The sequence below is a fragment of the Bos taurus genome, chromosome 8 (genome assembly GCF_002263795.3).
Source record: "Bos taurus isolate L1 Dominette 01449 registration number 42190680 breed Hereford chromosome 8, ARS-UCD2.0, whole genome shotgun sequence".
In the NCBI taxonomy this organism is placed as follows: Eukaryota; Metazoa; Chordata; class Mammalia; order Artiodactyla; family Bovidae; genus Bos; species Bos taurus.
The window spans coordinates 6259636-6403814 of NC_037335.1; the positions used below are offsets into that span (position 1 = coordinate 6259636).

Below are 144179 nucleotides of genomic sequence, written 5' to 3' on the forward strand. Positions count from 1 at the left end.
AGTCCAACTCTCACATCCATACATGACCACTGGAAAAACCATAGCCTTGACTAGATGGACCTTTGTTGGCAAAGTAATGTCTCTGCTTTTTAATATGCTATCTAGGTTGGTCATAACTTTCCTTCCAAGGAGTAAGTATCTTTTAATTTCATGGCTGCAATCACCATCTGCAGTGATTTTGGAGCCCCCCAAAATAAAGTCAGCCACTGTTTCCACTGTTTTCCCATCTATTCGCCATGAAGTGATGGGACCAGATGCCATGATCTTAGTTTTTTGAATGTTGAGTTTTAAGCCAACTTTTTCATTCTCCACTTTCACTTTCATCAAGAGGCTTTTGAGTTCCTCTTCACTTTCTGCCATAAGGTGGTGTCATCTGCATATCTGAGGTTATTGATATTTCTCCTGGCAATCTTGATTCCAACTTGTGCTTCTTCCAGCCCAGCGTTTCTCATGATGTACTCTGCATATAAGTTAAATAAGCAGGGTGACAAAATACAGCCTTGATGTACTCCTTTTCCTATTTGGAACCAGTCTGTTGTTCCATGTCCAGTTCTAACTGTTGCTTCCTGACCTGCATATAGGTTTCTCAAGAGGCAGGTCAGGTGGTCTGGTATTCCCAATCTCTAATGGAGTGAATTCTTAAGGAAACAAAGCAACAATTATGTAGGTCTCTGATAAATACAATGAATACTTTAGGTTGTCCTTGAAGGTAAATAAAGTGGAAAATTACATATTACCATTAAAATGACTGTGTTCTACATCCATTGAAGTTCCTGGGATATAATTGGAGAGAATACCAAAATAAATACTGAAAGGTATAAATCAAAGGAATGGTATTCATATTATTAAGTAGGTGGCCTTCCCTGGGAGTTCAGAGGTTCAGAATCCACCTTGCAACACAGGGGATGTGGGTTCAATCCCTAGTCAGGTAACTAAGATCCCACATACCATACTAGAGAGTCTATATGCCACACTGAAAGATCCTGTATGACACAATGACAATCTTCCATGCTGCAACTAAGAAAGAACTGGTGGAACCAAATAAATAAATTTTATTTATTTATTTTTTAAAAAAGTGGACTGGAATCTGGATGAATCTCAATGTATAAAGAAATATTCTAACCCAGAACCAGGAATCTGAGAGTCCCACAACCTGTACAGAAAAACTGATCTATTCTCTGCACCAGACCACCCTGACTTCTATACATTATTTTCTACACAACCAAAAGGGTTTCCTGGGTGGCTCAGATAGTAAAGAATCTGCCTGCAAGGTGGGAGACCTGGGTTTGATCCCTGGGTTGGGAAGATTCCCTGGAGGAGGGCATGGCAACCCACTCCAGTATTCTTACCTGGAGAAGCCCCATGGACAGAGGAGCCTGGCTACCGTCCACGGGGTCGCAGAGAGTTGGACACAACCGAGGTACTAAACACAGCACAGCACAGAAATGACTGAAGTCAAAACAGAAAGCCTTCTGGCGCTGAAGCAGTGGAGACACAGGAAAACGAGGCCATTGGCTGCAACCCTGGGCCTGCCCATCTTGTTGCCGATTTTTCCAGGGATCAGCTGAAGTTGCCCCCACATGCCATCGGGCTGTGAGGCACTGAAATACCTGGTGTTGATGAGGCAGAGACCACCAACCTCTCACTGGTCTTGGGACCCAGGTCTCTGAAGGTGAAGGGTCAAAGCCTCACCTCCCAACACCGCCTTGGGTCTGTTTCTTATTACAAAATAATTTCCAGAAGGAGAGAAAGCATGGGCCCGGGTTTCCAGGAACAGCATGGAGATAAAAAGGCCCCGAGGAGGGAAAGCATGGCCTCCATGCAGCATCTCTTCAGGGCTGAGAGTGAGAAGGGCTGTGGGATCAGGAGGAATGCAGCCATCTCCCCATCCCAGCCCTAGGTCAACTGTGACTGTCAGAGGGACCCAGCCACTCGTCAGAGGACACAAGCTTCTTGTGAGGAGACAGGAGGAAACACGGTATCTGCCACCAGAAGGGCTGCTGCCTTTCAGGAGCCACTGGCTGGAGCCTTAGGCAGCCCAGTCCCCTAAGAGGAGAGGTGCAAACCACATCCATGGACCTGAGGTGAAGGACCACCATTAAAAATAAATAAGAAACTTCAAATGTGTAAATCCGATATAAGTCAAACCATATGGCATAAAACGAAAATGCTTTCTCCCCACGCGTTTGCTCACATTGCTTTCTACTAGATTTTATCCACAGGGAAGTATTAACACACCTTAGGCCTGTGGCGCTCCTCCCCTGATCCATAACCCGGATAACAGGAGCGGCTCGACCATCCTGCCACAGTTCTTGGAGCTCTGCATGTGAGAGAAGGTCGTGTGTGCAGAAGTGCTAAAGTTCAGAGCTAACACCTCATCCATTAGCGGCCTTCCACGCCAAACAGTCATTTTTCAGGCAAGTAATAAAGTAGCCTGAAAAACAAGTGTTTCAGTGTTTGCTCCAAATGAGGCGGTGACCGGGGGACCGTCTGCCCTGACATCATTTCTGACGTGGTCAGTGTGAGTTTGGTATCTGATTAGGGCTCCCGCCACTGTGGTGCCAGACTCCCCCTTGAAGTGAGGTGGTGAAGGGAAATTAATGTCCAAGAAACCAGAAGGTGAGAGCGTCGGCGGCAGGGTTCTTTTGGAGAACTTCAGCTGGACTTGCCTTTGAGCCTCAGAAGAGACTCTTTTGAAACTATTTATGGAGTCTGGTAGTAGGTAAAGAAGAGCTTCCAGCAGGAATCTCAGTCAGCATTAGAACTAAAGGTGACCTGAAGGGTGTAGATATGTTGCAGTGACATTTATGTACAAATGTGGTCAAATAGCTGACTCACTGAAAGGATGCTCTGCGTCTCCCAGGAAACCAAACCAGCTTATCCCTTTATCCCTAAAGGCCGAATTTTCACTTGGCTGAGCCCTTGACACACCACCTGGTTCTGCAGACTCAACCTCTCTCACTGTTAATTTATTTACCTTAAACAATAAGAGAAATTCTGTATACTTCACTGATGCATGGGAAAATTGGATAGAAAAATACCAAAATGTGTTTTGAGATTGTTTGATGAAAGGATGATATATATACTTAGGTGCTATTTCTGTAATGTGTTCTTTTCTCCCCCTCCTCTTCCTGGCCTGTCAGCTGCTACACACATAAAACTTACCACAACTCCTAACCCTTTTTATTTCCACTTTCCAGGCAAACTTTTGGATCTGTAGATGGAAGACATTGTGGTGTACCTTTGCTTTATTCAATTGAGGCAATGCACACAGGAGAATTCTGCAGACCTTAAAGTCAGACAGAAATATCAGTTACTATTCTCTTTTTTTTAATTTTGAAAATATAGTATGAGAATGCATCCTTTACATCAGACAAATCTGGACTTGAATCTTGGCTTTGCCACTCACACATATGTATAGCATATGTACACACACACATGCAGTCACACATGCACATATGTGTGAACAAATAAAGTCACACATATGGACACACGAGCACAGATGCTCCCACTCATGCATCACTTTGGGGCCAGAAGACTGGGTGTGAATCCTTCTGTGTGACCATGAATAAGAGACTAAATGTCTGTGTTTTAAATGTCCTCATTTGTAAATCAGGAATAATAAGAGTACCCATCTCACACCCTTACAAGGTAGTTGTAAAGAATAACCCAGCAAGCTACTCAAAACATGCTTTATGGTTGTTGTTTTTCAGTCACTAAGTCGTGTTGGACTCTTTGAGACCCCATGGACTCTAGGACACGAGGCTCCCCTGTTCTCCACTATCTCCCCGAGTTTGCTCAAATCCATATCCTTTGAGTCAGTGGTGCTATCTAACTATATGCCACACTCTTCTCCTTTGCTCTCAATCTATCCCAGCATCATAGTCTTTTCCAATGAGTCAGCTCATTGCATCAAGTGGCCAAAGTATTGGAGCTTCAACTTCAGCCTCAGTAGTCTTTCTGATGAGTATTCAGGGTTGGTTTTCTTTAGGACTGACTGGTTTGATCTCCCTGCAGTGCAAGGGACTCTCAAGAATCTTCTCCAGCACCACAATTTGAAAGCATCAATTCTTTAGCTCTCAGCCTTACTTGGCACATAGTAAATACTACATATTTATTTGCCATTAACATTAAGGGAAGAAACTACACACAGTTAGTAGAGAGAATTCTTTCCCAGCATGACTTTTAATGCACTTTTCCATGTGTGAAAGGGAGAATGAAACATCTTATGTGAATTCATAAACTTTTTAATGAGTCAGGTCATCTTAATAATGCACTTGGAAGAGCTGTGGCATTTTCATAGGAAATGTCAAGTTTTCCTGGTTTACCCACAGGGAGGGTCAGGCCTGTGCTCCAGTGACTTTCAGGAGAAATAAGAGATGGCAAACACTGTGTAAATGCCTCAAGGTTTGTTTCGAGCTGTTCTCCTAAGAGTTTAATGGAGGCAATTGTCTACCTTCTCAGAAATCTGGGGGATTGGGTGGAGCCTTTCATTGAGAAAGAAAATAGTTTAATTTTACTGTGCATGGTTTTAAAACCTACTTTCTTGAATGATGGAATATGCACACTCACCATTCTTGTTGCTGCTCTGTTTCCCAGCATACCAACCCCTTTGTACAGCTGTGTTATATTTAGAGTTGTATTAGGCTCATTCAACTGTTTAAAAATATTAATTATTCTCATATTCTAAGTATGATGAACTTTGGAAAGATAAATAGACCTTGATCTGGACTTTGGGCTGTATCATCAGCCTTTTGGAGGTGCTAAGAGTGAGGAATGTGTACTGAGTTGTATAACTAATGGCGATTTAGAGAAGCACTAACACCCATGGTAACAACCTTGGTGATTAATTCTGAGTTGCTCTTCATCACAGCCCATCCTAATTGATTTCCAACAAGCTTGAAGAGAGATATTCTATCAACTTGTAGTGAAACTTCTTATTTGTGTTAAAAATAATGCTCCTTTGACTTACAGGACGTCATGCTGGCTCTGTATCAGAGTTCAATATGGAAACCTTTACATCCTGATTTCTTTTCTTTTTTTTTTTTTTTTGATGTGGACCATTTTTGAGGTCCTTATTGAATTTTTTACATTTCTTCTTCTTCTTCTTTTAATGTTTTGGGTTTTTGGCCATGAGGCTTGTGGGATCTTAGCTCCTCAACCAGGGATCAAACCCGCACCTTCTGCATTGGAAGTGCGGAGTCTTAACCCCTGGACCAGCAGGGAAGACCCACGCCCCTTTGATTTCTAATTAGAAATTTATTTCTGCATCTTCTCTCCTCTAGAACCTACTGTTAAAGGCCTTCCTTAAAGGTTAGCAATCCTTCACTTTGACTCAGTGAGATACGGTTTGCCTGCCTTCCAACAAATGCACATTTTTAGTCACATCATAAACTCATCAACTGCTTCTGATTTTATCAAACAGTATGAGCCATTCAAAATTTTCACATAAATACAATAAATACTTACATTTACACAATTGACCTTCTCTTTTTTTAAGATACTCCCACCAAAAAGTTTGCTATAAAATGCTTTCAGAAAAACTTTGGACTTACACTAGATTATAACTTGAACATTTATATTCAAATAAAATTTTAAAAACTGTTTAAGTGGGAATAAATAATGGATAGGAAAATAATTTTTGGATCACCTATCTTAGGCAGCACTCTTTGAGTTATTTTACTTAAATCTCTGTAACAAGCACGTGAGAGATTAAGTTATAAAGATAAGGAAACCAAGGAACTGTTGAAAGTCAGGATATTGAATCCATTATGATAGGCACTGGAAAAATAAAAACTCTGATTCCCATCTTCAAAGATGGGAATTTAATTGGAATGAGAAGACGCACAATCTTCGATAACCACACAATGGTACAGACATAAAAACAACTAGGTTGGTTCTCATTTATGGAAAACTTCCTAGAAGAGACATGAATAAAACCTCAAAGATGGGCAGGAATATACTGTGAGGAGGCAGACTCTATCACCTGCTTGGGGGTGGTGTTCAGCATACTGCATTCAGGTGATGGTAGGAAGGTCCCCTCACTAGTGCTAAGTCACTTCAGTTGTGTCTGCCTCTTTGCAGCCCCATGGACTGTAGCCTGCCACACTCTGTCCATGGGATTTCCCAGGCAAGAATACTGGAGTGGGTTGTCATGCCCTCCTCCAGGGTATCTTTCAGACCCAGGTATCGAACCTGTGTCTTTTACATCTCTTGCATTGGCAGGCAGGTTCTTTATGACTAGCGCCACCTAGGAAGAGCCCCAACTAGAGATGGGCTCAAATCAAAGAGCTATGAGAGGGTGGAGGGTATCTGACCAGTTTGATCAGAATTGGAAGGGTAGGGAGGAAGTTTGGACTTAATGATTAAAAAAAATACAATATTAGAATTTTAAGAGCACTGAAATTATCATAATGGTGGAAGCATTTAAAAATATGGTGGGGGGAATTTCCTGGTGGTCCTGTGTCTAAGACTCTGTTTTCACTGCTGGGCCTGAGCTTGTTCTCTGGTGGGAGAACTAAGATCCCACAAGGCATGCGGTTAAAAACAAGAGAAAAGAAACATTAAAAATATCGTGGGGCCAAAAGGGACTATGAATGATGATACAGTTTTACAGTTGGAGGACAATTGGGATAATTTAGGCTTGAGGTGATAAAATCTTGTTGAAGATGATAGTACACATGTGGGGAAATGGAATCTGGTGATTTATTAAAATTATGAGATCTAAGGGAAAGTTTCCGTGATAATTTTTTGATTTGGAAAAGTGGTTTTTCAATTTACTTGATTTTAGAGAAAGACCATATTATCTAATCCAATTGGTACTGGTGTTTGGTTGCATAAGATGATAACTTGACTTTAAACATATAGACCTTTCACATTTTCTTTTCTTTTTGTTTTTTAAAGACTTTTTTTTTTTTAAAGGGGACCATTTAAAAAGTCTTTATTGAATTTGTTACAACATTGCTTTTCTTTTGTGTTTTGGTTCTTTTTTTTTTTTGCCACAAGGCATATGGGATCTTAGCTTCCCAACCAGGGATCAAATCTGCATCCTCTGCATTGAAAGGCAAAGTCCTAACCACCAGACCACTAGGGAAGTCTTCCACACTTTCTTCTGGAGAATTTTCAGTTCAACAGAGAGTAAATGCCAAGTCTAACAGTTTTTAAATTTGCAGCAAAATTGAAGCAGCAAGCAGATGAGACATGAGATAGAATTTGATATTATAAGGCAAAAGTTTTAAAACGTATTTAAGAGGAGGAGAGAACAAGATGGTAAGGAAGTAGGTGGATGTGGAGTATGTCTCTCTCCATGGATGCATCAGGTATATACCTTCAGACACAGAAGTGCCTGCAGAACACCTGCTGAGAGTAGACAGGAGTACCTGACCAGTGGAAAAGAATATATAGAACCACGCAAAACTCGGTAGGATGAAGAAACGATGGGGAAAAACAGGATTGTTAGTAGGACAGGACCTGCCCTTGGCTGGTGGGGGAACTGAAGCAGGGGTATGATCCAGGCAATTGTCTGAGTCAGAGGAGAAACATTTAAGGCTGAGAGTGAAACAGCTGATCTGTAGCAGCCTAAATAGAATGGGAATCAGACAACCCTTGCCGCAGCCATACACACCCTGGGGAAGGAATGCTGCTCCCCTGAAAGGCAGAGTTGCTGGGAGCTGGAGTTTAGGGATGTGGAGAAATCCCAGGGCAAGGGCTGCTGTTGACTGCAGAGAGACTAGTCAAGGGGATGTGAGGCAGGAGATTGTGGGCGGAAATGCCTGTGGAGGAAAGCTGGGCAGCCATGGAAGCAAGGTGATACTGCTGAGTCATGTGTAGGGGGTGGACCCAGCACCAGAGACTCTCTCTCCCCACACATGCCAGCATCGGCAGCTGAACAACAGACAGGATGGCCCACCAAAGGCCTGACACAGTGAACTACAGAGTAGGAACCCACCCAGGGTGCCCCTTTAAGTGCCTGGCGTGCCAACTTACAGAGTAGGATTCTGGCCAGGGTGACCCCTCTATGTGCCTGACACGTTGAACAACAGAGAAGGACTCCAGGCAAGGGAACACTCTAAGTGCCTCAACAGGCGGAGTTACAGAGAAAGACTGGCCAAAGAGGCCTTCTGATAACCAGCTACAAGAGGCTTGAAAAAAGACTCTGATAGGGCATAACTCCTGCGACAGAGGTAGTCCGTGTCCCTGCACACTTGGTGCCGCCATGGTCCCCGCAAGCCAAGCAGCTGCACTACTTTCATGCTCAACTCTTACTGGGGCAGAGCTGCCACAGGCAAAAGTCTTGTGTCTGTGTGTACAGGGTCACTTTGGTCATGTCTGGCTCTTTGTGACCCTGTAGAATGTGACCTACCAGGCTTCTCTGTCAGGGAGGAGGGTTCTCCAGGCAAGAATACTGGAGCGTACTGGCCAATACTGGTTGCCATACCCTTCTAGAGCACTTTATTTCCTGCTGCCCTAGCCACCAACTCCCCTGAGTACCTGGTGCTGCCAGAACCCCTGCGACCCAAGCAGCTGCACTACCTCCACACCTGGCCCTCACGGGGCAAACCCAAGTCCTCCAGGGCAGTTGAAGGAGCAAACCCCAGTGGACGACCAATATGCAGAGGTGGAAATAAAACCACATTTGAAATCCAGGGGCAGTGTGACTAAGAAAGACCCAAAACCGTCCCATTAGCTATACAACCTGCAGATTAAATCCATATGATCAACTAGGTAGACTCTGTGTCTATGGAATATATAAAAGGTCATTGAGAGTTCCCACAAAAGAAAATGCACTACTTCTGATAGCTGTGGACATTGGAGGCAAGAACACAGAGGAGTAGGACCAGATTAGAATCTGAGCTGCCCCCACATCAGGTCTAGAGATCAGCACAGTGTTGCAGGGCATCCTAGGGAGGTGAGGTGGACTGTGACTCTCAGCGAAGGAAAGGACTCTGCTAGCAGTGACTCAAAAAAAAAAAAAATTTTTTTTTATTATTATTTTTATTCTATAGAATCTTTTGGATTTTTTTTCTTTTCCTTCCCCTTGCCTTGGTTGTAGTTGTCAATTTTATTGGCACTATGAAATCCAATTAAGCTTTTGAGCTTTTTTTATTCCCCCAGTCACATTTTTTATTGTTGTTATAAACATCTGCCTCTACATTGGGCTTTTACAGTTCTATGACGTTTTCCTTTTTTTTAATCTTTTTTTTTCTTTTAATTCTAATTTTTTAAACCTATTATTATTTTTTCTACATTTATTCCTTGTTTGCTTTTCCTACTATACTTTTCCCCTTGCAGTTAATCTTTAATTATATAAATCTCTTTATCTACCTCTATTTAACTTTCATATCTATTCTTTCTTTCTTTTCTTTCTCCCCTTTCCTCTCAACATATTTGTCAGTTTTATTTTCATTATTTTATTCCCCAGTTGGCACCTTGCTTTAGTTTTGTTTTCCAGTTTGTGCTTTAGTTAGTTTTGTTCTTAACTGGTAAATATAATTTTTGATTCCCTTTGTTCACTGTGTCAGCCTACCATATTTTATTTTTGTTGGGCCATTTCGACTTTGCTCATGAGTGTATATGTATATGTGTATATTCCATTATTTTAATTATTATTTGCCTGATTTTGTAACTGCCATTTGTCTGGGGTTCATCTTTGGTTTCTCATTTTTGGATATGTGTTTTAATCTCACTTAATGCCATAACAAACCACTAGTGGAATCTTCGTTCCTGAACACAAGCCCTGAGCCTTTAGAGTAGGAGCACTGACTCCAGGACCCTAGACTACCAGAAAACTAACCCTAAGGAGTATCAAATAGTGAGAACTCACACAAAGGAAACCACTTGAATAGAAGACCAGCATCACCCAAACACCAGTAGCACCCTGTGCAGGACACCTCATCTAAACAACAAACAAAACAAATACAAACCCAGTCATCAGCAGACAGGATCACCACCTCGCTCAGCCTGTCCATCAGAGGAAAAACAGACAAACAAAAACTCAGCACAAACCTCATATCCTGTATGAAGCTTACACAAACCCCTGGACCAACCATGGGAAGGCAGAAACCAAAAGGAAGAAAAAAATTCAACCTTGAAGCCTGGGAAAAGGAGACCTCAAACAGAATAAGTTAAAAAAAAATAATGAAAAGGCAGAGAAATAATAAACAAATGAAGGAACAAACTAGAAACACAGAAGTCCAAATAATGAAGAGGAAATAGGCAAACTACCTGAAAAAGAATTCAGAATAATGGTAGTAAAGATGATCAAAAACTTTGAAAACAAAATGGAGAAAATTCAAGACTCAATTAAGAAAGACCTAGAAGAATTAAAGAATAAACATGCAGAGGCAAACAGCACAATTACTGAAATTAAAACTACTCTAGAGGGAATCAATAGCAGAATATCTGAAGCAGAAGAATGAATCAGTGAGCTGGAAGTTAAAATGATGGAAATAGCTTCTGAATAGCAGATAAATTAAAAAGAATGAAAAGAACTGATGACAGTCTCAGAGACCTCTGCTACTGCTGCTGCTAATTCGCTTCAGTCGTGTCCAACTCTGAAACCCCATAGACAGCAGCCCACCAGGCTCCTCTGTCCCTGGGATTCTCTAGGCAAGAATACTGGAGTGGGTTGCCATTCCTTTCTCTGGGACAATATCTAATGCATCAACATTCGAATTATAGGGGTCCTAGAAAAAGAAGAGAAAAAGAAAGGGTATGAGAAAATTTTGCAGAGATTATAGTTGAGAATTTCCCCAACACGGAAAAGGAAATAGTCAATCAAGTCCAAGAGGCACAAAGAATCCCATACAGGATAAACCCAAGGAGAAACATGCCAAGACACATACTAATCAAACTAACAAAGACTAAACACAAAGAAAGAATATTAAAAGCAGCAAGGGAGAAGCAACAAGTAACATACAAGGGAAACCCCATACGCTTAACAGCTGATCTTTCAGCAGAAACTCTGCAGGCCAGAAGGGAATGGCAGGATATATTTAAAGTACTGAAAGGGGAAAATCTACAACCAAGATTACTGTACCCAGAAAGGCTCTAGTTCAAAATTGATGAAGAAATAAAGAGCTTTTCAGACAAGCAAAAGGTAATAGAATTCAGTACCACCAAACCAGCTTTACAACAAATGTTAAAGGGACTTATATAGTCAAGAAATACAAGAGAAAAAAAAAATCAACAAAATCAACCCTGAACAATTAGAAAATGGCAATAGGAACATATATATCAATAATTACTTTAAATGTAAATGGATTAAACGCTCCAACCAAAAGACACAGACTGGCTGAATGAATACAAAAACAAGACCCATATATATGTTGTCTACAAGAAACTCACTTCAGACCTCAAGACACATATAGACTGAAAGAGAGAGGGTGGAAAAGTATATTCCATGCAAATGGGAAGCAAAAGAAAGCTAGAGTAGCAATCCTCATATCAGACAAAATAGATCTTAAAATAAAGAAGATTACAAGAGATAAGGAAGGACACTACATAATGAGCAAGGGATCAATCCAAGAGGAAGACATAACAGCAGTAAATATCTATGCACCCAACATAGGAGCACCTCAATATATAAGACAAACACTAACAGACGTAAAAGGAGAAATTGATGGCAACACAATAATAGTAGGAGACTTTAACACCCCACTCACACCAATGGACAGATCATCCAAACAGAAAATTAATAAGGAAACACAAGTCTTAAATGATACATTAGATGAGATGGATATCATTCAAATCTTCAGGACATTCCGTCCAAATGCAGGAGAATACACCTTCTTCTCAAGTGCACATGGAACATTCTCCAGGATAGACCACATCTTGGGTCACAAATCAAACCTCAGTAAATTCAAGAAAATTGAAATTGTATCATACATCTTCTCTGACCATAACACTATGAGACTAGATAACAATTACAAGAATAAACCTGTAAGAAACACAAACACATTGAGATTAAACAACACGTGTCTAAATAAGAAATAGGTTACTGAAGAAATCAAAAGGGAAATAAAGTAATTTCCAGAAACAAATGACAATGAAAACATGACAACTCAAAACCTATGAGATGCAGCAAAAGCAGTTCTAAAGGTGAAGTTTATAGCAATACAATCTTACCTCAAGAAACAAGAAAAACATCAAATAGACAACCTAGCTTTATACCTAAAACAGCTGGAAAAAGAAGAACCCAAACCCCCCAAAATTAGTAGAAGAAAAGAAATCATAAAGATCCAAGCAGAAATAAATGAAAGAAACAATAGTAAAGATTAATAAAACTAAAAGCTGGTTCTCTGAGAAGATAAACCAAATTCACAAACCTTTCCAGATTCATCAGGGAAAAAAAGAGAGAAGAATCAAATCAATAAAATTAGAAATGAAGAAGGAGAGGTTGCCACTGACAATGAAGAAATACAAAGGATTAGAAGAGACTATTATGAACAACTATATGGCAATAAAATGGATAACTTGCAAGAAATGGACACATTCTTAGAAAAGTTCAATCTTCCAAGACTGAACCAGGAAGAAATAGAAATTATGAACAACCCAATTACAAGCACTGAAATTGAAGCTGTGATCAAAAATCTCCCAGAAAACAAAAGCCCAGGACCAGATAGCTTCACAGGAGAATTCTATCAAACATTTAGAGAAGAGCTAATGCTTATCCTTCTAAAACTCTTTCAAAAAGTTGCCAAGGAAGGAACACTTCCAAACTCATTCTATGAGGTCACCATCACCCCGATACCAAAACCAGACAAAAAAAGAAAACTACAGGCCAATATCACTAATGAACAACATAGATGTAAAAATCCTCAACAAAATTTTAGCAAACAGAATTCAACAACACATCAAAAAGTTCATACACCATGATCAAGTTGGGTTTACTCCAGGAATGCAAGGATTCTTCAATATATATAAATCAATCAATGTGATACACCACATTAACAAATTGAAAGATAAAAAGCATATTATCTCAATAGATGCAGAAAAACCCTTTGACAAAATTTAGCACCCACTTATGATTAAAACACTTCAAAAAATGGGCATAGAAGGAACCTACCTCAACATAGTAAAGGCTATATATGATAAGCCTACAACAAACATTCTGAATGGTTAAAAACTGAAAACATTTCCTCTAAGATCAGGAACAAGACAAGGGTGTCCATTTTCACCACTATTATCCAACATAGTTCTAGAAGTCCTAGCTACAGCAATCAGAGAAGAAAAAGAAATAAAAGCAATCCAGATCAGAAAAGAAGAAGTAAAGGTATCACTGTTTGCAGATGACATGATACTGTACACAGAAAACCCTAAAGATAGTATTAGAAAATTACTAGAGGTAATCAGTGAATTTAGCAAAGTTGCAGGATACAAAATCAATACACAGAAATCACTTGCATTTCTATATACTAGCAAAGAAAAATCAGAAAGAGCAATTAAGGAATCAATCCCATTCACCATTGCAAGAAAAAGAATTAAATATCTAGGAATAAACTTACCTCCCTAAGGAGATGAAAGAACTGCACACAGAAAATTAAGACACTAATGAAAGAAATCAAAGATGACATAAACAGATGGAGAGATAGTTCATATTCCTGGGTAGAAAGAATCAATATTGTAAAAATGACTATACTACCAAACACAATTCACAGATTCAATGTGACCCCTAGCAAATTACCAATGACATTTCTCACAGAACTAGAACCAAAAATTTCTCAGTTCATATGGAAACACAAAAGATCCCAAATAGCCAAAGCAGCCTTAAGAAAGAAGAATGGAGCTGGAGGAATCAATCTTCCTGGCTTCACATTATACTTCAAAGCTACAGTCATCGAAGCTGCAGTATGGTACTGGCACAAAAACAGAAATATAGACCAAATGGAACAAGATAGAAAGCCTGGAAATAAACCCATGCACCTATGGGTACCTTATCTTTGACAAAGGAGGCAAGAATATACAATGGGGTAAAGACAGCCTCTTCAATAAATGGTGCTGGGAAAACTGGACAGCTGCATGTAAAATAATGAAATTAGAATACTTCCTAACACCATACACAAAGATAAACTCAAAAAGGGTGTAAGACCTAAATATAAGACCAGAAAGTATAAAATTCTTAGAGGAAAACATAGGCAGGAACACTCAATGACATAAATCAAAGCAAAATCCTCTATGATCCACCTTCTAGAGTAATGGAAATAAAAACAAACAAGTGGGACCTGATTAAACTTAATAGCTTTTGCACAGCAAAGGAAACTATAAGCAAAGTGAAAAGACAGGCCTCAGAATGGGAGAAAATAACAGCAAATGAAACAACTGACAAACGATTAATTTCCAAAGTATACAAGCAACTCATACACCTCAATGCCAGAAAAACAAACAACCCCATCCAAAAGTGGGGAAAAACCTAAACAGAAATTTATCCAAAGACATACAGATGGCTAACAAACACAGAAACATGAAATAAATAGATCTTTCTAATTTCCTAAATAAATGAAGTTAAGCTGAAAAATTGTCACTACTTTCCTTGAAGTCATCCATCAGATGGACAAAAGCAAAGACTCCAATGAAGCATAAGATAGTCACTCCAAAGCTGTCTTTGGACATGGTATCCTTCTATCTTTTCTCCCACCTCACTTTCTTTCAAGCCTAAGACTTTCATTGATAGATCTGAATGGCAGAGCCTTGGTCATATGTCAGCTCCGACCGCATGGCAGGCTGGTTAAGTCCATTCCTGGCTTCCACTTTGGCGTGCCATGTCCATAAATTAGAAAGGACCTGAAAATAAGTTGTTAAAATTACCAATTCTCACAATTGAACACTATCACTGATTTCAAATCATGTCATCTCACGCCAGAATGAATTCTTTTCAAGGGTGCATACATGCATGGTTGCTCAGTTGTGTCCAGCTCTTTGCAACGTCAGGCACTGTAGCCCACCAGGCTCTTCTGTACATGGTATTTCCTAGGCAAGAATACTGAAGCGGGTTGCCATTTCCTTCTGCAGGGGAATTTTCTGAGCCCAGAGATCCAACCCACGTTTCCTGCATTGGCAGGCGGATTCTTTACCACTGAGACACCTGGCAAGCCTTTTCAAGAGTAGAGGGCTTAAATGTGAATATCTCAACTCTCTATTTTAAAATATAACCAAATTCAGTAGGCTTAAATATCTAAAAAGAGATAGAAGGAACCTTGTGTGTGTTCATCATGGAAGATCATCCCTACCACAGTTCATCTTTCAAGTGCCTTTATGTGATAATCATATTCCATAAAGTGTTTTATAGAATGAATAATTCACAAAAGTCCTTTTTAGTGGGTAATATTTCATTTAGTGAGTGTCTGGATGGTCATTTACAGCTTTTAGGTCTCTCAGAGATTTTTAATTATGACAGGATGGGCACTGTGCAAAGTAATGTCGAAACCCAGCCATACATTACTTGTACTTAAGAGGTAGGGGAGTCTGGAACTGAGTACTTTAGCTGATAAAGTGCACATTTTTCACCCACCAGACCTCAGCTCCACTTGTCTCTGATTCCTTCAAATTAATTTAGTTCTATCAACGATGCTACCATTAGTTGATAATCCAGGAGGCAATAGATGCCATGAATATTTCACCCTTCATCAGCTTCTTGGTGTCTCTGAATACGGGCCGAATATAAAAAGGAGACTGACTACCTTTAGCTTTAGCTCAGAAATTGTACAAATTTGGTGAATTGTTAACAGTTTTGAGCAGGACCTAGGAGAGAGTTGGGGTGATTATTCTGATTTTAATAAGGGAAAAATATTAGCATATTAACTAAAGTGTCCCACAGTCACTGAATTGAGGATTAATTTGTGTTTCTAATACTAATTTTGTGAGGATACAAATTACTTTTGGAGTTCAGTGTTCTGTGTTTGCCTCCCACTCAGTCCTAGGAAGTCCCTCAAGTTAGAATGAAAGTCTAATATCTAGTGTGTGCATGCTCAGTCGCTCAGTCATGTCTGACTCTCTGTGACCCCGTGGACTGTAACCCACTAGACTTCTCTGTCCATGGGATTTCCCAGGCAAGAATACTGGAGTGGGTTGCCATTTCCTTCTCCAAGGGATCTTTCCAACCCAGGGATTGAACTCACATCTCCTGCATTAGTAGGTGGATTCTTTACCACTGAACCACCTAGGAGGTCGTACAGTTTCTGCAGTGTTTAGCATATAGTTTATGCTTAACGTATGGGAGTGGGGTTGAGGTAGGACCCAAGATCTCATGTCTATGAGGACCAGATTGATCCACTAAGAATTCTATAAAAGAGGATTTGGGAGTTAATGATCAAACAAAAGGATACAAGAATTAAAACTCTGAAAAGAGAATATAAAAAGCTTTCCAGGAGTACCTCATATAGACAGGAAGCTCATGAAGAAATAAGAAATAATCAGATGTCTATATTGTTCTCCTGGGTTGCTGATTGGGTGGAAGACTGAGAGTACACCGCACTTTTGGGTGAGTACTTTTAGGGTCTACTCAAACATCTCCCTGGAGAAGGCAATGGCAACCCACTCCAGTACTCTTATCTGGAAAATCCCATGGACAGAGGAGCCTGGTAAGCTCTGCAGTCCATGGGGTCTCAAAGAGTTGGACATGACTGAGTGACTGCACTTTCACTTTTCACTTTCATGCATTGGAGAAGGAAATGACAACCCACTCCAGTGTTCTTGCCTGGAAAATCCCAGGGATGGAGGAGCCTGGTAGGCTGCTGTCTATGGGATCGCACAGAGTCAGACACGACTGAAGTGACTTAGCAGCAGCAGCAGCAAACATCTCCCAACTCATCCTGGGGAAAACTTATAATAAATTCTCTGAATGAGGGAACTTAGGAAACTAAATGGATGAGGCCACCTTTCCAGGAGTCACAATCAGGGAGGGAGAACTCAGTTGCGAAGACTTTGCAACCTATAACGGACTTCCCAAGTGGCACTAGTGGTAAATAGCCAGTGCAGCAGATGCAAGAGATGAGGGTTTGATCCCTGGGTTGGGAAGATGCCCTGGAGTAGGAAATGGCAACCCACTCCAGTACTCTTGCCTGGAACATCACATGGACAGAGGAGATTTGTGGGCTATGATCCATGGGGCTGCAAAGATACAACTGAGTTGGATACAACTGAGCAACTGAGCATTAGCACTGGGACCTTTAATAACAGGCTTTAAGGACTGAAGGAAGACCTGTGGTTTACCCTAGTGACACAACCTGGGTGCAGGCCTGAACTTGAGGGGCAAGATGGCATTATTCTCAACCGCAAGCTACACTTAGGCTTATCAGGAGATAATGTGACTCTTGAGGAAGGTCCACACTGGTTGATTGGAACAGGACAAACCCATCATGGCCATGGAGGTTGAGTGAAGAGAAGTTCTACAAGCAGTAGCAGGAAGGGAGGAAATTAAATATCTCCATGGAGTCCACGTGAGCCACTTGGATTCTTTCGGGGAATGGGGGTAGCCTTTGCGGGGGTGGGGGGAAGATCTAAAGATGTTCTGGCCTCCATCCTGAAGACTGGCTATGTTACTATCCTAGCAGACTTATCGACACTATAATTTTACACAAATTTACCCACACTGCCATTTAATTGTGCAGAAAAATGTGTAGCTAATTCATTTTGTCTATAATTAGTCTCTAAAGAGTCCTTAATGGGAATTAAGGCACAGAGAAAAAGTATTTGTTTTTTTGTTTTTTTTTTCTGTTTCCCATTCAAATTTCTGGAGAAAGATCATGCTATATACTGCCCTGAACCACTTTGAAACATGTCCTCACTGGAGTAGTTTTGGTGACTCCCTGAGGTCAGGTAGGGGAAGCCTGGCTGTTCAGCTTCCACGGGCTGCTCTAGATTCAAACTGCAAATGGCCTGGACACCTCCCAGACATTTTCACAGGCCCCTAGGTGGAGCTGGGAAGGTGGATGATTTGCTGAGGAATGGATCTGTTCTTGGACTTGCATTGGTGAAAGCGAGATGATCCCACTAAAGTCAGGAGTGTGGCCCTCAGTAGAGAGCAGATGGAGAATTTGGGTTGTATCTGGCTTTTTTCTATGCTTCCCCAGAATTTCTTGTGCTCACCTATCTCTGCCTTTTTTCTCCTCCCTGGTGGAAGGAACTAGGGGTTGTCATCTTGTCACCATTGCTGATATACCTTATATCTCACTCGAAAGGACAAAGAGTTGTCCTTTAGTGTGATTTCAGCAACATTTACACAAGCCTGTTATGATAATATATAATGAACATAATGAATGTAATCTCCAAAGAGCCCCTAAGACAAGATGCCTCGTTAATAGTTGAAATTTCAAAATAAGAAAATTATGCTTGCCTTGGGACCATAACTTTATCTTTTCTGTTTATCTTCTCTGCTTAGAAATCAGCCTATTTGTACTAAAAATATCTGGATAATGACAATTGCTTTTTAAACATAATTCAAGTCATGAAGAGCTATGAGTGAGAACATGATGTGAACTCTTTTCATCAAAATGAAATTCTACAAACATCTTGGGGGATGAGCTTTGTTGAAATGTCCAGGTCCACTTTTTTCATCTTAAATGATTAAAAGTGAGGAGGCATCTTTAGGGACAATGTAATGATAAAATCATGTTTTAGAATTTTAAACTTTGATATTATTATTAATTCTGGTTGCTTAATATGTACAGGTTTACCAAGTAGGGACATATTTATGCAAAATTTGGATCTGGGGAATTCCCAGTGGTTAGGACTCCATGATCTCACTGCTGAGGGCCCAGGTTCAAACCCTGGTTAGGGAACTAGGATCCTGTAAGCCATGCAGCATGGCAAAAAATAAAAAGATTCACATCTGGTCATCAACAAAGCAGGGGGTAGGGTAAGGTGAGTGAGATACCATGATGCTGGTCCTAGTCACAAAAGGTCAGGTAAATAAGACAAGCTAGGAACAGTCTAGTCTCCCTTAAACTTTCAAGTAATTCTTGCCAAATCTATTAATGGTTAACTGAAAAATATGAAGATGGGAGACTCAGGTTTTAGATAGGAGAGGGATAGGGCCAACACAGAAAGCATTCAGTTTTGACTTGATTGTAAAGGATAACTTTTGGGAATCAAAGAGGAGAGATTAAAAGGGATATTTAATCCCCAAAAGCCTTTTTGCAGTACTTGAGATAGTGAATATTTTCTTAGAGAAAGGAAAAAAATTGGTAGAAGTCACGCTAACTTTGTCGGCATGTACACTAAAATTGGAACGATACTGAGAAGATCAGCATTTCCTGAACAAGGGTGATACCCAAATTTATGAAGTGTTCCATATCTTTTTGGACTGGGAGTTTGGGGTTAGTAATGGGTTGGCTAGAAAGTTCATTCTGGTTTTTCCATAACATCATATGGAAAATACTGTACAACTTTTTGGCCAGCTGATAGATGCACATGTAGAATGGATGAACAACAAGATTCTATTGTATAGCACAGGGAACTATATTTAATATCTTGGGATAAACTATAGTGGAAAAGAATATAAAAAGGAATGTATACACCTGTGTATAACTGAGTCATTCCGCTGTACACCAGAAATTAACACAGCATTGTAAATCAACTGAGTGAATGAATGAGTCATGTCTGACTCTTTGCCACCCCATGGACTGTAGCCCTCCAGGCTCCTCTGTCCATCAACTATACTTCAATAAAAATAAATAAATGAAAAGAAAAAAGTTGATATTGATTAAATATAGAAATGAAATATTTTGGATATATTGAGTTAAATAAAATATATTAATAAAGTAAAAAAAAAACCTAGTAAAAGTCATTCTGCTAAAGAGTGTAATTCCCTTGAATCACAACATCCATTTTCTGAACACTTTTTAAGCACATGGCTCGCAAAATAGTTCATAACCTGAAGACTGTGACAGATGGCAGATTCTGAAAACAGAGAAACTCTTAAAAAAAAAAAAAAAAAAACTTTTTCTATGTATTGTTTGCATTATGTTTTTCCTATCTATCCTGCCCCTGGCTGACTTGAATTAGGTAGCAAAGGATATTTGATTATGTTAGATTTCTGCCCTAAGGTTAATGAGTAATATTTGTGATCTGAAACAGCTATATTACATTGATAGTGTCAGGAATGCCTCCAGCTGTGCAAAAAAGGTGTCAAAATGCCAATAACCAAGTGTGTGGGGAAGGTGGTGGGGACTATATCTGGCCACTCAGTGGGCAGGTCATAAACTCTTAATAAGTGGCACTTGGGCTGGGAAAGCCTCATAATTTGTCGACACATGTCTTTCCCTCTGAACCACCAAACCCCATCAACTCACAGCCTGCGGCTTTAACTGTTTCCCTGAGCAAATCTCAAGATATTTCTTTCTGACTTTCCTGTAAATAGATGAAGAGAGGAGTCGCCTTAGCTTTCAAAAGTCTATTTTAAACTCCCAATGCAGATCATCCATTTTCATCTTTTTAAAAGCAAATTACAGCTATGAATTAAATATCTTTAAAATGACATGCACTGAATCACAAGTTTGCATTTAAACCTCTTGATAAAGATATGAATCTTGAAGGCTTTTAGAACCAGCTCATAAAACTTCTTATTCAGTTACCTTTAAGGCAGCTGCAAAGACTGCCCTGCTTGTCTGGTTTTAAAATGGATTTAAACATTTTTTAAAAATTATTTTTTCCAAGTTAGCATTCATGATAATTTATAAAAATATTTCTTTCTTTCTCTCATTTAATATTTATTGTACCAGGCAGACTTCTAGGATTTGAGTTATTAGTGAAAAGGATAGATGTGTTTGAGAACTGTGTGTGTGTGTGTGTGCTCAGTCACTCACTTGTGTCCAACTCTTTATGACCCAACAGACTACAGCCTTCCAGGCTCCTCTGTCCATGGGATTTCCCAGGCAAGAATACTGGAGTGGGTTGCCATTTCCTTCAGGGGTTCTTCCTGACCCAGGGATCAAACCCGTATCTCCTGCTGTTGCATATCCTGCATTGGCAAGTGAATTCTTTAGCACTGTGCTGTGAGCATAATCCAATAATGGATTTTGGCTAGTTTTATACATGAACTGTTTTCATATCCGTGGAATTTAGTGCAGTCATGAGATTACTGTGATCTTTTGTGAGGGGACAGCCTCGACAATTACTCACATTATTCTTGTCCAGCCACTGTGCATAGCATTTCTTTACTCATCAGAATCAGAATCAAGGGGATAGTCCTTCCTCCTGGTCCTTCACTCTATTACCTGCCAGTCGAATAGTTAATCTGTCTACTACGTTTGAATAACTACAACTCAGAACCTCCACCATTCTGATCTGGGATGATGCTGGAGAAAAAGAAAATCATAAAAAAGCAAATCTTGATTACTCCCAACGTACTACATTTTCTGTCTCTCGTTTCCTATTTTAGTTTCAGCTATATTGTTATTGGGGCTTCCCTAGTGAAGAATAGGAATTCAGTGGTAAAGAATCAGCCTGCCGATGCAGGAGATGTGGGTTTGATCTCTGGGTGTAGCAGATTCCCTGGAGAAGGAAATGGCAACCCACTTCGGTATTCTTGCCTGGAAAATCCCATGGACAGAGGAGCCTAGCAGGCTATAGTCCATGAAATGGCAAAGAGTCAGATGTGACTGAGCGATTGAGCATGCACAATATAGTCATTAGTCCTGCTTTTTATTCACTGGGGAGAAAAATAAAAGAGATGGGAAAGTGTCACACATGTATTGGGATGTGTAGTAGTTGCATTTTCAGGTGGAGATTTTCCTGTTAAACTCACATCTCCAGTGGCTACCCCTGGAAGCAGAATACAGCTGTGGGATGCAGTGGGCTTCCCTGTTTGGATGCTTTACCATCCTACCAATATTTCTCATTGTTGGAATTATGTTTGTCATATTAAAAGACATGAAAGATTTGAATCAGAGGTTAGAGGGTGTTGATTACTCATCTTCTGCTATGACTGAAGAACTCTATTTTCAGGTTTATACTTTTGGATGAATAACAATGTTTTTTTCCCCAGGAATGTGATGTTATATCTTGAATTTAGATTCCCACACATACTCGGTGGGGAGGAGGAGAATAAATTGGGAATTTGAGATTAGCAGATACACACTTTTATATACAAAATAGATACACAACAAGGACCTACTGTAGCACAAGGGACTATATTCAATATCTTGTAATAACCCATAAGGGATAATAATCTGAAATATATATAGACTTTCCAGGTGGCTCATTGGTAAAGAATCCGCCTGCCAAGCAGGAAACATGAGTTCAGTCCCTGGGTCGGGAAGATCCCTTAGAGAAGAATATGGCAACCCACTTCAGTATTCTTGCCTGGCGAATTCCATGAACAAAGAAGCCTGGCATGCTATGGTCTATAGGGTTGCAAAACAATTGGACATGGCAGAGGGACAGAGTATATATATATATATATACACACTGAATTACTTTACTGTACACGTGAAAGATTGCAAATCAACTAAACTTCAAAAAAAAAAAATTCTCACACATCCAGCATGACAGAGTTTGAATCATATTCCTGCTCTCCAGCTTTAGAGCCTTTCTCTGCTGCCAACTATGCAGTATATCAGGGAGTTGTTAATGTTTTAATGTAAATCTACGGGAAATAGGGTTTCTTTAAAAGCAACCAAAATTGTGACAAATGTAGTTTTACTTTTTAAAAAGGCAATTGAAATAGTTGTATCTCTAAATAATAATTCTTCATCTTTGTAGAAAAAAATGTTTAATTTGAAAAAGATTACGCATAGCACAAGCTAAAGCATCATTCACTAGAGAGATATACACTGGATGAATGATTTTTTGACAGTAGTACCATCTCTTTGTATAGTTTGGTGGGGCTTCCCTGGTGGTTCAGATGTTAAAGAATCTCCCTGCAATGCAGGAGACCTAGGTTTGATCCCTGGGTTGGGAAGATACCCTGGAGAAGAGAACTGCCAACTCCAGTATTCTTGCCTGGAGAATTCCATGGACAGAGAAGCCTGGTTTGGGCTACAGTCCATGTGGTCACAAGGAGTAGGCCAAGACTGAGCAACTAACGCTTTCACTTTTTATTTTTCATTTTATGATTGTTTTTATAAATGACAAAATATCTATCATTTTAATGCATAAACTAAAATTTATTATACGTTTAAATAACTCAAATCTGCATAGATACAATCTCCACTATATTCACATTGGAGAACTTTTGATACTCTCATTAAAACAACTATCATTTTATACATTAAATAATATACCAAGTGGCTTTTTTTTAAAGGATTGAGTAAGGTTATGTTCAAAATAGTAAGAAAAGATAAGAAACACATCTTGCTTATTTGTTAAATTTTATGTTATTTGCTATATGTAAGTTAAAAATTAGTAACCTTTAAAATTTACTAAATCTATCTTTATTCCTTATAACTTAAGGCTTGCAATTTTTTCCCCTTTAAAACTCCCACCCTAATGGGGTCAGTTCCCTAAGCACAGGTTTTATAACCAGGGAAAGCTGCACACATCCTATAATATGCCATTTCAGTTTTTTGCATCCAGCCTCACACTTCCAAAGGTACTAAAAGATGCCGTAGAGTAATCAGCAAATATACGACCTCATATCAACTAAAAGCACTTAACAGAGGGGGAATGACTGCAAGGCAGCAAATTTCCTACAGCGGTGCTTTCCTAAGTGTGCTAAGGTAATTAGCCTCAATAGGAGATAATTTTGGTTCACAGGGGTTGCTGTTGCTTTAAGCCTTTCTGGGAAATTTGGATTTTCCATTGATAGCAGTTTTAACAGGTCACACTGGAGCCAGAGTGAATTAAAGTGAAGAGCCACACAGTCTAAACAAACATTCCTTACCATTATCAGAAGCCTGACAACATAATAGCATAAACTATAGTCATGTGGTCACATTTGCAAGTAATGCAGGAACAATTAAAAATCAAAGAGACGCTACATTTCCTAAACCAGACTGAAGTTGAGGTAAGCAAGTTTAAAATTGCCACTTTCCTTCCCTTCTCCAGAAAATTTATATTGCCTTTTAAGTTGAAAAAAATATATAACACTTGGTTTAAATCATTCTTGTGATTAGTCTACTTCTCTGTTTTGTAAAATTAAGGCAGAATGTGGTAACATTGTAATACAATTTCATGTTTTCAAACCTTGAAAATGCTATGTGATTTGCCATACTTATTAAAAAATTTTTTTCTATTTTGCCATAAGTGCACATATTTAGAGCTAAAATTCCATTCCATTTTATATTTTCCCCAAGGATGTTGATAGAACATGGTTTGTTTATAGTCACTAGGACACTTTTTAAAATATGCGATGGGTAATGTAGTTACATGTTAAAAGTGAAATACTTTTCTATGTACTTTTGCTTATTTTTATAACTAGGAGATTAAAAAATAACTCATAAAATGGATGTAATTATATTTCAGCGGGCTCTGAAGTGACAGTATTTATCAATAGTTTTGGTATTCTAATACTACTTGACTACTTTTGGATGAGAGTTTTATAGATATTAAAAATTTATCAAAATGTTTTTGGTTACAGAATGTGTTATAAGGTGGCAACAGACTCTGCTGTGTTTAAGGGAGATTGTATCAATAGTATTTCTAAAATCTTTTAGATTTAGACTGGGGTGTGTGTGTGTGTGTGTGTGTATTTACCTGCACAGAAGATTTTATATGTCTATATTTTGAGCTTTATGACCACACATTCTTTGCTTTGTAAGACCCCCATTTTCAAATACTCTGCTTCCATAAATATATTCAGATTTACCCAAGCTTACTATTTTTGTTTGGAAAAGGAAATAAATCAGTTACCAAAATACTAAAACACTTCAAGCTAGGCTGAGTTGTTTCATCTGCAAAAAATTCTCTAAGTAGCATTCTGGCAAACAGCTCACTTTACCCTTAACTTTATCCTGGTTTGGTGTCTGAGGAAAAGAACTGAATATTGTTCTGAATGCGTGGTTTGGGGTCAAGTGATAAGTGAGCAGGAAATATCAAGATGCATCAAAATGGAAGACAGAAGGAATTCAATTCGTCTTATATTTTAAATATCTTTGGTGCACTAAAAACTGCACAAGGTACCATATGGGATACAAAAACTAGAAATATCCAACTCTGTCCTCAGGGAACACACAAGCAATAGGGAGACAAGATATGGGAAAGTAATTACTACACCAGATAGTATGAAAATGTTAGAAGAAAAGTGCTAAAAAAAAAAAAAAAATTCAACAACAAACAAGATACAAGGTCTTGAAAATATCCCCAGTTCAGTGATTCCCAAGCCAGGCCATACTTGAGAAACATCATGAAAGATCTTGATTAAAAAAAAAAAAATCCATGTTATTAATAGTATTTTCCCGGACCCACTGGATAAGAGTTTCAGAGAGGGGTGGGGGGAGGTGTAGAAATTAGTAATGCATATTTTTAAAAAATTTCTCTTGATAATTTTGAAGCACTCTCCTGCTGCAGGAGATTATGAAATTCTGTGTAACTATGTGTTTAACTTTCCTAATGATTTTCATTGACTACGCTAAAGCCTTTGATTGTGTGGATCACAACAAATGGTGGAAAATTATTAAAGAGATGGGAATATCAGATCACCTTACCTGCCTCCTGAGAAATCTGTATGCAGGTCAAGAAGCAACAGTTAGAAATGGACATGGAACAACGGACTGGTTCTTAATTGAGAAAGGAGTCTACCAAAGCTGTATATTGTCATCCTGCTTATTTAACTTATATTCTGAGTACATCATGCAAAATGCTGGGCCGAATGAAGAACAAGCTGGAATCAAGATTGCAGGAAGAAATATCAATAACCTCAGATATGTAGATGATACCACCCTTACGGCAGAAAGCAAAGAGGAAGTAAAGAGCCTCTCGATGAAAGTGAAAGAGGAGAGTGAAAAAGCTGGCTTAAAACTCAACATTCAGAAAACCAGTCCCATCACTTCATAGCAAATAGATGGGGAAACAGTGGAAACAGTGAGAAACTTTGTTTTCTTGGGCTCCAAAATCACGGCAGATGGTGACTGCAGCCATGAAATTAAAATACGCTTGCTTCTTGGAAGAAAAACTATGACAACCCTAGACAGGCTTAAAAAACAAAGACATTACTTTACTGACAAAGGTCCATATACTCAAAGCTATGGTTTTTCCAGTAGTCATGTGTGGATGTGAGAGTTGGACCATAAAGAAAGCTGGGTGCTGAAGAATTGATGCTTTTGAACTGTGGTGTTGGAGAAGACTCTTGAGAGTCCCTTGTACTGCAAGGAGATCCATCCAGTCAGTCCTATAGGAAATCAGTCCTGAATATTCATTGGAAGGACTGATGCTGAAACTGGAGCTCCAATACTTTGGCCACCTGATGTGAAGAACCGACTCATTGGAAAAGACACTGATGCTGGGAAAGATTGAAGGCAGGAGGAGAAGGGGACGGCAGAGGATGAGATGGACCATCACCAACTCGATGGACCTGAGTGAGTAAGAACCAGGAATTGGTGATGGACAATGAAGCCTGGCATGCTACAGTCCATGGGGTCTCAAAGAGTTGGACACAACTTAGCAACTAAATCACCACCATACTTGTTAAGCTTTAGGGCTATTTCAGTCAGACTCTTAGAAATGTTAATGTTCTGGTAGAACAATTCCTGACATTTAGCTTAGATTTCCAGGAGAGCGGGAGGTGGGAACACAATGATTAGAGAGAAGACAACTTCCAGATGAGGATGGGGGTGGGGGACCCAAGAATTTAGAAGATGGGGATTATGCATCCTTCTTCCCCATTTAACAGTTTGCAGACCTAACTTCTGAATTCTGATTTTCTAATCTTATTATGGTAGCTTTCAAATCTGTCATTTTACTCTGAGTTTATTTTCTTTCATCACAATATTTATTAAAGTGCAAAGTTCATTTTATTTTAATTTGCTCAGAATATACTATTTCTGCTAAACTGAATAAACTTGAATAAATAACAATAAAGCCAGGAAGCAAAGTTCCCAAGAAAGTGTTAAGTGTAAGATATTTTTTCATTAATACATATATATGGCCAAAGCCCAGTGCCAGTTTATGGAAAATGGCAATATTTCATATCTTTGAGGTCATTAAACAAATGGATATAAAAGGATATAAAATGTTTCCGACAGTATTGCTGAGTTCAACCAGCTGGATTGCAGTGAGATAGAGAAACTTTAAGCAAGAGCTCCCTGTGGGAAACAATAAATTTATCTCCTTCTTGGGTTAAAAACAATAACAGCAGCAGCAACAGTCCTATGAGAAGGATGACTGGGGGAGGGAAGAACAGACTCCAACATAGCTTTAGTGCTTCTTCTATTGAGAACCTTGTGCTGAGGCTGTTCATCCATCCTGGCAAAAAGGACCCCAGTTTACTCACACCATGCTTTCAGACCATGCAGATTTCTGACCCAAAACCATTCTATTCCTGGCCCATAACACAATTTAAAATACCTCTGGATCAAGGCACAGGAAGAAAGTACTTGAGATGCAATGAGTACCACATTCTGTAAAAGTTCCCCAGCAAAGGAAGGTGCCAATGAGAAGCTGAAACACTAAAATATTTCAAAAGGTGTTTGAATGTTGCTGGAATATTCAGTTCAGTTCTCACTTTCTGTGGATCAACCCTGGAGCAATGACACTGAAAACCAAGGAAATAATAATTCAGGTTCTACTGATTTTATTTTGCAGTTATTTAAGGTTTTACCCTAAATACTACATGTATAGAAAAAAAATTATGTATTGACTGACTTTGTAAACTTTTTTTTTGTTTGTTTATTTTACTTTAGCCTGTCTTGAGAAATAACACAGAAAATGTAGACCAGACCAGGAAAAGTATTTAAAAACATAATACTCATTCAGATTATTATTAAACATTCAACCAACAAGTATTTCCTGGGCATTGACTATATCCAACCCTTTCTGGAAGATTATGAAGTGATATAAATTTAGAAGACACAGTCCTTGTCTTCAAGGAGTTTTCAGTCCCACCAAGAAGATATAGGACATTATATATATATATATATATATATATATATATATAAAATTGTTGTTATATATATATATAAATATATAATTGTTGTTATATATATATATATATAAATATATAATTGTTATATATATATATATATATATAAAAAACGTGAGGAGGAAGGTGAGTTGGCTGGTACCTGCCTGCTGTATTTTGGGGGCATCATAGAATAACACCCCTCAACTAGCTGGTGTTGGTGACATGAGAAGAACTGGAACCCCATTTTGTTTGAACCTCCCTTCTCACAGCTTTTTTCCTGAAGCAAATCTCTTAGCAATCTCTTACTGCCTTTTTCCTCAACAGAAAATGGAGAAGGTAACTATCGCATTCATAGAAACTGGGTGAGAAATTTTTAAAAAGAGATAATAAGTCTAAAAATAAGTTGTATTTTTAATCATGTAGCTTGATTTGGAATCTCATAGCTTATCAAATTGTGTGATGTTTATATTAGAAGAAACAGGAAGCATGGTGTGAGGGGATGAAGTGTCTGATTTAAGTACCCATGAAGAAGAGACAGATAGAAGAATTGGCTTCACAAGTCCAGAGACAGGCTCCAAGCAGGGTCCAGTGGACGAGGGAGCAGACTTGGGTGGTAGTCTTGGATTTTGAAAGAACTCTGCTCAGAAATGGAATGAAATGTGCCTGAAGAAGATTGATGGATGTGCAAAAGAAGTGAGCCTAATATGGCCAAAAACATTTCCTAGCTGATCCTGTGTTGCTTGTTGACATCCAGCTTTGACTTTGTTATCAATTGGGTAAGGTCAATTACAAAAAAAGACAAGGATGAGAAATGTAGCAAACAGTGATATCACTTCTTTGGAGTAGACAGAAACTCTCTAAAATTATTTTTGATTAAAAAAAAAAAATCCTTTATACTCAGCTATACAAAAGTCAGATCATGCCGCCATATAAAATTGGCTTGTACATAAAATAGAGACATAGTATTCTATCTGTGTATGTTTGATAAATATTTGTATTTTGAGATCACTGCAATCATAACGGGATCTAGCAGAGTGATTCATATGAAGAAGGTTAAGTAATAAAGTCACTACCATTAAAACTTGAATGAGTTTCTCTCTAAAAATTCCTAATGTGGGGTGTAATTTTGATCTGACATGGACCATAAATGACCTACATTAAACAGCAAACCCCTTGAGAGAAAGAATCTCATTTTAGTTTTATACAATACTTAGTGCATTCAGAGAGTTTAGTTTTTTAAAAAAGCATTCATTAGGCTAATGAAAAATTATTTTTAAAAGGTATGTCTAAAAGACATCTCTAATGTACCATGCCCCAAATTATATTCTCAATCTTCTTGCCAAACCTGTTCCTCCCATATGTGCTGCGCTGTGCTAAGTCTCTTCAGTCATATCTGCTCTTTGCGACCCCATGGACTGTAGCCCACCAGGGATTCTCCAGGCAAGAATACTGGAGTGGGTTGCCATGCCCTCCTCCCAGGGATCTTTCTGACCCAGGGATCAAAACCACATCTCTTATGTCTCCTGCATTGGCGGGTGGATTCTTTACCAGTAGGACCACCTGGGAAACCCATTCCTCCCATGCTTTGCTAAATCTCAGTAAAGGGCAACTGCTTTCCACCCAAACTTAAGTTCAAACTTTGGAATCATCCTTGCCTCTTCTCTCCTCTCAAATCCACATCTGATCCATCAGCACATCCTATGAGCCTCTATGAGGGTGTAGGCTAAGTTACCCTAATACAGACACTGAAAAATAGAGGCTTGAGGACTTTAGAAGTTAGTTCTTTGCCATGTACAATTTCAAGAAAGATAATAATTATTCAGGGCTCTGAGACAGCGGCAGATCTGCCTTGCTCAGCACATCCCAAGGTGCCCAGTCATCACTGTTTCCAGAAAGACTGGAGAAAAGATGAGAGGCAAATGTGGGGCTACCACTTTGAAGAGGACGGCCAGGAACTGGCACAGAGCACTTCAACTTCTCATCCACTGGCGAGAGCCACATCAAGTGGATGCTCTTGTCTGCAAAGGAAGCTTGCAGATGCAGTTTCTAGCTGGGTATCCATATGCCCAGGAAGGAGAGAGGAGATGTGAAAGGATAGCCTGTGATGTCTGTCACGAGCTTATATTTCCAAAATAAATTTATTACCAATTATCTATCATCTCTACTACTACACTACCTCTGCACTACTCCATGGATCCTCCGTCTATCACCCCATTGAACTGGCATTACTGCTTCTGTTTTTATCTCAGGAGGTCCATTCACAATGACTCAGTCCATGGTGGTACTATAGGACATAGGTATACTTATGGCTGATTTATGCTGATGTTCGGCAGAAACTAGCACAATATTCCGGAGAAGGCAATGGCACCCCACTCCAGTACTCTTGCCTAGAAAATCCCATGGATGGAGGAGCCTGGTGGGCTGCAGTCCATGGGGTCGCTAAAGAGTCGGACACGACTGAGTGACTTCACTTTCACTTTCCACTTTCATGCACTGGAGAAGGAAATGGCAACCCACTCCAGTGTTCTTGCCTGGAGAGTCCCAGGGACAGGGGAGCCTGGTGGGCTGCCGTCTATGGGGTTGCACAGAGTGGGACAGGACTGAAGCGACTTAGCAGCAGCAGCAGCAACACAATATTGTAGAGCAGTTATCCTTCAATTAAAAATAAATAAATCTAATTACAAAAAGTTTTTTTTTAAGTAAAATAACACATGAAATGTAAAAAAAATAAAAGCAACACATTGAACTGTGGCATTTTTCTGCCCTTAACCCTGCGGTTGCTTCCCTTTTCACACTGAGTAAAACGCATGGGCTGGCCTTGCTCCTTTCTGAGTTTAGCTCCTACCCACAGAGTGGGCCACCTGGCACCCAGCACAACTTGTGGGCTCCCATCCTGGGAAATGGGGTCCTCAGCCCAAAGCTTTCTTCCTCTGGCTCTCCATGGCTCCCCCTCACCTTCATCTTGATTCAAATGCCGTTTCTGGAGACACCTTGACAGGCCATCCTGTGTAAAGTTGCAGCTTTTCTATCACCTAACACTCCCTATCTTCCTTCCTGTCTTATTTTTATCTTCAGTATCTTCTAACTTATTGTGTATTTTACTTATTTACCTTGTTTATTCTCTCTCGCCCCTCCCCAGAAGATAAGCTCAGGAAAATAGATATTTTGTCTGTTATGTTTCTCTACCATGTATGCCATGGTATACCCTGTATACCATGTATACCCTGACCCCATAGTAAATGCTCAATAAATTCCTTGGAGTCAATTATAGGGAAAAAACATACAGCCCCAGGCATCTATCTGCCTTTCCATTGCAAGTACTGCCTTCTTATAAATTCTCAGCAGGATATAGGGAGTCGATCTTATAATAAGAATTGATGCTGTGAGGTTTCATGATTAGGAACTAAATATTGAATGAGCTGTGGAAGGAAACAGAAGCTTAAAATTAGGAAATTTTATGTTGACAGCCATTCTGAGACTAACTTACCCATGAAATGAAACAACTGATTTCCTCTCTAGTTGCCTCAAGATTCTCAATTCAGTAAGACCTAAATACCTACTTCAGATTTATAGGGATTTGGAAACAAATATGTGAAGAAGGCAAAGCACTATCTCAAAAGTATTGTATATAATTTGTCTTTAAATTAATAAGTTTTATTAAAGTAAAAGAGTACCAAACAATTTGCTGATTTCAAGCAATATATCTTGGAATTTGTACAGAACAGTCTTTTTCTCTGCTCAGGTAGCACAGTGATAAAGCATCCACCTGCCAATGCAGAAAACACAGGAGATGCGGGTTCATTCCCTAGGTCGGGAAGATCCTTTGGAGGAGGAAATGGCAACCGAATCCGGTATTCTTGCCTGGAAAGTCCCGTGGACAGAGAAGCTTGTCAGAGTGCAGTCCACGTGGTCGCAAAGAGTTGGACACAACTGAGTATGCAAGAAAGCACACAGGTATTTTTCTATTTTGTGTTTCAGTCTCTATCCTGAAGTTGTACTGAATCTCAAAGATTCCTTGAATACGTTTAATAAAATATCCATAGTAAGTGACAACTTCTGTATATTACATATTTTTACATATTACATTAAATCCTTATAACAGACCTAGGAAGTAGAAACTTACAAAGACAGGTAGAATATGATTATCACTGGCTTTAACAACGAAAATAACTATAACATAAATATAATTTTGTCATTTGAAAATACTTCAATTTTGGCACTAAAACCCAATTAGAAATAAAATGTGTAAATATAAAATAAATCTATTTTTCTAAGATGAGTACTTACTTACAAGGACACCCTTCACTTTTCTTCCACAACTGTTTATTTCTTCAAGTTCAACCAACAAAGAATGTCCAAATAGATTTAAAATGTAAAAAGATGATAAAGATGCAGTGCCTGGCAAAGGTCACTCTTCAAATTTCATAGCTCCAGTTTTCTTTCCTAAATTAGAAAGAAAAAAAGAACACAATATTTTCCTACAAATTAGCTACACATAATCACATAAAAACAAGTTTTTTATATTTGTTAAGAGTGACAAACTTAGAAAAAGAAGCAAATCATGAATATAAAGACTGAGTCTGGAATTATCAAGGAAACAACCCAGATTCCTGCTAATTTAGTTTCAGAAGATGATAATAATGCTTTTTTTATCTCAAACTTGGCTCAAGCTTTTGGAAAAAAATATTCGCCAGGAAATTTGAGCCCAGTTGAACCAACTGATTTTTACTGACTGTATCCAGGATCCTCATTTTTGAATTTTGGCTACTCCCACGATGGCCCAGTCACATGCATCCGAATGGTTATTCAGAATTGAATCGACAGCTCTGACAGAGTTAATATCTCTGCTGGCCTTTTACATAATGCCGTTGTTACTCCAGAAGATGGACAAGAACCAGAAGAGACATCCCTAGTATCTTAGCAACAGCAATTTACACAATCAAAAACAGTGCTGGACTAGCCACTGTTTCTTAAGACACCATGGAGGGTGCACACATTTCAAAAAGAACATGGTACAAGTCTTCAGGGAATAGAATCCATCATATTCTAAAAAATATCCTTAAAAACAGCATCTCAATAATTGGAAAGCAGAATCAACAGTGTTAAATGACAAACTGATATGAAAAAGAAATAGAAACTATAATTGGAAAAAAAATGAAATAAAAAAAATCTCAAACTTTTTTAATTTTCTGGGCAAGTCTGGACATACTCACAGAACTTGTTGATTCTATGAAATTCTCAACAGTGGTCACTATAATACAATTCTTGACAGTATTACTCTAAACACAAGCAATGGATACATTCAAATTCATTGAAATAAAACTGAAAAAGCCTTCTGGATATTAAATATACTAGTTTTTTGCAAACCTTCTACTTAGATAATTTTATATCAATGATGGGAATTTTAGTATCACCATGACTTTCATTAAATTTTACAATGATAGCCAAGAAGTCTAGCTAAAAAATTTCCAGAGTGTTCTTGGGTTGAAAGGGTCACTTCCTTAATAGATTGGGGCTGGGTCAAATCTACTTTAAAATGAGATAGCACATATAAAAATACTTTGAAAAGTTAAAAGCATCATATAAATGCAGGACCTTTCATAGATTGAGGTCCTGTTTTGGAAACACTTAACTGTAATTACAAATGCTGATAAATGAAAAAAATAGGGCACCAAAATGTTTTCATTGCCCTTTTCCTGTAGCGCAAATACACTCACCGATGAAGAGAAATCTATGTCATGCGTTAACCTGGCAAAACCATTTAAAAACCAAACATGTAACAAATATTCAAATCTGTGGTCTCCTTTGAGCTAAGCCCCATTATGAATGCTGTCTCTTTCTTATAGCTCTATATAAATGTAAGTTTGTTATAACAATATTTTAAATTATAGTAGTCTAATGAACATAATTATAAAAGTTATTTGTCTTTTAAAAAATGCTTCACTCTTTAGAAGCTATAAAACAAATATATTACTTTCAGATCTCTTATTCTCCTCAAAGGGTCGGAATGGTTTTGATTACTTCTTCACTTTTATAGGAAAAGCAATGTACAAAAATTTACTCTCAGGGTAACATTAAGAATTAACCTCATTCAAAAAAAAAAAATTATTGTGTCCTTGCTCTACCCTGTAAAGCTGTGAGGTAGCCCTAGCTCCCTCTACTGGCTGAATCCGCATCCCAGTTTCTGAGTTCTGTTGACCCAAGACTGGCATTCTCTCACCCCACTCCACCCCCCAAACAAGGATGAAAACCAAGGAGAGCATTTCTGGCCATGTACTGGTCTTTCAGAAGCAGCCCTGGGCCAAACAAGCCTGGGAATTTTCTTTCCATCTTTAGGAGGGAAAAAAGTGATTATCATGAATAAAGAGCCCTCAGTGGAAGAAAGGGAAGTATTTTCCTTAAAAAAAAAATAGTGCCAAGTCAATTTTTGAAGATTAAAGTAAAGATGCACGGCCCTCTGTGCACGCAGAGTATGACTTTTCCCCAGGATAAATAGAGACAAAGCAATTTGGAAAATAAGTCACATCAAATCTCATGGCTGTGAATGTACAAATGTGAAAAATCCAATATTCACATTCTTATAAAAGAAAAAAGACTCTCCATTTACACCTGGATTTAGAAAACCAAAATATGACCCAGGTAACAGTACAGACAGAAATGAAAATGGCATGTCAGTTTGTTTCATGTTTTAACTTTCCATTTCAGTTTAAAAAAAATAAAATAATACTCTTCTTTCAAAAAAAATCCAATATTTACCTTCTTGATAAATGGCTCATTAGGACCCTCCTACTAGACAAGGCAGAACTCGAGGTTAGGTATTTTAAGTGGCATTATACATTTTCTTTAAGTTCAGAGGGTTAAACAGGTAAGTGGTTTCACATGGAGGTCCTTCCTAAAACACGAGGACAAAGATGATGAGCTAGCTACTCTTTTAGAGGTGGAAAAAAACGGGTTAGAAGCCACAATCTCTGGAGACACAGCCCTGCAGTAAGTGGAACCTTCTGACGGTGGAGGCTGGGCGAGGCAGCAGCTGGCTTCTGTCACCCTGACTGGGGCGGCCTTGTTAGTACAGCGTGACCCCTGGAGGGCTCGCACAGATAATACCGGCACCTCGCCCCTCTCTAATCTTCCACCCGTCTGAGCAATTCAACAGGAGATAGGGCAGTGAGGCCATATTATTCCAAACAACATTTAGCTGAATGGTAGCCGAAGACTGTGACAGCAAAAGACAAATTCTCCCGGTCAAATACTTTCCTTCCCAGAAAGTTTCCTGTTTTAGTACTTTTAAGGCACAAAAATGTCGTTAAAATGAAACCGAAATGGAAATCCCACAGCACCCTTAGTTGAACCCAGGAAGACTTTTAAATCTCAGAATTTGACGAGCTTCCTCTGCTGCCATGGGTTATGATAAACACCAAGATAGTCCAGATAAAGACTAAATCATTCGTTCATAGGTTGGCGTATTTTGTTGACATTATGCCACAGCTTCAGATATGTGTGGATGGCCCCGTTTTACAACATGCCTCAGAATTTTTGGTGGCCTGTAGCGGTTCTAACTGCAATGAGACAGTGTTATGAGCACATAACCTGGGTCGAAATTCTGAAGATGAAACATTTATGTGATCTGGAGGTCCACGAGGGAAGGGATATATGTATACACATAGCTGATTCACTCTGTTGTACAGCAGAGACTAACACAACACTGTAAAGAAGCTATACCCTAATTAAAAAAAAAAAACTCTGAAGGCCAGTAACACAGTACTACTTCGTGATACAACAGCCCCTATATTTTTGTTGTTCAGTCCCTAGCTCATATCCAGCTCTTTGCGACCCCATAGACTGCAGCACACCAGACTTCCCTGTCCTTCACTAGCTCCTGGAATCTGCTCAAACTCATGTCTGTTGAGTCAGTGATGATATCCAACCACCTTATCCTCTGTTGCCCTCGTCTCCTTTTTGCCTTCAGTCTTTCCCAGCATCAGGTCTTTTAGACTTTACCAAATGTGCTTTCCAAAAGCCCACACGAGCAAAAGTAAAAACTTTCTTAAATCCTTAGAGCTAGTTTTCAGGGCTACAGCTGTGCCTTGACATTATTTCCTGTTTCAAAGTAGGGATCTAAGCAAAGTGATATTTAACGTGTGTAAGGAGAATTAAGAGGCATCCCTCTGTTGCTTTTTTCTATTTCTGTTGTTTTTCTTTTCAAAATATACAGCCCCAGGATTTTGCAGTGATGTTCTAATAATCCAATTTGGGTTTTAAATTCTGGCAATGGGACTTATGGGAAAAAAAATAAACTCTCTCTCCGGTAATCTGCAATGCCTGGTGCTCTCAAATAAGATCAGACAGTGATTGGAGATGATGCCTTCCTGTGACAGGGCGCTGTGTTTTGGGAAAGACTGATTATTCCTTTCATTTTGCCTGCACCAAACATGACCTGGCTTACATGGTAAAGTTTGACTGAATGCTATAGCCCGGGTCTCTCACACCTTTGAGATTCACAATAGTTAACTAATTATGAAGGATGAGCATTTAAAAAGCCTCCTTTCAGAAAAAATATGCATTTTATACACTTCAGAGGAGGTTGTCGTTGTTGTTTAGTTGCTAAGTCATGTTTGACTCTTTGCAACCCCCTGGACTGTAATCCTCCAGGCTCCTCTGTCCAGAGGATTTCCCAGGCAAAACTACTGGAGTGGGTTACCAACTCCATCTCCAAGGTCAGAGGAGGTTAGTATATCAATAAAAAGGTTTTTTTCTACATCATTCTTTTAAATAGTATTGACAGATTTGTTGAATGATAAGGATAGATTTTCTTTATTGAATAGCATATTATATAGCTTTGAAATTCATTGTTTGTCTGAGAAAAGTCTATTTCTCATGTCCAAACAGAGTTTCATTTGATGTTCCTACATTGGTCAAAGAATGTAAGCTCACTCTCTGTGTGTGTGCGTGTGCGCGTGTGTGTGTATGTGTGTGTGTAAATAAGGGAAATGATGGTGAGCAGTGGAGGTGGTTATTCATTCTTGTACATCAAAGTAATTCATTTGTTCAATCTGCCCATAAGTCTTAGGAGATTATGAAACAGGCATGAATTAATTCATTCTCATTAGAACAGTTTTGCCCATTTGTTAAGAGCTATCTCTTTATGTTCTTTTGGTCACAAAGACAAAAGGAGAATTTATTAATGATAAACATGCTCACAATTTCAACCTAAGAAGCATGTCACTCCACACTGGAACTTGGTAATTTTCAAGTCAATCCCTTTATTTTACAGCTTTGGAAACAGAATAAAAAAGATGAAATAATTCTTTTACATTCACCTAACTGGATCTGCATCAGCAGTCCCTGTGGTTAAGTCTCCACTTTCCAATTCAGGGAGTGTGGGTTCGATCCCTGGTCAGAGAATTGAGATACTAAATGATGCTTCAGTTCAGTTCAGTCGCTCAGTCGTGTCCGACTCTTTGCGACCCCATGAATTGCAGCATACCAGGCCTCCCTGTCCATCACCAACTCCCAGAGTTTACCCAAACTCATGTCCCTTGAGTCAGTGATGCCATCCAACCATCTCATCCTCTGTTGTCCCCTTTTCCCTCTGCCCTCAAAATTTCCCAGCATCAGAGTCTTTTCAAATGAATTAGTTCTTCACATCAGGTGGCCAAAGTATTAGAGTTTCAGCTTCAGTACCAGTCCTTCCAATGAACACCCAGGACTGATTTCCTTTAGGATGGACTGGTTGGATCTCCTTGCAATCCAAGGGACTCTCAAGAGTCTTCTCCAATACCACAGTTCGAAAGCATCTGTGGTGCTCAGCTTTTCTTCACAGTCCAATTCTCACATCCATACATGACCACTGGAAAAACCATAGCCTTGACTAGACAGACCTTAGTTGGAAAAGTAATGTCTCTGCTTTTGAATATGCTGTCTAGGTTGGTCATAACTTTCCTTCCAAGGAGTAAGTGTCTTTTAATTTCACGGCTGCAATCACCATCTGCAGTGATTTTGGAGCCCCAAAAAATAAAGTCAGCCACTGTTTTCCCATCTATTTCCCATTAGGTGATGGGACTGGATGCCATGATCTTAGTTTTCTGAATGTTGAGCTTTAAGCCAACTTTTTCACTCTCCTCTTTCACTTTCATCGAGAGGCTCTTTAGTTCTTCCTCACTTTCTGCCATAAGGGTGATGTCATCTGCATATCTGAGGTTATTGATCTTTCTCCAGACAATCTCGATTCCAGATTGTGCTTCCTCCAGCCCAGTGTTTCTCATGATATACTCTGCATAGAAGTTAAATAAGCAGGGTGACAATATACAGCCTTGATGTACTCATTTTCCTATTTGGAACCCTCTGTTGTTCCATGTCCAGTTCTGACTGAGGCCGCCCAAAATAAATAAATAAATAGAACTTTTTCATAGCAAAAAAAATTGTTTAAGAAAATTTAAATTATGTAACTGATTGTTGGAAGAATTTATAATGAAACCAAGACTGCTGAGTAAATCTGTTTGAAATCCCCTCCAACTTGCTGTATTGGACAATTTTTAAACTATTCATTATGTTAGCTAGTAGATAAATGGAGAAGTAGAAGTATGAGCATCATTCTATGGTTAAAATATATCCAAGTAGGATCATAGAAAGGGCCAGATTTTTAAAATAGGCAAGTCAGGCAATCTATATGCTGTCAATCTATATAAATTGCTGCAATAAATTAGGACGCTGATGCCCAGAAACAAAGGTTTCTGCAGAACACATTGTACACAACTGATAAATGGTAACTTGGTCCTGCTGTTGGTGAAAATAAAAGCATTCCTCACCCACATGGACCTATCTCTGAGTACTAATTTTGGCTGTGATGCACAAGTTGGCAGGGAGTGCCAAGGATAGTTAGCTAAAGTTCAAAACATGTAATATTATACAAGGCTTTACCAGAACAGTGACTTATTATCAAAAATGTCTATCCCAGAAAATTGAAAATTCAAACTGAAAAATGCAGATAAATGAGAAAATTTTTACAGACATGAAAGCCGAGAGAAAACAAACATTCATATTATTTGTAACTAGACTTTATAATTGTATCTATGCACAATATAGATTCCTGTGGTTAGTGTTGGAGAAACTTAGATAAAAGAGAATTTCCAGACTCTTAAAATGTTATCTTTTTAATGGATAAGAAAATCCCATTGATGATAGCAACAGCAAAAAATATTTAGAAATAAATTTAACAAGAAATACTCCAATCCTACATAAAGAAACCTATAAAATACAACTGAAAGCAAGGTATTCTTGAAGATATGAGAGACATTCCATGTTCTAGGATTGGTTGTCTCAATATTAATATGCCTCTTCTCTGTTAGTTTATAAATTTAGTGTGACTCTAATAAAAATACAAATGGCCTTTTTTGTAAACAAAGTTAGAAGAATTTGTACTTAAGTTCACGTGAAACAATATGAAAGACCAGCTAGAGGAACACTGAAGAGAAAGGGGAGGGCTAATGACAATAGAACACACAGCAAAGCATCTATAATTAAAGCAGTGTGATATTGGCACGTGAATAGACAGAGAACCAAAGGAATAAAATGGAAAATCCAGAAATAATTGTGCTATGTACAGAATCCTAGTGTCTGGTACAACTGCTTCTGCATTTACTGGAACAAAGGTTTTGCTTTGTTTTTAATAAATATATTGGGATAACTGGATAGCCACTTGAGAAAAGATAAAATTAAATCCACTTCTTGCATCATATACAAGAATAAACAAATTTATCATAGGTCTGGAAGCAAACATGACTAAAGGGACCAAAAGAGAGTGGATAAATTCTTCTTTAATCTGAGTGAAAGGAAGGGCGTTCTCACTATGAACAAAAGTCCAGATGCCACAAAACAGAATGATACGTTTACATAAAGTTGCATAAAATTAAAAATTGTATGGCAAGAACCCCCCAAAACAAAAAGCAAAGCCCAAATACCATAAACAAACCTAAAAGACATAGGACATACTACGAAAAAATATTTGCAAAATTAGTACAGAGAGAAATAATTTCCCTAACATACAAAACAGTTATATAATTGAAGAAAAGAGGAAAAATGTCACAGAAAAAAAATCAAATGACATGAACAGACAAGTCACAAGAATAGATATTAAAATAACCTTTGCACATATGAAAAGATGTCTTAACAATTCAAGTTGCTGCTGCTGCTGCTGCTGCTGCTGTTGTTAAGTTGCTTCAGTCATGTCCAACTCTGTGCGACACCATAGACGGCAGCCCACCAGGCTCGCCCATCCCTGGGATTCTCCAGGCAAGAACACTGGAGTGGGTTGCCATTGCCTTCTCTGACAATTCAAGTTAGAGAAAGTCAAATAAAATCACACAAAAATATTGTTTCTCACCCATTAGACTGGCAAAAAATATCAAAGCTTGACAATGCACTCTTCTGATGATGATGTTGAAAAGCTAACATTCTCATACATTCCTGGTGGAAATGCAAAATGGCAAAATACTTATAAAGTGGAATTAGCCAATATCTAACAAAACTACATACTCATTTAACATTCTAAGAATTACTGTAAATACACCTCCAACTATAGGAATAAAAAAATATACATATGCACAAGATTATTCACTATAATTAACTATATACACAAATATAGTTATGTATATAGTTAAACACAAAACCATATAAACACAAATTACATCCAATACTTTGTAATTATATTACTGTATTGGATATAAGCATAAGAGTTGGTTTAATTAACTATATCACAAACACTCAAAGGAGTACTATGCAGTTATTAACATACACATTCTGCTATATATTAAATAAATAAACAGTAAGAACCTAATGTATAGTACAAGAAATTATATTTAACATCCTTTAATACCCTATATTAAGAAGAGGAGACAAGAATACACAGAAGAACTATACCAAAAAGATCTTCATGATCCAGATAATCGTGATGGTTTGATGTCTGACTCACCTAGAGTCAGACATCCTGGAATGTGAAGTCAAGTGAGCCTTAGGAAGCATCACTATGAACAAAGCTAGTGGAGGTGATGGAATTTAAGTTGAGCTATTTCAAATCCTGAAAGATGATGCTGTGAAAGTGCTACACTCAATATGCCAGCAAATCTGGAAAGCTCAGCAGTGGCCACAGGACTGGAACAGGTCAGTTTTCAGTCCAACCCCAAAGAAAGGCAATGCCAAAGAATGCTCAAACTACCACACAATTGCACTCATCTCACAAGCTAGCAAAATAATGCTCAAAATTCTCCAAGCCAGGTTTCAATAGTACATGAACTGTGAACTTTTAGATGTTCAAGCTGGTTTTAGAAAAGGCAGAGGAACCAGAGATCAAATTGCCAACATCCGCTGGATCATGGAAAAAACAAGAGAGTTCCAGAAAAAAATCTACTTCTGCTTTATTGACTATGCCAAAGCCTTTGACTGTGTGGATCACAAGAAACTGTGGAAACTTCTGAAAGAGATGGGAATACCAGACCACCTGACCTGCTTCTTGAGAAATCTGTATGCAGGTCAGGAAGCAACAATTAGAACTGGACATGGAACAGACTGGTTCCAAATAGGAAAAGGAGTACATTATGGCTGTATATTGTCACCCTGCTTATTTAACTTCTATGCAGAGTACATCATGAGAAACACTGGACCGGATGAAGCACAAGCTGGAATCAAGATTGCCGGGAGAAGTATTAATAACCTCAGATATGCAGATGACACCACCCTTATGGCAGAAAGTGAAGACGAACTAAAGAGCCTCTTGATGAAAGTGAAAGAGAGAGCGAAAAAGTTGGCTTAAAGCTCAACATTCAGAAAACTAAGATCACGGCATCCGGTTCCATCACTTCACGGCAAGTAGATGGGGAAACAGTGGAAACAGTGGCTGACTTTATTTTGAGGGGCTCCAAAATCACTGCAGATGGTGACCGCGGCCATGAAATTAAAAGACGCTTACTCCTAAGAAGAAAAGTTATGACCAACCTAGACAACATGTTAAAAAGCAGAGACATTGCTTTTCCAACTAAGGTCTGTCTAGTCAAGGCTATGGTTTTTCCAGTAGTCATGTATGGATGTGAGAGTTGGAGTATAAAAAGTGCCAAAGAATTGATGCTTTTGAACTGTGGTGTTGGAGAAGACTCTTGAGAGTCCCTTGGACTGCAAGGAGATCCAACCAGTCCATCCTAAAGGAAATCAGTCCTGGGTGTTCATTGGAAGGACTGATGTTGAAGCTGAAACTCCAATATTTTGGCCACCTGATGCAAAGAGCTGACTCTTTAAAAACACCCTGATGCTGGGAAAGATTGAAGGCAGGAGGAGAAGAGGTCAACAGAGGATGACGTGATTGGATGGCATCACTGACTCACTGGACATGAATTTGAGTAAACTCTGGGAGTTGGTAATGGACAGGGAGGCCTGGTGTGCTGCAGTCCATGGGGTCGCAGAGTCAGACACAAGTGAGCGACTGAACTAAATATCCTATAATGGAAAAAAAATTGAAAAGGATATATATGGATAACAATCACTTAGATGTACACCTAAAACTAACACAGCATTGTAAATTGACTATTTTTCACAATTTTAAAAAGATAAAAAGAAAATAAAAATTTTTGTGAATGCATAAGCAGTGATTTCTAGATGTTGTGAAGTGAAAAATGCAAATGCAAAACAGCATAGATAGTATGCCAGTTTTGTTCAAGAAAAAAGAGAAAGTAAGAAAGCATACATACTACTTATTTATACATTTTATAAAAGCTTACCCACTCAGGAAGGGTAAACTAGCAGAGAACGAGGTTGATTACCTCAAGCGTGGAGGGAACTGAAGCAGAGGAGCTGCAGAAAGGAGTGACAGTTCTCTGAGTTTTTGTAAATTTTGGCTTTCTTGAAGCAAATTCAGGTTGTTAGTAATTGAAATGTCAAATTAAATCAGTAATGGTAATAAAGTAGTTCCTAATATTAGAGAAAATAGAAATAAATAAACAAGGATCTGTTTCAAATAAATAACACAGTCAGACTGGAAAAGGGAAGAGAACTAATCCAAGTTATTAATCGAACATGGTATCTGATATATGTCCTGTCTTGGGCAGAGAGATAGGTCAGGTGAGAAAGAAAGCTATGAACAAATTCTGAACTCTCTCTAGTAGATTTGTTTATTGTAAGGATATAAGCGAAGCCATTCTATTAGGTATATCGCAAGATTGAGCAAGTTATCAAACATGTTTATGTGACTGTGATCTCAAGTAAGAGAAGGGACACACCAACCAGCAATAAGGTGGCAACCCCATAGGAACTCATGATTTCTAACGTGTGTGTGTGTGTGTATTGGAGTGTGTGTGTGTATATATGTACATATACATTTGTGTGTATATATGTATGTATGTGTAATTATTGTTCTTGTTCAGTCACCAAGTCAGTCTGAATATCTGCGACCACATAAACTGCAGCACACCAGGCTTTCCTGTCCTTCACTATCTCCCTGAGTTTGCTCAAACTCATGTCCATTGAATTAGCAATGCCATCCAACCACCTTATCCTCTGTTGTCCCCTTCTCCTCTTGCCCTCAATATTTCCCAGTATACATATGTGTATTTATCTGTCTATATAAATGCATATGCTTTTTAGTTTTCCTAGAAGCAAAGACACCCAGAAGCAATCAGTTTAACTGGTGTCTAGATATATTGGAGTCTAGTGCTTCCCTGAGAAATGTTTGATTCTAGAATGAGGCAGAATGGGTAAGTGAAAAACAGGGAGACCCATGTTCCAGAAAGTCAGAAAGCACTCCAAAATTGAGGAGGCATGTCATAAGAACACAGGACCCAACATGAAGTGGCTTCAACTAGAAAAACCTTTAAAAATAGGAGCAACACAATAACAAAGGGAAAGTGATAGGTTACAGACAGTTGAAACGTAGAAAGCCATGAGTCCATGACAATAATAAGTAGATAACAAAGCAAAGGAAGGAAGGACAGAGTGGAGGGGAGGAAAGAAGGATGGAAGAAGGAAGAAAGGAAGAGAGGAAAGAAGGGAGGCAGGAAGGGAGGAAAGAAGGAGGGAGGGAGAAAGGGAGGGAAGAAAAGTCAAAGGAGAGCTCTCACTTATAGAATGTTGGGAGTCAATTGGTAAATGTAGTATATGATTAAGAATTAGAAAATCATCATTTTGCAGCCAACATAATAAAGACTAATTCAGGCAAAAATCTTCAATGGGAGTTAAGCCAAGAGGGAAAAATTAATGAAAAGTGTGTATTTGCACGGACTTGAAAATTTTTCCTACAGATTGATATTACTTGCAAGGGAAAAAAAAAAAGATAATAACTCTTTGATGGAGAACTCAGACAACACACTGATAGAATCATCAAAGTTAACACCACCAATGAAAGGCAGATGGACACGACATCTTGAGAAGGATATAGCATCCTCTATGAGACATTTCAACTGAGACTGTATAACTTCAATCTAATAGTGAAGAAATAACAGATAAATGAAAAATGAAGGGTGCTCTGTTTTTTAAATGGGGAATTATACTTCAAAAATATCAATGTTGTTAAAAGATAAAGAAAAGCTGTGGAAATGTTTCAGATCAAAGGAGGCTAAAGAAACATGACAAGTAAATGCTATACTAGATCCTAGAGTGATCCTGTGCTGGAGGAAAAGTAATGTTATATGGGAACGTATTAGATCAGTTGACAGACTGGAATACAGATGAGGAACTGAACAACAGTTAAATATATTACAGGCTTCCCTGGTGGCTCAGACGGTAAAGCGTCTGCCTACAATGCGGGAGACCCAGGTTTGATCCTGGGTCAGGGAGATCCTCTGGAGAAGGAAATGGCAACCCACTCAAGTGCTCTTGCCTGGAAAATCTCGTGGACAGAGAAGCCTGTAGGCTACAGTCCACGGGGTCCCAAAGAGTCAGACCCGACTGAGTGACTTCACTTTTACTTTCACTTTAAATATATTACAGTATGGGGTTACATAAATGAGCATCCTTATACTTAAAAAAAAATACACCTAAAATATTAGGGATAAGAGGTCATAGTGTATGAAATTTGCTCTCAGAGGGTTCAGGAAAGAATTAATTAGGTGGATGGATAGATTAGATTGGCAGATTAAATGCATTTGGTGATAGGTAATACATATATTAAAAGATAACAAATAATAAAGCAAATGGTGCTAAATGTTAAGAAAAGGTGAAGTTGGAGAGAGGCTGTCCAGGCATTCTATGTATGATTGTTTTTCTTGCAACTCTTAAGTTTGAAATTATTTCCAAATTAAAAGTTTAAAAAAATAGCTTATAGATGGGACATTTAATACATAATTTTGAATATAAAGATTGGGACATTTTAATTCATATAAAGTCAGTTTATTCATCCCATCCACCCCATCCCCAACCAAGTAAATATTGAACAAGTAAATATTGAGCAAATGTTAATTTGAAGGATACCAAACATGGGTCTGCTTGGAATCCATATCTCAGTGTAGCTCTCAATATTAATGAACTTGCAAGGTAAGCTAAGTTGTTTTGGTATCATTTGTATCTCCTGGAAATTAGAACATAATAACCAATAGAAGCAAACTTCTGCAGCATTTCTTACCAATAAGAAAAACGTGCTTAGTTATCAAAACAGAAATGCTAAAATTTCAGGAAAACAAAAAGCAGCAGTAAGGCCATCTTTATTTTGGGGGGCTCCAAAATCACTACAGATGGTGACTGCAGCCATGAAATTAAAAGACGCTTGCTCCTTTGAAGAAAAGCTATGACCAAACTGTGAAAGTGAAAGTGAAGTCACTCAGTCGTGTCTGACTCTTTGGGACTCCATGACTGTAGCCTACCAGGCTCCTCCATCCATGGGATTTTCCATGCAAGAAAACTGGAGTGGGTTGCCAATTTCCTCCTCCAGGGGGATATTCCTGACCCAGGGATCAAACCTGGGTCTCCCACATTGCAGGCAGACGCTTTACCGTTTGAAACACCAGGGAGGCCTAGACAGCCCATTAGAAAACAGAAACATTACTTTGCCAGCAAAGTTCCATCTAGTCAAAGCTATGGTTTTTCCAGTAGTCATGTGTGGATGTGCAAGTTGAACTATAAAGAAAGCTGAGCTCTGGAGAATTGATGCTTTTGACCTGTGGTGTTGAAGAAAACTCTTGAGAGTCCCTTGGACTTCAAGGAGATCCAACCAGTCAGTCTTAAAGGAAATCAGTCCTGAATATTCATTGGAAGGACTAATGCTGAAGCTGAAGCTCCAATACTTTGGCCACCTGATGCGAAGAACTGCCTCATTGGAAAAGACCCTGATGCTGGAAAAGATCGAAGGCAGGAGGAGAAGGGGACGACAGAGGGTGAGATGGTTGGATGGCATCACTGACTCGATGAACATGAGTTTGAGAAAGCTCTGAAATTGGTGATGGACAGGGAAGCCTGGTGTGCTGCAGTCCATTGGGTGGCAAAGAGTCAGACACAACTGAGTGAGTGAACTGACTGAACTGACTGAACTGAAGGTCATCTTAGAGTCCTTGATAATCAGCAAGTGAACATATGGAGGTATTACATTTGGTACCCCAAATGTTAGAACAGAATGCAAAAATATTCAGAGAAAAAATAAATTTGACCCCCCAAACACAAATTTATGAAAGATTCTAAAATAAACTTGACCACCAAACATTAATTTCTGAAAGAGTCTAATATGTTTAAGAAGTTATGAAGCCTTCATAAATTCAGTTCTAACAGACAAGAATAAAAAGGGAGGTATAAATGGATTGGATTGCAATGTGTGATAACATAAGACCTCAAAAAATTTTAATATAAGCACAAAGGTTAAAAGGCATACAGCAAAGGATGTATGAAAAGGGTGATGAGGAAATATAAAATTAATGTCAGGAAGACTAATTCTCCAGTGAATTTGAGGTGCTCATCCCACCCCTGCAACAGTGCAAAAGAAAACAAAAAGTTTTATGCTGCTATAGTTGAAGCAAAAAAATAAAGAAATAGAGGGCATTTTGCTAAGCCTGAAGGGTCATGGATGAGACATTGCTTGGGCTAAATTTTGCAAGAAAAGTTTAAGAAATAAAAGAGCCAATCAAGCTTCCAGCCCGGGGCCATGGGTTCCATCCCTAGTTGGGGAACTAAGATTCCCACATACCTTGTGGTACTGCCCCCCCTCAAATTATTAAAAACAGAAGAAATAAGAGAATAAAGGGAGCTTTCTATGCAGAGGAAAACTACAAAGAATGCCACAAAGGTATGTTGTTGAGAAGGAGTCATAAGGCTTCCGTTAAGAGAGTGTGAGGATGATCAGATGTCTGAGACATAGCCAGGTCACAAGAGCCTAACGTATCGCACCATGGATTTGTGCTGCAATTCAGAGAGATGGAGATCTCTGAAAAATTTTAATATTAGAATTTATAATTATATAGTTCCTTTAAGCACTGCTTTAGCCCCATCTTCCAGGTTTGATATGACACATTTTTCTTATCATTTTGTTCAAAATATATAAATTTTTTTACCTTGTGATACATTTTTGCCCCCAGGGTTCCCAGGTGGTGCTAGTGGTAAAGAACCCGCCTACCAATGCAGGAGACCTAAGAGACATATGTTCAATCCCTGGGTTGGGAAGATCCTCTGGGGAATGACAAGGCAATCCATTCAAGTATTCTTGCCTGGAGATTCCCATGGACAGAGGATCCTGGTGGGTTACAGTCCATAGGGTTGACAGAGTCGGATAAGACTGAAGCAGCTTAACACAGCATGCAGCACATATTTTTGCCCCATGAATTAATTAGAAGTGGGACACTTGATTTGTGAATATTTTATGTCTATCTAGGTAGGGTGTTGTTACTGCTTTCTAAGTGAATTCTTGTATCGTCAAGGGACATACTTTGTAAATGTCCATCTTTTAAAATCAATTTGGGAATTATTTCATTGCCTGGGATGTGATCTAACTTGGTAAGTATTCCATGTTCATTTGAAAAAACTATGTATTCATTAGTCATTAGGTGTGATGTTTTATGTCTGTCAATTTGGTGAAGGTCAATCGTTTATTTTCTTTTACTTTATTTTTTAAATTAATTTTTCTTGGAGTATTGTTGCTTTATAATGTTATGTTAGTTTCTGCTGAACAGCAAAGTGAATCAGCTATATGCATATACATTCATCTCTTTTCTGGATTTCCTTTCCATTTAGGTCACCACAGAGCACGGAGTAGAGTTCCCTGTGCCATACAGTAGGTTCTCATTATTTGCTTTGCAAATAAGATCTATACCATTTTCTAGATTCCACATATATGCATTAATACACAATATTTGTTTTCTCTTTCCGACTTACCTTACTCTGTATGACAGTCTCTAGGGCCATCCAAGGTCAGTCATTTAGATCTTCTACATCTTTACTAATTTTTTATAGGGTGGTTCTATCAACTAAGAGAAGAACATTAAAATCTTCTATTATAATTGTAGATTCAACTATTTATTCCTTTTCTTCTGTTTCTTCATATATTTTAAAGCTGTTCTATAACTGTAATACATTAGTAATAAATGTGTGTGTATGTGTGTGCTCAGTTGTGTTCGACTCTTTGCAACCCCATGGACTATAAATAGCCTGCCAGGCTCCTCTGTCCATGGGATTTCCCAGGCAAGAATATTGGAGGGGGTTGACATTTCCTTCTCCAGGGGATCTTCCCAAAACAGGGATTGAACCCACATCTCTTGTATCTCCTGCAGCGGCAGGCAGATTCTTTAAGACTGCACCATCTGGGAAGGCCATATTAGTAATATACTGGTACTTTAATAATCATGAAATGTCTCATTTTGTGAATAGCAATCTCCTGTCTTGAAGTTTGAAGGAGCCACAAGCTCACAGTTTCGCCCAGTGGACTCTGTTTTTCTGAGACAGACTCCTCTCTCATTTCTGTCTGCAGTTTCCCAAGCCCCATGCAATAATCCCCACACGTGTGTAGCTGCAGTTATCCAGGGATTTGGAGGGAGTTTATGTTAAGACTCTGTGAGTCATTCCTCCTGCAACTTTCTCATTTCCAGTATTTCTCTCCTAAATTTCCAGCTGCTTTGTCAACCCTAAACAATGTCTTTTTGACAGCGAGCTGCTAGGATATAGTCTAGAGGGTCATCATGAAGACTTTAGAAACTGTTCTAAAGGCGATGGGATGCACTGAAGATTTTGAAAGAGGGGCATGATGTGATGCAAACTTAATGACAATAAGATGATTCTCAGTGCTCTAGGGAGTCTGTAGTTGAGTAGTAAGAGTGAATGTCGAGAGAGACCAGCTCGGGTGTGACTACAGTAGTCCAGACATGTCCTCTGAGCTTCATTGTGGACTGGCTATCTGCAGTGATAAACACACTCTGGGAAACTGAAAGTAACATTTTTCACAAGGAATCAATCTTTGTAAATGTCTATGTTTCTGGGTATGTTAAGGCCTGATTCACTATATTTTGGTTTATGAAGTGTAAGCAATTGAGCAGTCCTTTTAATACAGAAAAAAGTTGACAACAGCGTATTTCACTTAACAAATATTAACTGAGGGACTGTCAAGTGACTGTTGGTCTCTGACCTAAGGCGGGGACATACTAGACAAAGTCCTTAGCTTCAGAGAGGTTATGGTCTAAAAGGGTAGATGATAATAGATTAATGGACCTGGCTTTGACAGGTGGAGGTAAGTGTGCTGCAAAATATGAGGAGAAGATTTATCGAAAATGAACTGTAACTTCAGAGTGTTCAAGTAAGTCTTCGCCAAGGAGGTCACATCTCAACAGTGACCTCAATGAGGAGAGGACAGAGTCATGTGCAAACCCAGCAACATCAGACATCCAGATGGGAGAGTGTTTTGGTGTCCATGTATTGCAAGAACAGAATGCTGGCGTTTGGGCTTCCCAGGTGGCGCTAGTGGTAAAGAAATTACCTGCAATGCAGGAGTTACAGGACACATGGGTTTGATCCCTGGGTCGGGAAGATCCCCTGGAGAAGGAAGCAGCACCCCACTCCAGTATTCTTGTCAGGAGAATCCCGTGGACAGAGGAGTCTTGTGGGCTACATTCCATAGGGTCACAAAGAGTCAGATGCGATTAAAGCGAATTAGCACACATAATGCTGACATTCAGAAAGATGGTGTCTGAGACACAGCCAGGGCAAAAGACTGTCAGGTCTCAAGGGCCATTGTTAGGAGTTTGATTTTATTATTAAGCATGACTGGTAGTCACCGGAGTAGGAAAGTAACATGAGCTGATTTATATTTTGAAAGTATCACAACAATGTGTTTATTAGAGCAATTCTTCTTAATCATTTCTTTTTGCGGAGAAAATGCTCTGTGACTTCTTGCATTTCTGTATATCTTGAGAGCAGAAGTACATGCTACCTTGGTGGCAGATTATCTTTCTAAGGGTATCTGGGTGAAGAACAGCCTTGGAGGTTGGAGACAGTGCCTTCCTCAGGAGCACATACGCTAAGCGTGCATTCCACCCCTGTAATGCAGCCCACTGCGTGTATCTCATGGGCTTCCCAGGCGGCGCTAGTGGTAAAGAACCTGCCTGCCAATGCAGGAGACGTAAGAGATGTGGGTTTGGTCCCTGGGGCGGGAAGATCCCCTGGAGGAGGGCATGGCAATCCACTCCAGTATTCTTGCCTGGAGAATCCCCATGGACAGGGGAGCCTGGTGGGTTACAGTCAATAGGGTTGCAAAGAGGTGGACACGACTGAGAGACTTAGCATGCACACGCGTGTATCTCCTAGCTCTCTTTGAGACACCCCAGAGGACTAGGGGCTCAGGAAACAGGAGTAAACATTGATTTTCTGGCTCTTGCTCTTTTCTTGGGCAACGAAGTCTTATGTCTCTGACTCAGAATTGTGTCTTTTTCCAGCATCCATGAAACTGTAGCAGCCTAATTTATTAGTTTGTAAGTCTGATATAAGCTCATATCCTTCATTTCTTGACCATTTTGGCAAGGAGGATGAGATACTGACAGACATAGCACATTCTGGAAAAGGCAGGAGGATACCCTCTCAGGCCAGGAATGGGGAGAGAGAAGTCTGTGGGAATCAGAAATGAAAGGTATCAAATCCAGTAGTCTGTTTGGCAATAGATGGTGTCCTTCTCTTCACTGCTTTTTAATGAGGGGAGATTGGAGAGGTGGCGGCCGGCCAAGCAGAGGGAACTGGGCTTAAAGACAGAATACAATCCCCACTTCCTCTTCATTAAAAAACTATGAAAAGAAAGATAGCGCTTATTGCCAAGTTGATTGTATGATTGGGGAAGGGGGGGGCGGTAATCAGGAAATGAGAGCTCTTCTCCCATCTGATTGTTTGTCACAGGTTTGCCCAAATGTGCAAGCTACGACCAAGATTCATCTTGGGTGGGTGAATTTTCCATTCACTGGCAGATAACAGCTACAACAATACTCATTTACATTTAATGTGAAAGGGGGAAAATTTGCATGTAGTATGAGCAGAAACCTGGCAAATAGTAGATGTTTGGCCGATTCAGTGGAAGGGGAGGAGTGGCAGTGTGTGTAGGACTCAAGGAAGAAGGGCACTATCCAAGCCATCGTACGGCCCCACCATTTTTCAGTTTATCTTGCAAGCCTTGAAAGCCTCTCAGAAAGGACATTAAGAAATCTCAAGAGATTGTTTTCCATAAAGTCTTAGCTGCTATAGGAGAGTTTTGGCCACATGTGTGTGCATGTGTGCTAAGTTGCTTCAGTTGGGTCCAACTCCTTGCAAACCCATGGACTGTAGCCTGCCAGGCTCCTCACTCCCTGGGAATTCTCTAGGCAAGAATACTGGAGTGAGTTGCCATGCCATCCTCTAGGGGATCTTCCCGACCCAGGGATTGAACCTGTGTTTTCTGTGGCTCCTGCATTGCAGGGGGATTCTTTACTGCTAAGCCACTGGGAAACCCTTTGGCCACGTGGAAGACACCAAATTCCAGTGGGAAGCCATAGATGAGGCATCAGCTAAGATTTGGATCCACTGTGGCTATAGACTTTTTTTTTCAGGAAGATATCCATCAAGGATTTATTGAAGTAAAACTTCATGGTAAATCCTTCAAAATAAGGTAGTTGTGAAATATACCCCCAGATAACTGAATGAATCTCTAAATAACAGTTTCCTATGAATCACTTATGAGGTCCTCATCCTTCTTCTTTCCCCAAACCAGGTCTCTGTCAAGATCCCATCTGCATCACCAAAGCCACAAAGACTGCACAACACTATTTCTTAGAGATGCTAGTAAGAGACCAATTAAATGTTGGGGCACATTTAAGAAAAATTATGACTCTGAAAGAGTCAATCAAGAGGTTTGCTTTCATAGAGAATTTTCATAGAAATTTCATAGAGAAACCTCTAGAAATAGAGGAGCAGTTATCTTTTGAGGTTAGTCCTAGTTTATTATGGGGCTTCCCAGTTGGCGCAATAGTAAAGAATCTGCCTGTCGATGTAGGAGACTTGCAGGACATGAGGTTTATATCCCTTGGTCAGGAAGATCCCTTGGAGAAGGAAATGGCAACCCAGTCCAGTATTCTTGCCTGGAGAACCCCATGGACAGAGGAGCCTGGCAGGTTACAGTCCATGGGATAGCAAAGAGTCAGACATGCTAGTTTATTACCATGCAATCATATCATATATTTTCCTGTACACTATGGTGGGATGTACCCACTCCAGTGTTCTTGCCTGGAGAATCCCAGGGACAGGGGAACCTGGTAGGCTGCCGTCTATGGGGTGACACAGAGTCGGACATGACTGAAGTGACTTAGCATAGCATGGTGGGATGTGAGGAAACAGGCATTGATACAGTGTTTGTTCTTGATTTCTTCTCTTCTTAACCCTCAACTGAGGTAATACATATGTCTGGCTAATGGATTATGGGAAGGAAGAAGACTGATCACTGAAGTCTGCAGTCTCTGGGTTCCTGTGATGTAGACCAAGTAAGAAAACTTCAGGCCCACCCGCTGCATAGTTTTTGTGAAACTCTTAAGGATAAAAAGCAAATCTTCCAAGCTTCCACACAGAGAGAAGAGTTTATCAATAATGATAAACTCAGAATCAGGAGAGATATTCCCACTGCAACTCAGGAAGCTGCAACAGAGTAAAAAAATATTTATGGTTTTAAGGAATTTGAAGATACTACAGGCAGCCAAGATATAACACAGGGGTGAGGGAGAGAATGTAAAACTTATCTCACAAAATTGAATAATTAACTCAACAAAATTATAGATGCATATAAAGACTTGAAGAATACAAGGTGATATGTGAACAGTCTACATCATAAAAACTCAGAAAAGTAATTTTTTTTATGTCCATGGAATATTTTTTTAATGGATATGTATTTGGTCACAGAATAAATCTTCACTGATTCCAGGAATGCACATTTTATGGCAACAACTTTGGACTGAAAAAAAAGAAAAGAAAAATGTAAAATTTCTGGTTATTTGGAGATATTAATGATAAACATAAGAATAACCTATATGAAAACCTACAGGATATAGCTAAAGGAAAACCCACAGCTTTAATAGATTTCACTATTAAATAAGAAAGATTTAAAACAAGTGGAATAGCCATTCAATTTAAGAAAGAGGAAAAATACAGGAGCTGGAAATTAATAAAGATAAAAGCAGAAATTACTGATTTAGGAAATGATAATAATAGTTAACATCTATAGAGCATTTGCCATATACCAATTACTGACTAAGTGCTTTGTAAGCATTGTGTTATTTAATCTTCATAACTCTAAGAGATAATATTCTTCATGACAATTAACAGTCATAGATCTTTATGAGACAAATAACTATATCAGACTCTACAAAGAAAAATAGAATTACAATTGTCACAGAGGTTTTTTAAAGAACTCCTTCAGCCTTTGATGAGTTTAGAAAATAACAGGCCAACACTCCCTGCAAAATTAACAAAATAAAAACAAAGCTCAGAGAATTTGAATAATTAAACAAGGTTGAGTACATGTATATTTATGTTTTTCTCTTACAAACCTGTTACATGCTCAGAATTAATAAACAAAACTGAAATATTAAGACCCCAATGAAAATTAAATCTGAAAAGCTGTATCTCATACAGGTCACTGTCTTTGTCTAGAATTTAATATATCAAAGAATTAACAAGCATTTCCAAGGAGAAAAATCATGAAATTTTAACTGTATCTTCATCTGAAATCAAATAACAAATGATGAACTTATTTTCAAAATTTATGAGATGAAGCCAAATCTATACATACAAGCAAATTAACAGCCTGGAAAAATTTGAAAACAAGAAAAAAAATTTTTTCAACTCAGAAAGTTCTGATGTGTAAAAACTGAGGAAAACCAGCAAGAAAGGACTTCTGAAAATGAAGTATTAAAAAAAAAAAAAAACTATTTTAAAAGACAAAGAAAAAGACATTAAATCTTTTTGCTCTTACTTTTAATTTCTCTTTCCTATTCTAATTCATTCTGAGCAAACTCAAGTGTGGGTCATAACTGTATTTTTTTCTCAGCCTCATTCTTCTGCAAAGTGTTTCTAAAGTTGTATTTAGTGATGGAATTCCTTTTTGTTCTATCCGGATCTCATTCAGCTACCTTTTCATTCACCGTTTCTCATCATCTTTCCTGGACTCTTTTGTACCACAGGCCTATTCCTTTCCATGAATTACTTATTCCTTCCCTAGGTGTTGGCTGTTCTGTAGAGGACAAAAGGTGGGAAATACCAGTCCTTTTTCCCCTGAGGGTAAGAGATCAGTTAGGCTGTCTCTGGGTCCTTGGACCTTTAAACTGTGAACCCTGCATGTTTCTGTCAGCCTTCCATGCCATGAAGATTGGTCCACATGTATTGCAAGCAGAATGAAGTGGATGCAAGGGGGTTGGGAGGGGGCGGGGGTGCAGTTGGGGTTGGGGTCAGGAGTGGAAGGATGAGAGCCGCAGTCTTCACAGAGCTAATCCAAGGTCTTCCTGCTCAGGTCCACCCCAGACCTGGTGTTCCCAAGCTGCCCCAGTATGTCTATTACCTCTATTTTTGGCTGATTGGTACCAAAAGAATCCTTTCTCAACATATTATCTTTTCTTGCCTTTCCTATTTTGTTTCTAGTCATTATTTTCAGTGACATTACTTAAAACATCAAGCTGATTCTTTAAATACCTACTCCAGCTTTCTTTAGTCAATCGCCTCATCTTTCTATTACTAAGCCCCAGTGAAGTGCTTTTTTAAAATTTTAAACTTATGTATTCTTAGGGGAGAGATCTGTTTAAGTGGACTCTCTTTGATTCTTTCTACTGAAGCACTGTTTGGTGTACACTTCCTCAGTCAACTATCTGAAGGTTTATACTCCCTTCTCTCTGTGATTCTGCTGACTGCTGTAGGACCCTCCCAGACACTGTACTCCTGGAGGTAGAGGTCACTTCTGGTTGTTCTGCAGCAGCCCTCCATCTTCTCCTGCCAGAATTAGCAGATGAAGATCCATAATCCCTACATGAGCCACTTTCAGCTCTTCCAGGCTCAGTTTGTTCTGCAACTGATTTCATATCTTAGAATGTCAAGTGCTACTCCCTCTCCAGCCTGCTTCTTGATTCAGTGCATTGCTGGCAGTTCTTTATCCTCCCTCTAGTCCTGGAGGATAAAGGTTCACGTCAAGCTGTGCTTGTTTGTAACACAGTGATACACTTGGCCAAAACCACTGGTCCTACGTGTCAGAGACTGCAGATATGAAAACAGGCAGTTCCAAATACAGAGATTGCATAGTATGGAAACTATATGGTGTTAGAAAAGTGGAGAACTTGTATAAAGAGAATAAATTGCCCTAGGGAGACTACATCTGTGGGTCCCTGTGTATCTCAGGGTTAGTATATTTTTAGGGAAATAATTGTTAAAGGAGTTAGAAATTGGTTGAGGAAAGTAGATAAAAGGCTATGTTCCTGTTTATGTGTGAGGTCTGTCTGTTACTGTCACCCTCTGTAATCATGTCTTTTTAAAGTTTTTTTTTTTTTTAACTGTGGTAAAAATCAATAACATAAGTTTACTATTTTAACCATATTTAACTCAGTCCAGTGGCACTGAGTACATTCACATTGTTGCGCGACACTCACCATCATCCATCGCTTGAATTTTTCACCTTCCTAAACTGAAACGTGTATGTGCTCAGTCGAATCTGACTCTCTGCAGCTCCATAGACTGTAGCCCACCAGGATCCTCTGTCCAAGGGATTTTTCAGGCAAGAATACTGGAGTGGGTTGCCATTTCCCCCTCCAGGGAATCTTCCAGAGCCAGGAATTGAACTCACGTCACCAGCATCTCCTACACCGGCAGGTGAATTCGTTACCACTGGCACCACCTAAATTGAAACTCTGTTCTCATTAAACTCTAAGTCCCCATTACCCCCCATCCCCTGGCATCTACCAACTGTGCTCATGCTTTTTGTAGGTCATAAAGTAAAGCATAAATCATAATATCAGAGATGCAAAAGTTAAAATGTATTAATGGATGGTTAACTAAAAGTGAGATAAGAATAACATATGGTAAAATTAGAAGATTCAACATTGTTTTTAAAAGTCACTATTTAACATAAGAGAATTTAACTACAATGCAAAAAAATCAAAGGCTTTTAACATTTTTTGGGGAGGGAGGAGGGAGGAGGGTTCGGGATGGGGAACACATGTATACCTGTGGCGGATTCATTTTGATATTTGGCAAAACTAATACAATTATGTAAAGTTTAAAAATAAAATAAAATTAGAGAGAAAAAAAAAAAAAGATTAACAGGATAAAGATTATTTCCATCAACACTTCAGCATGAAATAAATGGGATTCTCCAAATGTTTACCTGAAAGACTTGTAAAGAAGAATAAATGACAGAGAAATGGAGAGAGTCCAGAGAACCAAGGGGACTGGTCAAAAATGGGGACCATGACCACTTCTGGACTTGAAAGGGGAGGAGGTATCTTTAAAATTTGGTCTCCTAAACCCCTGAGGGCCACCCTCCACAGAGGGAGTCAGTCCAGGAAAGGAACAGCATGGCCAGGTAAAGAGGAGCTTCTTTTTTTCCACTCCCCAATCTTCTTTCTCTCGAGGCACAAATAAAAGGCAGAAAAGATCAGAGAATGAATGTGGAGAGACAGAGAAAATCAACCTGAAAAAGAGGTATTTAAGGCTTTCCTTTGGATTGGCCCACTCTCGTGCCTCGAGGGTGTATTATCCTTTGTTTACAGAATAAAACTCTGAACTGTAACCAAGCTGTAACACTGGTCCACCATTTCAAATTTTTGTTGCAGCGAGACAGAACCGAGGAAATTACACATTCTCCCGACATATGCTGTGACTTGGATCTAACCTGGCTGAAGCAACTTTGACTCAGCCGCAGCAAGGAGGAGGCCAAGCACAGCAGAAGCCCAAGTTGGCAAAAGCTCATGTGGTGGGCTTCCCTGGTAGCTCAGAGGGCTTCCCCGGGGGCTCAGATGGTAAAGAATCTGCCTGCAATGCAGGATATCTGGATTTGATCCCTGTGTTGGGAAGATCCCCTGGAGGAAAGCATGGCAATGCACTCCAGTATTCTTGCCTGGAGAATCCCCATGGATGGAAGAGCCTGGTGGGCTATAGTCCATGGGGTCACAAACAATTGGACTTGACTGAGCAACTAAGCACAGCACAAGGCTAGGAAATGATGACAGACAAAAACATAAAGGCAAAGGGAGAGTGGATATTGACACATTTAAAGCTCATTAAGTAAAGACTAAAAGAGAGTAATCCTAGTGGGATTATAGATTAAGAACAAGAATTAGGGACTAGAAAACTGAGCAAAAATATGAAATTGTTTTAGAAAATGAAACCAAGGAAGGAAGTTTGGATGTTAGAAAAAGACGATAAAAGTAGAATAAAACAATGAAAATAAAATCCACATAAATCAAGGCAAACATACACAAAAAAGGTAACCCAACAATGGACATTAGCACAATTGCTTTCATTAGTTTTACTTTTATATGTTATATATTTTCAGATTTTTGAAATAATAAATATGCCTTATTTATATAACAAAAGAGGGGAAAGTATTTAGACCATAAAGACACACACACACAAACACAGCCCAGCTAGCCAGTTGAATGGAAAGAATATATTACAGAGGAGGAAACTGTTCAGAATTAAGTAATTTGCCTAAAATCACACCAATAGTGAGTTTTCAGCTATTTATTTGTATGAGTAAGGCTTCGAAGAAAAAAAAGTAATGAAGAAATAATTTTTTCCTGCTCTGCTGTATCCACTCTCAGCTACATTTAAAACTCATTTACAATAGTTCTCTCTCAAGGTTTCTGCCACATTTATTTTGTCTTTTTCCCACTCAAGTAGAGAAAAGGCAGAGACTTCTCTGGTGGTTTAATGGTTAAGACCCCATATTTCTAATGCAGGGGGGTGTGGGCTGGATCCCTGGTTGAGATACTAAGATTCCATATGCTACCTGGTGTGGTAGAAAAAAAAATAGAGAAGAGGCAAGTGTATCTTTTGTTATATGCCATTTCAAATACTATAAGTAAGCAGACCCAGTACATTTGGTAAACCCCTAATGTGAATGTTCTAACATTCAAGAACAAATATAAGAATGGCATTGTATTACTTTTCCAAGGCAACCAGTTGTGCAATATCAGCATTGAAAGAAAAGAGGGAATTTGATGGAGATAAGTCTGTTCATGGTTCCCCTTCTGCCTCCTGTGGGGGTGGTACCCTCAGCTCCACAAGTGCCCTCATCTCCCACTCCCTTGGAATTCTTACGTTTCTCCCACCACCCACCTTATCCACCATGGAAGACATGCCTGTTAAGAATCACTGCATTTTTTTGCGTTTCACACTTTCCTTTCAGTAGTTTAAATGATAACATCAAGCATTTTTGTCTTCCTTCTAATATAATAAACATGGATTCCATATTTTTAGAAACTGCCAATTCCACTGCCTGAAAGTTACAGGAAATTCTCCTCGCTGAGAAAACCATTGCCTCTGCTAAACTTTCCTGTCACTGTCATCTCCACCAAAGCACCCTGGAGAATCCACAGTCAGTACCTTTTTTTTGTATGGAAGCAAAGGATGTTTTGCCCCTTTGCCCTTTGCCCTTTGCCCACTGCCTTGCACTTCTGCTCCTGGCATTTTACATTAGGAGAAAGTCCAGACATCACAAAAGAAATACAAGGGGAATCTGAAAACTGAATATGAATAAATAAAGCCAGACCTGACTAATGGGGAGTTGTTGCTACTGTAACTGATCCTTGCAACTTTATTGAACAGATGGGATTCCTAAAAGATCTTAGAAAATGATAGATAACTGGAAGGTGGCCTATGTTATCTAACTGTCATATTCTGAACACAAGAAGAGTTCTGCAGGAAAATAACTAAATTAGTAGCATGTAAAACAAATGTGTTTATTGTTTTTTAGTATTTATGGCTCTCTGGATAGCTGATAGCTTATTTGACTATACTTCTGCCTAAACCAATTTAAATTAATCTAGCTGGTAAATTGAATAATGTTATATCAACTGCTTTGCTGCAATCAAGATATATTGCATCTAACTCAACTCTCTTAATCTAGTAACCATATTTTCCAGTGTTGATGGATAATTGCCTTTAAGTGCATCTCTGTCCTCCCTGCTTTTAGGTCTGGCAGATAGGACCATTACTGGAAGTGGTGTGTTCCCAGAACCATTTTGAGAAAGCAATTTGGCTTAACTCTTCCGTCAGTAATATCAGTATAATCTGAGAGTTCTAAAGGCTATTAGCTTTCTGTAATGGTCTTTGACTCCCTTAAATAATGACCCAAAAGGATCTAACAGACAAGAGGAAACAAACTTCAACTTTCAACTCCTAATATTTTCTCCATTTCAGGATGAATGTTCACCATAGTTCAGAAGTCCGTAAAAAATAAAAAAGTGAAAGCATTAGTTGCTCAGTTGTGTCTGACTCTTTGAGGCCGCATGAACTGTAGCCCACCAGGTCCTCTGTCAATGGAACTCTCCAAGCAAGAATACTGGAGTGGGTTGCCATCCCCCTTCTTCAGGGGATCTTCCCAACCCAGGGATCAAATCCAGGACTCCTGCATTGCAGGCAGATTCTTTACCATCTGAACCACCAGGAAAAGAATACCTGTATAAAGATGTGTGCGCTATATCATTGAATACAGACTATCCAGCTAATCAGATCTGTAATTTCCAAAACTAAATTTTTCCCTTGTCAATCCATTTCCAGTTATACTTTCCTTTGACATTTGTAGTGTGACACATCAGGAAGTTATGAAGAAACAAAATGCTGATGAGTCTTGTAGACCAGTAATAACAACTGAACTACAACCATTTCAGTAATGCACAAAATCCCAAGTCTCTTTGACCAATAGGGCAGGCTCAGAATTATGAGTCGTTTGCACTTCCTGTTTTCTTTGAAACATTTGGTGGATATTAAGTTTGGCTTTGAAATCTCAGCTTACATATGCTTCTGTTTCAGCCAGGAAGTCTTCTCTTTTAGATTTTGTCAATGATTGCTTAGTCCTTTAATGTTCAATGTTAGAGCTGTGACTTTGTGAATTTAGCTTCACAAAGCTAAACATCGTCTTCACTTTTTAAGATTTGTTGCTCTTCTTCAGTCGCTCAGTCGTGTCCTACTCTTTGCTACCCCATGGACTGCAGCACACCAGGCTTCCCTGTCCATCACCAACTCCTGGAGCTGGATCAAACTCATGTCCTTTGAGTCATTGATGCCATCCAAACATCTCGTCCTCTGTCGTCTCCTTCTCCTCCTGCCTTCAGTCTTTCCCAGCATCAGGTTCTCTTCCAATGAGTCAGCTCTTCGCATCAGTGGCCAAAGTATTGGAGCTTCAGCTTCAGCATCAGTCCTTCCAATGAACATTCAGGATTGATTTCCTTTAGGCTTGACTGGTTTGATCTCCTTGCAGTCCAAGGGACTCTCAAGAGTCTTCTCCAACACCACAGTTCAAAAACATAAGTTCTTCCACACTCAGCCGTCTTTATGGTCCAACTCTCTCATCAGTTCTTGACTACTAGAAAAACCATAGCTTTGACTAGAGGAACCTTTGTCAGCAAAGTAATGTCTCTGCTTTTTAGTATGCTATCTAGGTTTGTCAGTTTTTCTTCCAAGGAGCAAGTGTCTTTTAATTTCATGGCTGAAGTTACCATCTGCACTGATTTTGGAGCCTAAGAAAAAGTCTGTCACTGTTTCCATTGTTTCCCCACCTGTTTGCCATGAGGTATTGGGGCCGGATGCTATGATCATCACTTTTTGAATATTGAGTTTTAAGCCAGCTTTTTCATGCTCCTCTTTCACCTTCATCAAGAGGCTTTTTAGTTCCTCTTCACTTTCTGCCATAATGGTGCTGTCATCTGCATATCTGAGGTTATTGATATTTCTTCTGGTAATCTTGATCCCAGTTTGTGTTTCATCCAGCCCAGCATTTCACATGATGTACTCTGCATATAAGTTAAATAAGCAGGGTGACAATATACAGCCTTGACAGACTCCTTTGCCAATTTGAAACCAGTCCATAGTTCCATGTCTGGTTATGTTTCTAAGATCTCCTGTGATCATGATTATTGGTGACTATTGGTAACTATCACGATTATTGTTAGACTCAAAGGAAGATGGCCGTGTTCCCCATGATGGGGCACGAGCTTGTAAGGGGTTTTCCAAGTGAGGGCACAGGTAACTATGGATCCACATTTGTCATTGCTTCCTCTTATGAACAGCGAACCCAAATTTTAGTGTAGCGTTTAGCTCTGGCAATGTCATTCTAGATAAGACAGGAGGGGCTGCCTGTTTTCTGTCATAGAGAAAACCTGATATTTCCAAGAACTGTTGTTCTTTTCAGCTGAAGACTAAAGACGATCCACAAATCCTTGGGGATTAAACATTAGGAAGATGACCACTAAATGATCATGCCTTGAACCTCTACTGCTAAGGGAAAACCAAAACATGTAAACAGAAAAATAATAAATGCTTCTGTTTGTTATATTTCATCAAATGAGACTTAATATGTAAGTATTTCTGTTTTATCTTGAGTTGACATAAATGTGTAATCTAGTACATGGATATAGAATAGAAATATATTTATATCTGTTTGGACCAAAATCAAAATGAGATCATATTCTGGAAAGTACTTTATGCTTTATGATACATTTAAAATATAAGATTTACTACACATAGATTTAGGTAGGCCTTAGAAGCAAGATGCTCCTTCAGCACTATCACACTGACTTATCAAATTGGAAGTAGGTTATCTGATTCTTCACTGACATTTTTAGGTAATCATTTGAGCATCATATAATTTTCAAACCCAAATCGTTCCTTAAATGGAAAACTGTAAATCATAAAATATTTCCAGAGGAGCCAAGATGACTGTCTCAAATCTTCTTTGGTTTTCAGATACATATGTTAGGCAGTATTTCAAAAGGCATAAATATGTATAAATGCTCTACAAAAATCTGCTTGAGTTATTCTTATATCTCTAAGATATCTTATATCTCTAACTCCTATATCTCTAATTTCTTTATACATACAAACACACGTACTCACATATCCATATATTCACATATATATGAGTTTTTAAAAGATAAAATTATATATAGGCTTTGTACATTAGCCAGTTTTCATATCTTACCCAAAAAAATCATTTTAAGAAACAAAGACATTTTGCATTAATTTTTGAACAAGTGTTTTTAACTCTCAATTATATGTTTTAAACCTATAAAGTACAAATAAATTCACCTGAATGAACTTTGAGCTCAAAAATTATGTCTTTTGCTACCTGCATAATTTACTACAGATTTTAGGATACTGTTAAATCCAAAGTGGATACTTAATAATTGTTTGGATTGCTAGAAAATATCTTTCTAATATACTCCTACATAGAATTCTGTATCTGACTTCTAGGTTTTCAGTCACCATTAATGATAATGAGATATGCTTACAGCATACAGAATACCAAGAATTGCTGATAAAAAAAAAGCAGGTGTGCTCAGCAGTGTGACTCCTTGCAACCCCCACGAAGTTCCTCTGTCCATGGGATTTTCCTAGCAAAAATACTGGAGTGGGTGTGACATTTCCTCTTCCAGGGGATCTTCCTGACCCAGGTATCGAACCTGCGTCTCTTGTGTCTCCTGCATTGCAAGCAGACGCTTTACCACTGAGCTGCCAGGGAAGGCCCAGTAAAAGAAGTCAAGCCCTAAAATCACCAAGGATCATCCAACCATATGCAGTCTGAATAAATCAGAGTGATGGAGAAGCACCTTCTCTTTTTCTAAAAGAGACTTGGGTTGTAAATGATGCCTGTTTATCCAGGTCACCCTTGTTTTATTTCGGTGTGTGCAGGCACTTTCTCTTCCCCACTGCTGCCAGACGTGACTAGCATGTGACAGCGACAAATCAATTACACAATGTCTGAAGTAACAAGGCACTCTTGTCAAGTAGATCTTATGAGTCTGGAATGTTCTGTGTATGGAGCCATGATATTAATCCAGTAAATGCTCTAGTTAGACTCCAGTCAGCAGATTTTTAGACAGGGATTCTTATGTACTTAGCATTTTGATAAGGATTTCTAAGGAGTTTCTATCCCTGGGGATTTGATCTTATTGGAAGGACAAAGTGATAGACAAAAACAACAACAACGACAGCGCAAACCAATGATATGACTCAGTGATAAAATGAATGCTACAGATTGTAAGTGTTTGAGGAATAAAGGAATCAGTACGATCAGCTGTGTTCAGAGGTAGGCCTATGAGGAGTGTGAGCTATCAGGGAAGCCCCACAGCTCACACTCCTCATAAACCTACCTCTGAACACAGCTGATCATACTGATTCCTTTATTCCTCAAGGACTTCCCTGGTGGCTCATGTGGTAAAGCAGCTGCCTACAATGTGGGAGACCTGGGTTCAAACCCTGGGTCAGGAAGATGCCCTAGAGAAGGAAATGGCAACCCACTCCAGTACTCTTGCCTGGAAAATCCCACGGACAGAGGAGCCTGGTAGGCTATAGTCCCTGGGATTGCAAAGAGTCAGACTTGACTGAACAACTTCACTTTCTTTATGAGGAGTGTGGGTCTTGGGAAAAAAGCCAGATTTGAGTTGGTGGCAAGGATGGTAGAGATTTGAGTGAGGAGTATGGCTCATCTAAGTGTCTATACGGCATCGGGCTCAGAGCAGGAGCTCTGTAGTTAGATTTCCTGCTCAACTCAAAGCCTGTCCCTGTGTTTCCTAAACTGACTTTATCTCAATATTTTTACCTGTAAATGAGGAAGATAATAGTGTATATATATATATATATATATATGTATATGTATATATGCACATATACTGTCATATATATATAAGTATATATATACTATTACGTGTGTATATATAAAAGTTTATACTGTGTATATTATATCAATAATATATAGAATTTTATGGGTTCTAGATCCTTATTTCACTGAGGATTTTATTTTACTTTTTAAATACTACATCATTACCTTTTAATAAACAATCAAAATACAAAGCACCATAGTAAATTGATGGCAGTTTGGCCTTTTTGTTTCTCTTTGGCCTTTTTGTTAAAACTAAATAAATTAAATCTTCCTTATTACTATTAGAGTTCAAACTTTGACTCACAAAGAGCAAAGAGTTTACCCTTATTTCATAATCTTAATATATACCAATGACCAATATATGTTTATATATTTATTTTATATAAACAATATATGTTTAAAATATTTATTTTAAAAATATTTTTATATTTTTAAATATAAAATTAAATTAAATATAAAAAATAAAATTTTTATAATATATTATAATATAATATAATAAAAATTAAATATAATTTTTTATTTTATTTTTTAATTTAAAATTTATATTTAAAATCTAAAATTTTAAATATAAATTTAAAAATATTAAAAATTTTAAATATAAAATTAAATTAAATATAAAAAATTTATAATATATTATATATTATAATATAATATAATAAAAATTAAGTATAAAAAATAAAATTAAATTAAATATATTTTATATATTTATTTTATATAAACCAATATATGTTTAAAATATTTATTTTAAAAAATATTTTTATATCCTCCAACTTTAAGTGTTTGCATTCCTGCACAATACATTGTTTCTTTTTATATGAGTGAGTGAGTGAGTGAAGTTGCTCAGTCGTGTCCAGTTCTTTGCGACCGCATGAACTGTATAGCCTACCAGGCTCCTCAGTCCATGGAATTTTCCAGGCAAGAGTACTGTAGTGGGTTGCCATTTCCTTCTCCAGGGGATCTTCCCGACCCAGGGATTGAACCCAGGTCTCCTGCATTGCAGGCAGATGCTTTACCATCTGAGTCACCAGGGAAGCCCCTTCTTTCTATATAGCATTGGCTAAAAATCTTGGTTGAGTAAGCAGTATGTACCGAGCACCCTTTTCAGCAATATGTAAAATAGAAAACAAGGCTTTTCAACAATGACAACTAACATGGCCTATCTCCTTGAAGAGAGGAGGTGACATTTTAGTTGGAGAAGTGGGGCATAGAAAAATACTTAACAATATAAGTAGGACAGAAATGGTGTGGAAATTATTATAAGGCAGTAAAGGAGATGAGCATATACTGAGCAGGTAATGAGAGTTTGGCAGTTCTAGCTCTATCAGTTCAGTTCAGTTGCTCGGTTGTGTCCACCTCTTTGCCACCCCACTGGACTGCAGCATGCCAGGTTACCCTGTCCATCACCAACTCCCAGAGTTTGCTCAGACTCATGCCCATTGAGTCAGTGACGCCATCCAACCATCTCATCCTCTGTCATACACTTTTCTTTCTGCCTTCAATCTTTCCCAGCATCAGGGTCTTTTCTAACGAGTCAGTTCTTTCTATCAGGTGGCCAAAGTATTGGAGCTTCAGCTTCAGCATCAATCCTTCCAATTATTTGAATATTTAGGAATGATTTCCTTTAGGATTGACTGGCTTGATCTCCTTGCAGTCCAGGGACTCTCAAGAGTCTTCTCCAACACCACAGTCCAAAAGCATCAATTCCAGCACTCAGCTTTCTTTGTGTCCAACTCTTATATCCATACATGACTACTAGAAAAACCATAGCTTTGACTAGATGGACCTTTGTCAGGAAAAGTAATGTCTCTGTTTTTTAATATGCTGTCTAGGTTGGTCATAGCTTTTCTTCTAAGGAGCAAGTGTCTTTTAATTTCGTGGCTGCAGTCATAATCTGCCAAGATTTTGGAGCCCAAGAAAATAAAGTCTCTCACTGTTTCCATTGTTTCCCCATCTATTTGCTATGAAGTGATGGGACCAGATGCCATGATCTTAGTTTTCTGAATGTTGAGTTTTAAGCCAGTTTTTTTTTTTTCCACTCTACTCTTTCTCTTTGATCAAGAGGCTCTTTTTAGTTGCTCTTTACTTTCTGCCATAAGGGTGGTATCATCTGCATATCTAAGGTTATTGGTATTTCTACCAGCAATCTTTATTCCAGCTTGTGCTTCATCCAGCCCAGCATTTCACATGATGTACTCTGCGTATTAGTTAAATAAGCAGGGTGACAACATACAGCTTTGACATACCCCTTTCCCAATTTGGAACCAGTCCAATGTTCCAAGTCCAGTTCTAACTGTTGCTTCTTGAACTACATACAGATTTCTCAGGAAACAGTTAAGATGGTCTGGTATTCCCATCTCTTTAAGAATGTTCCAGTGTGTTGTGATCCACACAGTCAAAGGCTTTGGCATAGTCAATAAAGCAGAAGTAGATGTTTTTCTGGAACTCTCTTGCTATTTCCATGATCCAATGGATGTTGGCAGTTTGATCTCTGGTTCCTCTGCCTTTTCTAAATCCAGCTTGAACATCTGGATGTTCTTGTCTCATGTACTGTTGAAGCCTAGCTTGGAGAATATTGAGTATTACTTTGCTAGCATGTGATATGAGTGCAATTGTGTGGTAGTTTGAACATTCTTTGGCATTGCCTTTCTTTGGGATTGAAATGAAAACTGACATTTTCCAGTCCTGTGGCCACTGGTGAGTTTTCCATAATTGGTGGCATGTTGAGTGCAGCACTTTAACTGTATCATCTTTTAGGATTTGAAATTGCTCATCTGGAATTCCATCACCTCTACTAGCTTTATTCGTAGTGATGCTTCCTAAGGTTCACTTGACTTTGCACTCCAAGTTGTCTGGCTCTAGTTGAGTGATCACACCATCATGGTTATCTGGATCGTGATCTTTTTTGTATAGTTCTTCTGTGTATTCTTGCCACTTCTTCTTAATGTTTTCTGCTTCTGTTAGGTCCATACTGTTTTTGTTCTTTATTGTGCCCATCTCTGCATGAAATATTCCCTGGGTATCTCTAATTTTCTTGACGAGGTCTCTAGTCTTTCCCATTCTATTGTTTTCCTCTATTTCTTTGCACTGATCACTTAGGAAAGCTTTGTTCCTTTTTTAGATCTATCAGTTCAGTTCAGTCACTCAGTTGTGTCCCACTCTTTGCAACCCAATGAACTGCAGCACGCCAGGCTTCCCTGTCCATCACCAACTCCCAAAGTCCACCCAAACCCATGCCCATTGAGTCAGTGATGCCATCCAACCATCTCATCCTCTGTCGTCCCCTTCTCCTCCTGCCCTCGATCTTTCCCAACATCAGGGTCTTTTCAAATGAATCAGTTCTTCACATCAGGTGGCCAAAGTATTGGAGTTTCAGCTTCAACATCAGTCCTACCAATGAACACCCAGGACTGATCTCCTTTAGAATGGACTGGTTGGATCTCCTTGCAGTCCAAGAGACTCTCAAGAGTCTTCTCCAACACCATAGTTCAAAAGCATCAATTTTTTGGCGCTCAGCTTTCTTCACAGTTCAACTCTCACATCCATACATGACCACTGGAAAAACCATAGCCTTGACTAGATGGACCTTTGTTGGCAAAGTAATGTCTCTGCTTTTTAATATAGTGTGGTCATTAATTCCCCTGTGTGTGGAGTCAGAAAAAGCTGGAGCCTCACTGTGCTACTATTAGCTGTACAGCCCTTGGGTGAGTTACTTAAACCACACAAGCTCCAAGTACCTCGTCCTTTAAGTAAGTGTCAGGATATTACTTAATTTTTTCAGTGATGCTTGTATGTCCACCTTAATCCCTGGGATTATAGTGGTGATTCAGACAGCTTTGGACTCAGCCCTCATTAGACAATAATCAAGGAGTCAAAAGTGCCATAAGACTTCTGAAATGGAGATATTAGAATGCAGCAAACAAAATAAACCCTAAAAGAATTTGGTTATTTCTGTGACATACAACATTTTAAGGTAATAGCTACAATGATGACCAACAACATACCAGGACATTTCAAATTTTAGGTACTTCATATAATTTCTACAACTTTTATATTAATATTTTACTATAAAATATAGTGTTAGAAGATTATTTATTAGTTTTGACAATGTTTCTCATGTAATTTAATGTACCATGTGTGCAGTCCCTCAGTCGTGTCTGACTCTTTGGGACCCCATGGACTGTAGCCTGCCAGGCAGGCTCCTCTGTCCATGGAATTCTCCAGGCAAGAATACTGGAGTGGGGTGCCATTCCCTTCTCCAGGGGATCCTCCTGACTCAGAGATCAAACCCCTGTGTCCTGCATTGGCAGGCAGATTCCTTACCACTAGTGTTAACTGAGAAGCCCTGTAGGGGAAGAAGTATTAATTTATATCTCATTCATTATATAAGGAGCTTGGTGGTAAGTTATCAACCAGCGTCTTTCTGATTCCTTCTAGGCAGCCGTAGAAAAGTATTCCCCAGAGTTGTCAGATGATCCACATCTTCATCCAGTTTTTAAGGGAATCAATTTAAAACACTATTTTAAAATAAATATGCAATGTTTGAAAAATGCATAAGACCCACCCCACTCTTTCCCACTCTTGGAATAGTATTCATTCTTTTCTGATAAAAGGAGACCTTGATGGAGAAGCTTTACAAGCTCTGATGGTATAAACTCTTCATAAATGGCAGTGCTATTATTATTTAAAGGAAAGACAGAGAAGATATTAGAGGCCTTGAAGACCCTGGGGAGATGGAACTACAGTTTGCAGGAGGCAGAGGATGGATGAATGGAGAGAAATGTGTTCCAGGCTGAGGACTCACTGTGAGTGAAAGAAAATTTATAGCATCAGTTCATACTCAATAAGTTGGAGGGATGATCCATGGAGTAATCTGGATAGTAGAGTCAGGTTCTGGGTCGGGGGGTTGGGGAAGGGCTGGAGAATCCAGTGAGATGCAGAGACAGGCAAATTAAGCTGCATGCATGTCCATACTCATTCATGTCTGACTCTTTTCAAGTCCATAGATGGTAGCCCACTTGACTCCTCTGTCATGGGATTATCTCAGGGAGAATACTGGAGTCAATTGCCATTTCCTCCACTAGCAGATCTTCCCAAGCCAAGAATCAAACCTTCATTCCATGTGTCTCCTGGATTGACAGATGAATTCTTTACCACTGAGTCACCTGGGGAGCCCAGAATAGGCTACAGTGTGATAAATTATTCCAGGGTAAAAAACAAACAAACAAAAACTATGATTTTTGAATCATTAACCTCTCATACTTTCTAAGAATCAAAATAAATGTTTCCAAAGTTGTATAGATGAAAAAGTATACTCAAGGGAATTCTCTGGCAGTCCAGTGACTAGGATTTTGTGCTTTCACTGCTGAGGGCCCTGGTTCAATTCATGGTTGGGGAACTAAGATCACACAAGTCTCAGAGTGTGGGGAAAAAAAGAAGAAAAAAAAATGTAGGCTCAGAGATACAATAAAATCACTAAGTAAAATAAATGCATTTCCCTTCAACAGTTAATTAATACTATTAATGCTATTGCCCACCAAACCATTTTCCATTTGACCAAATGGAAAAAATCATACTGGACTGAGATCCTTTCAAATGAAAATGCATGATTGTCAGCATTTTCATTTTTTGTTGTTGTTAGAATTTATTTATTTATTTTTTTTTTTTCTTTTTATTTTAATTGGAGGCTAATTACTTTACAATATTGTATTGGTTTTGCCATACATTGACATGAATGAGCCATGGGTGGACATGTGTTCCCCATCCTGACCCTCCCTCCCACCTCCCTCCCCACCCCATCCTTCGGGGTCATCCCAGTGCACCCTCTGGATGCATCCTGGTGCATCCCAGTGCACCAGCGCTGAGCACCCTGCCTTATGCATTGAACATGGACTGGCGATCTATTTCACATATGGTAATATACATGTTTCAATGCTACTTTCTCAAACCATCCCACCCTTGCCTTCTCCCACAGAGTGCAAAAGACTGTTCTATATATCTGTGTCTCTTTTGCTGTCTCGCATATAGGGTTATTGTTACCATCTTTCTAAATTCCATATATATGTGTTAATATACTCTATTGGTGTTTTTCTTTCTGACTTACTTTGCTCTGTATAATAAGCTCCAGTTTCATCCACCTCATTAGAACTGATTCAAATGCATTCTTTTTAATAGCTGTGAGCATCTTCATAAGGGTAGGAAAGGGGAGAGTACATTGTACTGCATGGTACATTAATTCATATACTATAAAAATAAATTAATCAATTATGCAGTGGTTTGTTCATTTATAGAGTATTAAGTCAGTCTGAAAGAATCTCAGATGATTATAAAATTAAAAGAATGATACTAGGAAAAAAACTTTTAAATAAGTTTATTAAAAGAAGACTTAACCAGTGATCTTTTAACAGAAAACTAAGTTGAATAGATTGAACAAAACTAGCACAAAACTAGTTCAGCGTTAGAGTGTCACTTATTCACTTTTATTTTGGCTTCAAAACTGATGCTGGGAAAGATTCAGAGCAGGAAGCAAAGGGGTCTACAGAAGATGAGATGGTCATATACCATCACCAGCTCAATGAACATGAGTTTGAGCAAACTCTGGGAGATAGTGAAGGACAAGGAAGCTGGGTAAACTGCAGTCCATGGGGTACCAAAAAGTTGGACACAACTTAGTGACTGAACAACAACAGTAAGTGGTATCATATGATATTGTCTTTGTCTGACTTATTTCCTGAGAATAATGTGTGATAAAGAGGTTTTCTAAAGATTTGTTTTGGGCTGATTTATCTGGGAAAGGCCAAAAACATTTTAAAGACTTCCTCAATATATGAAGATAATATGTGAAAAATCAACATCATAGTAATTCTTCCAAAAGCAAATACACAGTTTCATTTTTGGTATGGAGGTAACAAGAAATAAATATTGTAGGCATAGATGTCAAAGCATTAACAGAGATACCAGAATATATCGAGAAAAGTCTCTGCTATACCAGGACAAATACCAGGATAGTGAGATGAATGATTCATCTTTGAATGACCTTTGAAAAGTCTCATTAAAAAAAAAAAATCCTACCCGCTCCTTCGCCTGCTGTGTCCACAAGTCCGTACTCTGCATCTGCTTCTCTATTTCTTCCCAGTAGCACTGACATAAATACACTAAAATGTGTGAAACAGATAACTAGTGGGAAGCTACTGTATAGCACAGGGAGTTCAGCATGGGGCTCTGTGACTAACTAGAGGGGTGGGATGGAAATGGATGGGAGGGAGGCTTAAGAGGGAGGAGATATATGTATGCATATAGCCAATTCATAAAGCAGAAACCAACACAATATTCAAAAGCAATTATCCTAGAATTAAAAAAAAAAATTAAATGCTTCATTTAAAAAAACTTTTAAATCCTGACTTGCAGGAGGACTTGGTACAACTGAAGACGCCCTGTTCCCATGACCTTGCTCTTATATTCATAACATCATTGTTAAATACTTAAAAACAGCCCATGTGAGTAAAAGGGTTAAATACCTTCTAGATTTTAATACTAATCTCTACCATGTTCAATATTTCTGGAAAAAAGATAAAGAGATAGCACTAATATAACAGCCAACCTGAAATTCAGACACCCAACAAAGAAAAGAACTCCTTCAAGACACTAAGTTGCTACCACAGGACTAAAAACTGTCTTCAAAGGCTGTCAAAACCACCCAGCTGGGTTCTAAGGTAAAATATAACGTAAAGTAGTGGATTCTGAGGTAAAATCTGATAGGAAGTAGGGGGTTGTAAGGTAAAATGTGGCAGAAAGTAGGGAGTTTTGAGGTAAAATCTTGCAGAAAGTAGGGGATTCTAAAGTAAAATCTGACAGAAACTAGGGGATTCTGAGGTAAAGTCAGATGGAAACTAGGATTTTCTGAGGTAAAACCTGATAGAAACTAGAACATACTGAGGTAAAATTTGACAGCAACCAGAGGGATCTGAGGTAAAATCTGACAGAAAGTAGAGGGTTCTGAGACAAAATCTGATAGCTAATAGGGTTCTGAGGTAAATCTGACAGAAACTAGAGGGTTCTGAGGTAAAATCTGACAGAAACTCAAGGATTTTGAGATAAAATCTGACAGAAACCAGAGGATTCTAAGGTAAAATCTGAAAGAAACTAAGGCATTCTGAGGTAAACTCTGACAGAAAGCAGGGGATCCTGAGGTAAAATCTGACAGAAAGTAGGGAATTCTGAGGTAAAATCTGACAGAATCTGGGGGTGCTGAGGTAAAATATGGCAGAAACTAGAGGGTTCTGAGGTAAAATCTGACAGAAATTTGGATTACTGACATAAAAATGAAAGAAACCAGGAGGTATCTGAAGTTTAAGGAGAAAGCATTTTTCTTATTCTATTTATAGTTTATAGATCTCTGAGAAAGCCAGTGAAAAGAAAGACATCAGAGCTATTAGGAGATTTTTCTACATTTTTATTGATTTTAATGAATGAGATACTTGCATTTTGCAAAGGAGATGATGAATTGTAGGGACTGTGAAGTTTAAAAGAACCTATATCTCAGCTATAAATCCCATAATGTGGGTACAATTCCCTTTGTTTAGATCTCTTAACTTTTCTCCAAGCAATGCATTGCCCATTTTGGACTTGTTCACATGTTTAAGCTGTATTTATGTATCAGAATTGTGTTTTGGTGAAGCAGATGATGAAGACATGGAGTTCTTTCAGAATGTAAAATGTTAGTCCTTCAGTCATTTCTGACTCTTTGCAATCCCATGGACTCTAGCTTGCTATGCTCCTCTGTCCATGGAATTCTCCAGGCAAGAATACTGTTGTGGGTTGTCATTTCCTTCTCCAGGGAATCTTCTGACTCAGGGCTCAAACCTGGGCCTCCCACATTGCAGGCAGATTCTTTACTGTCTTAGCTACCAGGGAAGCTCAGAATGTAAAGAGAAAACACAAATTTATAGGAGTCAAAAACTAACCTGAGCTTCTAAAATATTCACTCATATTTAGACAGGGACAGCACACAAAATGCTGAGGATATTCATCTTGGAAAAATTTTGCAGTTTTTTTTTTAAACTTTACAATATTGTATTAGTTTTGCCAAATATCGAAATGAATCCACCACAGGTATACCTGTGTTCCCCATCCTGAACCCTCCTCACTCCTCCTTCCGCATACCCTCCCTCTGGGTCGTCCCAGTGCACCAGCCCCAAGCATCCAGTGTTGTGCATCGAACCTGGACTGGTGACTTGTTTCATACATGATATTATACATGTTTCAATGCCATTCTCCCAAATCTCCCCACCCTCTCCCTCTCCCACAGAGTCCATAAGACTGATCTATACATCAGTGTCTCTTTTGCTGTCTCGTACACAGGGTTATTGTTACCATCTTTCTAAATTCCATATATATGCGTTAGTATACTGTATTGGTGTTTTTCTTTCTGGCTTACTTCACTCTGTATAATAGGTTCCAGTTTCATCCATCTCATTAGAACTGATTCAAATGTATTCTTTTTAATGGCTGAGTAATACTCCATTGTGTATATGTACCACAGCTTTTAAGAATAAAGAGGAAAATTCTACAAGCTTCCCGAAAGGGTGTGGGGAGAGGGAGAGACAGAGAGTCTACAAAGAAACAAGAATCCTATTGCATTAGATTTTTATGAGTCAGATGCTAGACAACAGTGAAGCAACTTACTCAGATATTTAGATTTCTGTGGGAAATGTTTCAATCTAGATTTAAAATTATATATAGTGCATATATACATATATATGTGTGCAGTTTTATTTTTGAAGATGTCCATATGGTGCAATAATCAATATACTATAAATACATATAACTTACATAATTGCTTTACATTGTTAGTTTCTGCTAATACAACACAGTGAATCAGCTGTATGTTCACATATATCCCCTCCCTCCTCGGCCTCCCTCTCACCACCAACCCCAGATATATGTGGATACAACTTACCAAAGAGAAGACTCCCGCCTCTCTTCCCACCCTCTCCCTCAACAATTTCATTTATTGTTTGCGTATGCTTTTAACATTTCTTTGTAAATATATTAGCCTCCTTTCTTTACTAAAACTGCTGCTCTATTACTTTTTAATCACAACATAAAATGTTGGAGGTCTCACCATTTTGGTACCAAAATCTTGGTCACATCACTGTTCTTAACAGCTTCCTAGGACTGTGCTGTGTAGATCCACCAGAGTTCGTGCTTTCAGTCCCCTATTGCTGGCCTTGAATGGTTTCCATGCTTGTATGTGTTATAAACAGTCCCACAATTAATAATACTGTGTAAATGTTTTAAAATATTTCTTAAATATCCATATGTATCTGTACGATTACTTTATAGCAGTACTACTAGATACGGTTAAATGCACTTAGGTAAATAATATCAAATTTCCTTCCTAAAATGTCATTCTGTCTTGGAATCCAGAACAATGTATAAGAACAGTCGTTTTCCCATAATTTTGCTAGAAGAATATGTCAACTGTTAGGATTTTTGTCAACAAAAAATGTAAAACATGGTATCTCAGAGTAGATTAAACATGATTTCTCATACTTCCACTGTTGAGGTATAGCTTCCTTTCCTATGTTTGAGGACATATTAGTATTTATCTGCAAATAATCTTACCTGCATTTTGTTGGGGTTGTTAGCCTGTTTTATCTCAGTAACTAAGAGTGATTTATATATTAGGGAATTAGCCTTTGTTAATGAATGAGTTACAATCCCCACCTTCCAATCATCACCCATTTCTCATTTATCCTTTGAATTTTTGTATGGCATGGGGTTACTGATATTTCTCCTGGCAATCTATATTCCAGTTTTTACACTCCATGAAAACGTTCTTGACTTTTCTCTGGGAAAAATTGTCATTCTTGTCTTTAATTTTTCATTATATTAGTAAAGGTCAGCCCCATTTCAAGGATATAATTTCTTGATGTTTTCTTGTAGCTTTTGTATAGTTTCATTTTCAAAATTTCAACTATCCATTCATTCAGAATTTGTCTAGTGTAAGATTTGCAATGTTAACTGACTCCAGATGGCCAGGTGATCCATCTAACACTGTTGATCAAAAGTTTATATTTTTTTAGTTAACAGAAAAATTTTGACTACACCAAAGCCATTGACTGTGAGATCACAACAAACTGGAAAATTCTTAAAGAGTTGAGAATACCAGACCACCTTAACTGTCTCCAGAGAAATCTGTATGCAGGTCAAGAAGCAACAGTTAGAACTAGACATGGAACCATAGACTGGTTTCAAATTAGGAAAGGAGAATGTCAAGACTGTATGTTGTCACCCTACTTATTTAACTTATATACAGAGTACATCATGTGAAATACTGGGCTGAATGAACCACAAGCTGGAATATAGATTGCTAGGAGAAATATCAATAACCTCAGATATGCAAATGACACCACCCTTATGGCAGAAACCAAAGAGGAACTAAAGAGCCTCTTGATGAAAGTGGAAGAGGAGAGTGAAAAAGTTGGCTTAAAACTCAACATTCAGAAAACTAAGATCATGGCATCTGGTACCATCACTTCATAGCAAATAGATGGGGAAACAATGGAAAAAGTGACAGACTTTATTTTCTTGGGCTCCAAAATCACTGCAGATGGTGACTGCAGCCATGAAATTAAAAGACGCTTACTCCTTGGAAGAAAAGCTATGACCAATTTAGACAACATATTAAAAAGCAGAGACATTACTTTGCTGACAAAGGTCCATCTAGTCAAAGGGATGGTTTTTCCAGTAGTTGTGTATGGATGTGAGGGTTGGACCGAAAAGAAAGCTGAGTGCTGAAAAATTGATGCTTTTTTGGTTTGCTTTGTTGTGTTCTTTTTTTAATTTATTTTTTAATTGAAGGATAATTGCTTTACAGAATTTTGTTGCTTTCTGTCAAACCTCAAGATGAATCAGCCATTGGTATACATATATCCTGTCCCTTTTGAACATTCCTTGCATCCCCCTCCCCACCCCACCCCTATAGGTTGATAGAGAGTCCCTGTTTGAGTTTCCTGAGCCATACAGCAAATTCCCTTCGGCTATCTATTTTACATATAGTAATGTAGGTTTTGTAAGTAATGTAAGTTTCCAAATACGAAAGGGAGTACATCAAGGCTGTATATTGTCACCCTGCTTATTTAACTTATATGCAGAGTACATCATGAGAAACGCTGGGCTGGAAGAAGCACAAGCTGGAATCAATATTGCCGGGAGAAATATTGATAACCTCAGATATGCAGATGACACCACCCTTATGGCAGAAAGTGAAGAGGAACTAAAAGCCTCTTGATGAAAGTGAAAGTGGAGAGTGAAAAAGTTGGCTTAAAGCTCAACATTCAGAAAACAAAGATCATGGCATCTGGTACCATCACTTCGTGGGAAATAGATGGGGAAACAGTGGAAACAGTGTCAGACTTTATTTTTTTGGTTCCAAAATCACTGCAGATGGTGACTGCAGCCATGAAATTAAAAGACGCTTACTCCTTGGAAGGAAAGTTATGACCAACCCAGATAGCATATTCAAAAGCAGAGACATTACTTTGCCAACAAAGGTCCATCTAGTCAAGGCTATGGTTTTTCCAGTGGTCATGTACGGATGTGAGAGTTGGACTGTGAAGAAAGCTGAGCTCCCAAGAATTGATGCTTTTGACCTGTGGTGTTGGAGAAGACTCTTGAGGGTCCCTTGGACTGCAAGGAGTTCCAACTTGTCCATTCTAAAGGAGATCAGCCCTGGGATTTCTTTGGAAGGAATGATGCTAAAGCTGAAACTCCAGTACTTTGGCCACCTCATGCAAAGAGCTGACTCATTGGAAAAGACTCTGATGCTGGGAGGGATTGAGGGCAGGAGGAGACGGGGACGACAGAGGATGAGATGGCTGGATGGCATCACCGACTCAATGGACGTGAAACTGAGTGAACTCCGGGAGTTGGTGATGGACAGGGAGGCCTGTTGTGCTGCGATTCATGGGGTCGCAAAGAGTCAGACATGACTGAGAGACTGAACTGAACTGAATGTAAGCTTCCACGTTACTCTTTTTATACATCTCACCCTCTCCTCCGCTTTCCCCATGTTCATAAGTCTATTCTGTATGTCTCTTTCTCCATTGCTGCCCTGTAAATAAGTTCTTCGGTACCATTCTTCTAGATTCCATATATATGTATTCAGTTCAGTTCAGTTCAGTTGCTCACTTGTGTCCAACTCTTTGCAACACCATGAATCGCAGGACACCAGGCCTCCCTGTCCATTACCAACTCCCGGAGTTTACTCAAACTCACGTCCATTGAGTCGGTGATGCCATCCAGCCATCTCATCCTCTGTCGTCCCCTTCTCCTCCTGCCCCCAATCCCTCCGAGCATCAGGATCTTTTCCAATGAGTCAGCTCTTTGCATAAGGTAGCCAAAGTACTGGAGTTTCAGCTTTAGCATCATTCCTTCCAAAGAAATCCCAGGGCTGATCTCCTTCAGAATGGACTGGTTGGATCTCCTTGCAGTCCAAGGGACTCTCAAGAGTCTTCTCCAACACCACAGTTTAAAAGCATCAATTCTTGGGCACTCAGCTTTCTTCACAGTCCAACTCTCACATCCATACATGACCACAGGAAAAACCATAGCCATGACTAGATGGACTTTTGATGGCAAAGTAATGTCTCTGCTTTTGAATATGCTATCTAGGTTGGTCATAACTTTCCTTCCAAGGAGTAAGCGTCTTTTAATTTCATGGCTGCAATCGCCATCTGCAGTGATTTGGGTTTAGAATATGATATTTATCTTCTTTCTGACTCATTTCACTATGTATATTAGGTTTTAGGTTCATCCACCTCATCAGAACTGACTCAAATGCATTCCTTTTTATGGGTGAGTAATATTCCATTGTGTATATGTACCACAACTTCTTTATCCATTCATCTGTTGATGGACATCTAGGTTACTTCTATGTTCTAGCTATTGTAAATAGTGTTGCAATGAACAATGGGATACATGTATCTTTTTCAATTTTGGTTTCCTCAGGGTATATGCCTAGGAGTGACATTGCTGGGTCATATGGTGGTTTTATTCATAGTTTTTTAAGGAATCTTCATACCATCTTCCATAGTGGCTGTTTCAATTTACACTTCCACCGACAGTTCAAGAGCATTCCCTTTTCCCACATCCTCTCCAGCATTTATTGTTTGTAGACTTTTTGAGGATGGCCATTCTGACCGATGTGAGGTGATATCTCATTGTAGTTTTGATTAGCATTTCTCTAATAATGAATGATGCTGACTATCTTTTCATGTGTTTGTTAGCCATCTGGTTATCTTCTTTGGAGAAATGTCTGTTTAGGCCTTTTCCCCACATTTTTGATTTTTTTTTTTTCTTCCTGGCATTGAGTTGTATGAGCTGCTTGTATATTTTGGAAATTAATCCTTTGTCAGTTGCTTCATTTGATATTATTTTCTCACATTCTGAGGGTTTTCTTTTCACCTTGCTTGTAGTTTCCTTTTGTGTTCAAAAGCTTTTAAGTTTAATAAGGTCCCACTTGTTAACTTTTATTTCCTTTACTGTAGGAGGTGGGTCATAGAGGATCTTGCTTTGATTTATGTCATCGAGTGTTCTGCCTATGTTTTCCTCTAAGAGTTTTATACTTCCTGGTGTTACATTTAGGTTTTTAATCCATTTTGAGTTTATCTTTGTGTATGGTGTTAAAGTGTTCTAATTTCATTCTTTTACATGTAGCTAATGGAGAAGAAAATGGCAACCCACCCCAGTATTCTTGCCTGGGAAATACTGTGGACAGAGGAGCCTGGTGAGTTACAGTCCATGGGGTTGCAAAAGAGTCGAACACAACTTAGCAACTAAACTAAACAACAACATGTAATTATCCAGTTTTTCTAGCACCGTTTATTGAAGAGGCTGTCTTTGCCCCATTGTATGTTCTTGCCTCCTTTGTCAAAAATAAGTTACCCAGAGCTGCATGGGTTTATTTCTGGGTTTTCTATCTTCTTTCATTGGTCTATATTTCTGTTTTTGTGCAAGACAGTATCATACTGTCTTGATGACTGTAGCTTTGAAGTATAATCTGAAGTCAGGAAGGTTGATTCCTCCAACTCCATTCTTCTTTCTCAAGACTGCTTTGTCTATTTGGGATCTTTTGGGTTCCCATGTGAATTGTGAAATTTTTTGTTTTAGTTCTATGAGAAATGCCATTGGTAATTTGATAGGGATCACATTAAGTCTGTAGATTGTGTTTGGTAGTATAGTCATTTTCACAATATTGATTCTTCCTACCCAGGAACATGGAATATCTCTCTATCTGTTTATGTTGTCTTTGATTTCTTTCATTAGTGTCTTTTAATTTTCTGCAGTTCTTTTGTCTCCTTAGGTAAGTTTATCCCTAGATATTTTATTCTTTTTCTTGCAATGGTGAATGGGATTGATTCCTTAATTGCTCTTTCTGATTTTTCATTGCTGGTATATAGAAATACAAGTGATTTCTGTGTATTGATTTTGTATCCTTCAACTTTGCTAAATTCACTGGTTAGCTCTAGTAATTTTCCAATGCTATCTTTAGGGTTTTCTATGTACTGTATAACATCATCTGCAAACAGTGAGAGCTTAACTTCTTTTCTGATCTGAACTCCTTTTATTTCTTCTTTCTTCTCTGATAGCTGTAGCTAGGATTTCCAAAATTATGTTGAATAATAGTGGCAAAAATGGATGCCCTTGTCTTGTTCCTGATCTTAGGGGGAATGCTTTCAGTTTTGTACCATTGAAAATGATATTTTCTGTAGGCTTATCAAATATGGCCTTTACTATGTTGAGGTAGGTTCCTTCTATGCCCATTTTTTGAAGTGTTGTAATCATAAGTGGGTGCTAAATTTTGCCAAAGGGCTTTTCTGCATCTATTGAGAGTATCATATGGTTTTTATCTTTCAATTTGTTAATGTGGTGTATCACATTGATTGATTTATATATATTGAAGAATCCTTGCATTCCTGGAATAAACCCAACTTGATCATGGTGTATGAGCTTTTTGATGTGTTGCTGAATTCTGTTTGCTAAAATTTTGCATCTCTGTTCATCAGTGATATTGGCCTGTGGTTTTCTTTTTTTGTGTTGTCTTTGTCTGGTTTTGGTGTTGGGGTGATGGTGACCTCAAAGAATGAGTTTGGAAGTGTTCCTTCCTTGGCAATTTTTTGAAAGAGTTTTAGAAGGATAAGCATTAGCTCTTCTCTAAATGCTTGATAGAATTCTCCTGTGAAGCCATCTGGTCCTGGGCTTTTGTTTTCTGAGAGATTTTTGATCACAGCTTCAATTTCAGTGCTTGTAATTGGGTTGTTCAGGATTTCTATTTCTTCCTGGTTCAGTCTTGGAAGATTGAACTTCTCTGAGAATCTGTCCATTTTTCCCAGGTTATCCATTTTATTGCCATATATTTTTTCATAATAGTCTGTTATTATCCTTTGTATTTCTGCATTGTTTGTGGCAACCTCTCCTTTTTCATTTCTAACTTTGTTGATTTGATCCTCCTCTCTTTTTATCTTAATGAGTCTGGATAAAGGTTTGTCAATGTTGTTTATCTTTTCATAGAACTAGCTTTTAGTTTTATTAATCTTTACTATTGTTTCTTTCATTTCTTTTTCATTTATTTCTGCTTGGATCTTTATGATTTTTTTCCTTCTACTAATTTTGGGGACTTTTTTGTTCTTTTTCTAGCTGTTTTATGTGTAAAGTTAGGTTGTCTAGTCGATGTTTTTCTGTTTCTTGAGTTAGGATTGTACTGCTATAAACTTCCCTCTTAAAACTGCTTTTGCTGCATCCCATAGGTTTTGAGTTGTCATGTTTTCATTGTCTTCTGTTTCTAGAATTTTTTTAATTTCCCTTTTGGTTTCTTCAGTAACCTTTTGGTTACTTAGAAATGTGTTGTTTAATCTCAATGTGTCTGTGTTTCTTACAGTTTTTTTCTTTAGTTGATATCTAGTCTCATAGTGTTGTGGTCAGAGAAGATGCTTGATACAATTTTAATTTTCTTAAATTTATTGAGGTTTGATTTGTGGCCCAAGATGTGGTCTATCCTGGAGAATGTTCCATATGCACTTGTGTATTCTTCTGATTTGGGTGGAATGTCCTGATGATATCAATGAGATCCACCTCATCTAATGTATCATTTAAGACATGTGTTTCCTTATTAATTTTCTGTTTTGATGATCTGTCCATTGGTGTGAGTGGGGTGTTAAAATCGCCTACTATTATTGTGTTACTGTCAATTTCTCCTTTTATGTCTGTTAGTGCTTATCTTATGTATTGAGGTGCTCCTGTGTTGGGTGCATAGATATTTACAGTTGCTATGTCTTCCTCTTGATCATTATGTAGTGCCCTTCCTTACCTCTTGTAATCGTCTTTATTTTAAGGACTATTGTGTCTGATATGAGGATTGCTACTCCAGCTTTCTTTTGCTTCCCATTTGCATGGAATATTGGAATATATTTTCCACCCTCTCACTTTCAGTCTATATGTGTCTTGAGATCTGAAGTGCATTTCCTGTAGACAGCCTATATATGGGTCTTGTTTTTGTATCCATTCAACCAGTCTGTGTCTTTTGGTTAAAGCATTTAAACCATTTACATTTAAAGTAATTATTGATATATATGTTCCTATTGCTATTTTCTTAATAGTTTGGGATTGATTTTGTAGATCTTTTTTTCTTCTCTTGTATTTCTTGACTATATAAATCTATTTAATATTTGTTGTAGTTGGTTTGGTGGTATTGAATTCTCTTAACTCTTGCTTGTCTGAAAAGCTTTTTATTTCTCCATAAATTTTGAATGATATCCTTGCTGGGTACAGCAATCTTGGTTGTAGATGTTTCCCTTTCACTACTTTAAATATATCCTGCCATTCGTTTCTGGCCTGCAGAGTTTCTGCTGAAAGATCAGCTGTTAAGCATATGGGGTTTCCCTTGTATGTTACTTGTTGCTTCTCCCTTGCTGCTTTTAATATTCTTTCTTTGTGTTTAGTCTTTGTTAGTTTGATTAGTATGTGTCTTGGCATGTTTCTCCTTGGGTTTATCCTGTATGGGACTCTTTGTGCCTCTTGTACTTGATTGACTATTTCCTTTTCCGTGTTGACGAAATTCTCAACTATAATCTTTCAAAAATTTTCTCATACCCTTTCTTTTTCTCTTCTTCTTCTGTGACCCCTATAATTCGAATGTTGGTGCATTTGACATTGTCCCAGAGGTCTCAGACTGTCATCAGTTCTTTTCATTCTTTTTACTTTATTCTCCTATTCAGAAGTTATTTCCACCATTTTATCTTCCAGCTCACTGATTCATTCTTCTGATTCAGATACTCTGCTATTGATTCCTTCTAGAGTAGTTTTAATTTCATTAACTGTGTTGTTTGTCTCTGCATGTTTATTCTTTAATTCTTCTAGGTCTTTCTTAATTGAGTCTTGAATTTTTCTCCATTCTGTTTTTAAGGTTTTTTTTCATCTTTACTATCATTATTCTGAAATTTTTTTAGGTAGTTTGCCTATTTCCTCTTCATTTATTTGGACTTCTGTGTTTCTAGTTTGTTTCTTCATTTCTGTAGTTTTTCTCTGCCTTTTCATTATTTCTTTTTAACTTATTGTGTTTGAGGTCTCCTTTTCCCAGGCTTCAAGGATGAATCCTTTCTTCCTTTTGGTTTCTGCCTTCCCAAGGTTGGTCCGGGGGTTGTGTAAGCTTCATATAGGGTGAGATTTGTGCTGACTTTTTGTTTGTTTGTTTTTCCTCTGATGGACAGGCTGAGTGAGGTGGTACTCCTGTCTGCTGATGATTGGGTTTGTATTTTTGTTTTGTTTGTTGTTTAGATGAGGTGTCCTGCACAGGGTGCTACTGGTGGTTGGGTGATTCTGGGTCTTGTATTCAAGTGGTTTCCTTTGTGTGAGTTCTCACTATTTGATACTCCTTAGGGTTAGTTTTCTGGTAGTCTAGGGTCTTGGGGTCAGTGCTCCCACTCCAAAGTCTCAAGGCTTGATCTATGTTCAGGAATGAAGATTCCACAGGTGGGTTTGTTATGGCATTAAAACAAATATCTGAAAACCAAAGATGAACTCCAGACAAATGGCAGTTACAAAATCAGGCAAATAATAATTAAAATAATGGAATATACACATATACATATACACTCATGAGCAAAGTCAAAACAGTCTAACAAAAATAAAGTATGGTAGATTGACCCAGCAAACTAAAGAAATAAAAAATTATATTTACCAGTGAAGAACAAAACTAACTAAAGCACAAACTAGAAAACAAAACTAAAGCAAGGTGCCAAGTGGGGAATAAAGCAATGAAAATAAAACAAGTAAATATATTGAGAGGAAAGAAAAGAAAGAAGGAATAGTTATGCAAAGTTAAATAGAGATAGATGAAGAAGATTTATAAACATTAAAGATTAATTGCAAGGGGAAAAGAACAGTAGGAAAAGCAAACAAATGAATAAATGTAGGAAAAAATAATAATAGGTTAAAAATTTTAAGAATTAAAATTATAAAAAAGAGAAAAGAAAAAAAAGGGAAGAAGAAAAAAAACAAAAAAAGGAAAATCCCATAGAACTGCAAAAACCCAACACAGAGACAGAGGTTTATAACAACAGTAAAAAGTGTGATTTAATATACACATATACATATACACTCATAAGCAAAATCAAAATAGTCCCAGAAAAATAAAGTACAATAGATTGATCTGGCAAACAAAGGAACCAAAAATTATATCTACAAGAAGAAAACTAACTAAAGCATAAACTGGAAAACAAGTTTATAAAGCAAGGCACCAGTTGGACATTAAAGCAATGAAAATAAAATTAACAAATATGTTAACAAGAAAGAAAAGAAAGAAAGAATAGATATGCAAAGTTAAATAGAGATAGATAAAGAAGATTTATATACATTAAAGATTAACTCAAGGGGAAAAGAACAGTAGGAAAAACAAACAAAGGAATAAATGTAGAAAAAATAATGATAGGCTTAAAAAATTAAAATTAAAAAAAGAGAGAGAGACAAAAAGGAAAATTCCACAGAACTGCAAAAGCCCAATGTAGAGACAGAGGTTTATAGCAACAATAAAAAATGTGACTAGGGGAAAAAAAAGAAAGTTCAAAAGCTTAATTGGATTTCATAGTGCTAATAAAGTCAACAACTACAACAGAGGGTGGAAGAAAAGGAAAAAGAAAAAGAAAAAAATCCAAAAGAATCTACAGAACAAATCAAAACATAAGAATAATAAATGCTTTTCTTGAGTCACTGCTGTCAGAGTCTTTTCCCTAGCTAGAAGTCACAGTCCACCTCACCTCCCTAGGACGCCCTCCTACACTCTTCTGATCTCTGGACCTGTGTGGGAAGCTCAGATTCTAATCTGGTCCTACTCCAGTGTTTTCTTGCCACCGATGTTCACAGCTATCAGAACTAGTGCGTTTTCTTTTGTGGGAGCTCTCTATGACATTTTATATATTGCATAGACATAGAGTCTGCCTAGTTGATCGTGTGGATTTAATCTGCAGCTTGTACAGCTGGTGGGAATGTTTTGGGTCTTCTTCCTTAGCCATACTGCCCTTGGGTTTCAATTGTGGTTTTATTTCCACCTCTGCATCCTGGGGTTTGCTCCTGAGGCTGCCCTTGAGGATCTGGGTTTGCCCCCATGAGGGCCAGGTGTGGAGGTAGTGCAGCTGCTTGGGTTGCAGGGGTTCTGGCAGCACCAGGTACTCAGGGGGAGTTGGCAGCTAGGGCAGCAGGAAATATAGTGCTCTAGAAGGGTATGGCAACCAGTATTGGCCAGTACGCTCCAGTATTCTTGTCTAGAGAAGCCCCCCTCCCTGACAGAGAAGCCTGGCAGGCCACAGTCTACAGGGTCGCAAAGATTTGGACACTACCAAAGTGACCCTGTGTGTATAGATGCAAGACTTTTTTGCCTGTGGCAGCTCTGCCCCAGTGAGTGTTGAGCGTGAAGGTGGCACAGCTGCTTGGCTTGTGGGGACCCTGGAGGTGCCAAGTGTGCAGAGACATGGACTGTCTCCACCACAGGAGTTATGGCCCTATCAAAGTCTTTTTTCAAGCCTCATGTAGCTGGCGATCAGAAGGCCTCTTTGGCCAGTCTTTCTCCATAGGTCCACCCATTCAGGCACTTAGAGGGTTCCTTTGCCTGGGGTCCTTCTCTGTTGTTCAGCGCATCAGGCACATAGAGAGGCCCCCCCGGCTAGGACCCTACTCTGTAGATCAGTGCATCAGGGACTTAAAGGGGCACCCTGGGTGGGGTCCTACTCTGTAATTCAGTGTGTCAGGCATTTGATGAGCCAGCCTCTCTTTTGTTGAGCTGCTGATGCGGGCATGTGTGGAGAGAGAGGCTATGGTGTTGGCTCCACCCCCTACGCCTGACTCAGCAGTATTGCCTTGCTTCCATGGCTGCCCAGCTTTCCTCTACAGGCATTTTCCACCATAATCTCCTCTCTCAGCTCCTCTTAGATCAATCTGTCTCTCTGCAGTCAACAGCAACCTTGCCCTGGTATTTCTCCACAATCCCTAAACTCCAGTTGCCAGCTGCTCTGCCTTCCAGGGGACCTGCATCCCTGTCCAGAGTATGTATGGCTGTGGCAATGACCATCTGATTCTCATTCCGTTTAGGCTGCCACAGATCAGCTGTTTCACTCTCAGCCTTAAATGTTTCTCCTCTGACTCAGATGATTGCCGTGATGTGGGGACCGGACCCCTGCTTCAGTGCCCCCACTGGCTGAGGGCAGATCCAGCCTTACTAACACTCCTGTTTTCCCTCCTAGTTCCTTTGTCCTACCAAGTTTTGTGTGGTTCTTTATATTCTTCTCCACTATTTAGGTTCTCCTGTCTGCTCTCAGCTGGTGTTCTGCATGCACTTCTGCATCTGCAGGTGTATTCCTGATGTACCTGTGGAGAGAGATGTACTCCACATCCACCTACTCCTCTGCCATCTTGTACTCCCAGAATTGATGCTTTTGAACTGTGGTATTTGAGAAGACTCTTGAGTGTTCGTTCCTTGGACTGCAAGGAGATCAAACCAGTCATTCCTAAAGGAAATCAGTCCTGAACATTCATTGGAAAGACTGATGCTGAAGCTGAGACTCCAGTGCTTTGGCCACTTGATGGGAAGAACTGACTCACTGGAAAAGACCCTGAAGCTGGGAAAGATTGAAGGAAGGAGGAGAAAGGGACGACTGAGGATGAGATGGTTGGATGGCATCACCAACTCAATGGACATGAGTTTGAGCAAACTCCAGGCTTTGGTGATGGACAGGGAAGCCTGGTGTGATGTGATCCATGGGTTGCAAACAGTTGGACATGACTGAGTGACTGAACTGAGCTGAATTAACAGAAACTATGGATTAATGTTTATTTATAATTTCACATTGGGGAAGGCTTTTCTAACCATAATATATAATCCAGCAATCATGGAAAGATAAGACTGATACTTCAGGATACATGAAATTGGAAAGCTTCATTTTTACTCACTGTTTTCCAATGACACCTTTATCACATATTAAAATCCTGTATATATTTTTATTTTTGATATTACTATTTTGGATTGTGTCTCCTTACACATAAGCACAACACTATTCTACCTACTGAGGTTTATAATAGACTCCATGTCTGTTAGAACTCATTTCTGCTCTTTGTTCTTTGTCCAAGTTTATTTAGCTAAACTGCCCAATTTTTATGTGAACTTTAGAATCATTTTATCTGGTCCCAGTACCATTTAAGATCACATTACATTAATGCAAAAGAATTTAGGAAAAATAGATGCCATTGATATTGACTCTTTCTCTCTCTGACTGTGATATGTTTTTCTATTAGTTTAAGTTTACTTTTATGTACTGTAGGAGTGGTTTGAAGTTTCTTTTCATATAGAGTTTGCACATACTGTGCTAAGTTTAGGCGTGTGGCTTTATTTTTTATGCTGCTAGTAAGAATGAGGTCTTTCATTATATCTTTGAACTGGTAGTCTCATGTTTGGTGGTTTGGTTGCTAAGTCGTGTCTGACTCTTGGGAACCCAAGGACTATAGCATGCCAGGTTCCTCTGTCCATGGGATTTCCCAGGCAAGAATACTGGGGTGGGTTGCCTTTCCTTCTCCAGAGGATTTTCCTGAACCAGGATCAAACCCACGTCTCCTGCATTGCAGTTTTATTTTTAGATAAATTCTATTTGTGTCAAATTCTATTTCACCAAGTCACTGTATTATCTCATACTTGCAGGCTTTTGCTTTCTTACTTAATATCTTAGTGTTTTGCAAAAAACACTATGTTAACTGCAAATAGTTTTACCTCCTCCTTCCCAATATTTATATCTCTAATTTTCTTCTCTTGTCTAAGTTATAGCTTCATCTCTTTCAGACAACATTAAATTGTCATAATGTTAGTGGATATTCATTCTTGTTCTTGACTTTGGTGAGAGAATCTGTAGTATTTCCCCATTAGGATGATGCTGACTTTTCGACATTTAGCTATATGTCTATGTGTAGATAATCAAGTTAAGAAAGAAACGATAAAATGATTCCTGTATTGTCAATGTTTTTAATAAAAATGAATGCTTATTTTGTCAAATGCCCTCTCAGAATCCATACAGATAATAATATAATCTATATGAATAGCTTGATAGTATTGAATCAGAGGGTATATGGTTCTTGCTTCTATCTGCTCAATGCTCTGCAAACCTAAAACTACTATAAAGTCTATTAATTAGAAAATAAACTTGTATATATATTTAAAGAAAGAGTGGCATAAATTTCAAGATTCGATATCAACTGAGAATGACTGATGAGAGAAGGAAAATGTTTAGAAAGAGAAAAAGAACTTGTTAGCCTTGACCTTATTAAAGTTGCTATGGAATCACAAAGCTTCAACAGAAGTACATTTCCTTCTATATAAATTCAATATCTTTTAGAGGTTTTCAATTTTCTGAGTTAACTTGTACAGACCTACATAAACTTGATTAAAGTCAGAGACTATAAATCAATGTTCCAACTTTAATAATGTAAAAACTATAATGTAACAACAAAAACTGGAAAGTAGAGGTGAATAAAAAAGGGGAGAGAAGTTGAATGTGTGTTTTAACTATTTTTTAAAATGGTAAGATAGTGACTAAAATTGACAAAGAAATATATGCATATTTTAATGACATGAAAACAGTTTTAAGAATGAAAATCATATAATAAAGTTTAAAAGTCAGTATAAAGGGGAGGTGATATTTGGTATGTGTTAATTCCACACATTTTCACAAAGGAGAATAAATCCACTGAAACTGATTAATTTCCTTGGGATACACTGTACCCCTTGAATTGGAGCCCACTATGAATCCAACTATGAATCTAGAATAAATTCCATTTGGAAAATGTATCAAACTCCCTTAAGTCCAACCAGGATATTTCCTAGGTGTTTGGGATTTTGTTTCTTTTTAGATTTGTGATTTAAAAAAATAAAAATAAAAAGGATGTATATGCTGGATAGAGAGAAAGAATATTTTCAGACATTTTAGAAGTGAAAGGATTCTCAACCTCATTCCACACTCCAAGGTGTTTGGTATGTAACCTTATAGACTTTTCTGTGTGTAGATATACATGTACACACTCACACAAATATAGTTCTACTCAAACATAATATGCCACAAAAGTTTATGATCTCAAAGTGTCATCTACAATAATATGGTGGAAATGAAATCCAAGAGAGTTATCAACCATGCACAGTGGCAAGTATTGATTTATCAGAGATCATAGTTGCTGTAAATATTGCCAAAGAGTTTTGAACCTGTAAATAAGAGGTAATGTTTAAAATACAATTCTATATGACATTAAGGCTTTATGGGAAGACTTATTGCAAGTAGGGCCTAAAAAGATGACATGGTCAAAAATAGGAATTCAAATATTAAAAAAAAAAATAAGCTCTTCCCCGGTGGCTCAGTGGTACAGAATCTGCCCGCCAGTGCAGAGACACAGGTTCAGTCCTTGAGCCGGAAAGATCCCACATGCTGTGGAGCAACAAAGCCCGTGGGCCACAACTATTGAGCCCGGGCTTTAGAGTCCGGGAGCCGCAACTACTGAAGCCTGTGTGCCCTAGAGCCCAAGCTCCACAAGAGAAGCCGCTGCAGTGAGAAGCCCGTGCATCACAATGAGAGCAGCCCCTACTCTCCACAACTAGAGAAAAGCCTGTGCAGCAACTAAGACTCAGCACAGCCAAAAAGTAAAAATAAATAAACAAATAAAATTACTTAAAAAGAAAAATAAGGAGAAAATTAAAAATGAAACATGTTGCATTGTGTCAGGAACATACATGCTTAAATGAACCCAAACATACACAAAGGCACACACCTACAAACACACACAGCTAAAGAGAGAAGGGGCCTCAGAGGAGGAATAGATGAAGGAAAAAGAAGAGGGTGAGCAGGATGGAGAGGAGAGAGGAGGTTACGCGGGAGGAGGGAAGGAAGGGGACGTTGAACCAGCTATTACACATCAAATAAATAGTCCTTTCTCTCTCCAGAGATTTGAGAGATGACTTATCATCAGTTATCAAGCAGGGAGAATCTGAAAATAAAAGGGATAAGGTCAGCACTGGCTGTATTAAAAATTAAAATGGATCCAGCTCGAAAGGAATAAAATTATAGGCAAAAAGTATTCTATGCAAGAAGGTCTTGAACCAAATCACTCAAAGGTAAATACATATCGAACACAGATGCTGCAAAGTATATATTAGCCTCCATGTTCCCTCAAAACAGCAGGTTTATGACAGTCACTAAATAAATAAATAGATGCAATGGATACCATAAAATAAGTGATCCCAGGGGAATGGTCTGTAAACTGGAGCTTTGTCTACAATAAATGCACCATGGCTGAAGTAGAGAGATTCTTTTTACAAAGTAGAGAGATGAACTAAATACATGAAATGCAACATTTAAACTACTGTGACATAAATAATATAGAAATAAGAAAATTTTAATAAAGTATGCTTTAAAAGCCTCTATGCTTATTATTTGGTGGAAGTGCACAATGCAACAGCCTTCACTCCACTGAACTTACTTACTCTTCTCCCTTTAACAAAGCAACTCTGGGAAAATAACTATGAAGACATCATTCTAAATTAAAATTTGAAATAGCGAAACAAATTCTTTCCAAAATTGAGCGTATAAGACTTAGGTTGAACTAAGAAGAAAAATGGAGGGTAAATGTCAGCCAGTTGTTGATACTTTTTGCTTGTTCCCTGTTCATTTCTTACTCTTAGCCCTTGAAATCTTCTCATTCTGCCTGTGATGATACTTACAAAAAAGGGCTGCATCTCCCAAAGATGTCTTTGAACAAGTTAATCTTGCTGAATTGCTAATGTGTCTATAAAAATTTTTTTTAATCCTTAATGCAAACATTTACCAAACGTTCAGCAGAATTCTAAGCATCTTACATGTGTTCATTCATTTAATTCTCCCAGCACTCATATGAGATGGATACTCTCATCAGCCACGTTTGACAAATGAAAAGTTGCGAGGACTGAAAGTGAAAGTGAAGTCGCTCAGTCGTGTCTGACTCTTTGTGACCCCATGGAGAGTGTAGCCTACCAGGCTCCTCTGTCCATGGGATTTTCCAGGCAAGAATACTGGAGTGGGTTGCCATTTCTTTCTCCAGGAGATCTTCCCGACCATGGATGGAACCCGGGTCTCCCACATTGTAGGCAGACACTTTACCATCTGAGCCACCCCAGGAAATGAAATAACTTGCCCAATGTATGGTGCCAGGAAGAAGAAGAGAGCCAACTTTTAAACCCATAATGCCTTTCCACTTCCAAGCAAAACAGCTAACTGCTGAGGTGCTTGCATGACTAGAAAAATGAGACACACCTATTGTCTTTCATAAACAAGACTGAGCTTAGACACTTGACTTGGGGGAATCATGAAGGAATAAAGACCCTCAGAAGGAAGAGAATGTTGACTCTTAGAAGAGAGAGGCAATGTGTAGAATATGTGGGAGGCTCCTGGTTGTGTGGGAACTTGTTGTCACATCACTTCTCATCAGATGTGTGACTTCCAACACTCCTTTGCTTCTGGCCACAGGTGAAGCAAGGGGAGAAATAGTATTGAAAATGGAAAATAAATTTTGAGATTGCAGATGGTCGTTTGGGGGCATAATTATTACACAGATTAATTAAGATAAACCTAGACCACCTGAAAATATAAAAGCTAAAAAATATTCTAATATTTCTTACTAGAATTAAATTTTGGAGGATAAAAAATCCCATTCTAGAACACCTGTATACTATGCTTTAATGCAGCTGTGATGTATGCAGTACTTTGATATTTTTCCAAAATGTTTTATTTCTAATAAATTTTGAAATTACCAAAGAGGGTAACCAATTCAATGGACATGAGTTTGAGCAGACTCTGGGAGATGAAGGATAGGGAAGTCTGGCATATTGCAGTCCATGGGATCACAAAGAGTCGGACACGACTTAGTGATTGAACAAAAACAAAAGAGGTTAACGATAATTTCTTTCTCATTTTACACTTTTGTAAATTGCTCCTTATTTTATAAAATTGTAATGATCCAAAAATAACAATTTTATCTGCAACTTTACTAAATTAAAACCCTTGCATTCTTTTTTCATTGATTTCCCAGTTATCAGATTTGCCAAATGTAGCATCTGTTTATATTATATACCTTAAATATAGATATTTGTTTACCTAGTAATATTCACAAGATACACAAAAGAAGATATCTATAAGGTCTGAAATTGTTTACCCCATAAAAAACAAACTGATAAAACAATAGACTAATCAGCCAATATTTGATTGGTCGTTTGTTAAGCGGACATCTTATAAACACTCACTGAACATTTTCTATATGCTAGATATAGGGTGGAGTAACAAGATTACAGAAAGCATGCTGGCCTATGCTCTCGGGAAAAAGGTCAATAACACTCGTTATGGGAGGAGTATTGAGAAGACCTCAGTAATGGTATAGTATAGCTCAAAGAATAGGGAGGAAATCTTCTGTGCTGGTGCGCAAAAACAAATGACAATAAAACAACAAAAAAACTGAAAAATGAAGACAATATGGGAAATAAAACTAAGGAATAAAGGAGGCAAAATAACTAAATTTTCCTGATTTGCTGAACTATAGATTATTATTTGAGGAAAATGGAAACATAAAGAAAAATCTAACTTGCATCAAGGTGGTGAAGGACATAGAAGGCCAGTCTAGAGATATTTGTATCATATAGATAAAACATCTGGATGACTGATCTTTTCATCCAGATACTTGGCATTATTCCAGCTCTTGACTCAGAATTTTCAAATTAAAAAAAAAATCAAGAGAACATAATCCTTGGGTAAAGGTCAAGGAATATCTGAATTTTATTTTGGAATTTGTTTCCAAAGGGAACAGTCTTACTACTATCCCTTGAGACTTGAAACAAAAAGAGATCAAAGTTAAAATAAATCTTGACGAAATGGTGAAAAAATCATATGGTCTATAACATGAAATGGGTCTACTCCAACTCTCACTGATATAATTTTATGGGTGTGAATATTTTAAACAGTCTCTAAAGTGATACTGTACCTTCAGCCTACACACAACCAAGACGCGAGGTCATTGCATTGGCTATTCCTGGATCAGTATTTTAAATTGTAAAACGCACATTGGTGTCCACTGAATTTACTTTGAGGTTCAGGAGTCTTTATTTATTAGTGCATGCCCTTAAATCTGTAAGCTGGAAAGTCATGAGTTCAATCATAAATTTAGAAGTCATGAATTTGTAGGCAGTCTAGAGTTCAATCATAAATTCTGGAGTCATGAATTTGGCATTGGCTTCAGTCTTACCAAAATGTATCTTCCTAACTCTAATCCAGTGACATCACTGTGGCCTCCAAACTTTAATCCCTAAGTAGGCACAACTCCAAATATAAACACTGGGAGTTTTTCACTCTCAAACTGTAAACCCCGTATAACCAAGAGTTTGGTTGTGATGTTCAATGTATATAAAACTCAGATTTTAATCCCTATAAGCATAAAATAAAAATAAAAATTCTTCAAGAACATATTTTAGCAAAGAAGAGTGTGTCTTTCTCTTTCTTAAGTGGAGCATGAGTTAAGGATAATCTGTCACCATAACTTTGAACTACTTGATCTCCGTATGCTTTCCTGGTCTAGTTTTAATGTTTCTTAAACCCAATTTCTTTTGTCTCCTTTAAAATGGACTAATCTCCAATCATCATGGAAATAAGTCAAGTAAATGAAAAATCATAAATTACATGGGGACTCACTAATTCAGTTTATTTGGAAACGAATGCCTGGGGCTTCAAAGAGAACCAACTGCCTTAGCTCCAATTCATCGTACTCATTGGCCAATTTAACTTGCCAGGGAAATGATAGATGATTTAACAAAGTGAGTGGTCAGTGTGACTTTCTGTTCCGTCTACAGACGTAATGGGGGTGGGAAGGAGGTGGAGATTGGGGGGATAGGAAAAGTCTGCAACATTCATTCTAAATCACGGTTTTTATGAAACACTCGGGTCAGTTATATTCCCCCCGCCCCAAGGAAATATCATAAAATAACCCCAACATTTTCTAAGTTAAATGCTTTCAATTCAATTCTCCTTTAACTATACATACTACAAAGCATTTTTAGGAAGGTATGAATGCTGCCCAGAAGCTAAGAAATATCAAATTAGATACATGCCAATCAGAAATTAATTGAACTCCCTTACAGTTTAAGTTACATCATTAGAAATGAAAACCAGAGGATATCAAGAAGAAGAACACAAAATGAATTTGAGATATAAATAACATTTATCTTACAGTAACACTGTGATTTCTAGGTATAAATGCATGTATGTATTATGACTTAGTTATTTGAGATATGAGAGAGTTTGTTCCCATTTATCAGGAAAAAACAACTGACAAATGGAAAGATTTAAGTATATATTCAAGAACACACAGTTGACAAGTAGAAGAAAACAGATATCTATAATCTCTCCAGCTTTTCACTATAATTCACTAATTTTTAAAATACAAGTGAGGGAAAAGAGGTATAGACAATCAATAAAATAGCTTATAGAATCCAATAAAATATTTATTCATTTGTTTAAAAATGATTTCATATATTCACTGTCTCACACTTTAGCATGAACTAGGAAGAGGTAAAATGAAAAGTAGAATAGTTTTAAAAGAAACTATGTTGTCAAATACAGAATATCTAGAGTGGCAGCTAGTTAGATAAAACTGATATTTTCTCATGACTTTTTCCTTTATATCATTATAGAGTTGTTATTTCTTGCTTGCTTGCCCTTTAAACATTTTTTCTGCAGATACCTAGAATGAGAAGTATAAAACAAAATTCCATCTTGAATTTCTAAGTTTCATGATAGGAGAATTTTCTACAATTCTTAGCTCACTATCAAATAGTTTATTTAAAATATAGTAATGTATTACTGGTTTAAAATACTTAAAGAAATCAATAACTGAATTATGGTGAATTGAGAAGAGTGGAATCAAATTAGAATTTTTAACTCTTTTTTTTTTTTAACTCCCAAATTCTGGGTGGATATGTATGGATGGAAAATTATAGACTTAGCCTAAGGGGTAATTTGGAAAAAAAGATTTCTGATTTCTTGTATTGATGCTCAGGAAGTAGAAATCAAATGTCAAATATGAATGTAAAACAGGACAGAATAAACCATGACAGCAAACCATGAAAGTGGTTCAATTCAAATGGACTAGTCTGGGAATTTTGCTCTGTCCAGATGGGTCAATTTGATACATGCACATATATACATCCTATGAGGATCAACTAAAGTCTCTTATTACTGGAATGTATCACAAGCTGACAGCTTATGAAATACCAAAGTATTGAAATACAAGCACCGTGTGATGAAAATTAGAATCACATACAAAAAATCAGCTTTAATTACTTGTGCATTAATTTGATCCAAATTAGTTGTTTACTCACAAGTCCATTTGGATGGATGAATGGACATCTGCTAGTTGTGTAGGCAAACGCAGAAAGATAATTTTATTTTTAGCTCCTTTAGGAAGGAAACAGAGAAAGTACAGCAAATATGACAGGCTAATTAAATAAATTAGATTTTTCAATTACCATACAGTGAATGATCATGTTAACCAAAGAATGACCATCTTATTTTGGGCAAAGTCATTAGAAAACAAAACAAAAATTTTTTTAAGTATATAATAAAATGATCATGAAGACAACGTGTTTTTAAATAAATGCATAATTTAGAACCTTGGGAATGAAGATTAAAAAATTAATTGGAGGGTGGGATGGGGAGATGGAAGGGAGGCTTAAGAAGGAGAGGATATATATATACACATATAGCTCAGAAACTAACACAACATTGTAAAACAATGATACTCCACTTAAAAAAAAAAAAAAAAAGAATCTGCCTGTAATGCAGGAGACCCGGGTTCTATCCCTGGATCAGGAAGAGCCCCTGGAGTCGGAAATGATAACCGACTCCAGTATTCTTGTCTGGAGAATTCCATGGGCAGAGGAGGCTGGCAGGCTACAGTCCATGGGATCGCAAAGAGTTGGACATGACTGAGCAACTTTCACTTTTCAATGAAAAATTAAGATCTATACATTTTTTTTTTTTTAGATCTATACATTTTTATGTTTAAGTAAAGGAAAGAAGTTTTCTTATCTGCTGGTGGCAATGGTTGTATTATTCCACATAATGTGAAAGGTTTGTGAGAGAGAAAGATTACTAAGAGAGACAGTCACTTTTAGCTAAGTTGTAAATTAGCAGGAGGTAGGTTGGTTCTCTCTGCATTCTTACTGCCTTCCGATCATCTTCAGAAATAAATATAGATTTATCATAGTGCACGACCCAGAATTTATTCTGTTGGCACTGCTTTTCTATTGGTCTATTTCTGGTTGTTGTACATTGAATTTACACCCTGACCTACAGAGCTGGATAAAATCCATTTTGTTAAGTCCCTTCATGTTTAGGGATCCTAAATAAACTACCTTCAACAGACTATTCCTGTGCCTGTGTCCAGATTTAAAGCCACGTAACACCTGGAATTTGTGAGCTTAACCTGCTGTGACAAATAAAAATAAATAAGAAAGTTTCCCGTAGTTGACAACCCAGGTGGAAGTTTTACTACAATTTCCATCAGTCAAGAGGGCAAGGCTTCAAGTGAAATAAACTGTATTTACACACAAGTTTTCTCAGAAAGGTGGCTGTATTATAGCTTTATACAGCCTTTGAAACATGTGAGGAGACCTATGGATATAAACAAACAATGAAAATAAATCCCCTTGTCCGCTTGAAATTTTTTATCTGTTTACTTGATTCTTTTCTGTATCTAGACAACTTGGACCAATTAAATTTTGCCCTAATTCAAGAGAAAAAAAATGGGTGCTCTACGTTTAATGACATAAATGCTTTGGGGGGGGGGGGAAAGCCAAGTATTACATATACTCACTCAAATCCATATCTCAATTGATTCTATAATTCTCATTTTCCTTTATTCTGATTTATTGAATTGATGGTGTAGTTGGGGTGTTACAAAACTTTGAAAAATACTGAATAAAGACAAAACAACCTTCATGCATCTACATTCTAAGAGCATTGGATAAAGGAGTCTAAAAGTCTCGAATTTGAATAAAAATCCAAAGTACTTTTTGGATGGTTTGGCCATTTAAAAAAAAATCTTTTTTGGAGTGCTGTTACTTTCAGGTGTACAGCAAGGTGAATCAGTTGTACACACCCACTTCCCTGGTGGCTCCGAGGGTAAAGCGCCTGCTTGCAATGCAGGAGACCCGGGTTCGACCCTTGGTTTGGAAAGATCCCCTGGAGAAGGAAATGGCAACCCACTCCAATACTCTCGCCTGGAAAATCCCACGGACAGAGAAGCCTGGTAGCTACAGTCCATGGGGTCACAAAGAGTCGGACACAACTGAGCGACTTCACTTTCACTTTCACACATATATCCACTCTTTTTAAGATTCTTTTCCCATGTAGGTCATTATAGAGTATTGAGTAGAGTTCCCTGTGCTATACAATAGGCTCTTGCTGCTGCTGCTGCTAAGTCGCTTCAGTCATGTCCGACTCTGTGCCACCCCAGAGACGGCAGCCCACCAGGCTCTCCTGTCCCTGGGATTCTCCAGGCAAGAACACTGGAGTGGGTTGCCATTTCCTTCTCCAATGCATTAAAGTGAAAAGTGAAAGGGAAGTCGCTCAGTCCTGTCCGACTCCTAGCGACCCCATGGACTGCAGCCCACCAGGCTCCTCTGTCCATGGGATTTGCCAGGCGAGAGTACTGGAGTGGGGTGCCATCGCCTTCCCCTAGTCTCTTACTAGTTATTTATTTTATATATAGTAGTGTGTATATGTCAGTCCCAATCTCTCAGTTTGTCCCTTCTCACCACCCCCCACCCCACCGCCCCACCCCTTGGTAACCATAAGTTTGTTTTCTGTATCTGTGACTCTACTTCTGTTTTTTGGGTAAGTTCACTTGTACCCGTTTTTAGATTTCATATGTAAGCAATATCATATGATATTTGTCTTTCTTTGTATTTTTTAAAGTAACCAGATTTTAAAAAAATATATGATGTGAAAATTCTAGACAAGCAAAAAGACTTATGAGAGGAACTGCAGTAAAATATAAAAATGCTATAAAGGTACTACTATACTTAATAAAGTATGGTGGTATTGACACACACACACATACACACACACAAAACTAGAGTTCCAAGAAACAGAGAAGCCTATAGAAAGTAAAAATATTTCGTATCATGAAGATGGCACTTAGAGTAATTGGAAAAGGATGATTTTTGCCGTTAACTAATGTATTCAACTTTTCAAGAAAAAGTAAAGTTATTCCTCTACTTCTAGCAAGGAACAGCATGGCTTAACCATTGAAACCATGGTTTAACAATCTTGATATTTAAAAAAGAAAAAAAAAACTATAAGAGACAAAGAAGAAAAATGAGTATTTACTCAATACTGAAGTGTGGAAGAGTTTAAGCAGAGAAGCTAAAGAGCATACTTACAAGGCAGAAGAAGAATGTTTCAAAACATAAAAGTAGAAATCCCTGAATCACAAACAAAAAGAACACTGAAAGGAAATGACAAATTAGAACAACATTGTACCACACATGGCAGATTAGTGATCACAGTCCTAACTAAAATAAAGAACTACAAATAAATTTAAAAAGCCAAACACACAAATAAGATTATACACAAAAGACAGGAACTTTTAAAAATAAGTTATAAAAATAGTCATTCAGCATATCAAATAGGGCTCATTGTATTTTAATCTAAGAAATATAAATTAACATGAAATAACACTTCTCACTTTCTCTTTGGAAAATCTAAAAAGTAATACCCAGTGCTGTATGGGTAAAGTAAACACTCCTATACTTTGGACAGGAGTATAAATTAAAACATTTTGAAAAACTCAGTTGTCAATATGAATCAAGATCCTTAAAAATGTCTGTGCACCTTGGTTCAACAATTCCACGTCTGGGGATTAATCATATGGAATTAATTGAGAGATGCACATTAATATTTATGTACAAAGATAGTCACAACAGCTTTATTTATAATAGGAAATTACTTTAAACTTCAATCAAAAAAGATAAGCTGAATAAATTGCAATACACACATTAAATGCAATCTCCAAAAACAACCATAAATCATATCTTCGAAGAATATTTAATGACATGCAAAATAATCAAAAGAAAATTGTGATACAAAATGCTCTATACACTAATTCAAATTTTGTTATTATACACAAACACAAACAAACACAGAAAAAGACTACATTGAACTATATCAAAATGTTAATATGGGCTAAGTATCAGTCTTGTATGTTAATTGATTTAAATTTTCTTATTTACATTTTTGAATTTTCCAAAATATCTACAAATGAGTGCATATTGCTTTTCTAACTTAAGACAAGAACTTTATAAAATTCAGTTTAACCATAACGTCACTAGCTATGTGAGAGCACTTGTGTGTCTTCTAGGGATTTCATTTACGAAGTGCCCACCATCCTAGCTCTGCTTTTCAGATATCTAATGTGCTTAATAGTTTCAAAAATAATAATAAAAGGTTTTCACATATTGAAAGTTGTTTTTGTTGTTTTAGAAAATAAGAGGTCATTTCTGATTAATCTCTGATGCCTTTCTGAAAATTAGGGACAAAAGCTCAAAAATGGCATCAGAGTCAATAGAATTATTGGGGAAGGTATTTCTAACTGTAGTTTCCACATTATGGTTGCTGATGGCAAAATGCTTATACTCTCTAGTGATTAATAAAATAAAAGCAAACTGAAAGAAAATTAGAGAGTCAGAATGAAAAAGAAAGTTTTCTACAATGTCTACATATTTTTGTTACAAAACCAATACAATATTGTAAAGTAATTAGCCTCCAATTAAAATAAATAAATTTATATTAAAAAATAAAATAAAAATATTTTAAAAAAGAAATGTAAGCAGCATTATTAAGGAAAATAGGAAAATAAGTTTCTGCATTATCTGCATTGATACATTATTTCTGAAACATTGGATCATGATGGATTCTGTTTCTTCATCAGAAACCAGGGAATGTTAATGTCTCACAGGCTTGGTATTTGGTAGTCTCTCATTGCTCTCTGCTAGTATCTAGCCAAAGTGAAGGTTAAAATTATTAAGTTGGTGATTAAAAAGGGGTAAGATAGATGACTAGACATATAGGATAAATGTGATATATGGTAATGTTGCAGAAAGGACAAGTGGGACTGTTGTGCTTCAGAAAAGAAACAGTTGTATTTAACTGGAATAATAATAAATAGCAAACAACGTTTCACGCTATTGAATTTCATCACCTCGACAATAAGGTGACAAGATGCTAAAAATTATTAAATGTATCCCTTCATTATACTGTCCTAATTTTTTAAATTACTGTTTAAAATTCTTTTATTTTTATTTCTTTGTTTTATTTAAAAAGAATTTTTGGCCACACTGCACAGCATGCAGAATCTTAGTCTCCAAATCAGAGGTTGAACCCATAACCCTCACAGTGGAAGCATGAAGTCCTAACCACTGAATGGCCAAGGAAGTCCCTTTAATGGTTTTTAATTTATTATTTAAGGAAAGGTTTTTTACTATTTAAGGAAAATATTTAAGAATTTTTTTAATATTTAAGGGAAAAGATTAATCCTAGTGGTCACATTTATAATCTACCAAAATCCTTTTATATTTGAGGTCAGAGGGCCTTCCATGGGGTAGAATAAAATCAAGGACGTAGAAGTTTCTGACAAGTACATTTTTAGGTACAGAATTATAGAAACTAAGTTCTGAAGCTTTGAGGGTTTTTTAAGCTTCAACTTCACAGAGAATCTAGAAAGGTTTACATTTCACCTTTGTTGAATATAGTCTATCTTTAATAAAAATTGGTGAGATGTTTTCATGCTGGGAAAAAGAATTACCCATTTCACTTTTATCATCCTTTATAAGAGGGTGGTATTTACCATGATAGTTACAATCTTACCTACTTTGATGCTCTGGTACATCTGGACATCTTTGGTTATAGGAAGACTAAGCAAGCCATAACTACAACCTTAAAGTATATTTATTTAATGAAGAAAATGGAAAGAACAGAAATAAATGTTACATTCTGTGGCTGCATATAATAACCTCTCCCCTTTAAATCACTGTATTTCTTCACGTCTCTTCGGGAAGTTGAGAGAAAGCTTCCCCAGGGAGTGACTAAGATGACCAGAGTATCAGTGTATTTTCAACAAAAGCAACAGAAAGTTCACTGAGCTCCTCCTATTCAGAGCTGTCCTCTCCACCTTCTCCCTGCATTTTCATGAAAGAAAACAAATTCCCTTCTCAGTGTTACCCACATACTGCTTCTCTCATCCACAGTTTGGAGATAAATTCAACACAGTTACATATATTTTATGTTGCTATTGTACTCAGCTTTAAGAGTGTAAGCATATTTGCTCTACAGACATCTATGTCTTTTTTATACATAAAGGTGATGGAGGCTTGTGTATCTGCCATTTGCATTTGATAGGACTTAGTGTATGGCACCCCACTCCAGTACTCTTGCCTGGAAAATCCCATGGACAGAGGAGCCTGGTAGGCTGCAGTCCATGGGGTTGCTAAGAGTCAGACACGACTGAGCGACTTCACTTTGACTTTTCACTTTCATGCATTGGAGGAGGAAATGGCAATCCACCCCAGTGTTCTTGCCTGGAGAATCCCATGGACAGAGGAGCCTGGTGGGCTGCCGTCTCTGGGGTTGCACAGAGTCAGACACGACTGAAGCGAGTTAGCAGCAGCAGCAGCAGCAGCAGCAGCAGCAGCAGTGTTACAATGCATAGTGGCAAGTTCAGACCAAATTTGCTAAGTCCTTAATCATGTGATGATAATTACATTCAATGATAATGAGTTCAGGGATAATGAAAGTTTTTATGACTTATTGTTATTGAGATTGACTGTTCAGAGACAATCACTAATGTTGCAAAGAGTATGGACCTTGGAGCCAAGTAGGATCTTAATTTAATCTCAGCTCTAATTTACAGGTTCTGTGATGGGATGCAAATTACTTAAACACTCTGGCCCTCTGTATCTTCATTAGTAATTGGCTATTTTGGGGGCAGAGATTAAATGTGATAAAGTAGAATAGAGTGATGAATACATAATACACACTCAATAAGTGGGAGTGGGCTTTTAAATTCTTGGTTAAAATATACTAGAAATACTTTAGTAACTTATACTTCCTGTTTACTGAGAGTTTGTACTCTTACTATCAAAAATATTCAAATGGGACTTGGCTGGTGGCCCAGTGGCTAAGACTCTGAGCTCCCAGTGCAGGGGGCCCAGGTTTGATCCCTGGTCAGGAAAGTAGATCCCACAGACCACAACTAAAAGATCCTTCATGCCACAACTAAGACCTGGGGCAGCAAAATAAATAAACATTTGAAAAAATTTAGAACAAGAGGTGATTTCTAAGAAAAGTTGTTAAAATATTCAAGATCTAAATAATAATTGAAGTAGTTATTTCATTTCCTCATTTTTCTTATTTGAAGGCTGAAATTCAATTATTTACTTTTTACTTACTTCTTTGACATCTTTCTTTCCCCTAGACTGTAAGGTTTTTGAGGTCAAGGATCAGGTCTGTTCTGCTCCTCTTTACTTTCTGAGTGCCTAACACACAGTAGGCATTCAATAACCACGTGCTGTTGGACTGCATGGTAACCAATGAGCCTTGTTTATGAGACAGCGAGTGATGAAATGATGAAGGCACAAGCCAGCCCCACTGACCATCCTGCCTCACTAAACTTGGAAGAAGGGCAAGGATCTGCGAGTAGCACATAGTTCTCTAGACCATCTCATCTCTGATCAGCCCACTAAATCTTTACTATCATCGATACAAATAATGTAGCAATGTATATTAATTCCATTTTCTAGAAACGCAAATTCACAGATCTGAATTTACTCCAGAGCTGGGAAAAGAATAAGGAGACATTCTTGTCTATAAAAGATATCATGAGAAATGCCCAATATTACCCGTTAGTGTTTGGCTGCATCTGAGACCTTTGTAACGAGCTCACTCAAGGGATCAATGGCATCTCACAAAAGAACAAGTCAGATTCCCTTGTTCTACCAAAATGTTAGGCGGCCAGCGAGTGGGAAATCCAAGGAAGGGGTAGTTTAACTTTTTTATTTTACTATCTACCACTTCTTTTGAACAGCATGGGTGGTGCTGGGGGCCTCTGGCACTGTTCCCGGGAGCACCGGCCCTGCCAAGCAGAATTTGCACCTTTACAAGTGCTGATTGACTGTGATGGAAAGACACAGTCCCCTTTTGGAAGCAGGTTTCTGGGAAAGATATTACATCTTCAGTCTGGTTGTGGGGAGGACCCAAGGGAAACAAAAAAGATACTAGTAGGTAACAGATAATTTGACTCCTTTCTCATTATATCTCTTCAATCTACCATGTATTTTGAAGACTTGGGTTCCCTAGACACAGGTCATAGAGAAATAAACTATGAAAGCAGTAAGGTTTTTCTTTTTCTTCTCCCTTTCTTTTTTTCTTTTTTACAGAGTATTATAAAAAGTTTGTTTTCCTGGCTAACAGCAGCAAACTTACAAAGCTTTCTTCGTTAGGGTTGGCTATTTAAACCATCAGCCCATTCTGCAAGAACATCAGACATATGTCCACCAGATGCTGGGAACAACCCAGTCCTAAGGACCCAGCTCAAGTGAACAATAATCTGTGGACAGCGGGTGTGAACCTGAGCTGGGCCAACACCTCATCAGACCCAATGGCTAATTGATTTCAAAATTAGATTTGGTATTTCTGAACAATAATCTTAAAAGGCAGCCATAAAATACATCAGGATCCTTTGAGCTAGCCAAGCTTTCATCCAAATGGCTTATTACGAAGAGCTGGCACACCTGAACTTTGGCACAGTCAAATAAATCCCCAAACAGCAAATGGAAACCACATTTGGCACATTTGGTCTGTCAGGGGAAGGTTCTATTCAGGAGGAAACAAGATTTTTGATTTCCAAAATAATTTTTGTGTTACAAGGCAGGAAGTAATTCATTGAATGTGTTTTACTTTGACACCTGTGATTTACACAATAAAATATGCATACTCAGTATCTGAAGGCTTTTGGGGTGTCACATAATCTTTGGAACACCGGGAGCAGGCAGAGCACAGCAAGGGTTATAGTCCTTCCATTAGCGATAACTTAATCGTATGTGTAGACCTACCCCTTTGAACTCTGCATAGCTGTTCCGTGGCATCGGAGTCCAGAAGAGTTTAAATCTGACTGTGCTGCAGTGACAATAAATTATACCAACTATTTTAGAAATGCTTGGAATCTTATCTGCCTTTGGAGTGTGCAAACTAAGATTACAATCCCTGGTTTAAAGGATGGTGTAAATTCTGAGAACAAACACGGAAGATTTACACAATGTCAATGGTGTATTTCAATATACTTGCAGCACTTTACTAGGACTTCTGCAGATACTCATGGAAAGCCCTGTGTTTTTGTTAGTTTATTCTGTTTGCTTTTTTTTTTTTTTTTTATAAGAAGCAAAGGATTAGGTATTATCTGGATGGGTACAACAGTTTAGAGTCGACTCACTGCACAATCTGTAAAAGTGGAATTCTTATTTTAATCTTCTGGTTGCTTTAGAAGAACAGCTTTTGGCATTTTCTTTACACTTCTTATCCAAATAATTGACTCAATTTTTAAAATGAAATTTATGAAAAGGCAGTCTGCTTAACCGGATGTATTTGTTAAGCCGTCTCACGTCCCGTCCCTGTTAGACTTTATCCAAGGGTAAGGACGTTTTTCATAGGAGAGGAAAGAAGAAAAAATATTTAAAGCAGGAACATAATTACACACCTCGGGCTAACCCAGAAATTCACACAGCAAAGAAGCATCGCGAGAAGGGCGGGACACGACCCTGGAGAATTTATCTCCAATTGAAAACATTTTTCTCTGCGTTGGCTCTCCCTTTTCTAGGGCAGTATTTTTCTGATGGCTCCAAGAAACACTGACAACCTAAGAGCAATCGTGATGATGACTTTTTACCTAAGAAGTTACTCCCATCCACAGCCTGTGCTGAGCTCATTAGGGGGTGACTGCCACTTGGGGATTTAGTGGTTTGAGAGCTCAGAAAGTCAGATATCTTCTGCTCTTCCATTAATTCACTGGATGATCTGGGACATGTCTTCCTTTCTGGGCTTGTTTCTTCATTTTTAAATGTGGAGAATTGGACTAGATGATTTCTAGGGACTATTAATATTTCAGTTCTAAAATATTATTAAGCTATAAAATAGTTCCTTCAAAATTGAGATAAAGAAGCTTGGAGCAGGGACTGCTAGAAGGAAAACCAAAGAAAAGAAATATTTAGGGTGTGATACTTAATGAACTGGATTAGGACACATGCAGTGGTTTCAGAAATTTGATTTATAACCACATTTTTCAGCATAATGAGATAGAGAACTAGTCGACAAAAGCTTTAATGAGAAAATACTATTTGAAGTGGAAATAATCTTTTAGCTAGAGCTAAGTAGATGGAAAAATTACTCATTAACTCTACTTGGGCAGGGTAATAGCAAAATTCTCCAAAATAAAATTAGTTTCTGGGAGTAGAAACCTTAAATCACGTTTTCCATCTATCTAGTCAGCCAGCATATTCTAGAGTGTTTCTTTTATAAAGATAAATGAATACTCAAGATATACAAATTCTCTAGAGAATTACTAATGTTGAATTCTGGAGCATTTTAGATATTATGAAGATTAACTACTTGGCATTCTGCTTATGTATTGTATCAGTATAAAATAAAAAGCATGTATTTAATTTTAAAATGTTATTGACTCTTAAAAATTAAAATCCAAAATTAATGTTTAAAAAAATTATCACTTAAATCACGAAAATGGTTTTGTGTTCTACAGTCAAATCCAAAATTCTTAGGGTTTTACGTTTCAATATTGAAACTTACATAACCATGACACTGTGTTAAAGAATTTCATCTGGAATCTTAGCTAATGCATTTTAATTTTTAAAATGATTTTTTCTTAAATCTTTTTACTGAATGAAAGATTCCTTAAATTCTACAGTGCTTTAGAGTTTTCAAAAATTTCATACAAATGATTTTCTATAATGCCATAATAATCCTTTTTTTTCTTATTCTCTACTCCTCCCCATACCCTGTCTCCACTGGTAACCACTAGTTATTTTTTTTTTCTCTATGAGTCTGCTTCTTTTTTGTTTTATTCACTAATTTGTTTTTTAGATTTCATATATATTAACTAATGTATTTTAACTATTAAATGCATGTACTATATTATATTGTATTAAATATAATGTGTATTTAACTTTTAATTTTGTTGAAAATGCCTTTTGTGTCATTTTAAGTCATTTTCTAATTTTTGTAAAATGGCAATAATAATGACAACAATATTTAACAAGCATATTCTAATGTACCAAGTATTTTAAAGGCAGTAAATCATTTAAATTTCACAGTGAACTTGCAAGGTGAGTGCTACTGTCTAATTTACTGATTAGGAGAACAAGTTTAAAGAGTTTAAGTAACCTGCCCTGGTTAACACAGTAACTTGTAACTGTTACCTACCAAATTCCTATTTTCTACAGTAAACATCATTACTACTGGAATGAGTGTAATTAATTCACTTATTCTTTCATTCTACAAATACTCATGGGTGGCCTACTAAAAGGCAATAAGTATTCTAGGCATAGAGGATAGAGTGAAGCTACATTCTAGGGTGGGGAATCAGAAAGTCAATATATATATAAACAAGATTATTTCAGTTAAAAGATAAGTACCCTGAGGCAACCATGTCTAGCCATGCAAGTTGTAACAATGAGAATCAGGAAGAAAATAAAGCAGAACAATGCAGTGGAGAGGAAGGGAGGAGTGATTTTTGATTAAGTAGTCATAAGAAGGCAATGGCACCCCACTCCAGTACTCTTGCCTGGAAATCCCATGGACGGAGGAGCCTGGTGGGCTGCAGTCCATGGGGTTGCTAAGAGTCAGACACAACTGAGCGACTTCACTTTCACTTTTCACTTTCATGCATTGGAGAAGGAAATGGCAGCCCACTCCAGTGTTCTTGCCTGGAGAATCCCAGGGATGGGCGAGCCTGGTGGGCTTCCGTCTATGGGGTCGCACAGAGTTGGACACAACTGAAGCGGCTAAGCAGCAGCAGCAGCAGTCATAGAAAGCTTCCTGGAGGAAGTGGCATTTGAGCTGAGATTTAAATGACAAACAGCATCCAGCCTTGGGAAGATCTTGGAAGGGGCACCAGGCAGTGCAGCAACTAATAAAAAAGCATTGCAGCTGGGACAGGTTTAATGAATATAAGAAACAGTGATGACTGTGGGATTAGAGCCCAGTGAAAGGGGAGGAGATGGGGGACCTGGCCATGGTGAAGAGCAAGAAATGTGTTACAAAAGTACTAATATCATCATTAACCTTTTAATGGTATCTTTTAAACTATCGTCATTAACATCTGTTTTAGTGACCTAAAGCAGAAGTTTTGAATTTTTCTCTGAGAATGCTTGGAGATTTAGGGGGCGGGGCAAGGAATGGACCATCTCCCTGGAAAAATGCACATGTACACAGGAATGTGCATACCATGTCAGTAGTTAAGTGGGCTCACGTTCCCCCAGGAGCTTATATATGGGTCCGTGGATTTCAGATTAAGAAAAATCACCAAATCATTTAATAGTGAGCTAAATGAATTGTAGTCATTAAATTATAATTATAATCCCCATCTAAATAGACAGGCTTCCCCCCAAAAATTATGTAGTGCAGACCATAAGGCATGCTGCTCGACACAAGGCTAAGTTTCCAATTTCAACTTCAGAATTGTATTTTTTGGAGAGATCCCAATCTCCTTTCTGCAATAACGATATGCCAGAGCCAAATTCTTAAAGCAAAAAAAAAAAAAAAAGTTTTCATAAATCAATTACAAGTGAAATTTGACCTGATGTGAGATTATTTATGATTTATGTTTATTTGTGCCACTCATATCCCTCTTTTTTCATGTGGCAAAGATGATAATGTGTTGGGTTAGACAGTGATACCTTAGTTTCCACTGGTAGTGTTAATAGGTGATTGATAGATGATAGATAAATAGATAGGAAGATAGATCCCTACAGTCAAAAAAAAAAAAAGAATCAAAATTCTGAAACACCTGAGACCTTGAGATTTGGGGATAAGGAAATGTGGATCTGCAAAACTTCTCATCCTTCTGAAATATTTCTTGAGTATTTTACACCCCTTCTCAATGTATTCGAAATACCAAACATACGTCAGCCCACAGGGCTCAAGCTGCTTACACCCAGCTGGTACCCTGACAGGTTTTAGATGACAGCCTCCTGTTTCCTCTGCACAGACCACCTCAGGCGAAGGAAGGCTACGGTAGGAACACTAGAATGTTCTCACTCTGCATACAAAAGAAACACCTGTACCAAATTAATTTGTGTTTATTCAATGTGAAGTTCACAGGGTGCCTCAGACAGCCTTCCCTTCTAAGGGTGGTCTATTGACTTAGCTGCTGTGCAAAACAAGCCCATACTGGGAGCCCTGGCCTCTTGAGCTTTTCCTGGAATTATTCCTAACCTGTTCCCAGGCTTGATTCTTCCCATGTTTTCTCCATTCTTGACCTTTATTTAAATTGTGTAGCTTTGTATTTTCAAGGCATCTTATCATCATTAAATCGCTAGTACAGCCCATGTTGTCTTAAAACGCCTTGTGCTCTGGAGAGACCCAGAGATGGGTTTGTTGTTGTTTAGTTACTGAGTCGTGTCCGACTCTTTTCCACCCCATGGGCTGTAGCCCGCTAGGCTTCTCTGTCCGTGGAATTCTCTAGGCAAGTAATATTGGGTGGGTTGCCATTTCCTACTCCAGGGGATCTTCGTTACCCAGGGATCAAACTGCGTCTGTTCTGTCTCCTGCATTGGCAGGCAAATTCTTTACCACTGGCACCACCTGGGAAGTCTGTAAGAACAAGCACCTGATATCTAAAAAGTACACAATAAATACTATGGTCTTATCACAGGAACAGATTTAGTACTTCCATATAAACACATGCAGAATTGTTTTTTATCATTCTGGTAGCATGACATGAAACTGAAAAAAATCAGTTCTGAGACTACACCTTTCTGGAACAAGTTAGAGGGCTTTCTGGTTTTGACTCGAGTTGCTCTCAGGGACCTGAGCCTCTTCTGTCTTCTTGGCCAGCCAGCTTCAGCATGTGTTTTCTCCCTCACTGCACCCCACTCCAGTCCTCTTGCCTGGAAAATCCCACGGGTGGAGGAGCCTGGTGGGCTGCAGTCCATGGGGTCCCTGGGAGTTGGACACGACTGAGCGACTTCACTTTTCATTTTCATGCATTGGAGAAGGAAATGGCAACCCACTCCAGTGTTCTTGCCTGGAGAATCCCAGGGACGGTGGAGCCTGGTGGGCTGCCGTCCATGGGGTCGCACAGAGTTGGACAGGGCTGAAGCGACTTAGCAGCAGCAGCAGCAGCCCTTCACTTCTGATCACAAGGTGACTATTCCACTTCTACCGTTATATTTTTTGTCCAGGTATGAAAAAGAGAAAGAGAAAAGTTACCTCTTTTGAAATAATTTTCGAAGAAGTCCTAAAAGTATCTGTTAACTTCTTGTGTGCTATAACTGTGTCGCATGACATCTGTTAACAGCAAGAGAGGCCAGGAAGGTGATCTGGTGGCTGGGTGTGCCCTCTTGGGCAAGAGTGGGCTTTTGTTAGTTGGAAGATGAGGACAGTGAAGAAAGCCTGGCTGGGAACCAGCAAGAACTGATTATCAATAAAGATTGCTGTTCCCACATCCCACGAGGGACCTACATTTTGAGTTTGGGTTTGCCTATCTAGACTGTGATGGCTTTGGAATTCCTATCTAGAAATGATTCTGTGGTAACAATCTGATCAGAAATTAATTTCCTTTAGTAATTTTTGTTAAGCCTGGGTACATAGCAAGTACACTGCTTTGTTTAAATGGCAAGGTTAGTGGGGGTGGAAAGTGGGGGTCAGAAAGTGGTTGATGGAGCCATTGAATGGAGTCCTACAGGCCCCCAGAGTCCTCAATTGAACCTCTACTACTAATACTTATGCTTTTAACATCTCCAGACACAGCATTTAAAATAGAGCTTTTTTGGTGGTTTTGGGGTTTTTTTCCCCCTCATGGAGTAAGTCAGCAAAATACAAAGGTTGCAATTCTTATTAATATTTTTTCATAAGGGGGATTAAGTATATTTTAGTAAAACTGTTCTTTTCTCCTATTAGCTTTTTTCTTTCTGTTCTTATGGTCTTATAGGAAGAAAATCATAGAACTAATTTTTTTTTTTAAAGAGAAAGCAATATTCCTCCCGAGAGGGATCTTGCCTGAAGCAATCTCATTCATAGGTGCTTCCTCGGGCAGTCAGCCCAGTCTTTTACAGACATGGTGCAGCACAGGTGTGCTGGAGCTCCAGTAATGAGTTGCATATGACCCTAGGTACATTCTCATTTATGGTGTCATCAGGGTCCAAGAAAGCAAGAATATTACAATTATGTTTTTTTTAAAAAAGAACAAGGGAAGATTCTTAGGCCCTTTCAAAAGTTACGTATTCTGGGAATCATGATTAAAATAAAAACTTTGAACTATTACAGTGTACCTCATTTATAGCAAAGACTTCACGGATGAAAGTTGCATAGAGAGAGAATGTTTTAAAGTCTCTGGGGAAAGGAGAAGTAAAACAAGTTTTCCCGGAATGTCAATCTGGCCAGCCTTGACTCACTGTCATTCTACATTCAAAGTTTCACCCAATACATTGATCTTTACCCAAGTTCTTTGAACACTGGCTTTTACAAAAGATAAGAAAATAAAACCGAATTGATGACTTACCTTAAGTCTCAGCTTCAAACTAGACACCGCCACAAACAAAGCCTTGGGTTCCATAAAACTCTGACTGGCTCATCTACAGAATTCAACCTCAAATTTTATCTTGATTTAATTTGAAAGGACCACTCCTATTATGATCAAAGGTGGTACGCTTGGCTCTCCTTTGGGTAATGATCTGAATCTTCAGAATCTCCTTGTAATTCCAAATGGGATCTGGGTTAATATGAACTGTCTTGGATAAGGATCTATGTTGAGCTCTGTATTGTATTCACATCAAATAATCAAAGTCATACAATCACACTTAGATGCTTTTACTGCTGCACGAAAGTCTGAAATTGTCATAGAAGCAAATGCAAAAAGTGCAAATGCTTTCACTTTGGTTTTTGGCCCTAAGCCATCTGGCAGTGAGGATGAAGGGAGTAAAAGCAAAAAGAAAAACCAAAGAAAAAAGAAGTGACGAGCAGAAGTATCAGCCTTTTTATACCTAATCTATAGGTTTGGGAGTCAAAGAAGTGAGAGAAATTGAAAGATTATTTAGAGACTGTTCTGGAATGCTTATTCCCTTCTGATGGAGACTGGTAACTCAAAAGCTGCAAAGCCAATCACAAGAGAGTGGCATGAAGTCAGACACTGGACCCCAAAGCCTACTCTTTAAAACAAAAGCTGAGTGAGAGCCAGGCTACTCACATACAACTCAACAAGCAGAATTCGCTAAACCCAAGCAGAGCAGGTGCAAGAACCAGAGTCTTGGGGCATACTGAAGTCTAGAATTGCCCATAGTTGATAAGGAGGCATGGAGACTAAGAAACATCTCCAGCTGAGAGGCACAGTTCTTTGTAGTTCCTTCCCCTGCCCCGAATATGGTACTGTTTCTGGTATTCGAAGGGTAGCATTTAATGTTTTATCAGGTAGTCACCTACCCCTCAACACATCTTTCTAGGTGTGATGGATTTCACACAGTTGTCACACCCACTGTCCGCAGACAAATTTGTGTGTCTGTGCTAATATGCATGTATGCAACCAATAAGGAATGAAGCATCTGGAAGATTCATGGCAGCTAAGACCAAAAGAGAACTTTGTCATTTTTGACTCAACCTTCCCCTTTGTCTTCTTCACAGAATCTCATCCTGTCTGCCAATCTCTGCTTTCAAATAGCTTTCAAATTCATGTTTTTCTTTTCTCTCTCATGGTCATCACCTGGACTAGACCCTGATCACATCAAACTTGGATTCTCTGAATAGTCTTCTAATTTGGTACTCTGGTTCCAGTCTCTCATCTCCCTAATATGGGATCCCTGAGGATGTGAGAGTTGGACCGTGAAGAAGGCTGAGCGCCAAAGAATTGATGCTTTTGAACTGTGGTGTTGGAGAAGACTCTTGAGAGTCCCTTGGACTGCCAGGAGATCCAACCAGTCCATTCTGAAGGAGATCAGCTCTGGGATTTCTTTGGAAGGAATGATGCTAAAGCTGAAACTCCAGTACTTTGGCCACCTCATGCGAAGAGTTGACTCATTGGCAAAGACTCTGATGCTGAGAGGGATTGGGGGCAGGAGGAGAAGGGGACGACAGAGGATGAAATGGCTGGATGGCATCACTGACCCGATGGACGTGAGTCTGGGTGAACTCTGGGAGTTGGTGATGGACAGGGAGGCCTGGCATGCTGCGATTCATGGGGTCGCAAAGAGTCGGACACGACTGAGCAACTGAACTGAACTGAGAAGTCTCATTACCTGTAACACTAAGTCTAAACCCTCCCCATGATGCTCAGTATCTGGCTCACCTTTTCTATCCATCCAACCACAATCCCCACCCCTTCTTACCACTCATTTCCCTATTTCCAGTTTGCCATGCTTTTCTCCCACTTCTTCTAGTAGAGTTTTTTCATTTAGCATTATATACACTAGCAAGACATTTAAACAAATGTCCATTGACAGATGAATGGATAGAGGAGAAGTAGTACATATATACAATGAAATATTGCTCAGCCATAAAAAAAGAACAAAATAATGCCATTTGCAGCAACATGGATACAACTAGAGATTATCATACTTAGTGAAGTAAGTCAGAAAGAGAAAGACAAATAGCATAAGATATCACTTATATGTGGAATCTAAGATACGACACCAATGAACCTGTCTATGAAACAGAAACAGAATCTCAGACGTGTTGGGGAAGGGATGGGGAGGGAGGTTGGGGTTGGCAGATGTATGCTTTTGTATATAGAATAGACAAACAACAAGGTCGTACTGTATAGCACAGGGAACTACATTCAGTATCCTATGATAAACCATAATGGAAAAGAATATTAAAAAGAATGTATATGTGTGTGTGTGTAACTAATTCGCTTTGCTGTACAGCAGTAATTAACACATTGTAAATCAACTAATTTCAATTAAATTAAAAAAAAATTTCCTTACTTAATCCCTCCTTCCTCTCTAGCTCTCCAAATGCTAGTTATCCTTCCAAGTTCTTGCCAAATTATCTATTATCTCCATTGTCTCCTCTGAAAAATTTGGTTTCTATTATTTCCACAGCCCGGTCAATGCCACACATTTAGGTATGTAGAAGATTATGTTCTGGTTTGTGTTATTTATTGTGTGTTTTATAAATTCAAATGTGGCTCCGTAAGCTGTTGTTGAGAACAATGACTTTGTGACACATTTCTCCTATATTAAGCTTTCTCCCCAGCAGGGTACAACAGTCACACAATGAGTGTTTAACATTTATTTATAAAATTTGCCTGGGAGTATAGGTAAAAAAAAAATATATATATATAAGAAGGACCCTTAGAAAGTCAGCTTGGGTGTTAGAGAGGTTTAAACATGTTGTACAGAATTATTCAAAGACACTTAGAATGAAATAGTCCTCTTCCTTTCTTCTTTGGGCCAGCACCAACGTGAGCTCATTCTACTCTATTTTTTGGCCCTTCGACCAATTTCCAGGCTGCTTAATTGGCCTGCATTCCAACTTCATCATTGGAATGTAGGACTTCACCTTCATATTTAAATAAATAGTTAACTCTGACCTCTTGCTTTACCCAGTGGAACAGTGCTTTCCAAGACCGGCACCCCACGACTCTACCCCATCCTGTGTGACTTGGGGAAGGGTCTGTCATGATCTCCCCACTTCCCTCTGTGGAGTTCACGTTCTCTTTCCCTGAAAATGACGCAAAAACAAGACAGCAGCAAAAGCAGAGCCCATGGGAAATGGAACGATGAAGTAAATTCATTTTTAAACTGAAAAACAGTTTCATCCTAAATAACTAGCATGCACAGTACTTTCATTTAAACAAAATAATGTGATTTTTATTAAGCACCAAAGAAGCAAAAAACCCGGGTGAAGCTGGTTGCCAGCTCTGCTTCCTCTCAGCAGCTGGATGATCTAATAAGTAAATACTACTACAAAGATAGAAAATATACCCAGAATATGAAAATGTATTAAATAATGAGTGAAATTCTCCTCAATCACATCTTCTTATCCTGTCTTAGAGGCTGTAGCATAGTTACTTAAAGTATGGAAGCCATGTAAATTTTGTAAAATCATTAAAGGAAAGGAAAGTTGATTTTAGACTGTATAAACCACACCAGACTGGGATCCTGGAAAACTGAATTAATGTGCATAATCTACATGCAGAAATAGCATCTGGGAGTTATCCAACAATTAATTTTGAATAAGAATATCCATTTTTATCATTCTCCCTTAACACATGTGATTTAGAATTTCAGTCATCAAACCATAATGAGTTGAAAATGCTAAAGTTAGCTCACCAAATTCATGTGTAGACAAGATTAGCATTCAATAATGTGCTGACTAATCTCACTCACCCTAAACATATTATTTTCAGATTTGACTTAAATAGCTAAGTTACCACTTTATCTCTTTCTTTGTCCAAGCCAATCTCTTCCCTCCCTTCCTTTTATAGGACCATCTTTTCTTCTTGCTCAGTATTATCAAACCAAGCCACAAATCTAATTAAGCTGTCTTGATGCCAAAATCTCTGCTCCTGGAGAAATGTATCATGCAGCACATCTAGGTAAGTGAATTAAAAGAGCATCCAGGCAGGTATCTGGTGAATGTCTCTGTTCATCTTTGCATAATAAACTATCTTCTCCCGCTCATTCATTTGTCAGTCACAGTAACTAAGGATTATTGTTTGCTGAATGTACGTGACACCAGCAATTTGCAAAGTCTGTTGGCAAGAAAATCAGGTTAGAATGACAGAGTGAGAAATTAAGCAGAAGCCTGATGTAATTAGCTACAACAATCAGGGCTCTAATTTCTGATTTATTGTTTCCTGTTTTCCTGCTGTTCTCCACGCTATGTATACTGTATGCGCTCTGCACAGGCCAAACAATGGCCTTATCAGTCCTGGCAAAGTGAGAGGTCAGAGTTAACAATATTTATTTAAACATGCAGGATGCTTCCCGCTGCAATCAGGAAATAACCATTACTAATAGGCCCTTGGCAATACTTCCTCATTTATACAATTTTTGGGAAGAAAAAAAAAAAAACTGAAACAAAAAGGAATTGGAGGAATTGGGATTCATTCCTTACAAATGCACAAGAGTTGATTCATCTCTCTCTGGGGGAATCTTTCTTACTCTCAAAAGATCTATGATTCTAAATGAGCCAGACAAATCATGATTGTCACAGCTGAATATTCACAAAAATACGGAAAAGTATCCTTCCTGATAAATAGCACAGTTTTCTATTCAAAGTTTGTTAAAAGGTTGTTGTAGCTCATATCATTCCACTCCATTCTCCGCCTTGGAAACTAGTCTGTAGAGAATTTTTTTTTTTGCTTTCCACATTCAAACACAAAGTGGAGTCAGTCTTTCTTTTCATATTTTGAGAAAGTTTTCTTTAAAATTATGTGGAGGATATATTCTGAAGAGGAAAATTATAAGCATCCTTAAACTCAAAATAGAATTAAAAAAAAACCTTTGAAATAAAGCAATAAACTATAAAATATATATACCACTCTACTTAACTCAAACAATGTTAACCTTTCTGAAAAGATGATTACAACTCAATTCAGGATAAATTTAAATGAAATTTGCATCAGTGGCCATGTAAAAACATATAATATAGGTCCCTCTGAAAAAAGGAACTAGATATGATGAAATTAATATTTTTTCATTTATTCTTTTCATTGAGAAAATGTCAGTGTGTCAGAGAATTCTACTTCTCCCCATATTCCTCCCCACTTAAACTTATGTCTGCTGCTCCTTCTTTAATAATTAAAAAAAAAAAAAACTGGGCAGAGGCAGATAGCCAGTGAAAATGAGTATCAAAGCTCTCCATCTCTCTTCTAGTCAGTAGATGTGATCATGTGTTGAAGTTCTGGCCATTGATGTGAAGGAAATTGTGGGCAGCACTCAGGAACCTCCTTAATATCTGTCATTCTGGCCAATTGCTCCACATGGACAGGCGTCCCACTTCCCCTGTAGCAGGACTACATTCCAATTATCCTCCCCTCAATTGTCCTAATGGAGAAGGCAACGGCACCCCACTCCAGAACTCTTGCCTGGAAAATCCCATGGACAGAGGAGCCTGGTAGGCTGCAGTCCATGGGGTCGCGAAGAGTCGGACATGACTGAGCAAGTTCACTTTCACTTTTCACTTTCATGCATTGGAGAAGGAAATGGCAACCCACTCCAGTACTCTTGCCTGGAGAATCCCAGGGACGGGGGAGCCTGGTGGGCTGCAGTCTATGGGGTCGCACAGAGTCGGACACGAGTGAAGTGACTTAGCAGCAGCAGCAGCAACTGTTCCAAAAAAGAAATACTTTTCCTTTTCATTTTCAAAAGCATACTAGCATGACTATATTTCATCCATATTTATTTATTTATTTTATTGAAGTGTAGTTGATTTACAATGTCATGTTAGTTATTAATATATATACATAATACATACGGGCATCCCTGGTGGCTCAGAGGGTAAAAGAATTTGTCTGCAATGCAGAAGACGCAAGTTTGATCCCTGGATTGGGAATATACTATAAAGAAGGGAATGGCAACCCACTCCAGTATTTTTGCCTGGAGAATCCCATTGACAGAGGAGCCTGGAGGGCTGCAGTCCATGGGATCGCAAAGAGTCAGAGATGACTGAACGACTAAGCACACACATACACATGATACGTATATAATATATATTCTTTTTCAGATTATTTTCCACTATAGATTCTTACAAGATACTGAGTATAGTTCCCTGTGCTATGGTATGTATACAGTAGGCCTCTGTTTATTTTATGGTAGTGTGTATATGTTAATCCCAAACTCCACTCCATATGTTTATTCCTCCGCATCTCTACCCTCTGGCAACCACAGGTTTTTTTCTGTGTCTGTGAGTCTGTTTCTCTTTTCCAAGTTCATTTATATCATGTTCCTTAGATTCCACATATACGTGATATGATATTTGTCTTTCTCTGTCTGAACTACTTTACTTAGTACGATCATCTTTAGGTCCATCCATATTGCTGCAAATGGCATTATTTCATTCTTTTTTATGGCTGAATAATATTCCATTGCATATTTATTCCATATCTTTATCATATCTTTATCTTTGGTCAGTGGACACTTAGGCTGCTTCCATGTCTTGCGTATGGTAAATAGTACTGCTATGAGCATCAGTGATTATCTTTTCATATTAGTTTTTATCTTTTCTGAATGAAAAGATGGGATTGCCCAGGAGTGGGATTTCTGGGTCATATGTTAGTTCTAGTTTTAGTTTTTCAAGGAATCTCCATGCTGTTCTCCATAGGGGCTACACCAATTTACACTCTATTTTATCCATTTTATAAGAATCTTCCTGTTGAACCCACTTACCTTGCCAACTACCATCTCTTTTCTTTTCTCCCCTCTTCTGAACAATTCTCAGAAAGCATGTCAAAATCCACTGTTTCTAATGTTTTAGTGTATCTCCATGCTCCCATCTGGATCATTTAACTTCTGTCTGAAGAATCCTCTCAAACCTTTGCTTCTTTGGGAGCTTGCAAATATCTTCAAACAATTAATTTTTAAATTTTGTCCAGATTTCTCTAGGTATTCTTGGTAAGGGTGCCTGCATGCATGCCGTCACTTCAGTCATGTCTAACTCTTTGCAACACCATAGACTGTGGCCCGCCAGGCACCTCTGTCCATGAGATTCTCTAGGCAAGAGTACTGGAATGTGTTGCCATGCCCTCCTCCAGGGGATCTTCTCCACTCAGGGATCAAACCTGTCTCTCTCTGTCTCCTGCACTGGCAGGCAGGCTCTTTGCCACTAGCACCACCTGGGAAGCCCCTGGTAAGAGTACTGGTTTGAAATAAGCTACTTTGTTACTCAGAAAGCAGAAGTCTGACTGGAGCACTCCCTGGTAGACCTCAAATGAACACTTCACTTTCCTATGTAGGTGGCTGATGGTTCCAACAGTGTGTAAACCCTGGCCTTTCCCTGACCACCTACTATGCCCACCCCCTCCGCCCACAACCAAAACATTCCTTCATCTATAGCATTCCCATCTCAATTGATAATATTGTCAACCTTTTAGTTGGTCAACTTCAAATCCTTGGGGTCACCTTTCATTTCTTTTTTACCCTCGACCTCCTATTCAATCAGTTGGAAATTGTTTAATCTTCAAGATATTTCCAGAAATCAATCATTTCCCTCTATCTGTATTGCTCTAATCTGAACCACTGTTCTGTTTTGCCCAGATTACTACAATAGTCCCCTTAAAATGTCTCTCTGCAGCTACCCCAGATCTCCTACAATCTATCTTCAACAGGGCAGATGGAATGATCCTTGTAATAATTAAATCATATCATGTCACTTTTCAGCTTATGCCTTCCAATAACTGCCCATTTGAATAATTAAAAACCTTATTATAACTTGTAGGATCACACTTGATTGTCCCCATTCTGACTTCATCTGCCATTGTTACTGTCCTCCATCACCACACTGGCCTCTTCACTGTTCCCAAAACACGTAAGGCATTTTCATATATCAGGATCCTCGCTCTAGATATTTCTTCTTCTTGGAGAGCTCTTCTGGCTAATTTCACCCTCTCAAATCCCACCTTTTCAGTGATATGAGACCAACCATGACCTACTATTTTAAACTGTAACTTGCCCAACTTTTAAATGACCCTATCAATTCTTTTTACTCTGGTATAGGTTTTCGTTTTTCCACTGAATCTTTCACCTTCCATTATGACATTTAATTTTCTTTTAATGATTTATCTTCATTGATCTTCTCCTTCTAAAAAACATACCAAGAAGAAAGGAGTCTTTTCGTTTTCCATTGGTGCATTCCAAACAACCAGAACAGTGCCTGGCATATAACAGTTTCTCCACGTATATTGTTGAATGAATAAGCGAGTCAATGAATGCACACATTTCTCTTTCTACACATTCTTAGTTAGAAGATGAATGAGAGGTTTGCTTATCTTGAAACACAAAAATATATACCAAATGCTAGTGTGCTTGTATTCTATGTCTGCCGTAACAAATTACATGTCATAAACTTGGTGACTTCAAACAACGGAAATGGATTCTCTCCCAGTTCTGAGGCCAGAAATCCAATCAAGGTGTCTGGATTCATGCTCCTTCCAGGGGCCTAGGGAAGAATTCACTCTGTGAATTTAAAATTTAGAATGGAATTCTTGTTCTGTGGCCACATTACTCCAACTTCCAAGGCCAGCATCTTCGAATCTCTGTTTTTGCATCACCTTCTCCCGTGTGTGTGTGAGCTCCCTCCACTTATAAGGATATGTGTGCTGGCATTCTCCAAGGTATCTTCCCAACCCAGGGATCAAATTTGCATCTCTTGCATCAGTGGTAGATTCTTTGCCTAGGAAGCCCAATGACAGTTGGGACCGACCTTAATCCCTCATAATCTCCCTCATCTCCTTTGCTTAATCATATCTGCAAAGACTCTCTTACCAAGTAACATTTAGGGTTCCTGGTTATGGTGTGATATCTTTGTTTTTAGTTTATTTATTTATTTATTTTTAAATTTTTGGCTATATCACTCAGCATGTTGGATCTTAGTTCCCTGACCAAGGATCAAGCCAGTGCCCCCTACAGTAGAAGTGAAGAGTCCTGACCACTGGACCACCAGGTAAGTTCCAGGGCATGATATCTTTGAAGGGGATTATCAGCCTACCATGCCTAGGGCTGATAGTGGGGTGAATACAGTTCCCTCCAAGCTGTGGAACAGAGTTGCACACCAGCCTCAGAGTCCTTACTTTAAGAAGTTAGGTAAAGGAGAAATAAATTATTTTAAGCCACTGTTATTTTGAGCCTTTTTAATTCAAGCAAATTGGATCCTAACTGGTAAAAGTTGGTGAATCATTGCTGTTATTTTTTAATTGAAATATTATGTTTACCTAAGATGAAGTTTCACAGACTAACTCTAATGTCATGTTTCTTTAATTTAGATTGGAATCTTATGGACTCAGTAATATTGGTAATTTTGTGCTAATCAGAAACTCTGATATAAAATAAGTTGTAACTTGGCAATGAAGTTCAATAGAATTTTTTTTTAACTTGAAATATTTAGAGAATATAAAAAGTAATATAAAGAAATCTTATTATAGAACTATTGAGAACCACTGTTCTATATGAAAGCACATTAAATAGCTGAGCAATTATCTTCTTTACCTACTACATTTTCTCAATAAGCCAAATAAAAAGCAAATTACAATAGTCTAGACTGAGTCACAAAGACATGAATGTTCTCAATAAACTATGAGCTAAACAAATACTGTATTTGATAAGTGCTAATGAATGGTGACTGAAAAGCCTAGCTTTTTAAGTAGAAAACTGCCTCTTCAGCCTAACTGTAAAAGCTGACGTGTATTGTGACATGTTTGTCAAACACAAAACTTAACAAAATATTGGGCAATTCTAATTCTGCAAAAAGAAATCCCCAATAAACTTTCACAGAGATCCTCAAGGGAGAGGTATTATTGGGGATTGTGAACTAAAAAGGCATTAGGAGAGTAGAGATGTGAAAGACAGTTTGCAAACTGTGGGATTCCAGCGGACGTCTGTGGTTGGTTTTTCCCTCTATGTTCTATTATTAAGTGACACTGTTAGGGGAAACATCTCAGGCCAAAATAAACTTTATGACCTGATAGAGTTATCTACTAAATGTTAACATGTTATAATTAAGCTACCTTGGCTCCCAATGACTGCCTAAATTATCATGTACACTACACTAAATATTTTGTCAAGACACCAAAAATTTATGTTCTGGCTGTTTCTATAAATTATCATTAACTGGCTTATTCAGTAATTAGTGCACCACCAACCAACTGGCTGCCCAAGCCAAAAGCCTTTTCTTTCATTGCCCTCCTCCACCACACACACACATTGGGGGGTGAGTGGGAGGAGTGAGGAAGTCCTACCTACTTCATATCTCCTTCTCTGCATCTCTTACTACTACCATGCAGGTTGACTTTTGAACTACCATTTCCCATCCAGGTCCCATTAAGCTCCCAAATGATCTTCACACATCTGTTGATGCCTCTGTAATACTATCCCCTCTATTCTTCCAAGGAATCTTCTAAAAGTGCTAATGCATCCTTCTTCCACTGAAAACCACTGGGTGACCCATCAGGTTCTTCAGGGCAATTCATAATCTGGCTGTAGAATTTCATGGGGAGAATATGGCCATTGGAGAGTAATTCCATGAATATACCTTAGCAGGTTCTGATTGGTTCTCTAAGTGGCATAAGATGATTAAGAGTATCTACTGTATCAAAGACGGAAAAGGCAATGGCACCCCACTCCAGTACTCTTGCCTGGAAAATCCCATGGATGGAGGAGCCTGGTAGGCTGCAGTCCATGGGGTTGCTAAGAGTCAGACACAACTGAGCGACTTCACTTTCACTTTTCACTTTCATGCATTGGGGAAGGAAATGGCAACCCACTCCAATGTTCTTGCCTGGAGAATCCCAAGGACGGGGGAGCCTGGTGGGCTGCGATCTCTGGGGTCGCACAGAGTTGGACACAACTGAAGTGACTTAGCAGCAGCAGCAGCAGCAACTGTATCAAAGAACCAGATCATCCATCATTGAACAACTATAACAATCTCCATGTGTCTACTCATCACTATAAATTTCAAGTTTTCATTCCATCTTCTACTCTATTCTCAGACTTGAGCTGTTTTCTTCTTTCAAGTGACTTATGCTCATCCTTTGAATTTTATTCCAGTTTTCCATTTTCCCCATCCTCTAGTTAGGATCCTTCTCCCATTCTTCCTCCAGTAGAGTCCTGGAGGAAGTTATTAACTTGTAAACTTTTTCTTCCTCTACATCAATGATTTCAACAGCCAGCAAGAAGCACCCCTAAGACCCATGACAACCATCCTACCATGATCAGAGTGAGATAACTTCTCAAGTTCAGGAAAAAATTCATTTTGAGAATCACTGTTTCAGTAAGTTTTCCTCAAAATTTTTCCTAAAATGACCTTCCTAAAATATTACTGTTATCATGTTACTACCAATGTATCCACCTTCAAAGTTGTGTCATTCTCACAGAGTAAATTGAAAACTCCTTAGGATGTCATATTATCTGGCATATCTACCTGTAACCTATGCATCTTTGAAGCTATGTTCCGGGAATGGGGATGTATCCCCATCTGCAAATGTCCCATCTTATCCACCTCCTGCTATTTTCTTCCTGACTCCTTACCCAACAGGCCTCATGGCACATCTTAGATCATAACATTATTGCTTATTTTTTACTTATTTAATCTTCTTATCCCCACTTTGACACTAAACTTCTTAGACAATAGAAGCCAAATCTTAGTTATTTTTCTTCTTCAGGGTTTTTGGCACAATGCTGTAATACGTAGTCAACAAATTAGTTGGTTTAAAAACTTGCTCACTTGATTCAGCTTAGCTCTTCACTTTATTCAGGAGTGACAAGGAGATTAAGCAAGATAACCTGTTGGGTTTCTTATTCTGGCTTTCCACCCTTACTCTCCTTCATGATGGAGGCCAGAGATGGGACTGCAGATCAAAGGAGCCCATTTGTTTGGAAATGCATGTAAAAATCTCTGTGAGACCACTGAACAAACACAAGACTCATTTTCAGAAAAGCTACACTTTCATCTTCATGTAATTTCTCTAAGTCCCAAAGTTGTTTTTATTTATTTTATAAATAAATTAACAAAACAAATCTAACAATTATTTTTTAGATGAGTCATAAATTCATGAGGGGACACAGCCTCTTGGAATTTATGGGTGAGGGAAAAATTTTACATGAAGTGGTAATTATTTATATCCCCTGGAACATCAGTTGTGACCTTTGCTAGAAAAGTAGAATAAAAGAGACACTGATGTATAGAACAGTCTTATGGACTCTGTGGGAGAGGGAGAGGGTGGGAAGATTTGGGAGAATGACATTGAAACATGTAAAATATCATGTAAGAAACGAGTTGCCAGTCCAGGTTTGATGCACGATACTGGATGCTTGGGGCTAGTGCACTGGGACGACCCAGAAGGATGGTATGGGGAGGGAGGAGGGAGGAGGGTTTAGGATGGGGAACACATGTATACCTGTGGCGGATTCATTTTGATATTTGGCAAAACTAATACAATTATGTAAAGTTTAAAAATAAAATAAAATTTAAAAAAAAATTTGGGAAGGAAAGATTCAGTTCAAATGAGCAAGGCCTTGTATTCTTCTCTTAAAATTTTGAAAAGTCTCTGATAATAATAATCATACCTTGTATCTATCTGTCTGTCTATCTCTCCCCATCTATTGACACACCTAATCTCTCCCTCTGCATCCCCTACCCCCACTTATGACCTAGGCTTGTCAGAGAAAATTAAAACACTATGAATAAGAGTATAGCTCAACCTGAACTGCAAAGCAAGACAGAGTACTACTAATGCAGATCATCTAATATCTGCATCCAGCCAAACGCCCAACACTAAAACCTAAACTCTATATCAAAAATACATACACATACATATGAACATACATCCCCGCTCTAAGCATGATCTGCTATGTCTGATGGTTGATTTTCTTAAGCATTAAAAAAAATATATCCTATTAAGAGCTATATTTGTGGAAAAATTCAAAGTGAAAGAAAATGGCTTTGCTTCTTTAAGTGACGGAGATCCACATAGTGTTGCCCAAACAGGCACGTGCTGATTTCTGCAGGGGTCGTTTAAGAGGGCAGGGTCACTACAAGACTCAGTAACCACAAGACATTATCACTAATTTGCTGCCAGTGAATAAGGGGTACAAACCAGAATTTCAGCTTGACCCTTGATTTTACAATTTAATACCAATATTACTTACATTATTAGTTTTACTGGTAAATCAGGAGCAAGTTGTTGGAACCCAGCTGTGACCTGAGGGCAAGAAGTCTTTGCCTGCTGTCACCTTCTGACAGTTTGGGCTGTTAATTACCCCAATCAACTAGAGCACAAGCACCTCTCTGTCTGCCAGCTGGCAGGCTCCGCTTCAGAAACTGGCAGCTTGCGAAGATTTAAAACCTGTAAAAAGGGCTGCTATGTAAACAGTTGATTGTGTAATATTCGATGACCACCGTAGACCCGCATCAGTAATCAAAGGTAGGGTCTGCGATTGTGCCTGGAGAGGGTAGCAGAGAAGGAAGTTAAAAATAGCTTTTGTTTATATCTTCTTCATCCAGAACAATCAAACCAGGGGTTTCGGTTCTGGAGGCAGGACGGTTGGTGCCTTGGAGGAAAGTCAGCCAGTTAGCTCTCCTGAAATAAATGTGTACACAAACAAAAAGAGGTAACTAAGCAGTGGTCTTTACTTTGCAGAAATCACAAAATGGGTGGAAAACCTGAAAGCTGTCTACCAGTTCAGGATTCTGCATGGGCATTCACTCTCAAAGGGAATCTGTATCCATAAAGCATGTGGTACGTATTATATGTATGCCACTCTATTATTATACTTGCTGCTCTATTCCTACCAAAATGACTTTCCTAACATTCAAGAACATTAAAAATACATTTCAAAATCATGCTCACACTTTTGAGATTGTATCTGATATTTCACAATCTCCTTTCCAACTCTATAGATAATTCCTTAAACATTAATTTGGTACGCTATCCAAGATAAATCAAGGTGCTAAATGATTCTTAATATTTTGCATTCCACTTGAGCATTAAAATTCAGAAACATCTGGTCTGTGTTGATTTAATGGCTGGTTTCATAAGCCAATTGGCTTAAGTTCAAATCGTGATCAGAATCTAAATTATTTATTTATTTTAAAGAAATAACAAGCATAATACACTATGATAAAATAACACTAAGTAATTTTCAGCAATGAAAGAAAACAAAATTAGCATGTATCTGCCATTGATTCATTTCTTTGAGGCTTTTTTTCCATAAATCTTTCCAGAAGAAATAGTAGCCTTCTTGATATTTTTCTTGGAGCCTCTTTTCATATAAATTATCAAACCAATTTAGAATTAAATATTTTTACACACACACACACACACACACACCCCCTTTGTCCAAACATTCTACCGATAAGGATTATAAATATGCCTGTATTGCAAGAAGACTTGAAAAACCCCACATCTAAAGACTTCCCTGGTAGCTCAAACAGTAAAGAACCCGCCTGCCAATGCAGGAGACATAAGAGATGCAAGTTCAATCTCTGGGTCGGGAAGATCCTCTGGAGGAGGAAATGCAACCCATTCCAGTATTCTTGCTGGGATAATCCCATGGACAGAGGAGCCTGGTGGGCTACAGTCCATGGAGTCCCAAAGAGTAGGACATGATTGGGCAGCTAACACACACACAAGAGTAAATCCTACAGGTTTGTAATCTTTGCTTTGCCTTCTAGAGAAGCAAAGCTTACATCCCCTTCTTCGTTCTTTTCAACCTCCCTGAAGCATCTTTTACTCTGATTGATCATAGTAGATAATATTGATTGCCTGCTATTTGCCATACAAAATGAGGAGCATTTTAAGATTTTTATTTATAATTTTTTCTTTGCAACAGCCTTAAGAGACAGGTTATGATTACCTTCACTATACAGATAAAGGTAATATAACTTGCTCACAGTCATACAGATATCAAAACAGAGATTCTGTAGCAAATCTTTCTGACTCGGCTCCAGACTGTCAATGATTTTGTTACACCACCTCTTCATTGGCACTTTACTGAAACTCATTCTTGAAATACAATCATATCTCCATGCTTTCTTGGCTCTTCTTCCTTCCATAAGAACTTCACCAGCTGTTTTTTCTAGTTTTTTTTTTTTTTTCCTTAGGTCTGTGTCCATCCCCAGGGCTTCTTCCCATCCACTGTTTTCATTTATTTCACTGGCTTTGACTTTAACTTCTTTGCACATGGCTCCAAATCTTCCTAGACTCTCTAGAGCTCAGGCAACCTCTCTATTCAGTTGGGGTAGACTCTGCTCTGTAGCAAACCTGAGATAGACCTGGGACCTAGGACCCTTTGCTGCAGTGCTGCAAAACTTGCACCTGGACACACCACTCCTCAAGCTACAAAACACAAAGAAACTATACGGGACTAAAAATAACAGTGTGCATGTGCAGCTGGGGCAAATTCTGGACTTCAGTTCAGTTCAGTTCAGTTGCTCAGTCATGTCCGATTCTTTGCGACCCCATGAATCGCAGCACGCCAGGCCTCCCTGTCCATCACCAACTCCCGCAGATCACTCAAACTCACGTCCATCGAGTCGGTGATGCCATCCAGCCATCTCATCCTCTGTCGTCCCCTTCTCCTCCTGCCCCCAATCCCTCCCAGCATCAGAGTCTTTTCCAATGAGTCCACCTCGCATGAGGTGGCCAAAGTACTGGAGTTTCAGCTTTAGCATCATTCCTTCCAAAGAAATTCCAGGGCTGATCTCCTTTAGAATGGACTGGTTGGATCTCCTTGCAGTCCAAAGGACTCTCAAGAGTCTTCTCCAACACCACAGGTCAAAAGCATCAATTCTTCGGTGCTCAGCTTTCTTCACGGTCCAACTCTCACATCCATACATGACCACAGGAAAAACCATAGCCTTGACTAGATGAACCTTTGTTGGCAAAGTAATGTCTCCGCTTTTGAATATGCTATCTAGGTTGGTCATAATTTTCTTCCAAGGAGTAAGTGTCTTTTAATTTAATGGCTGCAGTCACCATCTGCAGTGATTTTGGACCCCAAAAAACTACAGTCTGATACTGTTTCCACTGTTTCCCCATCTATTTCCCATGAAGTGATGGGACCGGATGCCATGATCTTCATTTTCTGAATGTTGAGCTTTAAGGCAACTTTTTCACTCTCCTCTTTCACTTTCATCAAGAGACTTTTTAGTCCCTCTTCACTTTCTGCCATAAGGGTGGTGTCATCTGCATATCTGAGGTTATTGATATTTCTCCCGGCAATCTTGATTCCAGCTTGTGCTTCTTCCAGCCCAGCGTTTCTCATGATGTACTCTGCATATAAGTTAAATAAGCAGGGTGACAATATACAGCCTTGACATACTCCTTTTCTTATTTGGAACCAGTCTGTTGTTCCATGTCCAGTTCTAACTGTTGCTTCCTGACCTGCATATAGGTTTCTCAAGAGGCAGGTCAGGTGGTCTGGTTTTAGAAGACACAAAAAGACACACGCACACACAGGAACTACTGCTTCTAAAGTAAAATGTTAAATCATTCAGTCATGTCAGACTCTCTGCAATCCCATGGACTGTAGCCCGCCAGACTCCTCTGTCCATGGAATTCTCCAGGCAAGAATACTAGAGTGGGTTGCCAATCCCGTCTCCAGGGGATCTTACCAACCCAGGGATCAAGCCCAGGTCTCCTGCCTTGAAGGCAGATTCTTTACCAACTGAGCCACCAGGGAAGCCCACCACTTCTAAAAAGCTGGAGCAAAAACTGGGTGTCAGGGCAAAAGCAGGGTACTGTGCATGCACCCTGCACTCAACATTACAAAGGGAGTGGGCAAACCACTTATGTCACCACTCTAGCCCAACAACTGAACACACCCCAATCCTTACCCCATATAAAGAACAAGCTTGCCTCCCCTCTGGGAGCCAGCAATCAAGGAAGACTAATTTGTCTCTTTTGATCCCTCCCCACTACTGCAGGAGGGGCCCCAGGACAGCCTTGCCTGAATATCTTGTCAGTCTTTTAGTCAATTTCTATTGACTGGCTGTTGTTGTTCATTTGGGGCTTTCCTGATAGCTCAATTGTAAAGAATCTGCGTGCAGTGTGGGAGACCTGGGTTCGATCCCTGGGTTGGGAAGATCCTCTGGAGAAGGGAAAGGTTGCCCACTCCAGTATTCTGGCCTGGAGAATTCCATGGACTGTGCAGTCCATAGGGTTGCAAAGAGTCAGACATGACTGAGCGACTTGCACTTTCTTTCACTTTCACTTTTCTTTCTTGTTGTTCAGTCACTCAGCTGTGTCTAACTCTTTGCAACACAGTGGACTGCAGGATGCCAGGCTTCCCTGTCCTTCACCATCTCCTGGAGCTTGCCCAAACTCATGTCCATTGAGTGGGTGATGCCATCCAACCATATCATCCTCTGTCATCCTCTTCTACTCCTGCCTTCAATCTTTCCCAGCATCAGGGTCTTTTCTAATGTGTTGGCTCTTCGCATCAGGTGACCATAGTATTGAAGCTTCAGCTTCAGCATCAGTCCTTCCAATGAATATTCAGGACTTATTTCCTTTAGGATTGACTGCTTTGATCTCCTTGCTGTCCAAGGGACTCTCAAGAGTCTTCTCCAACACCACAGTTCAAAAGCATCAATTCTTCAGCTCTCAGCCTTCTTTATGGTCCAACTCTCTCATCCATACATGACTACTGGAAAAACCATAGCTTTGACTATATGGGCCTCTCTTGGCAAAGTTATGTCTCTGCTTTTTAACACGTTGTCTAGGTTTCTCTTAGCTTTTCTTCCAAGGAGTAAGTGTCTTTTAATTTCATGCCTGCAGTCACCATCTACAATGATTTTGGAGCCCATGATAAAGTCTATTACCGTTTCCATTATTTCCCCATCTATTTGCCATGAAGTGATGGGATCAGATGCCATGATCTTCGTTTTCTGAATGTTGAGTTTTAAGGTAGCTTTTCCTTCTCCTCTTTCCCTTTCATCAAGAGACTCTTTAGTTCCTCTTTGCATTCTTCCATAAGGGTGGTGTCATCTGCATATCTGAGGTTACTGATATTTCTCCCAGCAATCTTAATTCTAGCTTGTGCTTCATCTAGCTCAGCATTTTGCATGATGTACTCTGCATAGAAGTTAAATAAGCAGGGTGACAAAATACAGCCTTGTATATTGGGTAAGTACTCCTTGTATATTGGGAAAGCACTCCTTTCCCAATTTGGAACTAGTCCAGTGTTCTATGTCTGGTTCTGTTTCTTTTTGACCTTCTTACTGGTTTCTCAGGAGGCAGGTGAGATGGTCCGGTATTCCCATCTTTTTAAGAACTTTCCACAGTTTGTTGTGATCCATACTGTCAAAGACTTTAGTGTAGTCAATAAAGCAAAAGTAGATGTTTTTCTGGAACTCTCTTGCTTTTTCTGTGATCCAACAGATGTTGGCAAAGGCAGTTCCTCTGCCTTTTCTAAATCCAGCCTGAACATCTGCAAGTTCTTGATTCATGTACTATTGAAGCCTAGCTTGGAGAATTTGGAGAATTACTTTGCTAGCATGTGAAATGGGTGTAATTCTGCAGTAGTTTGAACATTGTTTGGCATTGTCTTTCTTTGGGATTGTAATGAGAATCAACCTTTTCCAGTCCGATGGCCACTGCTGAGTTTTCCCAATTTGCTGGCATATTGATGCAGCACTTTAACAGCATCATCTTTTAGGATTTGAAATAGTTCAGCTGGAATTCCATTACTTCCACTAGCTTTGTTTGTAGTGATGCTTCTTAAGGCTCACTTGACTTCACACTCCAGGATGTCTGACTCTAGGTGAATGATCACACCATCTTGGTTATCTGGGTTGTGAAGATCTTTTTTGTACAGTTCTTCTGTATATTCTTGCCACCTCTTCTTAATATCTTCTGCTTCTGTTAGGTCCATACCGTTTCTGTCCTTTATTACCCCCATCTTTGCATGAAATGTTCCCTTGGTATCTCTAATTTTCTTGAAGAGATCTCTACTCTTTCCCATTCTATTGTTTCCTCTATTTCTTTGCATTGATCATTTGGGAAGGCTTTTGATACCTGGTTTGATACCAACTAGGTATCAAACTTGTCCTTTTACTTGTTGCTCTATCTCAGTTAATGGCATTATTATCCACACAAGCTCAGTATTATCTTTCATTTCTTCATCTCTTTCACCCACAGAGTTGAAAAAATCTTCGGAATTCTACTTTTGAAAGAAATCTTCTTTTTCTTGCCTTCATAGCATGACTCACTTGAGTCCCTATTACTACTCGTCTTCACCCAAGTACCAATAGCATTGCAATAGCAAAGGAGCTGCTCTCATTATCTCTTGCTCATGCTCTCTAATGAATCCCACATTGTGCCACCAGAAACATCCCTGTAAGCCCACAGCAGTCCTAAGAACTACCCTTCTCAAAATCCTTCCATGGCTTCCCCATGCACACACACCAATATCCAAATTCCTCAGTTCAGTAAATCCCTTGGCTTAGTTCTAGCTTATCTTAATCCAGCTTAACCTCTACTTCAATATCCCAAGATGTTTGGTCTGCCTTTCTTAATCAACCCTGTCCTTGTCTCCTCCTGACTGTCCTTTCTTTATGGGCATCTTCTTCCTCTTTCATCTTCATCCCTCTTGATCCACCTCTGATTTTCTCCTATGAAACTCCTTGTGTTCCCACTGAAAATTCACCCACCTCTTCATTTATTTAAGATATATTTACAGAATACTAACTATGTGCCTTACAGCACACTAAGATCTGAAATCTTAAAAATAAAATACAGTGCTCCTTCACCCAAGGAATCTTTAATAGGCTAATGGAGAAGTCAAACAAGTAAATAAGCAATTAAAATGCCATGTGGTATTCATGAAAGACACACACTTCCAAAGCTCACTCAAGAAAAAATAACCTTAATAGAGTGCCATGATATATATATTTTTAAAGATAGCTTTGTTAGTGGATTCTGCTGAATATTTAAGAAAGACATGTTATTAATTATACACAAACTCTTCCAGAAATGAAAGATTCCACCATTATCTCATATTAAAAACCAAAGACCTTACATAAAATAAAACTAAGGACCAGTATCTCTCATTAATATGAATTCAAAATCCTACATAATATTTTATGAAGTCAGTTCAAGAAATATACAAGTAATATATCATGACAAAAGAGAGTTCATATCAGATATGTGAAATTTGTTTCAACATGTAAAAATCAATAAATGTAATTTGTTATATCAATAGACAACAAAAGAAAAACCATTTTATGATCCTAATAAATGGAGAAAAATTATTTGCCAAAACTTAAAGTCAATGGGCTTCCCAGGAGTCTCAGTGGTGAAGAATCTGCCTGCCAATGCAGGAGACCTAGATTTGATCCCTGGGTTGGGAAGATCCCCTGGAGAAGGAAATGGCAAGTCACTTCAGTATTCTTGCCTGGAGAATCCCATGGACAGAGGAGCCTGGTGGACTACATACAGTCCATGGAGTTGAAAAGAGTTGGACGCAAAGAATGACTGAGCACGCACACACGCAAAGTCATTAGTGTGCAGTAAAAACTCCTAAGGAAACTTCTTCAACTCGGTAAAGGACATCAACCAAAATCCTACAGCTATTATCATATATAACGGTAAAAGAGCAAATGCCTTCCTACTAAATACTAGGATCAACTCAAGGATGTCTAATCTCAAAACTTCTATTCAATACTGTACTGGGGATTTTAGTCGGCACAAGTAAGAAAAAGAAAATAAAGGACACATTTGGGAAAAGGAAATAATTGCATCCTTACTTGTGGATAACATGATAATCAAGATAAAAATCCTAAGGAGTCTACCAAAACATGACTAGAAACAATAAATGTCTTTAGCAGAGTTAACATACAAAAATCTATTGTATGTCTGTATGTTAGCACCTACCAGTTGGAAACTCTTATTTAAAAAATCACAATTCAGTTTCAAAAACATAAAATATTTAGGGACAAATTAAAGTTAGTTAAACTATTAAATAATTACAAAATCTGTACACTGAAAATTTCAAAACACTTTTGGAGAGAAATTAAACAAATTAAATGGAGAAATATACTATGATCACAAACTGGAAAATTTGATATCCTGAAGAAATCAGTTTTCTGTTAATTAATCTGTAGATACAGCATGATTGCAATTAAATGCAATTTGGATAGTATTTTCTATATTTTTGTGACAAACTGACTCAAAAATGTATATTGACATGAAAAGAAACTAGAATAGAAAAAAAAAAACTTTTTAAAGGACAGCAAGATCAAATGACTTTCACTACCTGATTTCAAGAATTATCACAGAGATGTGTGCTTTGATGCTCAGTTGTGCCTGATTCTTTGCGACCCCATAGACTGCAGGATGCTAGGCACTTTTGTCCATGGGGATTCTCCAGGCAATACTGGAGTGGGTTGCCATGCCCTCCTCCAGGGGATTTTCCCAACCCAGGGATAGAACCCAGATCTCCCACAATGCAGGTGGATTCTTTACCATCCGAGCCACCAGGGATACAGTGTAGAATTAGTGAACCATAGAGGTTAACAAACTTAAGGTAATTTAAAGGAGAATGGATAGTCTTTTCAACAAATGGTACTGGAACATGTAGATAGTTATATACAAAGCAGTGAATTTCAACTTTGCTGCACACTGCATATAAAAATTAACTCAAATGTGATGATTGACCTAATAATCCATAAAAGATGAGTCTATGAAACTTCCAAAAGAAAACATTGGAGAAAATCTTTATGACTTTAGGTTAGGTGAAGATTTCTCAGAAAGGACACAAAAAATTAAAAAATATTAAAAAATAAATTAATAAAATGGGCATAATTTTAAAAATCTGCTTTTTGAAAGACACTGTAAGAAAAAAGAAACAAACCACAGATTACACATAAACATATATCTGATTTAGATAAACACATATCTGATTTTAAAAATTGTGTTTAGGGATATATAAGGAATTCTTATAATAAAATACAAAGACAAGGTTTAAAATAATACTTCACCAGGAAAGATACGTGAATGACTAATAAACACATGAAAAGATGTCTAATATTATTTGTCAGGGAGATACAAATGAAAATCACAATGAAATATACAAACCCCCAGGAGAATGGCTCAGATTTAAGTTACTGATGGTAGCAAGGGCTGACAAAAATACTCTCTTTACTTTCTGGAGAAAGAAAACTCTTTTATTTCTGGAGTAAATGCAAAATGGTACAACCGCTTTGGAAAACTGACTTTTAAGAGAAGTCTTTTGGTTGTGCCATGGCTTGGGGAATCTTATTTCCCTGACTAGGGATTGAACCTATTCTCCCTGCACTGAAAGCACAGAGTCTTACCACTGAACCTGAAAAGTTGGGAATTTTTGTAAGTAAAACATACACTTACTATCATCTCCTGTAGTATCTCCATCCTCTTTCCATTTCAAATCTGTGTATCACCTTCATGTTTATCTGTATACCATACATTGGTCAGTCTGTTAATTTATTCATTCATAGAACATTTCATACAAAATAGTTTTTCTTAAAAGGCAAGTTTAATCCAGTACAACATTTCTGATGGGAATTATTTCAGATTTAAGCAACTGTTTCTCAGTCTAGAAATTTCCCATACAAATAATTCCTCTGGGGTTAGACAGGCTATAAATCAGATTATGCAAACTAACAGCCTAATAGTTCATTAAAACAGACATTTGTTCCTTATGCTATTGCTGTTGTTCAGTGTTCAGTCGTGTCCAGCTGTTTGTGACCCCATGTTGTGCAGCATGCCAGGCTTCCCTGTCCTTCACCATCTCCCAGAGCTTGCTCAAACTCATGTCCATTGCATTGATTTCTTTTGCTAACCACAGTCATTTGAAGATTGAAGGCAGTAGGAGGATGGTTCTTCTTACAAGGATGGTTCTTCTTAGAAGGATGTTTCTTCTCTATGCTGTCATTCCAAGATTCCTTTGATCTCCATTGTTTTACTGCCCATCCTCTGTGTATAGCTGGAAGACCAGCAGAGGTGGTATCATGGTCACAAGATTGGTTTTAGGTACCAGGTCTGAGAGTGTCTTTTGCCTCTGCCCTCAGTTTGTTGTCCAAAAACTCAGTACTATGACACCATTTGAAGGCAAGAAAGCTGGGAAGATGTGCTTAAGTTGTGTGTTCAGGAAGAAAAGGGAACAAGTGAGTATATATAATTGTGTCTGCCTCAGTGACCATGAGAAGAACCCATATCTAATCAATTCCTTTGGTATTTACATATTTTTACTGGCTTCAAAGTTTTTTGGAGCAAGGTAAGTACAAATTAATTGAGTATGCTTTTCTTGTCATTAAATCATAACCTAATAACAGATATGTTTTCTATGCTAAAAACTTTCTTTAGTGCCTATTATAATTGAAGAAGGAGCTCATTAAACATTTTCTGAGATAATAAAAAACTGCCACAGAAATGACTCCATACAAAATAAAGTGAAACTCAAAAAGCTTTTCATATTTACATTCTTATGGATAAATGAACCCACAGATAACTGCATCCACATTTCTAAATAAATTCAAACTCTACAGTATGTACAAGTTATCACTTAGTTTCATTGTTTCTACTTTTTGTGACCAGTCACTTCAGTCAGTCAGGCAGTTCAGTAGCTCAGTCGTGTCTGACTCTTTGCGACCCCATGAACCACAGCACACCAGGCATCCCTGTCCATCACCAACTCCCAAAGTCCACCCAAACCCATGTCCATTGTGTCGGTGATTCTATCCAACCTTCTTATCCTCTGTCATCCCCTTTTCCTCCTGCCCTCAATCTTTCCAGGTATCAGGGTCTTTTCAAATGAGTCAGCTCCCCGCATCAGGTGGCCAAAGTATTGGAATTTCAGCTTCAACATCAGTCCCTCCAATGAACACCCAGGACTGATCTCCTTTAGGATGGACTGGTTGGATCTTCTTGCAGTCCAAGGGACTCTCAAGAGTCTTCTCCAACACCACAGTTCAAAAGCATCAATTCTCTGGTGCTCAGCTTTCTTCATAGTCCAACTCTCACATCCATACATGACCACTGGAAAAACCATAGCCTTGACTAGATGGACCTTTGTTGGCAAAGTACTGTCTCTGCTTTTTAATATGCTGTCTAGATTGGTCATAACTTTCCTTCCAAGGAGTAAGCGTCTTTTAATTTCATGGCTGAAGTCACCATCTGCAGTGATTTTGGACCCCAAAAAAACACAGTCTGACACTGTTTCCCCATCTATTTGCCATGAAGTGATGGGACCAGATGCCATGATCTTTTTTTCTGAATGTTGAGCTTTAAGGCAACTTTTTCACTCTCCTCTTTCACTTTCATCAAGAGGCTTTTTAGTTCCTCTTCACTTTCTGCCATAAGGGTGGTGTCATCTGCATATCTGAGGTTATTGATATTTCTCCCAGCAATCTTGATTCCAGCTTGTGCTTCTTCCAGCCCAGCGTTTCTCATGATGTACTCTACATATAAGTTAAATAAGCAGGGTGACAATATACAGCCTTTTCCTATTTGGAACCAGTCTATTGTTCCATGTCCAGTTCTAACTTGCTTCCTGACCAGTCGCTTAGTCATGTCCAATTCTTTGTGACCCCATGGGACTGTAGCCCACCAGGCTCCTCTGTCCATGGAATTTTCCAGGCAAGATACTGGAGTGGGTTGCCATTTCCTATGTCAGGGAATCTTCCTGACCCAGGGATCAAACCCACATTTCTTGTGTTTCTTGCATTGACAGGCAGATTATTTATCTCTAAGCCACCTGGGAAGACAAAGGAAGAACATATGGACTACCTCATTACATAATGGAAGGATGGAAAGAGAAGTTGATAATAAAGTAGGCATCCCAGGAGGACTCTTCAGTGCTGGCTCCACCAGTATCTGTGGTTTTGGCCAGTCAGTTCATCTCCCTGGATCTTTTCAGTAAAGTGAAAGCCATGCAACAGTACTTTCCATTTCTAATGTTCTGACAGTCCTTAGGAGGCCATCAGACCTTTCAGTGGCAGAACCTCAACTAGAATGAAAAGAGGGCGAGAAAAAAAAAAGAAAAGAAGGGGAGAAAGGGAGACGGGGAGAAACCAAATTGAACCAAAATACCTCTTTATTTTGGGAATTTGTCATGTACAATTAATTCTACCCAAGGGAAATTACAATTATTTCTATTCTTCCCACAAGAGGTTATTCTGGGATCAGAAAGTCAGCTGTCATTGCCACCGGTTGTAACTTAAGCCACCCTGTGCTTTTTGGTTGTGAACAAGTTCTAACCATCTGTGAGCTATGACAAGCAAATTAATATTAAAAATACTGAAATTTCTTGATTTGCATTTAATCAGGTTCTAAAGAGTAACCACAAATAGGATGATTGAGGCCTCAGAAGCAGCCACATGAAGTAGGGAAAAATAGCATAGATATAAAATCTGTTCTATTCTGTGCTCTGCCCCAAATTATTGTTTGATGTTGGCAAGTCTCTTAAGATCTTTAGATGTCAGTTCCTTTATTAAAGATGAAGTGTTTGGGTTTGTTGGTCTTTGATGCCAGACAATCATGGAATTCTTTGAATCTATGCAAAATGGTATGCAAATTGAGGAATAAAAATACTCAGATAATACTGAAAGCTTATCCCAGATAAATCTAGCACAGAGATTTATAAGCAACATCTCCCTCAAGAACTGGTATTTTGGGTTATCTTGGACCTAATCACATTTGTTATAAGAGGAAACAAAGGGGCAAGTTTTGTATTCAGTTTAGAAAATAAAAGGTAGGTTTTATTCATATGTCACAAATCTCAAAACTAACAAAATTTAGAGGTAGAATAAAAGTAAATATGTAACTTCAATCAATGAAAAGGTGAAAAATTTGTCATACTTGCCTATCACTAGAAAAATTAAATAAGAGATGTAAGCATTCCTTGGGAGAAATAAATTTCAGTTTTGAGCCTTAAAACCCACCAAGCTTCAGGGAAAAGAGTCTGCCGATGCTGTACACCTGAAACTAACACAATATTGTAAATCTAGTAACCTTCAAATAGAAAAAAAAGCAGTTATTCCAAAGAAAGCAAGGAGAGAATATATACTGAAAGTAAAGTGAAAGTCGCTCAGTTGTGTCTGACTCTTTGCGACTCCATAGATTCTACAGTCCTTGGAATTCTCCAGGCCAGAACCCTGGAGAGGGTAGCCTTTCCCTTCTCCAGGGGATCTTCCCAACCCAGGGATCGAACTCAGGTCTCCAGCATTGTGGGCAGATTCTTTACCAACTGATCTATCAGGGAAGAATGATTCAAAATAAAATGAAATGTATTTTTGAGCTTCCCTAGAGAGAGGCTCAGTGGTAAAAATCCACCTGCCAATGTAGGAGGTGCAGCTTCAATCCTTGGGTTGGGAAGATCCTCTGGAGGAGGAAATGGCAACCCACTCCAGTATTCTTACCTGGAGAATTCTATGGACAGAGTAACCTATGAGTAATTACAGAGTAATTACTCTGTAATAGATTACAGAGTAATCTATGCATAGAATTTTGCATAGATTCAAAGAATTCCATGATTGTCTGGCATCAAAGACCAACAAACCCAAACACTTCATCTTTAATAAAGGAACTGACATCTAAAGATCTTAAGAGACTTGCCAACATCAAACAATAATTTGGGGCAGAGCACAGAATAGAACAGATTTTATATCTATGCTATTTTTCCCTACTTCATGTGGCTGCTTCTGAGGCCTCAATCATCCTATTTGTGGTTACTCTTTAGAACCTGATTAAATGCAAATCAAGAAATTTCAGTATTTTTAATATTAATTTGCTTGTCATAGCTCACAGATGGTTAGAACTTGTTCACAACCAAAAAGCACAGGGTGGCTTAAGTTACAATCGGTGGCAATGACAGCAGACTTTCTGATCCCAAAGGGTTTCAAAAGAGTCAGACATGACATAGCAACTGAACAACAACAACAGCAAAAATTAATGCTACTTTTAGAACTTAAGATGCAAGAAAACTTTTTAAAAAGGAAAGATTACATTCTCATAAATATTCATAGGAGGAAATTTTTCTAAAACCATGTTAGAATATCTCTTGAATAGGATTGTAATGACTAACTTAATTTCTCCTTAAATTATTCTGCTGCTGCATCTCACACATCAAACATCTTACTGGTAGAGGTGGTTCAATTGTAGAACTATAGTACTTTTATTCTTTTGGTTATTACTTAGATTATCTGTTTAGAACTGTCGGATTAAAAAAAGAAGAACTGTAGATAACTTATATTTTTATCCTTGAAAGAACAGTTATGCTTTTAGGAAAACAAAAACTGCTGTTTAACTCATCAGGTGTTAGAACGATCATAAGAATTTAGATTCATAAAAACAAATAATGCAGATTTTGCATTCCTGACCACATGATGAGTATGAAGCTTCTCTGGCTTTAAACAAATGATGTAACAAAGGATTTCACAAATAGCCAAAAAAATAAATCAGACTCTGGTTAGGATTCTCAAGATAGTTATTGTGGGTGCTTGTGTATACACGTTCCCTCTCTCTCTCTCACACACACACATATACACACACAGCCTATCTTACAAATGAGGAAAACCATGGTCTAATCATTTCTGCAGAAAATACATTCTGTTAACTCTTGGGCAGAGCATCATAGCTGAAATTTTGAACAAGATGAGCCCTTTAATCCATTCATCATTCTTCCATTAGGAACAACTCCTACTTTCTCATGAAATACCTACAGTGTTTAAAGCAACAAAGTTTCTATGTACACGAAGAAGCTAGAAATATTTCAAAAACAATGACTCAGATGTCATTTTACAATCCCCCACCTTTTAAATATTTAAAAGAATAATTTTTAAAATTGTACTTTGCTTTCTCTCTGTTTTTTGTAACTTCTCATGAATTCTTAGGTATCTCTAAGTCATTAATACCTTGGTTCCCAATTAAATTCATCAATGAATGAAAAAATTTAAATACAAAAAAGAGAGAAGCTACAGGAGAAGAGGGAAGAAATGAAAGAGAGAAGAAAGGAAGGAATTTAACATTTTTAATATAATGATGAAGCATCCCTTCTAGACTTTCAAATTTTTGACATTGACTATGGGGACAACAGTTTCTAAGGCTTGGATAAATATTTTGAAAAATTTCACATACTTTTTAATTCTCTAATTATCCCCAAAGGGAAACAAAATTCAACAGGAATTTGAAAGTTCTCCTGGATGTCATAGACACCTCACACCTTATGTGTGTTTCAGGAGGAAGGAAGTTCATCAGAAATTTGCAAGATTAGGTTTTTGTCTCTGGACACATCATCCATTGACATTTAGAAGACTTTTAAATATACCATGATAGATTTTAGCAGTAGCTTTTGTGGCACTTACTTTTTTTTCCAACTAACTGTACTAATAAACTAATTGGCTGGTGTAGAAACAGTCCTCAGCTCTGTAACAGAAGACAGTATCTATACAATTCACAGAGAATAAACTGGAATCTCCAGGCTTGCACACCTATGAGAGGTGTGACGCTCCATGTTTAACAAGAGGCTCTCCAGAGGAAGAAAAATGTGTGCGTCTATGTTTATTCTTTATTATACCTTTTACTGATATAAAGAATGTATAGCACACAAACTACAAACAGTAATAAAATATATACTCTTCCCCCAACCCCCAGGAGTTCACACAAATAATTTATTCTCACAGAGGCTTTGGTTGCTTTTTGCCAAACTCTTAAATTAATAACTGATCTCTGGTTACAGTTGATGAATATAATTCTAACATGAACATAGGTTAATATTCTCATTTAACTTCACAAACAAGATGAAAGTAAAAACATCAAAGAAATAATTTGAAACCACTCATTCTCAATGATATGAGCATTACCTTTGCTGAATCTCATAATAGTTTGCAAATACTAAGAGGATATGTCATTAAATTTTGCACTATTCACTACTTAACAGCTATAGATATAATTCACTTTTAAAGTTGATCTGCATTATTAATATTTCCTTATTATTTTAAGTCTAGACAAAAAAAAAAAAAGCAATAAGTAAAGCCCTAATTCTTAGCATTTGCCAATTTCTGTGGTTTAAACATTTTTCTATGATAGAAATCACACTACCAGGATATGTTCCCAAAGTTGGGAAGAAATATTCAACAGCACACTGTTATGTGGTATCTCCAATCCCATGTAACAGAATCAACAGACATGAATTATCTTAAGAGCATGGATGATACTGCTGCTGCTGCTGCTGCTGCTGCTGCTAAGTCGCTTCAGTCGTGTCTGACTCTGTGCGACCCCATAGACATGGATGATACTACAATGTAGTAAATTAAGTAGGAAGGACTGGGAGCTTGGGATTAACAGATGCAAACTATTATATATAGGATGGATAAACAACAAGGTCCTACTGTATAGCACAGGGAACTATATTCAGTATCCTGTGATAAACCATATGGAAAATTTAAGCTAATATATATATATACAGTGAAGTGACTGAGTTCTCAGTCACTTTGCTGTACAGCAGAAATTAAACACAACATTGTAAATCAACTATACTTTAATAAAAATTTTTAAATTAAAAAAGTTAAGTAGGAAGTAATAAATTTTGAGTATGTATTACCTTTGTTTTAATGCAATTTATTTAATTTTAAGTTTATGTAATCCAATTTTTAATAGTGGCTGTGTTTAACAACCAGCTCACAAAATTCCCTAATATTTAACAGTCTGCTCTTAGGAGCCAGTGTGGACCAGCTCCAGCACACCCCTGCCTCAAATTCCACCAAGGACTTGAATACTTGACATTTGTCATAGCTTCATGAACCTAAATTCTTGCCCAGGTAAAAGGTTACTGGAATTACTAGAAGAGAACTTCTTTTAACTTCACTTAAGAATACACCACTTCGTAAATAAGTTCAAATTTGGCAAACACTTCTGAAAGTCAATTTGTTAACAGATAGAAACATCTTAGACCAATGTGTATTTATACACCACAGAAGAACAATAGAAGATTTACATGGGTTTACATTTTATGTAGGTTTAAGATTTTCTGTTTCTTTGTTTCTGTAACAGATTACAGTGATCAGAATAAAAGTAGCAAGCAAATAGTCTGCTTAGTCTCACTGAAACCATTTAGAACAAAATTTATTTATAGTATAAAACACCAGAGCCTATAAAATTACTAAAGCCCCATCTTCAAGAATGTAAGCAAGATACTTGGATTTGTAGATCAGAGTTTGGCCAAAATTCCATCATATGTTCTTGAATCCTGTCAGAAAGCTGAGTTAAAAGGTACCTACAAATAAGACATATATTTAGTTATGAATTAAACTTTACACCCGAAAAACAAACAGAGGTAGTATAGAAAGAGCAAGAGCATGAAGGATTGTAGTCAAAGAGGGTTAAGATCTAAATTCCAGTCAAGCCACTTAACTAAGTGACAATTTTAGTATCTGTACATTACCTGGAATAAGGTAGCAGATCAGTAATTGTATTATGAAAATATATTCTCTTCTGCTTAATCAGATTTGTGGAGACTAAGGTAGGAACTTATTAGAGAATAAATATTCATATTCACTCAAAATTTTTTTCCTGGTCGGTTTAATTCAAAGCAAAGTAAGCAGAGATTAGCACCAACTCCAGAGAATACCTCAGGCCTAAAATACCTAAAAACAGAAACAAAAAAATCTACCATCATTGGACTTCTCCTTTGGGTTAAGAAATGCAAGTTAAATCTGAGACTCTGAAGCTACATTTGATCCATCAAGTATAAGATCTTCAGAAGTACTGCAAGTCCCCTGCAATTTTTTAAAATTAATTTTTATTGGAGTATAGGTGGCTCAGTGGTAAAGAATCTGCAGGAGACTTAAACAGACATGGGTTCAATCCCTGGGTCAGGAAGATCCCCTGGAGTAGGAAATGGCAACCCACTCCAGTATTCTTGCCAGGAGAATTTTATGGACAGAGGCTGGCAGGCTACAGTTCTTGAGGTCTCAAAGGGTGGGACATGACTGAACAATTGAGCTACAAAACAACATGTACATTGAATGCATTATGATAGGCACTAGAAAAATGAAAAATCTGATTAGCATCTTCAAAGACACAACATTGTGAATTCACTAAACTTCAATTAAAAAGCTGTTTGTTTTGAAAAAAAAGAAATCTGAAGCAGAGAGTGTATCAGCCAGGGTCCAGAAGAAAACAGAATCCATGCTGGTTATTTTAACAAAGAGAAGTTGGAATTGCTTCCAAACATTGGGAAACAAGAGTTATTAACTGAAAGAAGCAGAAACCCCCTGTCCTAGAGCTGGAATCTAGACTCCGTTGAAGGGGCTCTGGACAGTTGATCCTACTCCATCTGTTACATTACACAAGGAGACTGGATATGGGAAAATGCTAGAGGCTTGAATGCACTGCTGTATGAATGAAGAACTATTGGTACATAATGAAGAACCAACAGGATCAGGCCTTTTCTCTCTTTTCCAACTCTCCCCAGCACCTCCTGCCGGAAAAAGTGAAGCACGAATCTGACATTCCCCATGAGACTGTCTCCATGGGGGCACCCAGCTGTGTCTTGATATGGAACTGGTCCCCTGTTATATTAAGACTTGATATAAGTCCATATTGTCATAAGTCAAAAATTACTAATTCACAAATATATTATCAAGTTATTTTATTCTCCATTATTTTACCTTGCATTTCATCCTTTCAGTTCCCTTAGAAATATTTCACTTTGGCCAAAGCTTAGAGTAAATTGTGCTGCCTATGAAGCATACTCTTTGCAGCCATGTCATTAAAGGGGCACACCAATGGCACCCCACTCTTCACAACTACTAGGGAGCAAAAAGTACAGGCTGTTCTTCCATTGAGAGCAAAAATGAAGCTGTGTGTTTTGCTGTTCTGCGATTTTAGAAGTGGACACTAAGAACTTCAGTTTGTCTTTGACCCCCAAAGCAATGTACATTGCAAGAGTCAATAAAGAGATGGGATTTACCCTTTTCTCTTAATCTTGACTGACCGACATTTCTAACTACTCAGAAAGGAGAAGATATCAGATGTCTGCAACAGCTGTTGTTGTTTAGTCACTGAGTTGTGTTCCACTTTTTTGTGACCCCACTGACTGAAGCCGTCCTGTCTCCTCTGTGCATGGAATTCTCCAGGCAATGCTGGAGTGGGTTGTCATTTCCTTCTCCAGAGGATTGTCCCAACCAAGGGATCAAACCCATGTCTCCTGCATTGAGGGAGATTCTTTACCACTGAGCCACCAGGGAAGCTTCACAACAGCTGTACCCGGCTGAAATAAATATAAGTTACATAACATTTTTAAGTCTTGAAGTCCAAAATTATAGTAGAAATTACAAACTTCAGGGAATTGGCAAGTTTTGCCTGACCTGGGTATTTTTTCCTCGCTAAATCACCTGACAAAGTCTGAATTTCAAAAATCTATTAAACCATAATAACCTTCAGAATTTCTCATTTTATTTTGCTTGGGCTCCTAAGTCTTTTTCACAGATACTAGAGCAAGAGTTGGAAAAGGCAAGGAAAAAAAGAAAAGAAAAGCAAGACTTGCTTCATCATGTTAAAACATCAGAACTAAAATATATTGTGTACATGAATACCAACCCAGAGTTTCCAAAATGGATATAATTTGCAAGGCTCAGTGTTTGATATCTAGATATACTTGTAACATCTCAAAGCACTCCGGGTTGATTTTTTTAGACAGATTTTACAGAACCCAGCTTAAGCTAACAGAAGTTGTAAATTATGTCTAAGTGGACTTTATAAACAAAAGTTAAAGTCTAGCATGCAAGGAAATATTGAAAAGTTTGCATAATGCTGTCAACATCTCCCGTGCCAATGTTCATCCTTTCTTTTATTATTAGCTGAACTTTTTTCTATATACATGGATATATGTCTCACTAAGTATGTGTGTACAGATTTATGTTTTCAAATGAAACAAAGCTGTGCTGTTATTATTGCAGGGGTCGCTCAGCCTCTGCAAGCATGTGCTTCCCCGACCCTATTAAAGTACAGTACCAGCATTTCTCTCTTGTAGCTTGAGAGTGTGAGCCGCCCAGGGCTTGCGTTTCGGGACAGCGCCTGGAGAATACCAATTTCATTTAGAAACTGCCCCGCTTAAGTGTTTGCTAGGGTTTGACAGCATTGCATCAGGTGATCCGGTATATTTTCAGAGCTACTACAGAAAAAGTTAGAAACGTCACCCAAAAGTTTATGTTAAATGCATTTTTCCTGCAACGGAATTGATTTTAACCATCATTTAAATTTATAACATGTGCCAGCTTCCAGGGTTTTGTTACATTACAGAATTTAGATGCCCGGTCT

General features: G+C 38.2%; 1 long non-coding RNA gene and 1 other non-coding gene across 2 annotated transcripts; both read left to right on the top strand.

Annotated features, from left to right (window-relative positions):
* Nucleotides 1-19190: 19190 nt before the first annotated feature.
* On the top strand, nucleotides 19191-19295 carry LOC112447900 (U6 spliceosomal RNA). The gene has a single exon (XR_003036171.1). It is a non-coding gene; the product is annotated as a U6 spliceosomal RNA (small nuclear RNA).
* Nucleotides 19296-23777: 4482 nt separating this feature from the next.
* LOC132345915 (uncharacterized) lies at nucleotides 23778-89471 on the top strand. Its single transcript, XR_009495499.1, has 3 exons — nucleotides 23778-23941; nucleotides 31737-31948; nucleotides 86145-89471. It is a non-coding gene; the product is annotated as an uncharacterized lncRNA (long non-coding RNA).
* The last annotated feature ends 54708 nt before the right edge of the window (nucleotides 89472-144179 follow it).